This window comes from Chenopodium quinoa, unplaced genomic scaffold, assembly GCF_001683475.1.
Source record: "Chenopodium quinoa cultivar QQ74 unplaced genomic scaffold, ASM168347v1, whole genome shotgun sequence".
Taxonomy (NCBI): Eukaryota; Viridiplantae; Streptophyta; class Magnoliopsida; order Caryophyllales; family Amaranthaceae; genus Chenopodium; species Chenopodium quinoa.
In genome coordinates, this window is record NW_018744704.1 from 4,150,663 (window position 1) to 4,294,841 (window position 144,179).

Sequence of the window (144,179 nt, forward strand, 5' to 3'; positions counted from 1 at the left end):
GTCGGTCTTACAATATTAAGGTTACCAAACATAAGTTTCTGTCTTACTAAATAATTTATAAATTAAAGTGTTTGATACTACTGGGGGTTTTCTGCCATTTTCGCCGACCTTAAACCTTTTTTAGCTACTACTAAGGTCATTTGACTATCCAACTTATTTACTAATGTATACAGCTTTGACTATTTTAATGACTTTAATAATTAATGTATTTCTACACAAATTTAAAATTCAATAGAAAACGGGAAGAGGAAGAAGATGACCCATTTCAATAGTTCAATCGAAAAGGGGAGGAAGATGTATTTCAGTTATTGAAGACGATTAACTAATGAAGATTAACTCAATTAAACCACAAGCTATTTTACACAATATCATCTGCAATTGATTACACAATGATTAATTAATTGATGGGAATATACTCTATTTAAACAATGGAAAATCGAAAACTTAAAGCCCTGTACATGTTGTTAATTCAATTACATGACCACGTAAAATCATTTCATGGCGAAATAGCCGAAAAAACCATTGGGAACATGATAAAAATATAATTTCACAGAGACAAAATTCACGGTTTTTTTTTCATCTTCAATGGCTCCTACACATGTAGTTTATGAAATTTTTTCTTTTTGAATTTGTTTTTAAGAAATTTTATATTGCATTGGAAATGACAAACAAAATTTGAAATTTAAATATTAGGTAAACTAAAATTTAATTTAAATTCAAATGAAATTTAAAAGTTAGTGATTTGAGGTCCTAATTAGGGGGTTGTTAAACGTCGCTCCCAAATTACTAGGCGTCGTTCGCAATTTATCCTTGAAATTCCGTATTTACCCCTCTTATATAAATACTCACGACACTCACTCACTCACTCACTCACTCACCACACTTACAACACATTTCATGCTCGATAAACTTAAAAATCTGAAATTTAAAAAAAAACACAGAAAATTCACAAAAATAACTAATATTAACTAATAATACTAATACTAATTACTCAAATTATCACAAAAATAATAATAATCACAATAAAAATGATAATTATCATACAAAAATTACATTAATAAATTTGATTAATTAATTTAAAAAAAAGAAAAAAAAAACAAAAATATTGGACATCCGCCTAAAAAATCTGGATCCTCCATGGTGGATCCGGAAATTCTAGGCAGATCCTCCATCGTGGATCCGAAAATTTTAGGCGGATGTACGCTTTTCAAAAAATAAAAAAAAATTTCGAGGACTTACAGAATCCTCTGACGATGCCTCCGGTGTACGATCGCTGTCGTCATCCGTCGTTCTAAACCCGTCGCTAAAACTTAATAAATTTTTTTTAAAACAAAATGGGAATTTTGGTGGTGGGCTCAGGAATTTTGAGTTGGATGTGGTGGGCTCGGGAATTTTTTTTAACCAAGTGGTGGATTGAATGTGCTCGAGAAAAATATTAAAATGCTTGGGAATCTTTTTAACCAAGTGGTGGAGCCTTATATAGTCCAAGTTATGGAAAGGGCAATATGGTCCTTTCATGTCAAAATGGGAGCGACGCCTAGTAAATTGGGAGCGACGTTTAGCAGTTCACCCCAATTAACAACTAATAAAAGGCTATCAGGTCAAATTGTGCGGTCCTCATATACAATATTTTTATGTGTAGCATTTACCGTATTCCTCTCTAGGAGACACCTTGGTGTTTTCCATAATTGTTGGCATATTATTCTCACTCTCCATAGTATTGCATTTTTCACTCAAAAGTAACTCTCGTAATGCTATTTTTTATTTAATTTTTTTAATGTGACTCTATAACCTGATGAAATTTCAATTGGAAGATGAAATCTAATCGCTACAATTGCTTATATATATATTTTTTTTTCAAGAGATAAGTTTGGTTCCCAATCTTTGCTTCTTTGAAGTTTTATTTTTTTTATATAACTCTTAATGGAATATAAATATACTAATTTATCTTAACCATTAAAAAATCATCCCGTTACATTGAGAAATAGCATTGAAAACATTTACCTATTAACAAATTACATAAACTCTATGTATATTATATTTCACAAGAATTTTTGTTAAGAAGTAAATAGTTGTATTAGTGTTACAATTCTTTTTATAATATATGGGTCAATTATGCGTCAATTATCGTATTTCTTGACATGCAAATTGAGGCATTTACATTCTTTTTGTTTGCCAAATTTGACCTCGATTTGGAACTCAAAAGCATCAAAATGATCCCGATACATCACCCGAATAATTTTCAACACTAAAACAATTATGACACACGAATCGAGACATTTCTTAACACGTAAAATGAGACGTTTTCTAATGACACCCGAAACCTTAACATGACAATATATCGAATAATTAAATAAATTTCAGTTGAAAGATAAAATCTAAGCGCTACAATATCTAATATAAAAAAAAATTCAAGATATAAGTTTGGTTCACAATTTTTGCTTCTTTGGAGTTTTATTTTATTTATCAATTTTATTTTTTATTTTTTTTTGTGGTATATGCACTTAGATTGTTATTTTCAAAAAGACATTGAAATCTAAACACTACCTTATATGTACTCGCAAACAAAATAGACGATTCAAACAAGATACACAAGATCATATTATCTTAGTATGATAGTTGTTAAAACACTAATTGCAACGGGCTAAAATAATGCTAGTTACAAATATTATATCACTAAATGAGGTCCGTGTGATGCACAATTTGTTTGTATTTTTTTAATTAAATATTTTATATATTATATTAAATATTATATATAATTTTTTCTATTCCTTTCATTTATTTTCATTTGAATTTTATTTTTTATTATAATATAAATTTCATATTTCTTTTATTTTTGTAAAGAAATTTAGATAAAATTTCTTATAAAAAAAATATAATCTTTTATTATTAGGATTAATTTTTCAGGATTAGTTTTCTGTCATTTTCGCCGACCTTAAACCTTTTTTCAGCCATTACTGAGGTCGTTCGACTCTTTAGCTTATTTACTAACGTATACAACTTTACCTTTTAATGACTTTAATAATTAATGTATTTAGTTTCTACACAAATTCCATATTCTATTGAAAACGGGAAGAGGAAGAAGATTAACAATTTCAATAGTTTAATTGACAAGGGAAGGAAGGCATACTATGGTCATCAGATACAATTGTTGTATGTGTAGCATTTTCCGTTTCCCTCTCTAGGAGAAATCTTGTTGTTTTCCGTAAATGTTGGCATAGTATTTTCACTCTCCATGGTAGTGCGTTTTTCAATCAAAAGTAACTCTTGTTTTTTATTTAATTTTTTTTAAATGAGACTCTAAAGCCTGATAAAATTTAAGTTAGAAGATGAAATCTAATATAAAAGTGTTTTTTAAGACATAAGTTTGGTTCACAATCCCTTTGCTTCTTTGGAGTTTTATTTTATTTATAAAACTCTTAATTAAATATAAACATACTAATTAATGTTAACCATTAGAATATCATATAAATGCAAATCAGTAATAATTTATCCTATTACATGCGACAAATAACATTGAAATCATTTACCTATTAGCAAATTACATCAACTGTATGTATATTATATTTCACAAGATTATTTTTTAATAAATAAATAATTATATTTAGTGTTACAATTATTTTTATAATATATAGGTCAATTATGTGTCAATTATTTCTTGACATACAAATCAAGGCATTTACATTCTTTTTGTTTGCCAAATTTAAGCTTTATTTGGCACTAAAAAGGGCCAACATGATTCTGAAAGATTACTCGAATAATTTTCGACACTACCAAAATCATGACACGCGAATCGAGATATTTTTTGACACGTAAAATGAGACATTTCCTAATGACACCCGAAATCTTATTATGACAGTTGTTTTGGCACGTAAATCGAAAATTAAAATATATATTTTAGTGAAAGTGACTCTAAAACATGATAAAATTTCAGTTGGAAGATAAAATCTAATCGCTACAATATCTGATGTAAAAAATTTCAAGATATAACTTTGGTTCACAATCTTTGCTTCTTTGGAGTTTTATTTTATTAATGATATTTTTTTTTTTTTTTTTTTTTTTTTTTTTTTGTGGTTTATGCACTAAGATTGTTATTTTCAAAAAGACATTGAAATCTAAACACTACCTTTTACGTTCTCGCAAACAAAATAGACGATTCAAACATGATACACAAGACCATATTGTCTTAGTATGATAGTTGTTATAACACTAATTGCAGCTGGCTAAAATAATGCTAGTTACAAATATTATATCATTAGACGAGGTCTGTGCAATGCATGATTTGTTTGTATTTTTTTAATTAAATATTTTATATTTTATATATTATATTAAATATTATATATAATTTTTTCTATTCCTTTAATTTGTTTTTCATTTGATTTTTTTTTATTATAATATAAATTTCATATTTCTTTTATTTTTTTGAAGAAATTTAGATAAAATTTCTTATAAAAAAAAGATAATATTTTATTTTTAGGACTAATTTTTCAGCTAGATAGTTTTCTGGTATTTTCGCCGATCTTAAACCTTTTTTAGCCATTACTAAGGTCGTTCTCTTCAACTTATTTACTAACATATACAGCTTTACCTATTTTAATGACTTTAATAATTAATGTATTTCTACACAAATTCCAAATTCTTTTGAAAATGGGAAGAGGAATAAGATTACCCATTTCAATAGTTCTATCGGAAGGGAAGAAAGGCTTATTGTGGTCCTCAGCTACAATAATTGTATGTGTAGCATTTTCCGTTTCCTTATATAAGAGACACCTTGTTGTTTTCCGTAATTGTTGGCATATTATTTTCACTCTCCATGGTAAAGCATTTTTCACTCAAAAGTAACTCTTGTAATGCTATTTTTTTATTTAATTTTTTTTTTTAAATGTGACTCTAAAACCTGATAAAATTTCAATTGAAAGATGAAATCTAATCGTTATAACAACTTATAAAAGTTTTTTTCAAGACATAAGTTTGGTTCACAATCATTGCTTCTTTGGAGTTTTATTTTATTTATAAAACTCCTAATTAATGATAAGTGTTTTATTTGTCCACTTATCATGGTATTTTTAACACGATTTTTTAGTCATTTTCCCCTCTTTACGCCCTTCCAACTTCTTTTTGTGCATGATTATAGTTTTTAGCTTCCCGTGTTCCTTTTTTATGTGTGTGTTCGTGTTTGTAGATGCAATGAGAAATTGGTTAAGTAGCATGAACATGAAGACCTCTAGAGAAAGCATGCACCCAGCAAGAGAGGGCGTGCACCTTGATAGGATCGGGCGCTCCTAATATAGGCTCTATAACATGCCTTGCTGACTTCCAAGTTGAGCGGGCGCGCATCCAAGTATAAGCGAGCGCTCCTCCCAGCTCTCCAACTTCCTGCCTCCACTGATGCAGCCAGGAGCGGGCACACAGGAAGACTTGGAGCGGGCGCTCTGGCCTGAGGAACGGGCGCTCCTACTGTTCAGAATCTCGATTTTGACGGATTTTACAGTATAATTTCAGGGTGTATAAATACGACCCTTGGCTTCAGTTTTAGGATCATCTTCTCTTCCCTTAGTTTTCTTAGACCCTTATCTCTTAGTTAGTTCCCTAGACTCTCATTAATTAGCTTAGTTTCTCTCAAACTCAATCATTGAAGTAGATTAATTGAAGTTTGTATTCTTAATTTGAACATTTTCTCAACTTTGAAGCTTCATTAGTAATCTCTTTCCTCTATCTCTTAATCTTTATTTTGTGTTTTTAATTGCTTTAAATTGTTAATTTCTTCTCTAATCTTGATTATTTGTCATTGCATGTTCAATCAACTTAGATTTTTTTAATCCTCTCCACTTGTTAGATTGATGTTAGAATTAGAACTTGTAGCTATGTTGTTCTTCACCATGTTTAGTGAGTAGTTTATTAGCTAGGGGTTGGGTGAAGACCCAACCAAGCCATGGGTTGATTGATATTTTGCTTTCATGTTCATTTTGGGTTGATGTTTGATTGTTAAAGAATTGGCTAATTGCATGTGTAATTGGATGGCCACTTATTGCTCATGTATTCATTTCTATGCTTGCATTGAAAGATGAAGTTTGGTTGTGAACCTTTTCTTGTATGATTAAACCGAAGTTCTATCTTGATTACGGTTCCTTGTTTAGATGATGTAGTAGTCTTAGTTGCGATAATTCGGTGATAAATCCCAATTACTTGTGCCTTAATGCTATCTTGGACCGATCGAAAAGACCAGCCCAAGTTAGTAGTCTACTTCCCATCGTTAAGATTTGGTTGACCTATCTTGTTAGTTAAGTTTGGTTTAGAAATGCTTAGCGTTGTGGCTTCGAAAGAAGGCAATGTTGAGTGCCCTTTCTATCACCCAATTTGTGTTCATGCTTGCCTATTGTTTTGATCCATTGGTTTGGTTGGTGTCAATACCCATTTCCCCCTAGTGTTTGTCCTCATAGTAGTTAATTAATCAAAACCCCCAATTTGTGACTGAACTAGATTACAACCGTTTCATAATCTTGGTGTACTCATACCCATTTCCTGTGGATACGATCCTCTACTTACCCTAGACTTGTCTTAGGTTGGTTTAGGTTGAAATATTGTTTGGCTTAGAGTGATTGTCCAACAACTGATCTGACCCTTCGTTAAAATGGCGCTATTGCCGGGGAATGGCGTTGAGCATTGAGTTACTTATGAAATATGTGAGACTAGTTCATTTGTATAGCTTTATTTTTCTTTGTTCTCTTTGACTAATCTACTAATCTCCCATGTAGTCCTCTTTATTTTATTCCTAAACGCAGCAATAGAGCACTACCTCTACTTGTGCCATTGAATCTTGAGCTTTAAAGAGTTGTAAGGGCGAATCAAAGAGAAAAGAAGGCGAGAGATAGTGGAGCTAATTCAACTTATTCTAGTTCTAGTGAGTCTAGTGGAGGCACCATTCCATTAGAGTCACTAAGAACTAATTCTCCAACTTCTTCACCTCCCCATCAATTTCAAATGGCTCTTCCAAATAAAACCTTGAGAGAGTTTGGTGTTCCTCCACCATATCAAGAAGCAAGTGGGATTGTTACTCCCGCTATCGAAGCAAACAACTTTGAGATAAGGCCCGCCCTTATCACCTTGATAGATGGTCACCAATTCTCCAGGGCAAAGGATGAGGATCCCATTGCGCATATTAAGCAATTCACACGGTGTTGTAGCACCATGAAGGCAAATGGAGTGACTACGAAATACATTTTGTTGAGCATTTTCAAGTTCTCATTAACGGTCAAGGCAAGTGATTGGCTTGATAGGTTGCCTCCAAACTCATTAAACACATGGAATGAGGTAACTTCGGCATTCCTTGGGAGGTTCATTCCTCTTAGGGAAACGGCGGAGTTGAGGTCCAGAATATCAAATTTCCAACAAGAGCCTGATGAGTCACTCTATGATGCTTGGGAGAGATTCAAGAGCTATCAACAACAATGCCCACACCATGGCATGGAGAATTGGCTCTTGCTCCATGGGTTCTATATGGGTCTTTTGAGAGCGGATCGCATATTGTTGGATGGAGCATCGGCCATCGGGTGGAACAACCATGAACAAGCCACTAACGCAAGCACTCAAAATCATTGAAGATGTAGTTCAAAACTACACCGATTGGAGTCTCGACGAGAGGGGCATCTCCAAGAAAGGAGGTAGGTATGAGGTTAATGCCATTAGTATGATTAATTCAAAACTAGATGCTTTGTCTTCTTAGTTTGATCAATTGCATTCCTCTTCCCTTTCCATTTCCCCACATCAAAATTCACATACATTTAGTTCATCTAATGAAAATGTGTCAATACAAATGATGTCTTGTAATACATGTGGAGGTGATGATCATGCGACTTCCGAGTGTTATTTGATAAATGATTCATGTTCCCCCTCCCATTCTATGGAACAAGTTAATGCAACCAATAATGGTCAACCCAATCCTAGGTATGACCCTTATTCCAACACCTATAATGAGGGATGGAAACATCACCAAACTTTGGTTGGAAAGGGGGCCAAACCCAAGGAAATGGTCAAGGTCAATATAGTGGCCAAAGGAATGTTCAAAATAATAATCAAGGAAATTATAGGAACCAAGGTAATGGTAACTATGTGTCAAATACCCAAGCAAACCATCAAAATGACAATAGATACCACCAAAGAGGTCAATATTCTTCTAACAATAACCCACCCAATTTTAATGGAGGAAATAGACCTACCCTTGCTCCTATCCCCCAACCCCTCTCCAAATTCAAGCTCCCCCTCCTAAGTCGAGTCTAGAAACAACAATGGAAAAATTTGTTTACATGCAAACAAAGAAAACCAATGACTTAGAGGAGAGTATCAAGCAAGTGCAAGCCCACAATAAGATGCTAGAAACTCAATTAACTCAACTAGTGATTGTAATTAAAAGTAACAATCCTAGCACCTCTTTTCCCAGTCAAGCTATTGATCCTAGAGAACATTGTAATGAAATTATGACTAGATTTGGGACTAGCATAGATGAAACTCCACCCATGATGAGTTTGCAAAAAGAGAATAAGAGTGAGGAGGTTAAGGAAGAGAAACAATGTGAGGTGTCTTCTAAGTCAAGTGAGGATGAGATGGTTGTCATGAGTGAGTCCACCACGGTGAGCTTAACTAAAAATTGTAATGCAATTATCAAGAACCACTCACCCACTAAACTAAAAGATCACGGAAGTTTCTCTATTCCTTGCTCTATTAAGAACATTACCTTTGAAAATGCCTTATGTGATCTTGGAGCTAGTGTGAGTTTGATGCCTCTTTCAGTTTATGAGAAGCTTGGTATAGGTGGTTTGGTACCCACCAATGTCACTCTTCAACTTGCTGATTGATCCACCAAATTCCCTAAGAGTAAGGTTGAGGATGTCCCTCTTAAGGTAAGCAATTTCATCATCTCGGTTGATTTTATTGTGCTAGAAATGACGGAAAATGCCCTCACCCCTATCATCCTAGGCCGACCTTTCTTAGCAACGGGTGGTGCAATCATAAATGTAAGGGAAGGAAAACTTACATTGAATGTGGGTGATGATGAATTTTAGCTTACTATTGATTCCAAGAGAGGATGTCCTTCCCCCAAAAAAGATTGCATGACACTAGATGCTATTAGTGATAATGATTTGAGAATGCTTTGTGCCACTAATCCTCTTTTTGATGTTCAAAAGTCAAAGCAAGGTTTGGATAGGTTTGATGAGGTGATTGCTATGCTTGCTTGCCCCAAGACGATGCTTGAAGAAGGTGAGTCCGATGCTCACAAGGATGAAGAGGATGACACCAAATCTTCCAAGAAGAAGAGGAAGGGAAAGGCAAAGAGAAAAACAAAGAAGAAGACGGATTCAAAGAAAATTGAAAATGAACTTGTTGTGGGTGTTAGTCATGAAAATAATTTGGTTTTGCCCATGATGGCAATTTGTAACAATGAAAACATTGGTGACAAAATGGTCTCAAACTATATACCACCTTGAGGATATTTTTTGAATTTTTGTCAAGCTAGTGATGTAAAATAAGCGCTCCCGGGAGGCAACCCGAGAATTTTTGTTTTTACTTAAAAAAAAAACATTTGAGAGATGAGAGAGCTTGAACTAACACTCTAACAATTTGAGTGTTTGTTTGGTGTTTTGCTTTTGTTGTAGGTGATTTTCTAAGATGAAAAGAAGGCAGATTCGGCCATCCAGTAACGAGAGGGTGCTCCTTGAAGCTTGCACGCCCGCTCCTAATTACTTCAAGAAATCTGGAACTCCAGTAGCAATTGGAGCGGGAGCTCCAAAGCAAGTGCACACCCTCTCCTAGTTGAAGCAAACAAAGCAGTATCTCCAGCAACGTTAGGAGCGGGCGCTCCTACTCACCTGCACGCCCGCTCCTAAATGATCTAACAGCAACAGGAACTCCAGACTAGGTAGGAGAGGGCGCTCCGATTCAAGTGTATGCTCACTCCTCTATTTTGAACCTAGAGGCATAAACTCAATTTTGATTAGGAGTGGGCGCTCCTATACGCCTACACGCCCGCTCCTGTCTTCGAACCCGAAATCAGTGAGCAAGTTTAAAGGGTAGAGCGGGCGCTCCGAATACCTTGCACACCTGCTCCACATTCATCCGAGTAATATTTCAAGATTGACAAATCTCTTTTCATCTCTTTCTTTCATCCTCCACCTCTCATTTTACCCACATTCATCGTCTCTCTCCTTTTTTCCCATCTCTTTCTCACTCTAAAACCCTCACTTCCTCTACCTTCTCTCTTCAAAAACATCATCAATCCTTCATATTTTTCACTCAAAATTCACAAATTCTTAATCTCCATCCAATTCTCTCTCTAAAAATCACAAATTTTCAAAATTTTGAACAAGAATCCGAAAACCCACTAATTCTCCATAGCAAGAACGGTTTCAAATTGGTGAAATCTTGAGGAAGGAGGAGCAAATTTGAGTAGTCTTGGAGGAATTTAGAGTATTTTCATACTCTAGTTGGTATAATTTTCTTCTCTGCTTCACTTTCCCTCTTGAACCTTAGGGTTCTTTTTCAAATTTCTTAATTTTAATAATTTCATACAAATTGTGTAGTTAGTTGCATGATTAGTTGAAATTTTAACAAATATTGTTGCTTAATGAGAATTGTTTGTGGAAAATTGTGAATGACTTTTGGAGTAGTTGAAATTTGTGGTTGAAAATTGCATATGTTTGGTGAATTTGTGAATTTGAGTTGTGTGAAATTGATCGTGTTTGAGAATTGTGTGTTGGGATATATTGTTTGGTTGTGTTGTTATATATATTGTGAAACAGGTACTTGGATTTTTAAGGGGGTTCGTAGTTAAGGGTGTGTGTGGTGTTGTTGTTTGTTGTTGAGTGACTTTCTTGAATAATCTTTCCCTTAATTAAAAAAAATGAAGAAATTATTTGGAGCAAGTAAGAAGAGAAAGACAAGTGAACCTCAACCATCCCCAACTCCTTCACAACAAGAAAATCCTAACCCCCCCACCAACACTAAAAGTCCATGTCCAATGTAAGAAAGCATTCAATGACCTTTCCAATCGAAAAATTATGCCAACCCGTTTCTATCATCAAGAATCAACGGTGCTATTTGGGGTCGATGAAGGAATAAGAATAGTATCTGACAATTTCGGTTGGCTAAACTTCTTAAAGAATAGGGAAGAAACTTATGCTTCCCTAACTCTCGATTTCCTCTCATCGGTCACTTTGAAACACATAAACCTAAAAGGTGAGCCATTAGAGTGTTAGATAAGTTAAGATGTTCAATGTCGAGAGGGTCCTAACTTTAACGAGATTGAACGAAATTTTCGAATGGCTAATGAATAAAAAGTTATACCGCAAGTGCACGGTGTCTGTTGTTAGCAGAGACTTAGCAAATATGGGTCGAATCCTACAGGGAGGCAAGTTCTATTAGTTTTTGCGCAATTATAATAAACTATTTTAATAAACGAAGAGAGATTTAGAATTTAATTACCTAAACTAAGACAAATAAAAAATACGGTTGTTCTCAAATAAATAAAGGTCTAGGGCACACTTTCGGTCCACCATGCTTATACCAATCCAAGAAATGCAAACAATTCATTAATAAATAAACTAGGTCGAATAATTAAAGCACTTGTTAATCCTACGGTCGGGAATTAACACTTACAAATTAACATATGTAGTTTGGTCGCTAACAAAATCAAATTCGCCAATTGTAATTAAGCCTCTAAAAATATGATCTTTCAATATTTATTAGCTAAATAATCAACTCATGATATTGGCCAATTAGATTAATCAAACAATAAAGCACAAATCAATTGGAATTATTCAAGCCCTAATTCATAAAATCATAAATAAATAAGCATAAATAATTAAGGTATAAACATGGCTTCCCTCACTTAGCCCTAGAAAACGACTACTCACTCATAATTGAAATAAACAAAACAAAATAGATAAATAAACTATAATTCATAATTAATGAAATAAAGAACGAAAGATTAAATGAAATACCTCGATGATTGAATTAACGAAGAGCAATAAACTGAGGTTCAACAATGGAGAGAAAAAAACTAAAGAAGCGTTCTATCTAGAAAATAAAGCATGAGAGAGGAAATGAAATCCTCTCAAGTATTTATCTTAAATCCTAAATCTAAGCTAATTAAAATAGAAATAAATAAATAAATACATAAGCTAGAATATTATTGGATGGTAGAAGATGATATGGCACACAATTAAGGTCGGTGGATCGATGACGTGGAATGAAGTGAAGATTTAAGGCCGCTCGTGGCTTCAAAGGCTGCTCAACCACTCCACTAAACCTGTGGCCGTAACAGCAGCGAGCATCGAGTGGTCGTAGGACAAACCCGCAGCAATGTCCCTCAGGTGGCTGACTACATCGCTTGGATTCAAACACCTATAACTTTTGTTCTAGGAAGTTTCTTGGGGCGTTTGACCTATCATTGGAAAGCTCTTCAAGTCTAGTTTCCAATGCAATTTTAATCGCTTCAATACAATCTAAAGAACTCAAGTTATGATCAAAATAGTGGGAAAAGGTCATTAAAAATACTTTGCAAACCTTCGTTTTTCTTCGTTTCTAACTCAAATTCATTTTTAAAAGATGCATAGCGACCCTTATGGATGCTATACTTCTTTCCCATGCATAAAATCCTTAGAGCCAACATCAACGAGCATAAATCCCTCAAACCATCGACTTCCATTCAAGGAGCATCCGAAACATCTCCAAACACTTCGAAAGCATCCAAATGACTATAAAATCACCTAAAACATTAAAAAAAACACAAATGGAGCATAATAGACAGACATATGGTAGCTTATGCAGACAGGAATATAAAACGACTAAGAAGACTAAGAAAAAGCTATAAAACTAGCATAAACGTGCCTAAAAAAACCTATATAAATATGATTCATCAATGGCCCACCTTCAACAAAATCTACGACCCCAATGGTACTTACTTCTCAAGCTATGAAGATCAAGTTTGGTGGAACACCATTGTGGGTTATCCCAATTTTATGACCCGGTCTAGCCATGCTAGCCACATTATCCACCTCGTCATTTGAATATTCATGAGACTCATGAGCTATGCTTGTTTCTCTAAGCAAGACTTGAAACTAACAAAAGAGGAGATCAAATGCCTCTTCATAGCTACAAGATTTGAAGGAAATGTGGAAATGAGCGTGAACATGGGATACATGTTCATTAAGAGATGCATGGAAATGAGGGTAAATGGAGAGATGAGTGGTGAGATTAGGTGTGGGGGGATGATTTCAATTATAGCGAGGAAATTGGGGTTTGGCGCTTTTCTAGACCAAATGACCCCGGTCCATGGTTCTAACTTGCTTGATATCAAGGGACTTTATGATATGAAGTTCCTTATTGATATTCCGGGCCGGATTCATCGCTTTAGTTGGAAGGTCAATAGGAGGCATTACTGCACGTTCCCAAATGCGGCGGTCGCTAACTCTGTGGGGGACACGTGGCAAGTGCCACGTGATCCACCCCCACGAGCTATGGCCGACGATGACGAGGATGTACCTATACCTCGTCGTATGAGTACATCCTCCATTCCCCGATCTAAGGTACATGGTTCCTCCTCATTTCTTCCCTCTTTGACGTCAAAAATGCTTTCAACCAACTAAATCTAACCAACCAAAGAATTTTAGAACACAATGAATATTAAAGTTTTGTAGCGGAAAGAAACTATCAACATAAAGTTGAGAGGGGAGACTTTCTCCCTTACCTCAACTATCCCAACCGTCCCGTTCAACAAGGGTCGGTTCCGGGTTGGTCCAATGGAAAACCCACCTACCCTTTTTGGCAAGGCTCGCATAGCTCGATTGGGGAGCTTCGCTCCTATCCCCCTTATGACTACACACAACTTGGGGGTAGTGATTATAGGGGTGACCCTAGCTATTATTACGTCCCCGAGGTTGGTGGTGATAGTTCATCTACGAAGGTACTTGATCCTCCCCTCAGGGGGCATTACAGGTTTCCACCCGATTATGATGGTGGTTGGATTGAGCAAGGTGTGCCGGATTTTGGCCACTACCGTACTTGTCCCAACTACAATCTACCTCCTTATGTAGATGCCTCGGCAGCTCCTAGTGATGTAGATTTTAACTACAACTTTCATTATTCACCGGGGCGTCAGCAAGATTAGATGATCTAGACATGTTACTTACCGTTTCATCGCCCCTTTTAATCCTTGGGACACCGAGGACGGTGCCAATCCCAAGCTTGGGGGAGGTTTTGCCATTGCCTATTTTCTTTCATTGGAACGAAAATTAAATGTCTAGCTTGGGGGAACATTTAGGCCTTGTATAGAGTTAGAATTTGGTGTTGTTAGTTTTGTGCTTAATTTGATTATGCTCCGCCTATCTTGGTTGGTTAATTAATGGTTGAATGTTTGCATTTTAATGAACATGTCTTGGTATTATGTGCTTCCCATTGATGATGATGTTTATTGATGAGCCTCCTTTCTTTTCCAAAAATCCAAAACCCAAAAATCCAAAGCCCTTAATCCAAATTCTTTAGTTAGTTCCTCTTCTCCTCCTCTCCTCTCCTAATCTTCTTTAGCTAGTTCCTCTTCCCTTAATCAAAATTCTTTATTTAGTTCCTCTTCTCCCCTCCTAATTAAAAAAAAATAAAAAAAATAAAAAAAATAAAAAATAAAAAAAAATAAAATATTCAGAAAAATGAAAAATGAAAAATCTTTTTGCTTTTGGGTTAGTCCTCAATGATGATATTGGATTGTATGTGATGGATATTTTCTTTCTTTTGGTAATAAAATTTCGAGCATGGTTTAGATGTCCTTGGTTGAACATAGAATTGGCTAATTTAGGCTACTGAGAGAATAACCTTACCGAATGTACGAGACCTAAAGTCTAGGATTGTGATAAGAAGATGTCGCCCATATCAAAGGAATTTGAACCCCGAAAGGTAGAAATTGATCCCACATTGTTCCCAAAAGTGAGGTTTTAATATTTTTCAAGCCTACTACACTTTGAATGAGTGGCAAGGATCCTCTTTGATTTAGTACCTAGATCGAGAACTTGAGTACCAACTCCCAAGATCGTGGCCTAAACTACTCTTAGTATTGATGAAGGGTGTTATGTATTGTTCATTCACTAAAAAATAAAAAATAAAAATAAAAAAAAATAAAAAAAGTTAAGGCATACCATCCTTGTTTCCTTATTTCTTTATTTAGTTTATTGTAATTAGTAGTTTGTGATGTAAATGTTCAAAAAAAAAAAAAAAAAAATTGATGAATAGCCACCACCCTAGCAACTAAACAAGCTTGGGGGTGCGTTTTTGTTTTGAATTTATTCATGGTTTGTAATTTGGGCCAAAATTAGAAACCTCTTTAGGTTTGCTCTTAATGTTATACATCTTAGTTTGGCTTTAATTGTAAAACACTTCTAGTTTCCTCTATGTCTTAACTTTATCGTAATCTTCAAGTTTTGTGTAATGTTAGTAAGAGTAGTTGTAGCCATTGTCGGTGGAGGGAGTTGGTTCACAAGCATATGGAGAGGGTACTTATCATTGAGATGTGGAGTGTTCTAAAACCTTTATTTGTCTATTTTTCTTCCGGCTCCTTCGAGGAGTCATGAGAGACTACCATTAGGGAAAATTTGAACTTTGTGTTGGGGACGCAGTAAGATTGGTTGAATGGACCAAAGTTGAGTACATTCAGGAAGGTTAGCTAGGCCATGGCTAGTCATGACCGTGGTTGATCTTAGGCATATACCTCATGCTCGAGTTTTATTGCTTAAGGATTCTTTTAACTTTACGAGTGCTTTTCTTTGAGCGGACTAATCTATCGGTTTCTTTTATGCTAAGTGAATTACTTAGGGACAAGCAATTGGCTAGCTTGGGGAATTTGATAAGTGTTTATTTGTCCACTTATCATGGTATTTTTAACACAATTTTGTAGTCATTTTTAGGGTTTCGTAGTGACTCTCACTATGTGGAAAGAAACCCGCCAAGACCCGCCCCCATAATAAATGCAATTAAAAGGCAAAACATAATTAAAACATAATTAAGGATAAAAGATTATACCTTTGACGTGTGCTTCGCTTTACTATGAGCTCTTACTTGAACCTCGAAACTACGAGGTCTCCAACGGGATCGTACCCTCGAACCCGACCCGAGCGTCCTAAGTCTCGGACAAATAAAACTATGAGTTTTACGAATCAAGATTTACTCAAATCAAGAGTTGCCTTTTAATTCCACTCAAGGTTGTATATTCCCAATACCCATGCCTTTGGTATTTATAGGGAAATGCACCCTTGATTTCCAATCTTCCACCAATGTGGGAGAGTTGGTAAATTCAACAATTTATTTAATTCCAAATTAAATAAATAATTAAATCAATCACAACGCGACAAGTGGCACAATTACATGCTAATGAGTGATGCCCAAGGTTAGGTGGGGGGGACCATAGCCTTGCTCCCCAAGGCTTTGCTTGGTCCCCACACCCACACACAAACCACCTCAAGGAGGGTTGTGCTGGCTGCCAGCTAGCACCAGCCAGCAGCCAGCAGCCTTGCATCCCCAGCCAGACAGTGTCAGGTAGTGCGTGCTGGTGCTAGGCGATGCTTGGCGCTTGTGCGTGCTAGTGCTACGCGCTGGTGCGTTCTAGTGCTAGCGCTGGACCTAGCACTCCCACGCATTACCTCTCACACACACTCGCATACTACGCGCAGCCATGCCTGCCAGCTCCTCACGCACGCAAGGCCTAGCATGCGTGCTGCTAGCGAGCCACACATGCTGGGCTTGGTGTTGGGCGATGGTGCACATGCACACGCACTGAGAGAGGCTAATGCTGCTTGCTAGCTTGTTATGCTTGGTGCTGCCATGCGAAGGCACGCACGCAAGCACACAGCTATGCGAATGCTTGGTGCTACATTGCAAGGTTGTTGGGCGATGGTGCACACGCACACGCACACACGCATGTGCCTAGCACTACGATGGTGCTAGGGCTGCGATGGCGCCTAGGCATCATGCTAGGGCTGCGATGGTGCCTAGGCATGATGCTAGGGCTGCGATGGCGCCTAGGCATGATGCTAGGGCTGCGATGGCGCCTAGGCACTCTTGCCTTGCCTAGCACACCATGGTGCGCCTGGGCTTGCGATGAGTACTTGGTTTAGGTAGAAATACTACGCTCATACTTGTTGCTTGTGATTTTGCGACGCTCGGTCTCGACGCCCTAGGCTCGACATCCGACGTCTGTATTCGTAAAACTCCGTCGACTCATTAAATCCTTCGGATTAATTCGTCGTCTCGGATCAGTTGTTCGATTGGGTTCGACCCAAAGGGTTCAGTTAAGATTAAGCTGTAATATTAATTATACCTTAATATTACTGATCGGAAGCGGCCTCCACATAGGCATTCCGATCACTTGACCTTACTGAAGAATTAGCTCTGTAATAATTCTGAACCCTCTATCAGAATAATACACTTGTTGGAAGGACACCATTCCTTTCATCATTCCCCTCTTTAACCCCCCATCCAACTTCTCTTTGTGCATGATTATATCTTTTGGCTTTCCCAGTTCCTTTTTATATGTGTGTTCATGTTTGTAGATGCAATGAGAAATTGGTTAAGTAGCATGAGTATGAAGACCTCTAGAGAAAGCATGCACCCAGCAGGAGCGGGCGTGCACCTTGATAGGAGCGGGCGCTCCTAATATAGGCTCTATAATCTGCCTTGCTGACTTTCAGGTGGAGCGGGCACGCATCCAAGTAGGTGTGGGTGCTCCTCCCAGCTCTCCAACTTCCTACCTCCACTAATGCAGGCAGGAGCGGGCACGCAGGAAGACCTGGAGCGGGCACTCCTACTGTTTTGTAGCCCAATTTTGACGATTTTACAATGTAATTTCAGAGTGTTTAAATACAACCCTTGGCTTCAGTTTTAGGATCATCTTTTCTTCCTTTAGTTTTCTTAGACTCTTATCTCTTAGTTAGTTCCCTAGACTCTCATTAATTAGCTTAGTTTCTCTCAAACTCAATCATTGAAGTAGATTAATTTAAGTTTGTATTCTCAATTTCAACATTTTCTCAACTTAGAAGCTTCAATAGTAATCTCTTTCCTCTATCTCTTACTCTTTATTTTCTGGTTTTAATTGCTTTGAATTGATAATTTCTTCTCTAATCTTGATTATTTGTCATTGCATGTTCAATCAACTTAGATTTTATACTGCTCTCAACTTGTTAGATTGATGTTAGAATTAGAACTTGTAGCTATGTTGTTCTTCACCATGTTTAGTGAGTAGTTTATTAGCTAGGGGTTGGGTGAAGACCCAACCAAGCTATGGGTTTATTGATAGTGTGCCTGCATGTTCATTTTGGGTTGATGTTTGATTGTTAAAGAAATGGCTAATTGCATGTGTAATTGGATGGCCATTTATTGCTCATGTATTCATTTCTATGCTTGCATTGAAAGATGAAGTTTGGTTGTGAACCTTTTCTTGTATGGTTAAACCGAATTTCTATCTTGATTACGGTTCCTTGTTTGGATGATGTAATAGTCTTAGTTGCGATAATTAGGTGTGAAATCCCAATTACTTGTGCCTTAAAGCTATCTTGGCCCGATCGAAAGACAAACCCGAGTTAGTAGTCTTCTTCCCAACGTTAAGATTTGGTTGACCTATCTTGTTAGTTGAGTTTGGTTTAGGAATGCTTAGTGTTGTGGCTTCGAAAGAAGGCAATGTTGAATGCCCTTTCTATCACCCAATTTGTGTTCATGCTTGCCTATTGTTTTGATCCATTGGTTTGGTTGGTGTCAATACCCATTTCCCCCTTGTGTTTGTCCTCATAGTAGTTAATTAATCAAAACCCCCAATCAGTGACCGAACTAGATTACATACAACTGTTTCATAATCTTGGTGTACTCATACCCCATTCCCTATGGATACGATCCTCTACTTACCCTAGACTTGTCTTAGGTTGGTTTAGGTAGAAATATTGTTTGGCTTATGGTGATTGTCCAACGATCGATCCATCCCTCTGTCAATTAAATATAAATATACTAATTTATGTTAACCATTAGAAAATCATATAAATGCAAAGCAGTAATAATTTTATCCTATTACATGCGACAAATAACATTGAAATCATTTACCTATTAGCAAATTATATAAACTGTATGTATAGTATATTTCACAAGAATATTTTTTAAGAAATAAATAATTGTATTTAGTGTTACAATTCTTTTTATAATATATGGGTCAATTATGTGTCAATTATTTCTTGATATGTAAATCGAGGCATTACATTCTTTTTGTTTGCCAAATTTGAGCTTTATTTGGAACTAAAAAAGGCCAAAATGACTCTGAAACATCACTCGAATAATTTTCATTACAAAAATCATGACACGCGAATCGAGATATTTTTTGACACGAAAAATAAGACACTTCCTGATGACGCCCTAAATCTTAATATGAGAGTTTTTTGGCACGTAATCGGAAATTAAAATATATTATTTTTGTGAATGTGACTCTAAAACGTGATAAAATTTCAGTTTGAAGATAAAATCTAATCGCTACAATATCTTATATAAAAAAATTTCAAGAGATAAGTTTGGTTCACAATCTTTGCTTCTTTGGAGTTTTATTCTATTAATTTTGTTTTTTTTTTTTTTTTTTTTTTTTTTTTTTGTGGTATATGCATTAAGATTGTTATTTTCAAAAAGACATTGAAATCTAAACACTACCTTATACGTACTCGCAAACACGATTTATTTGTATTTTTTTTATTAAATATTTTATATATTATATTAAATATTATATATACGTTATTCTATTCATTTATTTCTCATTTGAATTTTTTTATAATAAAATAAATTTTAAATTTCTTTTAGTTTTCTGTAGATATTTAGATAAAATTTCTAATAAAAAAAAAGATAATTATCTTTATTTTTTTATTAGAATTAATATTTCAGTATTAGTTTTCTGCCATTTTTGCTGACCTTAAACCTTTTTTCCACATTACTAAGGTCGTTTAACTCTCCTACTTATTTACTAACGTATACGTCTTTGACTATTAATGACTTTAATAATTAATGTATTTCTACACAAATTCCAATACAATAGAAAACGAGAAGAGGAAGAAGATGACTCATTTCAATAGTTTAATCGAAAAGGGGAGGAAGGCGTATTTCAATTATTGTTGACGATTAACTAATGAAGATTAACTCATTTAAAGCCACAAGCTATTTTACGCAATATCTTCTGCAACTGATTACACAACGATTAATTAATTGATGGGAATATACTCTATTTAAACAGTTGAAAATCGAAAACTTAAAGCCCTGTATATGTTGTTAATTCAATTACATGACCACGTAAAATCATTTCATGGCGAAATGGCCGATAAAACAACTGGGACATGATGAAAAATATAATTTCACGTATACAAAATTCACGTTTTTTTTCATCTTTTATGGCTCCTATTCATGGTGTTTATGAAATGTAAAATGACTTTTTTTTTGGAATTTTTTATTCAGAAATTATATATTGCATTGGAAATGACAAATAAAATTTGAAATTCAAATATTAGGTTAAATTGAAATTTAATTTGAATTTAGATGAAATTTAAAAGATAGTGGAATTTGGGTCCCATTTAAACAACCAATGAAATGTTGTTATGTCAAATTGTATGTGGTTGTAACACCACAAAATCTCCTTCTACAGAAGTACTAGTATAATACATATAATTATACCATAGAGATAGACTTAGGTGTATTGTCACCGCGTAATTGCGCAAGGCTACTCAAACTACTATCTTAATACCAAAAATTTGCAGCAGAAACTCAAACTCTTTTATTAATACTTATAAAAATGTAGCATTGTTATGAGTATTCAAAATAAAGACAAAAACCAACATTCCCTAATCTAGGTGAAGCAAATCTTGGGACTCGCTTCCATATGCTCAATCATAACTCCACTTGAAATAGTCAACACTGCTTACCATTAAGGTAAACAGGGCGAACCAAAACAAATAGGAAATACGAAATAGCAAAATATGCTAAGTACATTAAGTGTAAGATAAATAAACTTAATTTATTAGCAAAAATGCTTTTAAAACCAATCATGAAAAACTCCACTTTTTATTTTAATAATTCTAAACTCATAATCTAAAACTAATTCTCAAGCTTGTCAAAATATATAGTTCCAATAATTCAATAATAATGATTATGAAATCAACTCCTCTTTTTTAAAAGCTCAATTCCTCTCTTAAGTGTGCACACCCCCAAATTAATATCTTTATATTGAAAGGTTATCCTTGAGAAATGACTCGTTCATACAAAGTCCAAAGTCTTATCTACCAAATCCGCATAGTGGAATTAATATAATCATGCTTGTAAAGCTTTAGTAATGATTCAATAATTCCTCTTTATTACTCATTAAATCAATAATTCAATCCTTTATAATAATTTACCTCAAAAACAACTTTTAATTCAATTCAACATGCTTTCAAAATCAAACCTTTTTAAACCTGATAATTAATTCAAACCATTCAAAACATAATATTAAAAATCCATTCTCAAACATTTTTATTTTAAACCTGAATTCACAAGATTATTTCGTTAATTATAATTAAATTCAATCATTATTAAAATCATATAAAATATGCTATTCAATCCAATCAATTTAAAAGGTATCTAGCCAGCTAAACATATGTACCTTGATCCTCGCTTAAGAAACACACAAAGAACCTCAAGTAGTCTTGTCAAATACACCCCACAATTAAAATAACCTTAATCAATATAAGGTCATCAAATATAACTTTTCATTAGGAAGCTGGCAGCAAAGCAATATAGAATGTAGGCCTGCTAATCACCTATGTCTGTCTTTCTTTCTCTTTGTGTTTTCACTTCTCTAATTTTACGCAATTGTCATCAATATTTGTTTTCTTATGTTAATTTGGGATATTCTATTTGGTAGTCTCGTGGTTTCAAAAATTCCACATGGAAGACAAACTTTTTTTTTAGTCTCTGTAGTGACCTCGTGGTTTTGCATATTTGATTATAGTGACCTTTTTTAGGTTTATGGCTAACCTTTTTAGTTAAAATGGTTAACCTTTGATTTTTTTTTTTATTAAAAAATTATTTAAATTATATTTTAAAATAATAAAAATATAAAAAAAAATTATATTTAAAAAAAAAATTATATTTAAAAAAAAAATTATATTTAAAAATTATATATAATAAAATTATATAATTATATTTTTAAAAAATTATATTTAAAAAAAAATTATATTTAAAAAACAAAAATTAAAATTATATATATTTTTTTAATTTTATTATTTTAAAATATAATTTAAATAATTTTTTAATAAAAAAAAAATCAAAGGTTAACCATTTTAACTAAATAAAATATCCCTTTTAATTTTAAATTGTCCAATATTTTTAACATTTTTTCTTTCATTTCAGATTTATATAAATTATGAATTAATTTTATGAAAGTCAGCTTTTATTAGCAAACTTTTATGGGCTTACTTTTAACAATCAGCACAGAACCTTCACATACTTTGAGCCGAGAATGTGTTAGTCAATTTAAACACAAGTTATGAGCTCAATTGTAGAACATTCTTCCACAAATTTTACCAACAAATTTGTACAAACTTAGGTCGGCAGTACAAATGTACAATCTATGCTCCAAATATAAAATATGATCCTTTACATTCTCATAGTTTCTGTTTCAGATGATTAGTTTACAGGTACAGAAACATGTGAATTAGTTTTAACTACTGTCAATTTGAGTAGATTCAGCCTTGTTGATTTCGCAAACTTCACTACCATTTACAGAAGAAATTAAATCATCACTTACATTAATACTCTTTTCATCTTGAATTCTTGTTAAACATTTCAGAACGTCTTCCATAGAAGGCCTTGTTTCACTGGTAGCTTGAAGACATTGAAAAATGAGATCAGCCACAGCGATTACTTCCTCCGTCACCTTAGAATTCTTTTTGAACCCGAGCTTAGGATCAATAAGCTCGATCCAAGCATGCTTTAAGATCTTGTTGATAGCCAAACTTGACAAATTGATTTCTTGTCGAGTTCTGTTTCTGTCGACTGCAGGCTTTGCTGATATAAGCTCAGCCAAAACAACTCCAAAACTGTAAACATCGCTTTTATTTGTTAACTGGTAACATTGCTGATACTCTGGATCAAGGTAACCTGGGCTTCCTTGTGGCATTGTTGATACATGGGATGCATCCAAGGGGAACAAACGTGACAGGCCAAAATCCACTACCTTGACAGAGTAATTATTATCAAGCAGGATATTCTTTGTTTTGACATCACGGTGAATAATATCAGAGGAATGAAGGTATACTAAAGCACTTGCGGTTTCTATTGCAATTCTTAGCCTAATAGGCCATGGAAGAGATCTCACTTTTGCTTGCTGTCCGTGCAGATGGTCTGCAACTGTGCCATTTGGGATGTATTCATATACAAGCATGAGCTCAGGGATCCTACGAGTGGTACATCCATAGAGTTTGACAAGATGTTTGTGATCCAATCGAGTAAGGATCTCAAGCTCATTCATGAATTGGGCTACATGTTTGTTCTGCTTCTGATAGAACAGTTTAATTGCCACTTCTCGGCCATTTTGCAATACTCCTACACATCCAAATATGTTAAAAATACATATCAGCTAGTAATCTGCTTCAACATTTAGGTCTGAAAACTTATCAAACCTTTTACTGTCAAATTTGTAACATGAAATAATTAAGTTATGCAATTATACCATCAATGTTATGTAAGAGTATTGCTCTCTTTTGAGAGAAGATAGTGAAAATGATAAGTGCTAAATAAATTCATAGTTCCATACCATGGTATACAGTGCCAAATCCGCCTTTGCCAAGTTCTTTAGAAGGTTCAAAGTTATTTGTGGCTTGTAGAAGCTCGTTATAAGTGAACAACTGAGCTCCAAAGTATGAACTTTGTTCTTCATCAGGTGCTATTGATAACTGAGAGGTTTTCCGGGAGGTAAAGAATGACGATGAATGGTAATGTTGTTTACCTCGTACAAACACAAACAATGTAATCACGACAAGGAGAAAGCCAGAAGCTACTCCAATTCCTGCAACAAATACATATATATGTTTATGAAAATTTGTTATAAGGGTCAAATAATGACTTTCCCTTGTATATGAAATTGTTACCTATTCCAACCTTAGCTTCTAGGCTCAAGCCTTTACCTGCAGTGTACAAGCATCCCAAGTTCAGAAAACAAGACAACTTACAAAACATTCATGATTTTCTAATTGACTAGCGCGGCCCAACTATTTGATATGAGAAAGAATATATATGATTCCATGATAAAAAAGAGTCTAAATTCTTCTGAAACTAACCGAATTAGTCTCTAGGATAAAAGCAAAGAGGACAGGAATAAGTCATGATTTACTTCAATATGAAGAAAGAAATCAATTGGAGTATTGAGTCCTTTCTTTTAGCACAGGACATCAGCTTTTTTTACTTTCAGAATCAAATATGATGATCAAGAGCAATGAAAAACAATAATTCTAACAAAGAAATATAGTATGCTTAAAGGGGAGAAGTAAAGCATACTTGGTGTATGATCAATTGATTGAGGGCAGACTGTGGGATACAATCCACTACTGCAAAAGCAAGTTGACCGACTTAAAGTCATATTGTACACACAAGCTCCACCTGAAAGAGTACAATCCTGGCATTGACCTTGATCAATAACCCATCTGACCTCAAAACCTGTCTTTAAAACATCGCCAACTCCTGATGAATGATGAGAAATCAAATCATTTAATGCATCTTTATAGACGGGTACATATAGCTTCATGCCACATATTTTTCCAAGTTCATGCTCCCATCTATCCGTGATCACAAAGAAAGAAAGGCGATTTGGGTACCTTTGCTCACAAGAAAAGGTAAAGGGTGCTCCCTCAAGAGGTTTCAACTTTGGACAATCATAATACAAAGAAACATTTCTAACATTGGAAGTGTAGTTGAAAAGGGCCAAATCCAAGGTAGTGTTGTGCAACTCTCCTAATCCAGGGCATTCACTACGCGAAAATTCTTCATGAACTATCCTCAAGGTGCTAGTGTTATAATTGATGTCAATCATATTGTACACCTGAGACATGATGTTAATTTTCAAAGTATTACCATCACAAGAAAGGTTGAAATTCGGATGGCCACAATATTCAGGGCGTCCATTTCCCCAAAAAGGGTAAGCAATTTTAAGGTGTGATGTTCCACAAGTACTGCTTGAGTTAGACATGCACATTTCATATCTCGAGTCAAGATAATCTCCTGAGTAGACATTATTGTACAAGGTTAAGAAGATAACGAGGAACAATGATAGAGGAGACCGAAGAAGATTTGGATGCATTGATTTTTATGTGGTAGCTAGTAGCCGGCACGCAAGGTTGTGGTAGGAGAGTAAAAAGTCAAATTATGGTATAAGAGTAGAGTTGATGATGATGATGATGATGATGAATAGGATGTGCTAGCTAATCGTTATTCCAAAATAAACCAATATATAATTTTTCTATTTATAATTAATATGATAAAATTCATTACACTAAGCATATTGCAGCCAAGTCTAGAGTGGTTCCAAGTTCGATAAAACAAATGGCAAACTATGACAAAATCTAAGATGCAAATTAAGTCAAAATCAATAATTGATCAATGGTCCTCTATTAAAATTTTAAAATACAAAAATAAAATTCAAATGTTGAGCTAAATTACAAAAACATTGCTTGTTTGACCAAAGAACTAAATGTTGATTGTTGAAACCTGCTTGGATGACAAAGGTAACAGTTCAGAAAGAACTATGCAGAATGACATGAAATGGGGTGGAACTCATACTCGGTAATTAACCATTCGATTGAGAACAGATCGTGGGATACGATCCATTTTTTCGTAGAAGCAAGTTGATTAACCTGAAGTCATATCGTATACACAATATACATACACCAGACGTCCAGACATTTAACAATTCTGCTGGTATTGACCTTGATCAATCACCCATTTGACTTAAAACCTGTCTTTGAAACATTGCCAACTTTTGATGAAGGATGAGAAACCAAGTCTTTTTACAAGTTTCTAAAGACGGGCACATATAACTTAATGCGACACACCTCTATCTTCAAGATCATGCTCCCAACATATCTCATAAGGCAATTTAGATAACTTCTTTTATAATGAAAGCTAAAAGCGCGAAGATGTTTTACCTCTGGACAGTCGTGATTAACCCTTTCCTTCAAGGTGATTTCTACATTACAATTGCTGAAGTGAACAAATGAAAGACACGAAAGCTATGCATGTTCCTGTTTTTTAGTGAATTAGATGTTTAAACATATACTCCCTCCGTCCCATAATACTTGACACAGTTTCCATTTTTGTCCGTCACACAATACTTGACATGTTACTAAATATGGAATGAGACCATTAATAAAAAAAAATATTTTCCCACATTTCTCTCTCCTCACCTATCCACTTTTTGTAATCTTGCAATATAAAAATACAAAAGAGAATCTTTTATACAATAAACAAATGTTTTAAATGGACCCATTTTTAGTTTTCTTAAACTGCGTGTTCACCCCAATATCTCAAGTATTATGGGACGGAGGGAGTATAGCAGATAAAAAAAGAAGAATTTAGAACATTAAGTAAAGTTATTTATACCATGTAGTTAGACTTCTGATTGAAACTCATCTTACAACTTTGTAGTCATAATTGTCATAAGCATCAAACAAACTCTAGTTGAAGTTACAATTAGCTAGTATACCGTGTATAATTCTATACAATCATATGTTTTGATTGGTACTTAACACTTTCTTCTTTCTCCTGCTTTGAATAAGTACCATAAATTTATTACTCAAGAGTAATTTTGTAACAAAGAATTGAAGATCAAACACTAGCATTAACTTTATACCGCATGACCAAACTATCCTCCCTTGGTGGTGAAATAGGCGACATATCACCCTTCAACATAATTACATCGTCATCAGGAATGTCAACAACTTCCGCCCTGTCCAATTCACTTTCTTTTTGACTTTGTATGTTTAGTAATGTTTTCAGCACTTTATTCATAGACGGCCTCATTTCTTTCGTACTCTGCAAGCACTGAAATGCCAGTTCTGCTACTGCAGTTATATCCCTCTTAGCTCGAGAATCAGACTGAAACCCAAGAGAAGGATCAACAAATTCGTGCAAGCTATTTTGGATTTTAGCAACTGCCATATTAGACAAGTTAATCTCATTTCTCCTCCTTGTGATGTCGACAGCAGGTAAAGAGGATATAAGCTCAGCCAACATGACCCCGAAACTGTAAACATCACTTTTCTCAGTAAGCTGGTAACACTGATGATATTCAGGGTCTACATAGCCGGGGGTCCCCTGAGGAGCTGTAGATACATGAGTAACATCCAAAGGGAAAAGCCGGGAGAGCCCAAAATCCGCTACCTTGACAGAGAAATTACCATCAAGGAGGACGTTTTGAGTCTTGACATCACGGTGGACAATGTCAGAATCATGCAGGTATACCAATGCACTTGCTGTTTCTGTGGCAATGCTTAGCCTTCTTTCCCATGACAGTAACCCCTTTACGCTTTGTTTCCCATGTAGATGATCTGCGACAGTACCATTTGGAACATACTCGTACACAAGAAGAAGTTCCCTACTCTGACGAGAAGTGCAACCAAAGAGATTGACCAGGTTTTTGTGGCGAAGATTTGCTAGAATTTCAACCTCATTTAGGAACTGCTCAGCTCTTTTGCTATTGTTTTCGTACAGGCGTTTGATTGCCACTTCACGTCCATCTCTAAGCTTGCCTATTAGAATGGAAGGACGTTTGTTAAACATTCAAGCAATGAAATGTGGTCATGTCTTCTTTACCTGAATTTTATCAAACTGAAATTTTCTTATCGATCTGAACAGATCAAAATTAAATTAGAAATAAAACAGATTTTTGCTTATTGAAACCAGCTTATATACCATACCATAGTACACCGTGCCAAATCCGCCCTCTCCAAGTTCCTTTAAGGGATTGAAGTACTCTGTGGCTTCTTCGAGCTCCCTGTAATTGAATACATGGACTCCGAATACAGTACTTCCGTTCAGTATATGTAAACTTGATGCAGCGGATGAACGACTATATGACTTATTGAGAGTCAGCAAATTAGCTGAGGAATTCTTCTTCTGATGGCAGCGATATAAAAATAAGCACACAGTGCTGCTCAGAAGTACAAATCCTAAAATTCCTGCAACTGTAAAACCGATTTTTTCTTTAAATCATAATCCAACAATCTGGAACTGCAAATCTGAAATTGATAGAGAATAGATTACCTAAGCTGATAGTAGACTTGTTAGACATTATCGAACTTGACTCTTTTGGACGTGACTCTTGTAGACCTGAGTCCATCGGACCTGCATCTAAAGACAAAGGAAATATAGAGAGTTTATATATGAGGTAAGAGTATTGAATAACGTTTTTTTTTTTTTTTTTTTTTGAAAGGTACTGAATAAGTACTTATATATGTACATAGATATTATAGAATAACATATCACTTTGTCATATCTTAATCATTCATGTCACCAGTGGTTTAATCACGAAATGAATTTTGAAGCCTAGAAACTAGGCTGTAAAGGAACCGGAAAAAATGTAGAATAAGATCCAGAGAATCTATCAAACATGCATAATATATGCACCTGAAGAACTACAATCCTTCTCTTCATTCTAACATAAAAAATATATATAAAGCATATACTTCGTATATGAAGAAATACCATCATGGCAGGTTTTGGGATGGGTGTTTTCCTTGCAAAAGCAAACAGATTTATCATCAATCAATCCACATCGCCCACCACTAGTTTTGCAAACACTGCAATCATTTAGAGTCCAATTCAATGTAAATCCTTGACTCAAAATTTGCCTGTAGTTCATCTTCCAATAACTACTTGCACCATAACCATGAACACCCGAGTCCACATCCATATCCAAATCCACAGGTACTGCAACCATAGACTCACACAATCCTAAGGAATAGTTCTGCTCAATCAAATCCTCGAAATGGAAATCACCAAAAGACTTGTAAGTGGCATTTTTATTGTCTACACCCGCTTTACAGCTTATAGGATAGTACACATAGTATGTTGTAGGAAGATTTGAGCAGTTGTAGAACAGGTAAAAATCAGCAGAATTTGTGGTGAAACTAATTGGTGTATGTTCAAGGGTTAAATTATTCGAGGGAGTCGGGCAGGTAACAGAATCATTGTAGACAACAGCATTTACCAAATGAAAAGTGTGGTTGAGATAATCAACATGGGTTATAACATAATCATTATCTGAAACTCTAAGGATCGGAGTTGTATTGTTTTTGCAGGATATGTTAAAGCTTGGATGCCCACAATATGATGGTTGTTTGCTTGGAATCCAAAATGGATAACTTATACTCGAAAGGTTGCCACAACTTTGAGGGGCACAAAGTGTGTAATTTTGATCTGAACTCCGCGTTTTGATGATTAATGAGGTGAAAATGGTAATAAAAATGTAGGAGGACATTGTGTTCAAGAAGTTTTCGGTTGCATTGGAGTGATAGGAAGAGAGAATGCAGAGGATTGAATGAATGAGAGGAAATAAAATGTGAGGAACATAAAAAGTGCAAGTTCAAAAGAAGTGCTTAATTAATAGACTGTGTTGACACTTGACATAAAAGAAATAGTCCATGGTCTAAGACTCCACTAGTCACCAACCCTTAAAAGTGGATGTTGACATACAAGCTGCTGTAAGTCCTCTAAAGTACCTTAACTGTTAGGTGCAATATTCTAATTCCATGGTTATAATGGAGAGATATGTTTGGAGTCCCACGATTGATTCTTTATTCTATTGGTCTAATGGTCTATTCGTTTGAGGTTTTAATTACAATGAACTAGTTATTGGCCCGGGCGATGTCTCGATACATTCTAAATTTATAACTTTGATAAAAAAATTAATAATTAGGATTGCTGTTGAACAATATTAATAAGTTGGTGAAAAATATAATAATCTATATTATCTTTCATTAATTTATATATAAAATATATCAAATTTAAATATGGAGGTTATACATATGAAGAGTTTTTCAAGTAAACTAAACTTTTATTATAGAGAATTAAATTACACCAATGAAGAATTTTTCAAATTAACTACACATTACTATAATTCAATGTGGTGAGAGGAGGGTAACACACATAGGATGACGCATGGCGCACATGTGGCACCGAATAATAAATAAAGGTGACACGTGGCGTTAACATGTTCTCCCTATGAGTTTTAACAATAATAATAATAATAATAATAATAATAATAATAATAATAATTGTTTCGGGTGAAAACAATGGGACCTTGCCGAAGGTCCGATGAAGCGGAGAAGACTAGATTCGATCCAAGTAATGTTGGGCCGAAGGTTTCCTGCACAGTAAACACACGTAAACTAGCCTCGGGGGTGTTGCCGAGGAAGGCCCCTCCGATGCTAAAGTCAGTACAATGTGTAGAAAGAGAACACTATGCAAGAGAATTAGTTGCTTGAGGCTTTGCTTGAATGAATGTAAAAATGTAATATTGATGGCTTTTATACCTCTTCATACATGGAGAAGTTGGGCCTTAGCCCAATTGGTTTGCCTTGAGGATTGATCTTTGACTTTAGCACAATTGGAGAGATGAACCTTGACCTTGGGTTTTTAATTGGATCATTTAATGCCTAAGCCCAATTGGACTAAATTGGACCCAAACAACTTGCCCCCCATACCCGATTTGGAAGGATGACGGGTCGGGTTTGATTTAATTCAGAAAAGGAGGGAAGTGAATGATTTAATTAATCCAAAAATTTGAATTTAAACCGTAATTAATGAGATAACAACGGTTAAGGAGGATGATTGTGGAAGTTGGACGGATAATGGGAAGTTTAATCGCAAGGTCGTGTGTTTAACGGTTACTTAGTGGGGTATTTAAGAGAAATTGAAAACGCGGACTCCCCGCATTCCCATTTCTGGAGATATAATCAGAGGCGCGTCATCTCTCCTCACTTATTCACCAACACAAACCCAGAATTCTCGAGAGAACCCAAGAACCCGCATCAAAACTTCGCAAATTCCCTGAGAATTAAGCTTAGAAACTGAGACTTGCCACTACGAACTCGTAAATCGGCAACTTTCGCTTCAGATTAAGGTAAATTCCTTTGATTTTAGTTTATTTTTCTTCGAATTCGAACTCCTTCCCTCTTTTTTTCGACTTTTTTCTTCGAAATTATCAATGGCAAGAGGAGTAAGGGGTAGAGCCCGTGCTCCAAGAAGAGCAAGGCCAATTCCCGATCCTAGGAACAGGATTAGGACCTGGAATGGACAAAGAGCAGAGTCTGACCCTGCTGAAGGGATTAGGGCGACTCCAATTTCCTCGGCTCCTCCTCAGAGAACGGAGGGGCCGAGCGCTTCTGGGCGGGACGATGAAGTTCCCGCTGTCCTTTGGGATATCCTCCCCGGGTTTTCAGAGTGGTAGGATGCCGAAGTAGCTTCGGCCATGATAAAGAACCGCCCCTACTCATGGTGGGTGGAGAATGTCGAACAGTATCGGTTTTCCGAACAAATTGAGTTGCATTACGGCATCCTTGAAGCTGATGGGTATTGGTGCCGAATGCCCGTGGCATCCGATAGAATCCATCGTCCACCCCCGGGGTATGTGGGGGTGTACACAAGACAACTTCAGTATGGGCTGAGGTTCCCTTTGGACGTATTCGTCCGAGACTTGCTGATCCATTACAATATTTCCCTATGTCAGCTAACTCCTACTAGCATCCGAAGGGTGATGACATACTTATGGGTCTGCAAGTTCTTCAAGTATGTGCCGAACCTGCACTGCTTCAAAAAGCTTCATCGGCTAGTGCCAAATATTCAAAGTGGGCACGGAAGTCATGGTTCCGGGTGGTACCGGATTGAGTCTCGGCCCCAGTACCTAACCATGTGGCCGAACGACTCTTCATACAAGGACTGGAGAGGTCAATGGATTTGGGTTAGGGCACCCACGGACCCGGGCCACCCTTGCGTCTTCAGCGCTCCCCGGTACCTTGCTGAGCCTGATCCCGACATGGGAGGTCTAGGTCCCCCCGCAGATAACGACCCAGATCCGAACCTTAATCAACAGAACATCTTCGGCAAGCTGCCGAACCGGGGGGGCAGCGGCCGAATGCAGCATATCCCGGAGACTTGGCTCCCCGATACGCATTATGTTTTCCAAGAGAACATGCTAGCAGCTGTCGGCCTCAGCCGAAAGTTTAAGGATGGTAAGCTTCTTCGGCTGGGGCCGAGGCTTTTTAATTATCTCTTTTTCTCCTCTCACTTCGCTTTTTTCTGCTGTGCCAACCTAACTGAACTGACCTTTCCCCTTTTCTTTTTCAGAGCGGGACGAGACCAACGTCGGCATTAACTACGCTCGTCTTGGCGTCAACCGAGAACGAGTTGTAACTGATCGGGCCCCCTCTATCACTGAACCGAGGCATAGGGAAGTTCATCTAGACTCTTCCCACTTCCAAATTGAGGCTGTTGCTCTGTATCAGAGGCAGAAGCCTTGGTGGAAGAAGAGAGATCCCTGGTTTCAGCTGCTGGACGAAGAAGCTGAAGCTGCCCGTACGGCCGAAGAGGTTGCACGGGTTATTGAAGCTTGTGAAGGAGGAGAAGGGTCCTCCAGGGCTGCTGAAGAGGAAGCTGCAGCTAGGGCAGCTGAAGAAGACGAGGCTTTGCTGAAGACCTCGGTGAGCTTTCAGACTTAACTTTGTCTGTTTCTGTTTTTTTTTTTTTTTTTTTTTTGTACTCACATTCTTCCTCCCCCCTGTCTTTTACAGTTTGAAGAGAGTAACAGACACAGAGAAGGGAAAGCCCCTGTTCGTCCCGAAGACCAGATACAAGAAGAGTCTTCAGACTCAGACATGGACGAGCAGCCGCTTCAGAAAAGGCGCCGAAGAATGGCCATCATCGGCCCGCATGACTTTCACCGGAGGCCGATGACCATCGGCGTTGAAATAAGGGAACCCGAGGAAGGCAATGGATCGCCGAGGGTTCCCCGGCCACCACCTCAATCACCTCAAAAGACCCCTCCGCCACCTCCTGAGATGGAGGTGGATCAGAAAACTCCCGAATCTAAGGGAGGGGTCCAAGAAGAAGTTCAGGAGAGTGCTGCTGAGCACAAGAATAAGGATGTCGTGATGCCCAGTGTTGAGGGTTTCACGGCAGACATTGCAAGAGAGGTTGAGGCTTTCGTCCTCACCCCTGAAGAAGAAGAGGTCATAATAATTGACTCTTCTGAGAAGGAGGATGCTGAGCCATCCAAAGTTAAAGAGGCTCCGTCATCATCCTTTCCTTCCTTCCAGACTCTGCAATCTGGAGAAATGGGTTTCTCGGCCCCCCGAATTCCAATCCCAGATCACATCTGGGACCTCATATGGGGTCAGAACTGAGAAGGTGCTGCAGCCTACTTCGGCGATTTTGCTGGCACGTCCGAAGTAGATAGGGCAAGAATCTGGTCGCTGAAGGCCACTGCTGGGATGGGCGAATCCAGCAGATCAATTCCTGACCCAGCCAGGTCTAACCAACTGCTGATGATGCAGGTGATTTTCCTTGCCTTTATTTTCTCTAAAATTCAGCTCTATTTTTATTTTATTTTTTATTTTAACTTGTGCTCCTGTTTTCAGTTCGTGCACAATCAGACTCTCACTGTAGAGCTGATAGATACCCTACAAGATAGGGTAGACGCTGCCGAGCACGACAAGAAGGTAGCCGAAGAGGAGTTAAAGCTTGCTAAGCTGAAGCAAGCAGCAGCTGAAGAGAAGCAGTAGAAGGGTGAGGAATACGAGAAAAAAGCTGCTGAAGCCTTCAAAACCTTCTGCGACGCAATGGAGAAGGAAGTTTTTCCTCCACTGATGGAAGGGGAAAAATTCCTCCAAGAGCACATGGGAGTGGACATCTCCAAATTCAAGGCTACCATTAAGAGCCGAATCCAGGAAGGAGCTGCTGCACAAGCTGAAGTGCAGCAACGACTAGAAGCTCTTGAAGCCAGCAGAATGGCTGCTGAAGAGATGCTCCAAGCTAGGGATGTCCAACTCTCAGAAGCTGTTGCTGCTGCTGAAGCTTAGAGAGCTAAGCTCCAAGAAGCTGAGGATCAGCTGACGGCCAAAAAGGAAGAAGTGGCCCAGGCTCAGACAGAGGCTTCCCAAGTTCAGCAGGAGCTGAATGAGCTGAAAGGTTTCTCCTCCAAGCTCGCCGATGAGCTGAAGAAATCCAAGGAGGACTTGGAGGAGACCCAGAAGAAGTTGGCTGATGCTGTGGCTCTACTCAAAGTCCTCGTCTATACCCAGGAAGAATATGAAATGGGTTTCAGAAACGAGTTCAGAGTGTGCCGAAGAGTCTGCCTTCATGCTGAGCCGAAGCTGGACTGGTCCAAATGTGCTGAATGGGTCCAGAATCCCGAAGACCCTCATATCAAGTATGCAACTCCAGTCGAAGCTGAAATTCTTAAGGCTGAGGAAGCCGAAGAAGAAGCTGAGAGAATGGAGTTGGAGGCTGAACAGAGGGAAAGGGAGGCTCGGCAGAGTGCAAAGCCTGCTTCTTCTGCTGCTGGGGCTGAGACCACCATGGGGCTCAACAATGCTGACCAGTCTGATCCTCGGGCTGAAGCATAGGAACTCGGGCAGTCGTCTTCAGAATCTTGCGGTTCATCATGTGCTCAACTTTAGACTTGTCGCTTTCTGAATTTTTTTGCCTTGTTTGTTTTTTGCTTCAGCTTGCCTTGTCGTACAAAACAGTTTATTTTTTTGCTTCTGTACGTATTTCGGCAGCTGTTATTTTCCGCTTGTGGGCGGCTGCCGATACAGTTTATTTGAACTTGTAGCTCAATCAATTTCTGAGCATAAATTATTAATTTGATGTTTTTTTCTTCATCTGCTTTGTTTTTGAATGCTTTACTGTTTCTTCAATTCTGCTGAACATAAACTTGCACTGGTAGTGCTTCTTGCCCCCCCAGAAATTGAAGTATGGCTCCAGCTGAATAAACAATTTCTTTATTTTTCTAAAAATGGGTTTTCGAAACACAAGGCCAACTGAAGGCAATGCTTTGGATAATGGCTTTCTGGGATAGGCAATATCCCAGAATTGTCCACGGACTCACGCCTTTGGAGAACAAATCTTACTGAAGCTTGACTTCAGCTGAAAGACTAGAGTTCTTTTAAAAAATGGATATCCGAAACACAGGGCCAACTGAAGGCAATGTTTCGGATAATGGTTTTCTGGGATACAAGGCTCAGTTAAGGCAATATCCCAGAATTGTCCATGGACTCACGCCTTTGGAGAACAAATCTTACTGAAGCTTGACTTCAGCTGAAAGACTAGAGTTCTTTAAAAAATGGATATCCGAAACACAAGGCCAACTGAAGGCAATGTTTCGGATAATGGCTTTCTAGGATACAAGGCTCAGTTAAGGCAATATCCCAGAATTGTCCATGGACTCATGTCTTTGGAGAACAAGTCTTACTGAAGTTTGACTTCAGCTGAAAGACCAGTGTTCTTTAAAAAGACGAGTTTTGTCAGCAATCTGAAACCCAGTTACCCGAAGGCGAAGGTTTCAGACGAGGCTGAATAAAAAACCCTTAAAGAGTAGATAGAACCAAGAAAACTTTGAAAGGATAAAAAGTTGCAAACATTTATATAAATGGTGGCTCCAAGGCCTTTCATTAGTTCAAAATGTACTTACAAAGATTGTTCTGCCCCGAAGGGTTTACACATGATATTTTTTCAGTACATCAGCGTTCCAGTGATTTTTCAACTCAGTTACATCCAACTGCCGAAGTCGGTATGTCCCTGGCTGAAGCTCATCACAGATTTCATAAGGTCCTTCCCATGCAGCTGAGAGTTTCCCATGGATTCGGCCTTTCTGAACTGCAGCAGCATTCCGAAGGACAAGGTCTCCAATTCTAAGAGGCCTTGCATGGACCCTTCGGTTATAAAATTTGCTGATTCTCTGCTTATAAGCGGCCATTCTGTCTCGGGCTGAGTCTCTTACTTCGTCGAGGAAATCGAGAGATTCCCTCATCAGTCGCTCATTCTCAGCCGAGAAGTGGTGCACTCGTAGGCTCTCAGAGCCAATTTCCACTGGAAGGACGGCTTCGGCACCATACACCAGTTCAAAAGGTGAATAGCCCGTTGCCTCTTTTTCAGTTGTCCGAAGGGACCAAAGGATTCCAGGGAACTCCTCCAGTCACTTGGACTTTTGATCTTCCACCCTCTTCTTGAGGGCATTTAGGATCTGTTTATTTGCAGCTTCGGCTTGTCCGTTACTTTGCGGGTGGCATACCGCTGAATATGCCAGCTTGATGCCGAACTAATCTGTATACCGCTTCAACGGTAAGTTATCAAATTGCCTCCCATGATCGAAGACAAATACTCTGGGGATGCCAAAGCGAGTGATGATATTCTGCCAGACAAATTTTCTGACAGTTTGCTCTGTAATGTTCGAGGCTGCTTCAGCATCGATCCATTTACTGAAGTAGTCAACACCAACTATCAGCCATTTTTTCTGGTACACAGCCTCTGGAAATGGTCCTAGTATATCCAGTCCCCATTGGGCAAACGGGAGTGGATTAAGGATCGGCTGAAGATCCCTTGCTGGCTGGTGGATAACTGGAGCGTATTTTTGACATTTTTCGCATTTCCGGACCAGCTCCTTAGCATCTGCGATCATGGTGGGCCATTAATATCCAGCCCTCAATGCCTTGTGGGCTAAGGTCCTTCCCCCAATGTGGTTCCCACAGATGCCGAGGTGAATCTCCCGTAGGATATAATCTGCATCTGTTGGTCCCACGCATTTCAGCAATGGGGCTGAGAAGGACTTTTTCAGAAGTTCCCCCCTGAAGACAATGAACCTTGAGCTGGTTCTCTCCATCTTGGAGGCCAAAGCTTTATCTTCGGGAGTTTCTCCCCGAAGCTTGAAAGCTAGGATGGGGTCCATCCAACTAGGCTCTGGGTCAGCGCAGCACACTTCAGGTGCTTCGTCGACACTTCTCTCTCGACGCACTTCTACATATACAGATCTGTTCAGCTCGGTAAGAGATGAACTGGCAAGTTTGGAGAATGCATCGGCTTGAGTATTCTGACCCCTTGGGATCAGCTGAACCTCAAAAGTTTTCAGCTCTGCAATGACTGACTTGGTCTTGGCAAGATAAGCTATCATGGAGGGCTCTTTGGCCTCGTAGTTGCCGCTAATCTGATATGCAACTAGCTGAGAGTCTGTTTTCAGGCAGACATGATCGGCTTCCAGGGAGATGCACAATTCTAGGCCGGCGATTGCTGCCTCATATTCGGCTTCGTTGTTCGAGGCCTTAAAAGAAAATTTTAGTGCATACTCAAAGGATTTGCCTTCGAGAGAAGTTATCACTACTCCTGCCCCCGAACCGTTTTCGGTGGAAGATCCATCCGTAAACACGGTCCAGACTTTCTTTTCATTGTCTAGCGCTTCTTGGTATGAGCATTCGGCCAAGAAATCCGCTAGAGCTTGAGCCTTAATGGCAGCCCTCGGACGGTAGCTGATGCTGAATTCGGTGAGCTCAAAAGCCCACTTGGCTAGCCTACCAGATTTTTCAACCTTTCCGAGAACTTTTTCCAACGGCTGATCAGTTAAGACCACTATCTGATGGCAATCAAAATAGGGCCTCAGCTTCTGAGCAGCTACTACTACCGCGAAAGCAACTTTCTCGAGTAGAGGGTAGCGAGTCTCGCCATCCGTCAGTGTATGACTGAAAAAGTAGATCGGTTGCTGACTTTTACTTTCTTCCTTCAGCAGTACTGCACTGATGGTGGCTGGGCTAACGGCCACATACAGGTACAAAGTTTCTCCTTCAGCTGGGCTAGCCAGCGTTGGGAGCTGAGCCAGATGCTCCCGAAGCTGTTTAAAGGCGTCTTTTTGCTCTTCCTCCCAAACGAGCTCTTTTGTTTTCGGGAGTTTCAGGGCTTTGAAGAAAGGTAACCCCTTATCCGAAGCTCTGGAAATGAACCTCGAAAGGCTGCCATTCTTCCGGTGAGCCGCTGAACATCCCGCTTTGTTTTCGGCTCAGGAAGGTCGAGCGCCGCTTTAACTTTGGAGGGATTGGCATCAATCCCCCTTTTGCTGACTATGAACCCAAGGAATTTCCCTGACTTCACGCCGAAGACGCACTTCTTCGGATTCAGCTTCATTTGATGCTTTCTTAAGGTGGCGAAAGTTTCAGTCAGGTCCTTAACATGGTCCTCAGGTTTTTTGCTTTTGACGATCGAATCGTCGACATAGACTTCCATGTTTCTGCCCTTTTGATCGGCAAAAACTTGATCCACCAGCCTTTGATAGGTTGCCCCCGCATTTTTCAATCCGAAGGGCATCATTTTGTAATTGTACACCCCAGCGTTCGTGACGAATGCTGTCTTTGCTCGATCGTCGGGGTGCATGAAGATCTGATGATACCCCGAGAATGCGTCCATGAAACTAAGCAAGGCATGGCCACTTGTCGAATCGACTAGCTGATCGATCCTCGGCAAGGGATAGAAATCCTTCGGACAAGCCTTATTTAGGTCCGTGAAGTCAACGCACATCCTCCAGGTACCATTGGCCTTCTGAACCATCACCACATTTGCCAGCCATTCTGGATATTGGCAAGGCTCGATGAAGCCCGGCTCCAACAATTTTTTGACCTCGGCTGCGATGTCTCGGTTCTTATTAGCGGAGTAATTCCGCTTCTTTTGCTTAATTGGTCGACACGTTGGGTCAACATTAAGCTTATGGGAGATGAGGTCTGGACTTATCCCGGGCATATCAGTTGTCGAGAAAGCAAACACATCTCTGTTGTCCCGAAGGAGCTGAATAAGTTCACAACGGGTGTTCGGATCAAGGTCCATCCCGATTGTTACACATTTCTCAACGTCTCCTTCAGCCAACTCAACTGTTTCAGTCTGTTGGTCCATGTCCATTGCTGATGGACTGGACTCTTCATAATCTGGCATGTTGCCTATGTCAGCAGGTGTCCCAGTCTTTTTGTTCTTCGGCTGGCTCTCTGAGTCTTGCGGTTCAGCTGAAGAGCTAGCCTTTTCCCTTTCGGGCCCTTTACCTCTGGGTACAGATCCTTGGGCCGAAGCACTTAGGCCTTTCGGCTTTTTTGTGCTTGGCTCTCTTTCTTTTTCTTTCTCCTCCTCATCCTTGTCGTCATCTGGGCGACTACTGGATGGCTTGAGGTAGTTGCACCTTCGGGCGTCCTTTTGGTTGCCCTGTATCCTTTCGGGGAAGCCGACGTCTGAGACGTAAATCATCAGCTGATGATAAGTTGAAACGACCCCTTGGATCTCATGAATTATGGGTCTCCCCAAAATCACGTTGTACACTGAAGGAGCGTCAATGACCAAAAATTCAATCATGACGTTCCTGGCTGCCTCATCGCAGCCGATGGTGATAGGAAGTGTCACCTTCCCATCTGGATAAGTTGAAGCCCCGTTGAACCCGGATACCGGGTAGGGTACCGGCGTAAGGTGCTTGATTTGATTGTAGGCCTTTCGGAACAGAAAGTTTGCTCCGCTGCCACCGTCAACAAGGACCTTACTGACGTCGTGGTTGGCCACCGTGGCGATGATCACCAACGGATCCTCGTGAGGGAACGTTATCCCCCGGCAGTCGGCGGCTGTGAACGTCATGTTCGGCACCGGCGACTGGGGAGACTGAATGTCAGCGTTGTTCACCTGGTGAGTCAAAGCCCTAAGGTGTCGCTTGTGCTCCCTCCGAGAGCATATTCCTCCCGAGATAACATTGATCGGAGAGAATTTCCCCTCCGGCTTTTTACTGTTCTTCCGGGGGAAGTCGAGGTCTTGCCGAGAGTCCTTTGCTGACTTCTCGGATTCTTTTTTCTCGCGGTGATCCGCGATGTATTTTTTCTAGTATCCCTTCCGGACCATGTCCTCTATCTGGTCCTTCAGTTGGATACACTCCTCAGTGTTGTGTCCCGGAGACTCGTGGAACTCGCACCACTGATTTTTATTTTTCCGCTGATACCACTCTGGGAGTGGTCTCGGCTTTCGGTAACTCTGCTACTCCTTTGTCACGCTGTAAATTTTGGCGCGTGGAAGAGAGAGCGAAGTGTAGGACTCGTATCTGCCTGTGTATGAGGCAGATTTTTCCTTCTTTGGGTCGCTGGCCGAAGATTGCTCCGAGGCCTTTGACTTTCCCTTTGCCTTATGGCCTTGGCCTTCAGACAAGGGTATTTGTCTTTGTTTCCCTCCCCCGAATTGAGGTTGGGTTTTCGCTTTGTTCCATTCTTCGGCTCGGATGAACTTATCCGAGGCATTCAGAGCTTCCTCCAAGGTCTGCGGGGTATGCATGACCATGAAGTCTAGGAACTTCCCGGGCTGAAGGCCATTCTGCATTACAAAAATGGCTAGCCCCTGGTCCAGCCGAGAGACGTTGGATGACTCGTTACTGAAACGGGTCAGATAGTCTCGGAGGATTTCGGTTTCCCCCTGTTGCAGACTCATGAGTTCTGCAGTAGTCTTCTCTCGGCGGTTTGCCGTGGAAAACTTGCTCCTAAATTTGGAGGACAGATCATCCCACCCTGTTATGGAGCCTTACTTTACTCCCTTGGAGATCCACGCTTGCGCGACCCCCTTGAGAGTGGTTGGGAAATATTTGCACCAAGTCGCTTCGGATCTGGGGCAAAGATGCATATGAGTCTCATACGAGGCCACGTGATCCTTCGGATCCGAGGTCCCGTCATATGTGATGTGTGACGGTATTTTAACCGTGGGCACGTGCTCTTCCAGTATCCATTGCTCGAATGGCGAACTGGCGGGTAGCATAACGGCCTTGCCCTTGTTCCTGGTCGAAGGGACCGCGCTCCGCCCTCTTAGAGAGGTAGGAGTGGTTTTCGTCCCTGGCTGGGAAGTCTGGGCCTCGACCGCAGGGAACGAGAGGCGACTGCGCACGCTCGGTTCCTTGCCGCCGAGTCGGTCGAGGACGCTTTGGCGAACAGTCTCAGGTTCTCGGTGAGTAGATTCTGGCCGAGAAGCTGAGCTGCTGCTCTTATGCGCTTCTGGTCGGGAGGATGAGGATCCTTTTAAAAATTGAGGGTTCTTTTCCTCTCTTTTTCATTTTTCCAGGTATCCTCTTCCCACTCTTCCAGTTCCCGGAAGGAAGGAAGCTTCCCACCATTATGGTCTAGCTTCCTCCGCTGATGCCGGGTATGCGGAGGAGTTCGATCACGAGGTGGTGGCATATTTTGTGCCCTCATTGCCTCCATGAGCACTGCCAGCGCTCTTGCCACCTCCTCCGAGCTGGGCCCCGTCAGAGGGGTCCTCGGCTGAGTATGGGAATGAGGGGGCACATTCGATGGTTGGCTTTGGAGCACTGCATGTGTCCTATGATCGGACTCACCCCTGCTAGACCGAGAGTGACTCGGCCTATGTTGAGAGTCATGAATTACGGGAGAAAGGGAATCCTCCTTGTATGATCCTCCCCCCGAGCTGGCACCCTTGGGAGAGTTCCGGTCCGACGAGGGTGATGGTGTAGGGGTTTTAGGCTTTTCGCCCGCTCCTTGACGGAGGCCTTTGCTCTTGCGGTTCTTAGCCATTGCTACTAAGATAATTGCAAGATGATCTTGGTTAGAAATTTGGCTTAAAGATTTTTGAAAGTCTTCCCCACAGACGGCGCCAAATTGTTTCGGGTGAAAACAATGGGACCTTGCCGAAGGTCCGATGAAGCGGAGAAGACTAGATTCGATCCAAGTAATGTTGGGCCGAAGGTTTCCTGCACAGTAAACACACGTAAACTAGCCTCGGGGGTGTTGCCGAGGAAGGCCCCTCCGATGCTAAAGTCAGTACAATGTGTAGAAAGAGAACACTATGCAAGAGAATTAGTTGCTTGAGGTTTTGCTTGAATGAATGTAAAAATGTAATATTGATGGCTTTTATACCTCTTCATACATGGAGAAGTTGGGCCTTAGCCCAATTGGTTTGCCTTGAGGATTGATCTTTGATTTTAGCACAATTGGAGAGATGAACCTTGACCTTGGGCTTTTAATTGGATCATTTAATGTCTAAGCCCAATTGGACTAAATTGGACCCAAACAATAATAATAATTTAGATGTGTTTTTGAGTGATTTTCATTAAAAAGCTAAGGCTAAAACTGATTTCATATATGCGTTGGTATAAAAACTAATTTCTCACATACTACCCATGAAGGATGGTTTAGAGTTGCCGCACATGAAAATAAAAAATAAAATAAAATATTTTCTTTGTTGCTTAATTAGATACATCGGTTTGACTTTTTTACATTTGAAAAAAAATTACTTTATCCATTAATATCTTTGATTACATATCCGTAAAAATCATAAAACTTTTGATAATTTGATTATATACATTCAAATCAACCTAATAACAAGTAAAATGATGACATTTATCTTTATATACTAAACAAAAGTGTTCAATTCAGTGTGGAGAATAATACGGAGTATAAATAGTGTAAAAAGTTAAAGTGATGGTCCATTAAAAATAGAAGAAGTATAGAAAAGCAACATCAGATCAAAACGGCCGACATGATATTAATATATTTAAACTATTAATCATTAATAGCAACATTTAGTCTCCAGAGTCGGTCCATTGCTCCCCTTATAACAAAAGTTAAGCATGGCATGATGTCAAGCATCAAAACTAGTCCAAATTTAGTGCAGGATCAAACCAATAGTAGTTTAAGCTCAGTGCTTACACAATCATTTTACTTATATTTTTAGCCAAATTGTCAAAATATACACAACCAAATTGTCAAAAAAAGCACAACCAAATTGTCAAAAAAAGCACAACCAAATTGTCAAAAACAAGAGATTACTTATTTACTTGAGAATATATCCATGCTTTTCAATTTGGTGTTGAAGAAGGTTCATTTATATGCAGTGTTATGCAAGCATGTGTTAGTGGTGGAGCAAGTGTTGCATACACAAAGAATGGAGCCGCTCATCTTTTATAATTATTGTGGATATTCAAAGACTTCCTGTCGTTGAACCGAAAGTGTGAGTGGCGCAACGCTTTACGACTTGGCTGTTCAACATAGAATGTATAGCAAGTAATTTGTCTAATGGAAGGTTTCTATGGTTGCTACTACGTACGTAAGTAATAAGTTACTTCACGACTTCACTTATCCATTATAGCTTGTGAATCGTGCAAATTTAAACAAAGGGTATTTTAGACGTCGGATTTACTAGATATAAAATCATTCAAGGGTATTTAAGTGATACACAAAACATATTAGATAAATTTTAGAAAAAAAATTGATTTAAATAATTCAAATCACAAATTCTTATACTTCGTATTGACTTCACCAAACGTAACAGGTAACCGGATTTGTTACAGTAAGTCACTTGCAATTTGTCAATAGTCTATTAGTCCAAAAAAAAAAATCTAGGCCAGCAAATATCCCATCACCGACAACCAACCCCCTTTCCTAGTCCTATCTCGGAAACCGCCCCCCTTCCTAACCCCACCTCGAAAACCGCAATGTCCCTAGTTAACCCCTACCTCAAATTCAATTAAACTTTTGTAACAGTTTATTTAGCATTTAGTGGCACTATATCATCATCTATAATTATCAATGATTTTTTTAAAATAATAGAGTAACATTATACATTTTCAATTGCGAAAAACAACCTTATAAAAAATATTGTAATAAACTATTTATAAAGCATTAAATGTTGTAAGTTGCTACTAGTTTCAAACTTAATGATAACATGAAAGGGAAATTAAGGGTTATGAAGGGGCTATTGGGAAACTTGGCAGGAATAGGGTGGAAATGAACCGAATATGTACGAACCGTTACTAACCCGACCCGTTTTTTGTGAGAACCGTTTTTTATTAGTTGACACGTTTTGATTTTAGCACTATTCACACACCTCCCTTTGACCATGTTTTGTGATTTATATGTGAATAAAAATATAGTCAAGTGAGATCTTGTTAGATTCGTCACAATGTATATTTTCAAAGTATCAACTTTTTACAATTTTTGCTTATCGGTAATTAAAAATATTAATGATTGAATTTGTGCATTGGCAAACGTGACTAAAGAAACGTGTCAACTAAAAAGAAACGAAGGAAGAATAATATTAACAACCATTAATTTATAAATATGGAGTAGTTCATCGTAAAAAAAAAAAAAAAAAAAAAAAAAAAAAAAAAAAAAAAAAAAAATCAATAAATATAGAGCAATTCTTATTAGTATAAAGAAAAACCTAACCCCAGCAAACTTTTGGAAGAAATTTAACTATTTTAGACCCATTCGGTTAAATTTATATTATGTTATGTCTATTACAATTTTTTGTTTAAATAGAATGAGTTCTTCTATGGTAGCTAAGATTGATTAGTGATAACTGACTTTTGTGAATTTAATACTATGTACTTAAATCTGTCAGTTTCTAATTCGAACCATTAAATCCGACTGTTTCGACCGATCCGAAAAAAAAAAACTAAACCGTTAAAAGTCCATTTTTTGGAAATCGAAAACCAACCCGACCCAATTTTTTCTAATCTAAAACTGAAGTGAACCAAATTTGTGCGAACCGTTACTAACCCAACCACTGTTACAACCTGAAACTGACCAACAACCCGAACCGATTACGCCTAAACCCGATAGTAACCCGACCCATTTTAAACCGAAAACCATTTAAACCCGACAAAAATACGATAAACCTGAACCGGTCCAACCTGTAACCCGTTGTGACCGAACCATTTATAACTCATAATCCGCTGTGACCGAACCGTTTCCAACCCGTAACCCGTTGAGACCGAACTGTTTACGACCCATAACCCGTTGAGACTGAACCGGTGACGACGGTAACCTGTTATGACTGAGTCGTTTACAACCCGTAACTTAATATGTTTATGGTCTAATCCTTTTCAACCCACTACTCGATAAACCTAATTTATTTATGACTTAACTTGATTATAACATGACTCGTTCCTACCAATTATCTGACTAACTCGATTCGATGATGATCCGACTCGATTTTAACCCAATATGATATGGACTGAAACCCGCTTTAAATTGGGTAAACCTGTTTTCAAACCCACCAAGTTCTATCCAAACCTATTATGACCTGAACTGACAATGACCGGACCCGATTTCACCCGATCTGTTTTGAACCGAAACCCATTTTCAAACCAACCCAATCTAACCCAAACTGATTATGACCCGAACCGATTACAACCCGATCCGATTAGGATCCGAACTGTTTTTGAACCGAAACCCACTTAAACTGGCTAAACCTATTTTCAAACCGACCCGATTCAACCCAAACTAATTATGACCCGAACCAACTACAACCCACCCGATTAGGACCCGACCCGAGTAGAAACTGCAATAAATAAAAATCAAACCAAACTGACTTGATGATTTCAAAACCGACCCAAACCGACCTGCTAATCTTTTCAACCCATTATAAACCGATCTGTTATAACCCAAAACTGATAATCCTAACTCAAACTCAAATTGTTTACCCGAAATGACACACTATATGTACTTGTTTAATATTGGTGAACTACTGTGAAACAGGTTCTTAAATAAATGATCATGCGAGAACGTAAGCAACCAAGATGATTAAGATAAAGATCAAATCTTGTGGCTACAACAAATCGTTGGCTTAAAAATATGTAAAATTTAGTGATATGTGCGGATGTAAGATTTATTCTAGGATGATAGTTTTCATATGAAAATTGTAATATACATCCGAGTGCAGTGTGAACAAACATTAAAATGTGAACTTATATGTGAACCGTGTACCTGGGTGTATATAACAATATCTCATTTTTATAAATGACGCATATATTTGACTCAATTTGTTACACTTCTAGAAATTTTGTACCTATTTACATGATCCTCTTCAATCACACATTGTGATTTATATATAAAGAGAAATAATTATGCGAGGTCTTGTTAGATTTTGGTTGGTATTTTACTTTATAATATACTATTAGTTATAGGGATATTTTCAATTGTTGATTTTATGCTTTACCCCTAATAATAAAGGTAAATTTTGGATTATATGGAAAGTCCTCTAACAATGAAGATGGTTATCTTAATTCTTAAATTGTCATGATGTAGTTTAAGCTATTTCAAAAAAATACGGAGTACCTCCTTTTTTTTTTTTTTTTTTTTTCCCCTCAACGGTACATATTTTAAATTTCTGAAATTTTCTATGATCAAATTAGTTATGTTGTCAACTAATTAGAGCTCTTAACAACTAGCTAAAACAATGAATAAACAAATTACTTGACATATGACTAAAAGCTATAATATGGATGCTTACCTGTTGGAGCATATGGAGCATTTTGACGATGTCTGTTGCAACTTGGACTACTAGCACCTTCCTTGCAAAAACAAACAGGCTGATTAACTGTTTGATTGTATCCACATCTTCCCTTGTCCTTCGTGCATTCGTTACATGGTCTATCATCGATCAACCATTTTACCTCGAATCCTTTGTTCAAAACCTGTTCAATGTTTGATGCTCCATTCGCAATCTTTACTGCTTCAGCCTTCTGAACCGGAATATTTATCTCAAAACTACAGTTTTTTCTAAGCTCTTTCTCCCATTTTGAATCCTTGATTGCAAGATAGCCAATGTCGCTATTGTTTAAGGACGGCGCTGAATCATATACATTCTTTGAGGAGCATGGAAATCCATAGGGTGGATCTGGTTCCGACTTAGGAGGCAGGCAACCGTAGAAGAGGGTAGCATTCTCAGAATTCGGAGTTAGGCCGAAAAGATTCAAGTCTAAGGTAGTGTTGGTCAACAGGCTTATGCTCTCAGGACAGGGGCCTGATAACAGCAGTGGCTTTGCAAGGGTGAACACCTTATCAACGTAGTTGATGTCGAGGATGTTGTAAGTCGCTTTATCAATATTGATTGTTAACGTATTGTTGTCACAGTCTAACCTGAAGGTCGGATGGCCGCAGTAATTTGGCAGATTTCCATCCCAGAAAGGATATTTCAGTTGGAACCCACATGATGATTTGCTAGGAGGGCAATTGTCGTATCGTTCATCGGCTGATGCCGATGATATCAAGAAGATGGCGACGAAGAAGAAGATGACAGAAAGTACAAAGTTGTTCTGATACATTAAACAATAATTCTGCAGGACTGCAGAGGAGAAGTTTTGTGGTTTAGCTAATGAAGTTGAAGGGGAAAAGCTGTTTAGATCAAAAGATATGACCAATTCTAGTACTTAATAATGGTAATCATGATGTTATGATGATTATTGTATGATTTTTTAATTTTCCTACTAGTACTGCCTGCATTATATTAAACAATAATCTAATCGGGTAGCAGTAATTTAAAATTACACTGCTAACTTAGCTTAATATGATATTTGGAATAATAGTCAATAAGTCTATGTTTGATAACATTAATAATTGATCAATGCATGAAATTAAATATATAAAATGAGGAAGAAAATAACAAATAGCAGGAAAATAAATAATGTTCAAGGAGTAGACTTTGGTGATATCACAATCAGGATGAATGCTATGCATGTACTCTAGCTGTATGAGATCAGATTCCTATGAATATGACAGCAATTATGTCTCTTCTTTAAGAATTGTACAACCTTTATTTTGTTTTCATGAAAAATATACTATTGTAAAATAAATAAAAATAAAATTCGTCGGGGAGCATTCGAACAAATCGGCCTTGTTCTAACTTCTAATGGACTTATGTTTTAAAATTTCACTTCAGTTCGGTTTAATTTAGTTTTTTTTTTTTAGGAAAGCAAATGGTATATTAATTAATGGACAAAGCGCCCGTGAGTACATACGGAGATATTTCAGGAGGACAATGATTCACCCATACTTGTTCTACACCAAAGGGCATTAATCTAGCTAAGTGACGTGCAACATTGTTGCCATCCCTCTTAATATGAGCCCAAGAAACAAAATTAAAACTACTACATAAAAATAAAATGTCCTCCAAGACACCATCTAGATCAGAAAAATATACTGCACCTTTAGAAAGACGGTTCATTATAACTTGGCAATCCGTTTCAATTATAATATCCCTGTAGCCATACTTCTTTGCAAGACGAGCAGCCAAACATAGAGCCTTAGCTTTAGCTATTTCGGGTGGCAACCAAGCTCTCAATCTACGAGTGGCCGGAAGCAAAACCTTTCCATCCTTGTCAAGAGCAACTGCTCCAAGCCCCACCCAACCTTCCACAGCTAAGGAAGCATAAGTGTTTATTTTAATGACTCCCTTAGGAGGAGCAATCCAACGTTTACTACTATGCTGCCCGCTTCAATGTAGGAAGTGAGTAGATCTTCTTATTATATTGCCCATACTCATCGACATACCTGGTGACCCGATTCAAGAGGATGGTATTTGGAGTGAACTTATCCTCAAAGTTCAAACACCTTCAGGTTCCTCTTTCCCCATATACATACACCACATCAGAAAGGCTACTCTGTGCCTCAGCTTGACATCTGCTTTATCCCAACTCTCAATCAGACTACAAAAATCAGTCCTCCCATTATTCCGCAAGCCCACACAACCACTGTCCTCCCATAGTTCTTTCACACGCAAGCAGTCAAAGAGAGCATGATTACAGGTCTCAATTTCAATCTTACACCATGGACATAAGGCATCATCTAAAAGGTGACTCTCAACCAGAAGAGCTCTAGTGGGAAGCGTACTTGTGAAAATACGCCATAGGAAATGCCGCATTTTAGGAGTCACTTCCATGCCCAAATAATTCTCCAAACCTGATGAAAGTCATCGAAGTTGCACCCTTTTCCAAGCATGTAAGTTGTCTTCATCGAATACAAACCATCATTCGAAAACGCCCAAGTCAACATATCTTTCAGTTCCCTCACACTCAATGGAATTGATAAGATAAACTTCTGATCTCTCTCATTACAATGTGAGATAATTAGGTCCACATTCCACTCCAACCTATCAAAATCGATAAGATCACAGACCTGATTTAAGCCTTCACACGCCTGGGTTGTGACAAACCTTCCACCTTCATCAGCAAGCCTTACCCCAAATGTTTATCATCGAGCCAATCCCAACCATCCATATAACACCTTCTTTCACAAGTGATTTCGTGCTCCAAACACTTCACCAAGAATATCATCCCGCATATCCCAGAGATGCATCAAGGAAAGAATAGTTTGGGTAGTCTTTGCTTTCATTACTTTGCTTAGGAGAGAATCCTCTTTATGAACAAGACTCCATGCTTGTCTGCCAAGAAGAGCGTCATTGAACACACTTAGATCCCTAAATCGCATCCCTGGAGTACAAAGGGCTGCCCAACTCCTTCAATGTATCTTCCGTCTTGTACCTTTTTGGCCCCAAAAAAATCTAGCCATTGCACTCCGGATTTTCTCAATCACCGTGCAAGGAAATTTATAAACACCCATAAGTTATGTCGGAATTTCTTGAATGACATAATTCAAAAGAACCTCCTTCTCGGCACGGGATAAAAGCTTTTCTTTCCACCCTAGGAGCTTTTTCCATATCCTATCCAACAGAGCCTCGAACACCACTTTCTTCGAACGCCCGACCACAGTCAGAATGTCAAGATACTTCTCATGTCTATCAACTTGTCGCATTTTCAGAACGCTCATCAACTCATCTTTTTGCTCTTGTCTAGCTTACCCCTTTACTGAAAGAAATTTCCGACTTTTCATAATTAATTTCCTATTCGGATGCTACTTTGTATTTGTTGAGGATATCAACTATGGCTTCACATTCTCGTCGATTAGCTCTAGCAAAAAGGAGACTATCAACTGCATAAAGAAGGTGAGATATTATCGGACCATTGCGACTCGCCCTTGCTCCATGAAGCAACCCGGCTTGGACTTTACTCTGCAACATTGAAGAAAGAGCATCTGCCACTATAATAAATAGGTAAGGGGATAGGGGGTCCCCTTGCCTAAGTTCCCGGGTTGGAACCACATCGCCACATATCTTGCCGTTGACAATGAAAGAGTATCTCACCGTCGACACACATCTCATGACCAAGTTTTCCCATTTTCCATCGAAACCCATGGTGAGTAACAGCTTTCTCAAGAACCCCCACTCAACTCTATCATACGCCTTACTCATATCGAGCGTCAGAGCTATGGTGCCTTTCTTCCCCTTACTCCTCTTTTTCATCGTATGAAACAACTCCAAAGCAATAAGGGCATTGTCAGTTATTAATCTACCCGAGACAAACGCATGCACTCTGATTCTCAGAAATAATACCAGGAAAAATCAACTTCAACCTCATCACTGACACTTTAGATACAAGCTTATATAAAACATTACACAAGCTAATAGGACAAAATTCAGCAGTCGATTTCGGGGCATTCACTTTCGGGATTAAAACAATGTTAGTGTTATTAATCAGCTACAGGGATGAAGAGCCATTAAGAATATCACTAACAAAATTAGTCACATCGTCACCAATAATATGCCAAAATTTTTGATAAAAAATTACATGCATACCATCGGGTCCGGGGCTTTACAAGGGTGCATGAGCTGTAGAGCAAAGAAGATTTCCTCCTTAAAATATGGTTTAAGCAAATCTGAATTTTGTTCTGGAGAAATATGAGCTTGAGCATGTTGCAAAATGTCATCAAGAGCCGCATTAGATGGTAAAATAGAAATGAAAAGCCCCTTGAAATAATCATATATACCACCCCTTCGATCTCCCCTTCCTCCTCTTGCCACTCCCCATTCGAATTATAGAGCCAATCAATAGTGTTTTCTTCCTTCGTTGTGATGCCTTGTGGTGGAAATAGCTTGTATTCTTATCCCCATCTCGAATTTCAGCGACTCTGGAGCGAATAAACCAGTTAGCTTCATATTTCTCATGTAAAGCATCAAGCTCTTGGAAGAAATACTGTTCTACTGGGCTACACGTAAGGCTGCTTCAGTGGTTTCAATTTTCAGACCAATGCCGTCGAATTTCCCTTTACTCCAGTCCAGCAACCGATTCCCCACCATCATCAGTTTTAAAACAACGTTATTCCCTGCAGCGGCATTCCAAGCTTCACGCACAGTAGGCTCACAAGACTCGTCCAATAACCACGCCGTCTCGAATTTAAATCTTTTCTTGCCCTTTTTCTTACGACCTTTGCTATCATCAATGTGAGTGAGGATTGGCGTGTGATCAGAGCAGTATCTTAATAAAATGCTCAACATAAGCCCCCAGGTAGAGTCTAATCCAAGACGATGAAGCAATGTATCGATCAAGGCATTCACGAACCTTCGAAACCTCATAATCACCCCTCTCCCAAGTCCACCATTAGCCCATATATCCCAAGTCTTTAAGCTCACAAACATTCATAGCTTCTCAAAAATTCGCCATTTCCCTCCTCTCACGATCTGAACCCCCCTCCTTCTCGTCATACATGAGAATTTCATTGAAATCTCCCCCAAAAATGATTGGCAAATCAACTCCCTCACATAAAGGTTGTATGAGTTTCCAAGTTCGACATTTATTAGCCGATTCCGGCCATCCATAAATACCGACAAATCTCCATTTCACACCTTTTCTCATGACATCACCACAATTGTGGTTTTGAGAGAAAGACACAAGCGTAAAGTCCACCTTTACCTCATTCCAAAAAAGACAAAGACCTCCCGATTTTCCCCTGCTAGAAACACCAAAAGCACTAGAAAAACCGATCCTCCCCTTAATACCTTCAACATCCAATTTACAGATCATAGTCTCTGAAATGAACACCATGTCAGGGGCATAACGAGTACTCCACTTCCAGAGTCTACGAACTATCCAGGGGTTGCCCATCCCCCGGCAGTTCCAACAAAGAAGGCTCATTGGCCTTGGCGGGGTTGGTCCAAACAAACCTCCCTCCACTCAACTTAGAAGAAGAACCTTTTATTGCTGCAAAGGAAAAAATCTTACTTGGGGCCACCTCATTACATATAATTCCACTCACAATGATCTCTTCTTCCTTTTCTTCAACAGTAGTTGTAGCTTCTACAATTTCACCACTCCCAACCTTATTCTCACACATAGACAAGTTTTTCTCCACACTATCAATAGTATTAATGTTCTGTTCTGACTCCCTCGTTACAAACAATTGGCGCCTTCCCTTAGAGATTTGATCTACCTCCTCAACTCTTTGGCTTTCCCCTTCCTAGGTGAGGCTCTAAGGAATAAGCCCCACCCCAAGCGTTTCTCCTTTTCTTCTTCGGACACCATCAAACAATCTTTCTCAGAGTGCCCAATTACACCACAAGCAAAGCAAAGATAAGGGAGGCGTTCATATTTAAATTCAATCTTAATCTCATTCCCTCCTTTATCACCAACTCTTTGATATCTGCGCAAAGGCTTATCCACATCAATCAAAACTTGCACTCTCCTATATCGGTTTAAACCAAGGGCATCCGGTTCTAGTTCAATCAATTCCCCCAGACCAGTAACCAAAGCTTTAACATATTCATCAGATCGACAATTAAAAGGTAATTTACAAACCCTTACCCAGAATGGAGATAATTGGAGGTTTACCTGCTCCGGCTGTTCGTCTCCATGGACTTCATTCAACACAATCAGATTATTATCCCAGCACCATGATCTCCCATTAAACACTTTCTCCTTATCCCGCCAATAAAAAAACTGGAACGCATATAGGTTAGGGCTTAGCGTTCGGATAATCAAACCCTCTATCGGAGCCCAGACCTTGAACATTGTTCACTTAAAAGCCTCAACATTATATGATCTAGACGTGCATAATCTTCCCACCAACAATAGCGCAAGGTTCTCTTCATTCTTTGGGCTATTAATGGTGCCTAAATCAACCACACTCCCCTCGTCATCGTTCAGTCAAAGGGCAGAACACTTATCCACAATATCATCCACCATAGCACCGGAGATTGGCCGCACAGGACGAAGGTCAATTCTTTTTTGCAATGGAGCGAAACCCTATCTTTTGAAGGAGTTTTTTTGAAACAATATAATAGGAAGAGGGAGTTTTTGAGACTCTATACATGCATATGAAGTATATATTTTTTAGAGAAAGAAAAACTATTATTATCACATTCAAGGCACGCAACTTTTGTGTGTGGTCAGGCTAGGGGTGGGACTTCGGTCTGGCAGTTCGGTTTGACCTCAGTTTGAAACGGTTTCGGTTTGAAACGGTTCGGGTTAAAACGGTTTCATTTAGACGGCGGGTCGGTTCAGTTCGGTTTTGATTAGTCACAGGTCGGTTCGATTTCGGTTTATTTTTGTACGATTTAAATTCGGTTCGGGTCATAAACGGTTCGGTTTATAAACAGTTCGGGTCATAATCAGATCGGTTAGAAACGGGTCGCTTCAGGGGCGGATTTACTCGGGTCAATGCCGGTTCAGTTTTTAAACGGTTCGGTTAATAATCGGGTCGGTTTGAAACAGGTCGGATCAGGGGCGGGTTTACCCGGGTCAATGCACGTTCGGTTTATAAACGGTTCGGGTCATGATCTGACCGGTTTGAAACGGATCGGTTCAGGGGCGGTTTTACCGGGTCAACGTCGGTCCGGGTTCATATCGGTTCGGGTCATGAACGGATTATTTTGAAATGGGTCGGTTCAGGGGCGGGTTTACCCGGGTTAATGCTAGTTCGATTCATATCGGTTCGGATTATACTCGGTTTGGTGCTAAAATCGTTCGGGTTAGTTTGGTAATCAGTTAAATTGGATCGGGTTGAAATCGAGTTCTAAAAAGTGGTTTTGACCAGTTAGCGCGTTTTGTTTTATATCAAGTTGGGACTAGTATTTCCATTTCATTAGCGGGTCGGCATAGGTTGGTGAAAAAAATAATGGATCGAGTAGAAATTGGGTTTTAAGAGATTTTTGACCGGTTAGCTATTTTCGTTTTATATAAAGTTGGGACTTCGTCACTTTATTTTCAGACATCGGATTATATATAATTACACAAATCTTCATTTATTCAATTATTCTATATCATGTTAATATGTTATGTTTCAAGTTTGGTTATACTCTTGTTGTTGTTTATTCGATATTATCATATTAGTCTATTACAAATTTATAATGTATTAATGTATTATTGTTTCATTATTAAATATATATTATTAGGTTATCAGCTTCTTGTTGGATTGTTTTAGATATCGTGTCATGACCATGTTTTGATGAGTTGCTACTTTGAATACGATAAATCGATTCAGATATCAGATTATATAGAATTACAGAAATTCTCATTCATTCTATATCATGTTAATGTGTTATGTTTCAAATGTGGTTATAGTCTTGTTGTTGTTTATTAAATATTAGTCTATTACAAATTTATAAGGTATTAATGTATTATTGTTTCATTATCAAATATTATCAGGCTATCAGCTTCTTGTTTTAATTGTTTTAAAGATCACGTCATAACCATGATTTGATGAATTGGTACTTTGAATACGATAAATCGATAATTGATATTGTAATAAACTAATAATTTAATGTTACGGAACTATATTCGGATGTTTAATTAAAATCACGATTATTCAATTTCCCATTAGTCTAATAAAGTAATAATTGACAATTGTTTGTAACTATTCCATAATTTTGGTGTTTAAGTTATATTGCTGAATTACTCTGTTGTCTTACCCTCTCTAATCACCTTTTAAGATTACGTGCCTACAAGGCTGCAACATATATATGTTGCAACTTGCAAGTTAAAGAAAACGGGTGGGGAAGTAGAAGTATTCAATTAGATCGATCATCAACTGTTTTAAGTTTTAATAATCAGATACATTTATCGATTATCTATACATACCAATGATAGTATGATACCAATCGTACCATACATTATTATTTATTACATATACTGATATACATATAACTAATATACATTAAATATGTCATATTGAATCAATTCCAATTTCCAAACATTTGTGTTTCTTACAATTTATAAGTTACATAAAGTTAAGAGTACAGTAGTGTTTTTATTAGTACGTATCTATGAATAAAAAAACCATACTATCCAAATCCATTATCCCATGATCCGTGTCACCGTCTTATATTAAATATCAGCCATTGATTTGCATGTCATCTAACGGCCTATCATCGCACACATTCCAATTCACGATCCGTGTGTTTTCTTTTCCACCAATCAGATCACTCTTACCATCGTCTCTTTAGTACTCTTTTTGATTTCTCTCTCGTTTTCTTAATCCTCTTCTGTAATATTATCAATAATATGCTCACTGCTCTCTCATTTTCTCTCTCATCTCCTCTTCCTTCTTCCTTTCTTCTTCTTCCTTCTTCTCCCTTCTTCCGTCTATGTTCTCCTTTCTTCCATCTCGTTTCTCCGTCTCCGTCCACCGACACCACGCACGACGGTTTTTATGGTCAAATTCGACCACGAAACTCTAGATCTAGTTGTTTCATGATCAAATTTGGCCTTTTAAAACCAAATTTGAGGCCAAATTCAGGATTAATATATAAGGTGTTTTCGTTCTTCCTTTTTTTATTTTCTGTTTTTCTTTTTAATTTTTTTCCAAGTTGTGGGCAACGGAGGGGGCCGAGTTAGGGTGGGTGTGGCGGCGGTTAGACTGGGTTCGGGTGGGTGGGGAGGGAGGATTTTTCGAGGGAGGGAGGGAGGGAGGGAGTTTTATGGTGGGTGAGAAATTAGAGTGAGTTGGGGGGTTTTGAGGATGTTGGGTTTCGTGGGGGTGGGTGGGGTGGGGTTACGGTGGGTTTGGGTTTTTTTTTCGATTTTTTTGTATGGGGTGGGGTGGGGTGTGTTACGGTGACGGTGGTGGGTGTGGTTGGGGTTGGGTCTGTTTTTTTTTTTTTTTTTTTTTTTTACAGTGGCGGTGGTGGGTGGGGTGGGGTGGGGTTTGTTAAGGGGGTGGGGTGGGGTACGTTACGGTGATGGTGGTAGGTGGGGTGGGGTATGGGTCTGGGTTTTTATTATTTACGGTGACGGTGGTGGATGGGGTGGGGTAAGGTTTGGGTCTGGGTTTTTTATTTACGGTGGGTGGTGGGGTGGGGTGGGGTGGGTTACGGTAATTATGGTGGGTGTGGGGGTGGTGTTAGGGTGGGTCTGGGTTGACGTTGGTGGGGTGGGGGTGGGTTACGGTAACGGTGGTGGGGTGGGGGTGGGTTACGGTAACGGTGGTGGGTGGGGGGTAGTGTTAGGGTGGGTCTGGGGTGACGGCGGGGGTGGTGTTAGGGTGGGTTACGGTGGTGGGTGGGTAGCCAAATTTTTTCATTTTTTTATTTAATTTATAACTCCTAATTTAGTTATACAAGAATATAATTTTAATTTTATAATAGCAAAAAAATTTACAAATTTAAATCAATAATTATATGTAAAAAAATTGTACTAGTAAATTACATTAAACATCAAATATATTTCGTGGAATTCTAACAAATTGTTAAAGGTTGTAAATAGTTCAATTTGAATGGAACGGGTTGTAAACGGTTCGGTTTAAATAGTTTGTAATCGGATCGGTTTAAACGGGTTGCGGTTTGAAAATAGTTCGGTTTAAACGGTTTAATGGGTTATAACAGTTCGGTTTAAACGCTTAGCGGGTTGTAAATGGTTCGATTTAAACGGTTTTTTCCTACGGTTTAAACGGTTTCGGTTTATAAACGGTTCGGTTTAAACAGTTAGCGGGTTAACATTAATCGGTTCAAACGGTTTCGGTTTATAAACGGTTTGGTTTGTTATTGGTTTATGGTTCGTAACGAGTTAACATTAATTGGTTCGGTTCGGTTTCGGTTTGACATTATACGGTTCAGTTCAGTTTTCGGTTTAAAATTAGCGGGTTATAAACGGTTCGGTCCGTGATGGTTCGGTTCGGTAACAGACGGTTTCACGGTTCGGTTTGAAAAGTCCCACCCCTAGGTCAGGCACATGATAATATAAGGTCACTCATGTAATCAAATTTGTTAATAAGGGTAAGTCTGATTAATCAAATGAGTAACTTTATTTATTCACCTGGGTGATAACCTAATTTTTTTTTTTTCCATAAGAATAACATTGATCAATTCTAACATTAGTTAATGAAAAAAAAAGTTACTTTATTTGTTCATTCAAGTAATCTCGCTTTTTTGTTTTGATTATTAAAAGAAAAGCTAGTATGACTCACAAAAGTATGTAACCTCATTTTTCATTGGAATAACCCTTCGTCCATTATAATATCTCCTATTCGATCATCAGCAACCTCCATTACTCAACTAATTATCTTTATGAAATGGGTACACCAACAACTAATCATATTTTTATTACGGAGTCAATCGACATCCCATGTATTTTAATGGCTTCCCTGTTTGTAATTGTGGCCTTTTTGTCAATGAATTAATTTTATTAATTAAACTAAATGGAGTAAATCAAAGTTTATCTTCATAATAAATAAGTTTCATTTATCAAAGGGGAAATTAGATCTTCCTTAAATTTAAGATAAAATTGATTAAAAAAAAAAAAAAAAAAAAACACCGCTAACAAATGAGATAAATCAGGGATCCTTCAAATAAATGCTTCTAAAGATCATACATATAAATTTTTCCGTGCAATTACACGATTTGTTATGATTATATATTTAATTAGACATGTCTTCAACTATGAGTCTTTTATAACGTACACTAGTTGAAATAGGCAAATGGGCATAGGTAAAGGTGGGCACCGTGCCGTGCCGGGCCACCGCGGGCCGTGCCTGGTGTTGGCTCGTGTCAGATCGTGTCGTGCCTGCCACTTCGCGGGCCGTGCCGTGCCGGGCCACCTTTTGGCACACCCCAGCCCACAGCACGGCACGGCCCACGTGCCTGGCGTGTCAGGCCGTGCCTGGCTGCGGACCATCCCGAATAAAATTTTTGGTATATATTTTTTTTGAACAACCTTTTAAAATGAGTATATTTAAATAATTTTATTAATTGATGAATAACTTATTTACGAGTGCGATAACACAATAATTAAAAAATTTACGAGTGCGATAACACAAAATTTGATGAATAACTTATTTAATTTTATTATACGCCGGTACGATAAATCGATAATACAATAATTACAATGATAAAAATCGTACAATAATTGATGAATAACTTAACTTTATAGCTTATTTTATTATACGGGGTTCAATAATACAAAAATTAGCTATAATTAATAGTATGTAATAATCTAATTATTCGTCTTCGTCTTCTTCTTGTTGTTGTTCAACTTCATCGGCCAATTGAATTGATTGAGAACTAGTAGAACCCAACGTTCCTTTATCGTCATCGTTTTGTGCATAAGTACGATCTTGGCAGCGAGTTTCGGCATCCAACCAATCCTTGAAACAAACACACATTTCAAGTGTTTCGGGTTTTAGTCTTGTTCTTCTATCATCTAAAACCCTTCCTGACACACTAAAAGCTCCTTCGGAGGCAATGGAGGAGACTTGAATAGCAAAAATATCACGAGCCATTGCCGCCAAAATTGGATGTTTCGTGCTTTGTGCTTTCCACCAATCAAGGATGTCGAGGCCGTACTTCTCTTCGTCATCCATGCCTTTCATGAAGTCGTAACTTAGTACATTTGCAACTCCGAAACATCGCTTTGTGTTCTCCTAGAGGATGATTCGGTACCTAAAAACTTAGATATCATATTAGTAGCTTTTGCATATAAACCTTTGGCCCTTTTACTTACATTTTTGGATGTTTGAGAAGGAGCAAATCGAGTTACGGTTCCATATTTAGATTAATAAACTCTATATAAGGAAATAAATTGATTGGTCACATTAGTTTTATAAGATTCAACATCATCTTCAAAATTCATGCATTGAAAATAAATATCAATTAATAAAAATGTGCCATCATACTTTTGCCTTGGATCTAATATAGAAGCAAAAATATAAATTATAGGAATATTAGTGTAATATTTACGCCATTTTTCCTCCATTGATGGAAGATATCCATCATAATCGTGTTGTAATCGGTTTTCATCGAAAAGTTGTGCAAGTAAACATGCATTGCTAAGAAAAGAATGAGCACAATGATTATAAATAGAAGAAAAACAATGTGTCATACTATATAATAATTGTAAAAACTGCATATATTTTTCACAATTAGACCAATCATCATCTAGTAAAGCAAATTGTGGAAATTTTTTATTATAAAAAAATTGTTAATGGACCCTTGTACTCGATTGCCCTACTCAACATTTCATAGGTGGAGTTCCACCAAGTTGCACAATCCGTTGGTATTTTAATAGCCTTTATCCTTTATTGCCTGCAAAAAGCTTTCCATTCTTGAAATCTCATGTTAGAGCTGTTAATAGACATAATAGCATTCCTAATTTTGTGATAAAATGGACCAATTGCTTGTGTTCCATCCTTCACACACAAGTTAAGAACATGACAAATGCATCTAATATGAAGTGCATCTCCATCTTATATTACATCGGTCAATTGTGGTTTAACTAAATTTGCACAAACTGTCATAGAAGTTTCATTATAAAAAGTCATATACATGATTTTGGGCCTAAGATTATATGCATCAATAGCTTGCATAAAATGATGAGAAATATTAAGACCGGTGTGGGGGTATTCAAGCATTTTAAAATGGATAATGCATTTTTGTAATAACCAATCAGTATCCAACCAATGACAAGTCACTCACAAATAGTGATATCCGTAACCGCTATCCCATGCATCAACAGTCAAAGAAACTCTAAAAGTAATATTACTTAATTCATCATATAACTTCAATTTGTACTCTAGAAAAGATTTCATGGTAGCCGAACGGACAGTTTTTCTAGAGATTTTTTTGTGTTGGGGTTGTAATGATCAGTTAATGTAATTGTTAAAGGGATCATTTTCGGCAAAAAGAAAAGATTGTTCGGCATGTACTAACATTCTCCCAAGTTCATCTCTATCTCTCTCATAATTGTAAGTGAAGCCATGTGGATGGAATTGAGAAATTTTAGGTTGAGTTGGATCACTAGATGGACCACCACATTTTTTTATATGTCTACAAAGGTGTCCCATCCCTCCCTTGGTTTCGGCCGAGTAAATTTTGTTACATGCCTTACACTTGGCTTTGGTTCCATCTCTACTTAATTGAAAATATCCCCAAACACTTTCGATTGGTATTGACAAGTTCCTCTTCGGTACACCATTCTAATGTGTTTGGAATTTGGGTGGATTGTTCACTTGACTCGGTGGCATTTGTTTGGCTACATTGGGTACTTTGATAAGAAAGTTCATGTTGTGAGCCGTATAAATGAGGTGAGAATTGGTTTTGTTGAAATCCCGAACTAGACATAATCCAAGGAGACATATTGTCAAATTGTTCGAATCCTCCCATGGTTTGGGGATGGAAGAAGGGGGTGGAAGGGTTCGGATTGGACATATTAGGGGGGGGGCATTAAAGTGTTTGAATTTGGTGATTCCCTACTAGTACTAGTACGTTTTGACTTGGCTTTCCTAGAGAAGAAAGAAGGGTTCGGGTTTGATGCCATGATTAATAATAATAACAATAATAATATCAACAATAATAATAATACAAACAACAACAACAACAACAACAACAACAACAACAACAACAACAACAACAACAACAACAACAACAACAACAACAACAACAACAATAATAATAATAATAATAATACAAATAATAATAACAATAACATAATACTAACAACAATAATAATAACAAGAACAATAATAATAGTGACAAGAACAATAATTATAACAATAATAATAAATTAATGTATAACAATAACAATAATAATAAAAATAATAATAATAATAATAATAATAATAACAAGGAAAAATTCATGGCAATAATCCGACCTTTAGCCCATTCTTTTTTAATAATCCGACCTTTCGATTATTATTTAATAATCCGACCTTTGGGAATCTTTAATTTTTATAGGTCCCATTTGACCAGAAACCGGTTGAAGAGGTAATTTTTTTTTAAAATACACGTGTCATTACATAATTGGTCAAAAAAAAATTAAAAAACACAAATAATTCACCTGGCAGCCACTCCCTTGGCAGCCCACCACCATCCCCACCACCACCCAAACCACCACCCCCACCACCAATCAGCCAACTACTCCCTTTTCCCCTCCCCTAGCAGCAACCCCCACCACCAATTAAGCCACATAAATCGTTGCCCCCATCCAAGTCAACCACGAAAACCACCCCAGCCACAACCTTCCACCAGCTAGCCTACTCTCATCGTCAACCACCACCACGAAAACCGCCTTACTCCAGATACACCACCCAAACCCCAGAACCACCATCCCCCTGTGCCGGTTTTCCCCCTCCCCCTGCACGCCGATTTCCCCCCTCCCCCACGCCGGTGACGCGACCCACCCTCCCACCGCACTCCTTCAATTCCCTCCTTTATCGAACTCCCACCTCGAGAAAACCCGTCGCCCCTCCCCCCACCACCGCGCCACCACAAACCAGCAGCCACACCTCTCAATAAGCGGCAGCAACCACAAATTGAAGCAACAAAGCATAGATTCAGCTCGATTTCAATTAAAAAACGGAGTAGGCGCTCCTCAATCGGGATGCTAAATCAAATGGTTGAGATTTTGTGATACTAGTTGTTGATGATGTTGAACGGTTTTGATGGTTGAATGGGAAGATCGAAGAGCAGCATAGCAACCAAGGAGGAAAATCGGGGGGGGGGGTTTGATGGTTTTCTGACGGGGTTTGGGTTTTGGGTGGCGTTTCGGGTGGGGATGGGGAGAGGGTTGTTTCCGGCAGGGTGGGAGGGGTGGTGTCGTGGGTGGGGGAGAGAAAAGGGTAAGGGATTGGGTTCGCCGGCCGCCGCGGAGGGAGGGTTCGCCAGCAGCGGAGAGAGAGGACTAGCAGTGGGTGGGGGTAGGGTGGCTAGGTTTTTTTTTTTTCCTTTTTTTGTTTTTTTTTTATTTTTTTCTTAATTTTTTTTTACCAATCACATGCCGCCATGTGTCATGTAACCTGTTATAATAGGTTACATGACCGGTTGGGACCAATAAAAATTAAAAACCCCCAAAGGTCGGATTATTAAAAAAGAATGGGCTAAAGGTCGGATTATTGCCATGAATTTTTCCTAATAACAACAACAACAACAATAACAACAACAAATTAAAATAACGTTGAGTTAGATCTTACAACGACGCTTCAATTGCTTTCCGCTAATTAATTTCCCGAACTTATAATTTTTTTTTAATTTTTATAATTGAGAGAATTAGAGAATTAAAGATTAGGATAATTTGTAAATTACCACCCAAAAATGTACCTGTTTTTGAATTAACCACCCGTTTAATTTTTTATTTTTATTTTACCACCCCTTAAATTAAATAATCACTCAAATTACCACCCATTTTAAAATTCCGGTGGTTTTCCGTCCGTGGGCCCCACCTAACGGGTGGTAATTTAAAAATTTTCCCCATACTTTCATTTTTTCCCTCGAATTTTTCTCTCTCCTTCTTCCTACCTTCTTCAACCTTCAATCCTCCATTTTCTCTAACCTTCAGACAAATTCTTCTTCTCCCCCCTCCCCCACTTTCTCTCTCCTCCATTTTTCTTCTATCAAAATGATGAAAAAATCTTCAAATTTAAGCAACAAAGCTTGGAGTATAGCTTCTTTAATGGCGGAACTCCCTCTTTCTCCTTCCTCTTTTAATTTAATTACAACTTTTGTAATTATTGGATTGGGTTTTTTCTGAAATTAGGGTTCATGCTTCAATTGAATTGGGGGTTTTGTTAAATTAGGGTTCTTATTTTAATTGAATTAGGGGTTTTCTTAAGTTAGTGTTTGTGTCTATCAAATGGGATGGAAGACTCAACCTTCTCCACACATCTCTCAATGCCGGATATCTACGCAATATATGATCAATTGTTTCCTCATTCCTACGACAAACAAAGCACCTCGCATCATACGCCAGATTGAGACCAAACATAATAGCCTAAGCTTCAACTTCTAATGGGGAGCACGCAATAGAGATACCCATACTTGCAGTCATCATGATATCCCCAACATCATCTCTGACGATCATCCCAACTCCAATCATATACCACTTTAGAAATCCTTATCTTTGCAATAGCTGCCACTTCAAACTCAGAGAGTAAATCTCCGAGGTCTTGAACTCGATGTAATTCTGTTTCCAGGAAGCAGGGGTATCCATTTGTCACCCCACAAGCAGCAGACACTTCTCCCATTGCCAATAAGCCATCTTGAACCCTCAATGATATAGTACAATGTGAATAAAAGAAAGATGCTCACTCATACTTATATTTTGACAGCTAGAATAATCTGAAATCAGACTTGGCAATTTTATTCTCTTGATGAAAATGTTGTTTAATAATAATGAAGTTAGTAACATGCTCAAATGGAGATAGGGTGCAGATTTAATTACAAAAGTTGTTAATTAAATTAAAAGAGGAAGGAGAAAGAGGGAGCTCCGCCATTAAAGAAGCTATACTCCAAGCTTTGTTGCTTAAATTTGAAGAATTTTTCATCATTTTGATAGAAAAAATGGAGGAGAGAGAAAGTGGGGGAGGGGGGAGAAGAAAAATTTGTCCGAAGGTAAGAGAAAAATGGAGGATTTAAGGTTGAAGAAGGTAGGAAGAAGGAGAAAAAATGAAAATATGGGGAAATTTTTTAAATTACCACCTGTTAGGTGGGGCCCACAGACGGAAAACCACCGGAATTATAAAATGGGTGGTAATCTGAGTGATTATTTAATTTAAGGGGTGGTAAAATAAAATAAAAAATTAAATGGATGTTTAATTCAAAAGCAGATACATTTTTAGGTGGTAATTTACTAATTATCCTAAAGATTATGTGAGTTTTTTTTTTTTGTTTTTTTTTAGAAGTAAAGATTATAAGAGAGTAGGAATTAGAGAATAAGAGAATTAGAGAATAAGATATTTGAGAATAGATGAGTTAATGAATTGTGGAAAAAAATGGAGGAAGAAGTGAAGTATTTATAGTAATTAGGAAGCTGAAAGTAGTCGTTAATATAGCCGTTTATGGCTGTTGGAAGAAAGTAGTCGTTTATAGTCGTTATGCACAGGCCGGGTCGGGCCTGGCGGGCGGGCCGTTCCTGGTCGTGCCGCGTGCCGTGCCTGATCGTGCCGCGTGTCGTGCCTGCGGGCCGTGCTCGCGGGCCAAATGACTGTGCCTGGGACCGTGCCGTGCCATGCTCATGCCGATTTCCGAAAATTTTGTTCACGGCACGGCCCACTGCTGGGCCACCGTGCCGTGCCGCCCGCGAGCCGACACGGCCCATGCCCACCTCTAGGCATAGGTTTAAAACCTAATGTCCCCTTAGGCCAAATTAAATTAAATGGGTCCATGTGAGGGGAAGTGTGAAAATGCACTATGACCCCATAATACATCACATGTGGCTGTATTGAAAAGAGACCTTACATGTGTAGGGGGGTGTTGAGGCGTCTTCCCAAACAACACATGTAAGTGTCCCACATTAAGAAAAGAAAAGAGAGTTAAACACTTTATAAGGCTAAGGTGCTACTCCTCCTATGGCCTTATGTTTTGGGATGGAACCTCCTTAGACTTGTAAAGTGAACTCTCTCTCATGATTGTGACTGTGGCCCAAACTCGTATTTAACAATATGAAACAAAGGTAGTATTTTATTAATCACTAGAAAAAAATGTTGCTCGAGTTATTTAAAATACAATGTCCTAATTGAAAAGATAAAAGTTAATGTTGTATAAAAATGGACGAGGTAGTATTCTAATATCCACATGTATATTTTCACTCGATCACTCTTTCTTACTTGATCCACATTATTTTTCTTACACCTATCCACCTGTTTACTCTCGCTAGATCTCGTCCTTAATACTTAATTGTATTAATACCATCAAGAAACAAAGGTACCAAATATATTGATGCAAGCAATACAAAACCCAAGGATAGGGATTTAATTATGTATGTAACGCAATCAGAAGAAAACTAGTAGGGCAACGTTCAATTAAGACTCGTGCAATAGAAAACCATTAGATGAGATTTTAATTAATTATGTAATGCAATGGTCTGAATAAGCAAAGAACTAATGTTGGATAAGGAACAATTAAGAATTTGGAGATCGAATTTGAAAAGTAAAACAGTAAACATGCTTCTATATCATTCTTCAAGGCATACCTTTCTTCTTTAATTACTAACTTAGCTATATTTCTTTCTTGGATACAAAGTATAGAACCTCAATGTACAGTATATATAACTACAATCTTATATACTTATATATTACGAAGTACTTTGTATATATTAGTAGCTCCGTTATTGCAAGAGTCTCAAGCCAGAGAATTTCAAAATGACATCCGTTCAAGAGAGCATTTACAACAACAAAGAAGCCGCTCCGACGAGGCTGTTCGGTCGGCTAAGGTCCATTCATGAAGCTCTTGGTGGTGGAGAAGGTTTGTCACAACTTAATCCTTTATAATTAACTATTATAACTCATGCATGATGCATTAATACTACTAATTACATACTACGTATTACTTCCTAATTTTTTTTTTTTTTTTTTTTGACAAGTATTAATTCCTTATTAGATGAATTAAGAAGGGGATCAGAATAACTACTTTTATTGATTAAAGGATGAAAAAAGTATCTTGAGCTTTAATAAAACGAAACTAACCCAAATCCTCCCAAACAATACGTTCTAATGCATAAAATAGTTCACACTTACGTTGTATAAATAATGTACGACGGATTGGAGCTTTAGATGGTAAGTTGTGGCATGATTATTTATTGTTACTTTTAATAGTATAAAGTGTGATGGGAATTCGTGTGCACATCTATATTTGTACTGTTATTTTGATGAAATATGTAGGCATGGAAAGGAAAAGTGAATCCACAAATCCCCAATAACTTTGGAAAATTTTGTATATATTAATTAGTTGATGCATATTTTTTTTGAAAAGTTTCTTTTAGTTGATATATTTCTTTTTTTGATTTTATGGAAAATATTTTTGTATACCATTTCTACTTTACCCTTATTAATTACCCTATATTATTATGGCACCAAGGCCCGTTAGACATAGGTCCCCTCATACCCAGTGCGAAATATTCTATTTGAAAGTAGGGGGTGAGTGAGATTTGAACTCATGACCTTTGTGTCACACTGGCTTTTAATACCATATTAAAGGAGCATCTTAACGAAAATCCTTAAGCTTATGATTAAAACTCATAATCAGTTTATATACTTTATCAATTAGTACAATCCTCTCCTATTTCCGGTTCTATAGCAATTGTACCGTCCACAATATCAGGTATCTCCTTGGTGGAAACATATATGGGAAATGATTGTACCTAAATACCGACATATTATGACACGAGTCTTTTAATACTGTTTTGCCAACACATAATTAACAATGATTAATAGACTGAAATACCGACATATAAAAATTATTAAAAAAATAGACATTAATAAAATATACATTCAGACGATTTAAATTAGATTTTGCATGACTATATTTATTATAAGTATAAATTACAAAGCTAGTCAATATGTTGAATTGTGTCACAAGTTAATACTTTGTATATCATTACTATATAAATAAAAGGAAAAATTGTCAAAATTAATACAAACTTTGAACGGTCCGCTAAAAATAAGTCAAACTTTTGATTATCTCTAAATAATACAAACTTTGGGGGTGTTCGCTATAAACAAGTAATTTTACTTGCAACCTGAATGATCGGTTAATTTTTTTTCTTTTTAATAAATTCGTTTAATAATGTAATTAACTTTTAATACCAACTTTAATTAACAATTAAAATATTTGTAAAGATTTTCTTCAAAAATAAAATATTTAAAAAAAAAACCATCTCCTCCACCAGCCACCACCACCGCCAACCTCCCTCACTACCCTCTAGCGCCGGCCGCGCCCAGATCCCACTCCCCAGTGCCGAAGCCGACCCCCCTCCCCCGCGCGTCACCCGCTTCCTCCTTCTCTCTTCCCCGGTGCAGCCTAAACCATCGAATCCCCTGTGGCCCCAAAATCCCTCCTCCCCCACCAACAACTGGATGACCACCCCCAAACCTAGCGGCGTCAGCCAGCTACCACGCCGGCCCGCCATCCATTCTTACCCCACCTTCGCCTTCCCCCTCTCTCCGAACCACCATCATGGAAACCCCATTCCCTTCCCTCCAAACCACCATAAACGTAATTCCCTTAGAAAAAACCACGAAACATCCCTGTCTTGCCCCGAAACCCGCAACCAGCCCTTCCCCATCACTGAAAACCCTAATCGCTAGGGTTTTAGGAGTGATGGAAGCGGCGGTTAGGGGTTTTCGGTGGTGGGGGATAATGGTTTTGTGGGTTTGTCATGGAGTTGGGGAGGGGAGGGGAGAGGTAGGGATGCGGGGATCGGAGCCACCGGTGCGAGGGAGGTGGCTGGAGCACCGGCAAGGGGTTGACGAGGAAGGGGTGGCTGGTGGGGAGGGGGTTGGTTTTTTTAAAGAAAAAAATTAGATTAATAATAATAATAATAATAATAATTAATATTATTTTATATCTTTTAAAAATTAAAAAAATTAGATAAATTTTTAAAAAAATTAAATTAAATCGTTAAAACAATGACACATGTCCTAAATATCTATTAATCAAGTCACCAACCGGTCATAACTTGTTTAAAGTGGGCACCCCCCAAAGTTTGTTTTATTTATAAATAATAAAAAGTTTGACTTGTTTTTGACGGACCGCTCAAAGTTTGTATTATTTTTGACAATTTTTCCTAAATAAAATCTTAAATTATATTGAAATTCTATATCTGATCTAGACATAAGCATAATAAGATAAATTATGAATTAATTTCCTGGTGTATATAGTATATTATGATACTCAAGTTTCTATTTTACATTTGCAGTGGCAGATATCTTGTTATGGAGAAAGCCAAAAGTGTCGGCAATTCTTCTACTCGGCATTACTATCATATGGCTTTTATTTGCGGTTATTGAATACAGTTTTGTAAGCCTTGTTTGTCACATATCCATTACTACACTGCTCGTGTTCTTCATTTGGTGCACTCTAGCAGAACTATTTAACTGGTAAATCATTTCTCCTATTGTTGTTTAGTTTATACTCCATATCATGTACCCACAACCAAATAAAGTACGAATATATGTGTTTTTTTTTTTTTTAAATGCACCATTTAAAAAGTTGATATTTAAAACATAACATTGAGATGATTCTAATATCAGCACATGATCATATTTTTGATTTAAACCAATGAATTTTTTTGGTTACTACTGTTATTTTTAAAAATTTGATTATAAAAATAAAAACAGACACTATATTATAGGATAGAGGGAATACTAGACATGTCAGACTACGGTCGTTTGATGTCCTTAAGTGATTAATAATAATATTATTATGATATACTCCTTATGATGTAGGAAAACTCCTGAGATTCCAGAGATCATGATACAGGATTCAACATTCAAAAATGTAGCCACTATGATTCATGCCAGAATAAACTTATGTTTGTCTATGTTACTAGACATTGCATGTCGGGAGAATATTATGTACTTCTTTATGGTAAGGAAACTTCATTATTTCATTTTTTATTTCAGAATTCAAAAAAAAAAACACATTATTTTTCTGGTTTATAAAGTGTGACATAATTTGGGTTTTATTTTTTTAATAAACAGACAATTGGATGTTTGTTGATGCTATCAATACTTGGCAACTACATTTCCTCCATAAATCTTTTGTTCACAAGTAAGATTAACATCAACTATTTTTTATTCATATATATTACAATACATATGAGGTTACTTGTAATTGAATTATTTTTGAAATTATTGCAGGCTATATTTGTATGCAACTATTGCCATTTCTATATGAGAAATTTGAAGATGAAGTAAATTATATAATTGGAGAAATATATGGAGAAATGATGAAATGGTACAAGATGTTTGATGAAAGCATCCTTGGAAAAATTCCAAGAGGTCCAAACTATGATCGAAAAACAAGATTAAAAGAATGATAATTTGTTCATTGTTATCAATTTCTATATTGCAAAGATGAGTGCCTATTGTATCTCCTAATTAAGATAAATTCACAAAAACATATCCAGGGGCATAAAGGAAAAAACACATTATTGTATAATGTATATATCAATATCACAAAGTTTTATATGCGTTTTTTTTAAAAAAAAAAAAATTCTTCTCTCTCCTCTTTCCCTCCCCTCTTTTCTTCTTCTCCTTTAAGATATGTCCTCTCTCCTCTCCTCTCTGATTTCTCCTTTCATGTTCTCTTTCAAACTTTCTCTCTCTAACGTGGTTCGTTCGTCGGTGGTGGTGGTTTTTGGTGGTTTCGTGGGTGGTGTATTTAATGCCAAATTCGACCATGAAAACTCTAGACTTAGAGTTTTCATGGCCAAACTAGAGTTTTCATGGTCGAATTTGGCCTTTTTAGCCATATTTAAAGTGAAATTCGAAGCCATTGTTAATTTTTAAGGTATTTGTTTTTTTCTTTTTTTTTTTTTTACGATTTGGTTGTGGATTTGGTTGGACCTGGGTTTGTGTTGTGGGTTCGGTGAATTGTGGTGGTGGCGTGGAGTTTAAGGCTTTGAGGTGGTGTAGGATTAGGGTTACTTACTTGGTTAGGGGTTACTAGGGGGGTACTTAAGTAGGGTTACTTAAGGGGTTACTAGAGGGATTACTTAAGGGGTTACTAGATGAGTTACTTGAGGGGTTACTTGAGGTGTTACTAGAGGGGTTACTGATGTAGCACCCTGCTGCACCGTGCGGTTGGCCACACCAGAAACTTGTTGTATCAATATATGTATATAACTAGCTTAAATAATGTACATGTACGGATAATACTAAGACTTTTCTTTTTTTTTTCCTTAACTCAAAGACTATTACAATTAAACTTTAATGAAATTAATTGACACATAAACATGTCTCATTTTTAAAATTAATATTACTCCCTCACTCCCTAATATTTTGCCCCATTTGACTTTTCGCGGTTTTCAAGATGCGTCTTAAAAAGACTTTATCTCCAGTTTCATACGAATGAGACAAATCCAACAAAATTTCATTTGACTTTTATCTCTTATGGATTAAGGGGTCGTTTGGTTGGGGCTAATAATCAAAGGGAAAGGAAATGAACTGACATCATTCCCTTTGTTGTTTGTTTGTCACTTTTTTTCATTTCCTTTACCCATTTTTATTTTTGAGTTTCACCCAAAGTAGTATCATTGATTTCTCACCCTCCTCTAGCCTTTTCCATTCCTTTTCCTTACCGCCATTAAACCACCATACCCACCACCCTTCTACTCAGCTCTTCGGAACTCGCCTAGCCACCAGACCCAGTCACTTCACCGGAACTCGCCATACCTCCTCCACTCCTCACCGGAATCCGTCGCACCTCTCCCACCGCTCCCCTCGAAAATATCTCCCATCCCCAGAAAACCTTCCCCCACCCATGCATAATCCTAGGAAACGCTCTCCCTCCCCTTAAAACCGTTGGTCGCCCCTCCCCTCACCCTCGAAACCCTAGCCGCTAAAAATATAAGGATAAAGAGGTTTGAACCCTCAACCTCTTATAACAAAAATAACTATTTAATCATCTAAGCCAATTATCAACTATGTTATTAATATGTAAAAAAAATTAAATAAGTGCGAATCACAAGGTTTAATTAAAAAAAATACTTAAAGAATAACTTAATTTTGGTTGAACTATAACAATTTCAATTTTGAAAAATCTTTACAAAAATTATCGATTGCATGTGTATAACAATAGCAACCTAAGAACTCAGACTACTCAATAGTTTCACTTAAAAAGGTAACACTTAAAAAGTCAAAATATCTCACTTCAAAAAAGTTAACTTTTTGACGTGAGTTTTGATTAAATATCTGTCTTAGTGCACGAACGATGCTTTAATCGTGTAATATACAATTTGTCATAACTTATACAATATATTATATGTATAATATTTTTTGGTGGGTAACGAGAATAATCCCACTAACCATGACCTCTCATAGGTAAGTCATGTGCTAAAACGCCTACCAATGAACTTATACATAATATCATTTGATAAAACAAGTTATATACGAAGTATTAGTCTATTCCCAGATTTTCTCGGTCACTTACCATTCATAATATTACTCGTATCAATAAACTTATGAGTAAATATTTTGAGTACCTATAAGTTAGATTATTCCCACATTTTCAATAGTGAGATTATTTTAAAAAGACATGTAAAAGGTCGGAATATTCTTGTGTATTTTTCCTTTACAATTTTTGTAAATCAGCTTATACTGGGTGTCTTCCGTGAATAAGATGGGTGAAAGTTGTATTAAGCAACTTGCTCAAAATCAGCTTTTATTGATCGCCTTTCAACAGTCACAAATCATCAAGCCAAACTCAACAATGGAAAATCTACACCCTCACCCAGAAATATATTTATGGTATTAAGCTTTGAGCACAAAATAAGGTAGCTGCAAAATCTCAAATACAAGTATTTCGCAGTGTGCACTCTTCACTCTGTCCGACTGCTATGGATGGGCTCTTCAATTCATCGGCAGCATTGTAAGGATAAGTTTTAAACATAGCCATTCGACTGAAGCTTTAATGGGGAGATGGCTTAAAAACCAAGAGGCCTTTTCACTTCCAATAACTAAGTGTAGAGAGCAGCATTTCTTTACAAATCTATAACTTTTATAACCAAGTACACAAATAGCACAGATATGTCACCAATGGATCAGATTATTCTGAATTATATAAATGTTGTAATCCCTAACCAGAAGCTGCAGAAAATGCTTCTAGGAACCGTGCACTGAAGTTCCTATAGATGATGAAGCTGAAAAGTATACATGAGTCCCAAAAATAACACCATTAAAAAAAAATTAGCATCTTACATATGAAGTTTTAAGGAAAATCTCAAAGCTTACCATAAATAAAATCTGACTCCAAAGGTTCAGGCCACATATTGATGTAGCACCTGAAAAAGGCAGCATGTTAGGTAACAAAGGTATGAGAAATTAACAGAATTCATTCGCAGCGAGATTGATCACAAAGAAAGCAAAGTACTTCATTAAAATTCCTTAGAATATTAATTCTTCCATTCACCTCAGACTAGCTTTGAAGTGAAGCAGCAAGAAAACAGAATACAACAGCATGTTCAGGAATCATTCTCCGGCAAAAAAGTAAACTATTTAACTCATAGATATAGAAAGCATGATCCAGTCGCAATTAAAGAACCAAGGAACTATTCTCCAGAAAGAGAGTGCGATTACCTCTTTCAGATTGACCCATTTCCATGCTTCGTTAGGCGTTCATACATAAACTAAACCATGCCGACCCTGTTAAAATATAGTAGGATGTGAATTTTCAAGATTCATTATATGCAAAATGCTTTAAATTTACTTAAAGCTTATAATGATTTTTTTCCCATTAACAAATTTGAAGACATTATCCTTTGCCACAGCGCTAGATAAATTAACTTCCTCAATTCATTGCAGCGCTAGATAGGCTCTGTTTGATTGCTTTCCTTTTTTCTCCATACTTGTATTCGGGGGGGGGGGGGGGGGGGGGGGGTGGGGTGTTGTTACAATAAGAAAACCATACCTTTTTGAAGTCTGTTATAATTGCCTCATAGAAATTGTTATCTTCCGGCCATCTTGTCCATACTCTTTTCCCAATATTCCCATAATTATCATTTTCAGAAGGGTCATTAGCACCAAAAGTGCCTCATGTACTACGATTGGCGACCTGAGGTCTTCCTAGAGGAGCAGGAAAGGGTATGGCAAAGTCTGCAGAACAGCAAGCTTCCATGAGAATGGAAATTAAAACCATAAAACAACAGAGTGATTAGTCAAACAAGCAACTAATTGTAGTACATGGGGAAATTTCAGAGTGTCACTGTGTAGATCTACTTGAAGTAAAATAAATAAAATGAAATAAATGTTAATATGTGCATACATGTTGTATGCCCAGTAATAATTAACAAAACAAACAAATGATATGTTACTCTTTTATAAGTTTTATAACTAACAAAATTTCCACATTACAACAAAGCCACCTCTACATTTCAACCTGTCAGCATTTAGCAACCACGGAACACTACATTGCAGACCTAGCAGATATAGTAGCACATGATAAATTTCTCTAGTTATCAAAATCTTTGAATCCAAAAACTTACTAGTTTTGTCTCTTTGGGTCAGGATCCTAGTTGGCCTCTTCTGAAATTTTATGAAGATGGCTGCATGTTAGGATGCAAGGTTGGAGATGGTGCATCAACAGATAATTCGACACTGACTGTTCTGTTATCTGTTTCTTATGCGATGCTGAAACAGTTGGGCTAGGTACAGATTCATGAACAGGTTGTGAAGAGCTAAGCATGCCTGTTTACCCCATTTGCCGTTCTCCACTCCCTGCGACCCTGCCAAAGTTAATATAAATGGTTCTCGTCAACAAACAGCATCATCATCATCAAATCACAATTATACCTTATACATTGAAAACATGTTTTACAATGATGATAAAAAAATATGTCAAACCTTATTCTACAAATCATATAATCACTGTTCACCCTGGATAGAAGCTCCCTATATTCCTCGTCTGACACCCGCAGCTCTTTCCCTAGTTCCGTTTTCAAACTTTCCTTCTCCTACTAAATAGCAAAATGTGTTTAAGACAAATGCATATAATGATTCTGAACATAATTATAAATTTGCAACAGCTAAGTACCTAAGAAATGGCATCGGAATGAGCCTTGAAGGCCCGCAAAACTGAGCAGTATGCATCTTGTTTAATAATATGGATTTGTGTTTCCATGTCATTATTTGGCATCCTTGGATATGGCGCAGGGGCAGCAACTGCAGATCTCCCATTCCCAACTACATGTGCATTTCTTGCAAATCTATTTTGATGAGGCGGTGGAAGATCATCATCCATCACTACAAGAATTCCAAATAAAATCAATATTTGAATCGACCTTATAAACAAACGAGAACTGACAAAAAAGACAACAAAACAACAGAAAACATCCTTCAAATGGAATATTGAATGGAGAGAAAGTTGAAATTAGTGGGTAGGAAGACGCAAATTATTTTTATACAAGATAGTTTTCAACAGCAAAGACATAAAAGAAGTTAAAATATTGATGCAGCGCTTTACAGAATACGAATGGACCCCCTCTCAGTGATTATGATGAAGATAAGAACCATGACAATGAAGACAAATGATGCAGCAGATACGATGGATTGTCTAATTTAGAATGTTATCTTTACATATCTTCTAGTAGTAGATTTATAGTTCCAAAATTATAATCTTTATGTACCAACAAACAAACCAAACATATAAAAGAAACAAAGTGAACAAACCCAAAAACTACTGCAGATTCAATTTAGCAGCCATTTTAGCCAAAAATAATCCTTTAATGTAGTTGCATTTTAATAGCCTAGAGCCCTAGACTTATATTTCCACAATTATAATCTATGTCCAAAAAAATAAAATAGATGAGATTTTTGGCTCTGTAATTATACATAGTTAAAGCAACTCAAATAGTCAAATAAACCACCTAAGAGCCCAAAATTGACTATACAGACAGTTATATCAAAGACAAGCAAAACAAAACCTCACCACCAAAGCACCAAACTCAAAGCGGCAAGCGAAATCTCAGCCGGCATAGAAGCAACAGCAACCTTTTTCTGCAAAACAACCCTTTTAGTCTGAGCAGAAAATAACTCCTCAGCATCATCCCCATCAACAACGGAAACATGCTGTGGAGGTGACTCAATTAAATTCACAACAATTCGTAAATTGCGAAATTGATATTCAACGATCATAGAAAAAATCTTACCTCTGAAGTTGCTTCCACGGAGAAGAAAGTTTAGAACCCGCTTCAATGGAGAATTAAGCGTTTTGTGTGTGTGGGAGAGGGAAGAAGTGAGTTGAGCAAAATGAGTGGAAGAGAAGCAAAACTGGAAAAGAAGAATAGCTAAATTGCTGGCTCCCTTAAATGGCTGACTCAGTAGATGAAATTGAAATGAATTAATGTGTATGTCTTATGAATAGTATATTTCATTGACTCTACACCCAAGCCACAATTTATCAGAATGTTTGTCTTATTCCCACTTTTTAATTGGTAGAGATAAGTAGATTACACATCATGAATGGAAAAAAAAAAAAAAGAATGATATCACCAGGGATTCAAGCCAATGTGCTAAAGAAAAAAGGAGATGAGTATACTGAAGATAGATCTATCTATTATCCGTACTCCTACAGAGCGACTTTACAGGTCTTAAAGAATCTCCTACCTATTCATCCTTACACTGGCGGGAAGTATACATTTATTCTCTTATTCCCCTTGAAAGCAATATGTCTCAGGACAAACAGCCAACCTCAGAACCAAGCATGCCTGGTGGAGGGGAACTCACCTTGTGACTTTGAACCAAGCATGCTTGGTGGAGGTGGTGGGGAACTCACCTTGTGACTTTGAACCAAACATGCTTGGTAGACGTGGTGGGTAACTCACCTTGTGACTTTGAAGTCACAAGTTCGAGCCCCATCACCTACATTTGCTAGAGAATAGGGAATTCCCTTACCTTCCCCCTCTACTCTACTCTAAAAAAAAAAAAAAAAAAAAAAAAAAAAACAAAAAACAAGTAGCCAGCCTCAGAAATAACTAGCTTATTCACATAAAAAGAAGATGCTCTAGGGAGACATTGAATTAATGATGGGGAAAACTTTATGGCCAAACTATGAAATGTAGGTTATGGCCAAACTTGATGATGTCATTCCTCTGTGAATTGCCTTTAGCAATGTGACAAACTTGCATAAACTTTCTGCAGAAAACCACTTCAACTTCCATGTCATGGCTCCTGGAATTGTACTTCCATTCTTAAATCCAACTCTCGGTTTCATCATGTCAAGTATAGGTGAAAGACAGGATATTGGGGAGTTTTCTCTAAGAGTCAACGTCACACTCAGGTTCTCTTTGGCTTCAATGACCTGAAAACATCAGAATATTAATAAGCAAGATCACCTTGAACCTAACATAATAGTAAGGTAATCATGCCACAAAAGAAACCACACATCCCTAACCCGTTACTATATCAAACACCAGTATTCTTATCTGGCAAGAGATTGAGAGAGGTGTAAGACAAAGGATTTGCACTACATAAAAAAGGATACAAAGGCTCCATCTCAAGGATCCAAATTAAACTATTACACATGTAGTAAATTGGGCTTTCAACCATCAGAATCAAATTAGTCAAAACAATCTCAACGCTAAGTGTTTTCACATCCAGAAACTTAATTCATATAATTTGATAATCATGTATAAATTACCATCTCAGAGACATTAGCAATGGAACAGCAACTATCAAGCATGAAATAAGAGGTGGCATCTGCATGTGCTGAAAGTGAGCTGAAGTGAAAGATATCCTCAATGCATACAACTATATGTCCCCCACTCACAAAAAGAGATCTGGATACCCACTCTGTTTCTGCCAACAAAAAAGAAACGGGACTTCAAAGAGAGCAATAGATTTACAGAAAATGAAAGTAAAGACAATGAAATAAGCCTCGAAGTAATAAATCTTGACAAAATATGATTAACCACTTGGAAATAAAAGAAACAGGAAAAACAGGTAGCTCGTCAAATTTACAGGTTTAGAGCATAAATTAAAAGTTCATAACCTGTAACTGCAAACACATGCCAAGAATATAATATGTCTTTAACAATCTTATTGGCAAGAGGCAGTCTTTTTAATACTTGCAAAGAAGTTGAACCTCATTGGAACAATAGGTGTAATCTCATTGTCCACAGATTGTCCTATCCAACTCAACCCCAAGGACATTGAGGCAGAATATGATCATTAATGAAAAAGAAAAGGAAAAGAAATGTAAAACGAAAGAATATTACAATCACATGGTAGATTTATGAGGACATTTAAGCACTACCTGCACAATAGCCTACTTACTCTCAGCTACAAGACAAGTATGGAAAACTTTAAAATTACAGACAATGAATTTGCATACACCGTTATAACAAAAGAGCTCGAAACTACTCCCTCCGTCATGAATTATTAACTTTCGTAATAAGGTTGTCTTGTAATAAAAAAATTTAAAAAATAAATTAAGTAATCTATTTAGATTTAAAACAACTTTTTTAATTCCATCAAATCAAATCCTTTTGGATTTTTTGTGAGAAACTACCTAATAAAACCCAAATTTTGTGAGAGACTACTTAATAAAAAATGTTGTAAGAAACTACCTAATAAAAAGCAAAATGTCGTACAATACTATTTATGGCCAGATTTCCACTATTGACCTAATTTTCCGGAGTTGAATCACCTCAAAACACCCCCGAAACCACGCTTTCATCCCCAAAACCAATACAACTCGCTTTAAAAAGCCTCCACCAAGTCGAAACCACCCAAAACTACCACCTCTTACCCCAAAAATTACCATATCGTAGCCCGAAACTACCCCCACCAACTCGGAATATCCCCCAACCACCAAGAAAATAGCCTTAAACCAACCCTCGTGGTGGTTTCGGGGGTGTTTTTAGGTGGATCAAAGCTGGAAAATTAGGTTATCGGTGGAAATCTGATTAGTGGTAGTAATCTACGACATTTAACTTTTATTTGGCAGTTTTTTACAACATTTTTATATTATGTAGTTTCTCACAATATCTGGGTTTTATTAGGTAGTTTCTCACAAAAAAATCCAATCCTTTTCTCTCTTCATCTATATTCCCATTCCATCCACATATGTTTATTACAATATATATAAGTAATCTAGCAACTAATTCATAACTTTTGCATCCAAACCCAACACGTAAAACATTAAGAGACAAAGAAACTATTTTTTGGAGCATCTATATAATTCTTACGATCCACTTAACAGCCGGTAATAATTAACGGTTTTGAGAATATATTTGAGTGTAATTTAGCAAGAAAAGTAATAATATAATGTCCAGTAATGCCATGTAATCTCTAAACTTATATTTTCCATTGTATTTTTCCAATTCACCAAATGCCACTCTCAACAGAAGGTAATGAACAGTAAAAATGATTTATGAAGAAAATGAGATACTTGAGGTGAAATAGCATGATATTGAGCCTTGATACATAACATTTTCTTATGCAACACAAATTCATTTCCCATTACCTTTTATATATTAATGACTACCAAATGGGTTGTAAGAAGTTGTAATAGTTTACTTTATCACTTATACATGCTTTTAATGAGACAAACAATTAGTGATCAAAGATCAAAATTTAACTTATAAGGGTGACAGATCCCCAACAACTTTGAAAGTGAAGAAGTAACTTCAAGTCCTAATGTCTAGTTTAATAATTTCTTTTTTGGAGATAGGTTATACAGTTAGACTATCAAGTATCAACCTAAGGACCTTGTATTGTCACCTATATACAATTTTGTTTTCTTGGATGCAGGTCCATGAAAATCCCTAAGATGTTAGAATCATTATCACCTTTCAGTGTGTTCACCATGAAAAAAAGGTAATACCTTTCAGTGTTTTCACAAAAAAAAAAAAAAAAAAAAAAAGGGTAACAGTACCTTTCATTGTACAGATAGATGTTGAGGCACAAGCCCAGGCCATGCATCTTTTGGTGTGAGGCACACACTGAGCCACACAAATTTATTTTATTTTCCAGAATTATTAACTCTTTTATTCAGTGTGCCTCACTTCAATTAGGCAGACAAAAGCGCAGGGAAATTTATATCACTTTTTAGTGCCTTGAAGCCTGTTTATGCATTGGCACCTTTCAAAAAGACAATCTGTGGGCAGCAACCTTATCCTACGGGGAGCTGTTATTATGACATGTTGGGATCCAGTGCGACAAAGTCAGTTTTTAAGGAAGTAGCTCCTTCATTTTCTTTCTTGTTTAGTCATCACTCCTCACCCTCCTTCCCCTGTTTTATGTCCAATCTTCTACCTTCTCTAACCCTCTTTTTGCTCAATATGTGAAGAAAGGAGGGCTCCATCAACCAAGGCACAGGTTTTTGATTAGGAAACCATTTCCAATTATTATTAGCATCCTCAAAAGTTAATTTTGGTTGTAGTTAATAGTAGGACTATAAGTGATTGCATAATCCTAGAAAACCAAATACAAACTATTAGATTTTAATATAAGCAACGCTTAAATAAATGGCAATGTTTGTGGCTTTTGGTTAATTAGAGAGGGAAATGAGGGCAAAATGCAATAAAAAAAATTGAAAAAAAAAATCACTAGCTAACTATTTTTTTTTTTTGGTAGATGCAATTGGAGTAAGGAAGGATATGAACTACTGGGACTTATTATTGAATGAAATTGTAGAATACTCTCCCCTTTTTTTTTTTACACAATTTGACATTCACAAATGTAATTACCATCATTGATCATAGTGGAATGTGTTAATAGTGAAAATAGGGCAAAGTGTGTAGATTGAATATAGAACCCCTAATTTATGAAAGGTCTACTATTGGAATATCGTCCACTAAGCATATAATGTATGATGTACTCCAGCCCCCCAAAAAAATCAATTAAATAGCTACTATAAGATGAGATTCAATGTATTAAAAATTACAAATGCACACCAACTAAATCCTCTTCAACTGACATTGAAAGAAGGAAATAGAAATATTAACATTAATGAAAGAATGACCACGTTAAGGAAAACCAAACAATGTTTTCATCAAGTTCAACCCACTAATTCTGCCTTCTACTAAATTTCATATATTGGTTACTGTCACTTGGCAAATCCAAAGGCACATAGCTTTTACAAACAATGCTGCTCACCAGGATAAAGGTAATGAAAATGGAAGTTTAACATTGGTTACTGTCACTTGGCAAATCCAAAGGCACATAGCTTTTACAAACAATGCTGCTCACCAGGATAAGGTAATGAAAATGGAAGTTTAATATACATGTTTGGACCCCCAGTTGGGTAATAGATGCATGCATGTATGAGATTGAGAGAGGACCCAGGGACTTGATCAAGAGAAAGTGCAAAATATATTAAATACCAATTTGGATAGTATCAATTCTGATTATTTCATAAGACCTTGAATTAGTTCATATAGAATATAACCTTGAGTTAGTTCAGATGGAATGTATGAATGTACTGAAATGTTATGAGAAAAAGATACAGTGAGGGAAAGAACACAAAAGATATGCCTGTTACCTTTGTGCCGAAAAAGAACCATACAATACTGGTAAATGCTGATTCCCAAGTTTCCACATATTTGCCTATCAAACAAGTTCAGCTGAACCTGATCCAAACTGCAAATGAAGTTTTCAATAGTCATAAGCATTCCTCCTTAAGATCTGTCCAAATACTGAGCTTATTTATAGATAAAAAGCATAGACTAGAACTTTAACCTCCTAACAGAAAATCTATTTATTTCTCCTGGCGCAATTAATCCTATCATGAAAAGTAAATGCCTAGTTTTTTCCTTGCATCTTGTAATCAACAGATACGCAGTATCCTCATCAATAAAAACCCTGCAAAAGTAAAGAGCAATGGCTCTATTAATGAGAAAGAAACACTACAGTGCATAAAGAAACAGCTAAGAGGACACTAACCAGATAGCCAGAAGACCCAACCCAACCGAAACCTCTCTCACGTCTTCAACCTTGTGTGAAGTCAATAGACTCAAGTTATTACCTAAACAAACCCATGTGCGAAACAAAAAACAGCACATAAGATATGAGAAAACCATCGAAAAAGAGATCATACCACAGCAAGTCTAACCTGACCCATCATGCATGCCATCAAGAAGAATCACATACAACTTCCATTCACTGCTTAGAACAACAGCTACCGGTCTGCAGTTGTCAATAAAATTTGAAGTTGAGAGGTTCAAAAATTTTGCAGAATGTCTGAGCACTTTGAAGGGTCAACTTTGTCAACAGAAGACAAAAATATATGACCAAGAAAAGAAGAAATTCAAGGCTTACAATATATAACACCAGGGAAAGGAAGAAAACATAAGCAATGAGACCAATAAATTTATGATACAATGCAAAGGTAAGTCCTAGAAGAAGAAATAATTGTTAGGTCGAAGGCCCAAACGGCTGATATATTTTGAAGATATCACAAATCACCTCCAAACACATCATGCAGTGACTTGTTATGGAATCTCGTGACAGTTTAGGATCTAGTAAATCCATAAGATTATGGCTTACTGCCGTATGTATAGAAGTTCAGACTTCAGCTAACCAAGTGTTGTAACTCATTACTTGATGTAAAAATATTTCCCAGTGGCAATCACTCAAGTAAAGCATAGGACTAAAGGTGAGTGGTCATGTGGGAAAGCTTCCACGCCACCAATTCATGAATAAAAGGGCCCACAATCCATGTATGCCACATGTCACAATTTAGTGGTAGTTGTATGGTTGGCCCTTAGGGTTAGGGCCCTTCTTCCATCATATCCAGCCACAACAAAATAGGGTAAAGAAAGAGGTTGTAGCTAATACTTAGTCCTTCAATGAAATTAGAACAAATAATGGAAAACAAGTATTGAGGCTTGAGTTGTTAAATCTTACATATGGCTATAAATATGGATATTACCTTTCGTTCCACATGGGCTTCCTCTCAACTACACCATTGCAGACAATGTACTGCTTGCAAGTCTCGTGAATGGCAGTATCTGCAACAAGTGAATTGAAGTAATTTTCAATATGGTCACCAGTTTTCGAAACTCCATGCTTTGAGTAAGCTAGGATTCCACCAGCCTCATCATGTGCAGGTGCTGAGTTCACCTTTCCATCAGCTCTTCCAATGCAATATATATCATTCATAGTTTGGTTCTGTTGCCCATCTTTAACATCAGCTTTGCAGGAACTTATGCTATCTGACAGTGAAACAACTCTTTTTTTTGGTTTTCTTTTAGAGATTTTCTTTTCATGACAATCATTAACTTGCTTATTGGAAGTGATAGCATCTTCATCATTGTTTCCAAGAAGAGGTTCATCACCACAGAACAACTCTATAGAACTATCAAGTACGCCAAGTTTACTCGTGGATTGCTGCGTATGAAGATCAAGTGAGCCCCATCCTGGTCCTACCTCAGGAGCAAACTTCCAATTGATACCTCGAGTCAAACCCTCTTCGCCAGTATATTGGTAACTTTCAGGGTATGGTGGCCCACTTTCAAGTCCATCCTCGTCATCACAGCTAGTATTACTGTCAGAGGAAGCAGCAGATAAGGACTCAGCAGACACTTGTAAAAACTCTTCCTCCAAGTACTGACGGCGATAAAGAATATCCTCCTCGTAGTGTGGAGGTGATACTGGGGTTCCAGAGAATGGCGTTAACTCCTTAATACTTTTGATGGCAGTCAACGGTGTACCATTAACACTAGCATTTAACTCATTGCCATGCTCACTGATACCAGGTGTAACAGAGTTGACATCTGCTATTTGTAGATGATTTTTCCCCTTAGGCAAATAAAACTTCAGAAGATCTTCATCTAAAGCTCGTGCAATTGCTAGAGGTTTTGTTTCCACATATTCAGAAGCAGAATGATGCCATTGATAGCCATGATTGCCAGCAGAAGAACTAGCAAAGGAGCTATTAGTTTTCTCAGCATTTGTACTCCTATCATCTTCTGAATTTATGATCGTGTCTGATATATATTCCATGTACCTTGAATTCTCTCCAATGTGCCTCCAGCTAGATGTCTCTCTTGAATTGCTGTTACCAAAAGCCAGTGCGGCCTGGCTACTCTTTATTTCATCAACCCAATTCTCAGATCCCTGATCCATCCAATCCTTGAATTCCTCCAACCATAACCTAGAACGTTCTTTTTTCATAAACTCAATTCTGTTAATCAAACTACTTAGTTCACCTTCTTTATCCGAAACATCCTCCTCTCCCCCGTGCATATCATTATCACAGGACACTGAATCTTGCTCAGAGAGCATGTTCATCCCAAGCTCTTCATTTTCTATGCATGCAAGGCGCGAGAGCTTCTTCTGCAAACAGAAAGACAAAAATTACCACTGAATATTGATCAACAAATATAGCAGACATGTATGGTATTATCCAGTACAAAACAAACAGTACAAGTCTACAAGAAATACAGTACTCCCTCTGTTCCTTAATTACGTGCATGTTTGAGTTTTTTCATGGAATTAAGGAAATTGGAGATTCCTTAAATCGCATGATTAGAAGTACAATGGTGCATTTGGGGTTGATGAGAGAGATAGAGAGGGAAAAAGAAAAGGTGGTTGGACATTAATGAAAATAGAGAGAAATAGAAAAAAGTGTGGTTGGGAATTGCTGACATAAAGCATCAATAGTACAAAAAAGGACAACAACTCATCAAAAAGGGAAGATGGAAGGAATTAAATAAATTGTATGAGGGTAATATTGTCAAAAGAGTACATGCTTTAAATGGAAAAATTGTGAAACAGGCACAATATTTTGGGCACCCCTAAAAGGAAAACAGGCACATAATTAAGGGACGGAGGGAGTAATAAAATATATTCACAATTCCAAGAAGTGTTCAATAGCTTACCCTTTTTCCATCTATAAACCTTTCCACTTCATTGTCTTCCCTTGCAGGAAAGTAAAATCCATAACTTGCAGGCCTTCTGTGCCTCCTTGCAATTATTATATGCCTCTTCAAAAACTCTCTTGTGCTCATTTCTTTGTCGTCTAATTTCACCTGAAAGAATACGATTCATGAAAATTTTAGGAAGCACTACATCATGCTTGGATTTTGAATTGCATAGTCAATTTCTTTTGCCCTGCCAAACAAATTAAAAAAGAAAAAAGAAAAACAAAGCTGAAAAAAATGCCTGAAAGATGCTCTAACACCCCAAGGAAACAGAAAGCAGAACCTACTTTTTCAGGATGAAGGAAATGGCTGAAAACTTGTGGCCGATACCATCGAGCACAACAGAGAGGATTCCCTTCAAGCCAAATATTTTTTAAAGAAGGAAGGCCTGAAAGGACCTCTAGCTCCACATAGTTAGAGATGATGTTGTACGAGACGTCAAGTCCTTCTAAAGATTTCAAATTCTCGATCCCTCGCAAAGTAGTCAATGCATTGCTCCTTAAAACAAGTTTTAATACATGGCATGTTACCTGCATAATACAATAGAAAAAAAATTTAATAAATAAATAAATTAGAAGTCAGTTCCTCATGGGTTGAGCATTAAAATTGCTTTGCTTGTAATTGCAACACAAGATGTTCTCCGAAAACCTTATAGCTATGTTATTGTCCAGCCAATCTGGGTCATTAAGAATCCAAGTGAAAATTGAAAGACAACATACACTTTCAGAATCACAACCAACCAAACCAAATTTAAAGACATCACGCAAAAGATGCAAAAAGATTCTCAATTTCAAAAACAGCATCAAAGCTGAATGCAAATTGAAAAGAACCGCTTTGTCATTGGCCTATTGTCAACCATACCAGATTGAGTGCCATATATAATGCCATGGGCTGGCAGTTCATGGGTTGGGAAGCAAGTTTGGTGTGTCAAAAAAAAAGAGCATTTCACCGGATTGGGATGGCTTTGACTGGGTCCATGGGCCACATTATTAGTCCAGGCCCACCCACCTTCAGAGCTGGGTTGTTGGTTCAGTACCGGGATGTCACCCCATACTCAATTGACTTGACCTGATTGATCCAGGTTGAAACTTGGCCATATATAACGTATAAGAAATTCCATTTTGGGCCGTCCTTTAGAGATTACCCCATTTCTCTATATAGTAACATGTCTCCACCATTTACCCCACTTGCATACACTCAAAAATATAAAATATATAAATAAATAAATAAATAAATATAAACAACGATACCCCCATCCAGTCATACACTTGCAAAATTTTGGAATCAGCCTTAAAAAGCACATTTAGCCTTGGTGCAAATGAATAGGGGCGGAGGAAGTAACATCAATTGCATGGAAACAATTGGACCACAAATCCAACTGAAAAACGGATTACTAGTTTTAAATATCTAAATGTAATCTCAAGTCCCTCAAAGGCGTCATAGCAGGTACAAGGAGAAATTAAAGATACAACTCAATCTAAGTGGGTAAGTTAAGTTGAGACAAATTCTAGAAATTATTGCCATCAATTGTTAGTTAGGAAACTAAGTATATTGCCAAATAATCATCTTCTCATACGCACCAAATACAACAAACTTCTGCATTAGGTGATCCCTTCATCCTAGCCTTAGATTGAACAAAATAAACAATAATAAAATGTGAAGATGAAGTTTTACTGACTATTTAATAGAAAATGGCAATGATGAAAGAAAGTCAAAGCTTTGAAGCATTCAAGAGTCTTTGATTCTATTCTAACCAACAATCTAAAAGCTAGCAGATATAGTATATTAATATATATTCTAATACCAATATTACCTAGATTACTGCTGTAAAATACTAATATATTAATATCAACACATTGAGAAAATCACAGTAGTAACAAGACAACAGAAGCAATGATTAGGTAACAGTTAATAGTCGGTGAAAGCATAATGAGCTAAAAGGAGCTGCAATGGCTCATTCCTTAGAATCAAACCACACATGCAAACATATTCCTTAATAACTTAGGGTAAAACCCTATACGCACAGAAATACAGACAGTTGCCAATTCTATTGGGATGCTTCTTTTAACTCAGATTCTACTAGCAATTCTCTTGTGATATATAATCATGAAAAGTGGATAAGAATCTCACTTTTCTAATTTGATTTAGCTTATACTACGTAGATTATATAGATGAAGGAAGAAACTCAAAATTCAGTCTCACCACATATCTAGCAAAAAGGGGTTGAGTATCTTCAAGGTGAAGGAAATGATATAAACAGTTTAGAAATTGGGAAAAGAAAAAACTATCTGGAGTTTCACTGATATTCAAGCCATTCTACCAACTACACTTACCTCACTAAATGATGCAACTGATCGAAGCTGATTAAATCCCAGATCCAGGTGCATTAATCTTGTGCACTTCCGTAGATTATCAACTTTTGCAAACTTGTTTCGGCTAAGATCAAGAGTTTCAACAGCTGGAAGAAGTTGCAATGACTCATCCATAAGAATCAATCCATTACATGCACAAGATACAAAAGATAACCGGATCCATTGGGGTGATTCTTTTATGTCAGCAATTCTACTTGCAAATACATGACGTAATGCATCCTGAAATTAAAAAGAGAAGAAATTGGATCACTGTGCATGACCATCAGAGCACCAGCATATAACTTGCAGATAAAAAGTGGACATTGAGGAGAGGCGAAATCAGATAAAATCCATAGATAACATGATTAACTTAGTAAAGACACAACTTAGAGAAGAAAAATAAGAATACTTGGTTAGGTTAATCATAGGAAGGTATCATAATACATGTTGTCGTAATGAATATTGAGCATACATTCAGTATGGAATTTTATACATGAATATCCAAGGTAACGCATTTTATTAACAAACCTTTACTTTTCTTCAATGATTATCAAAATCACTCAAAGGCAAGTTTCTAGCAGGTGATGGTGACCCATAATCAAGAAAAATTGAAAAAATACTAAACGTCTAATGGTATAAATGCATGGAAACAAAACTTGGCCGTCCAGTAATGGAACAGGTATTTAGCGACGGGTTTACGAGAGACCGAACCAAAAAACCCCGTTTTATAACAGCAAGTCCGAAATCGCATCCAATGCGGTGCATTTCCCGTTCCATGACATTGGGATTTTTTAAAACTCATAGTGTATTTATAATAGTGTTGGCTATAATATGGTATAAATACAAATAAATGAGTCTACAAGCTAAACATTTTACTTATGTGATTTTCAAAAATAAAATAAAAAACATGTCGCGAAACCCGCGATCTATCTAACCATTACAAGCCGATCCCATGACAACGCGACCAAGCAAGTTTATTGGAAAACCCTCTCTCTCTCTCTCTCTCTCTCTCACACACACACATTTTCCAAATAGTTCAATGCAATGAACTAAACTTTTTCAATTTAAAAAAGAAAAGAAAAAAAAAGAGAAAAAAGCTACAATAATTAAATAATCGTGCAACGCATGAGGTTGCAAGGCTTACCTATTTTATATTTAAACAAAGAAAGTCAGGTGGGATCTTGCTAGATTTGTCTTGGTGTATATTTCCATAATATTATCTTTTTAAATATAGTAATGTTTGAAGCTATGCATTGACAAGCATGAAAAGAAAAGTGTTTCATCAAAAACTACGGAGGAAGTATCAAACAAGAAATTTTAGAGAAATGGTAAGAGAATAGTGAGTTGTGTTGAGGAAAATAATATCAGAGGACAGCAATAATAAACATATCCATGATATATAGTGAAGAGGACATAAAGGAAAATTCTTTATAAGACCCAATTACATTGTTATTGGATCCTATGGGTTACAATTTAGGCTAATGAAAAACAAACTTAAGTCACTTGCATGTTTGGATGGAAGAAAGTAGTGTGCTTGCTGCCACTCACACGCCGGTCTAAGGGATATGTGTCACCTTCAAGGGCGCCTCATGAGGAGGATGTCACTCATTGGGTTCGATCATTGCTTCATCAAACTACCATGTTTTGTTTTCAAGTATTATTCTAAAGTTTTGCATAAAATTTTTACATTTCACTATATAGGTTTTTTTTTTTTTAAAAGCATCTAGGAGGCTAGGATTTGTTTATTTTTGGTGTCTTAGACATGTGTTAAGAGTCCTTAAGTTAGGTTTGTTAGTTTTAAACCTGAATTTGGTTCAGTTAATCCTAAACTGAAAAGATTACCTGCAAGGCAAAGTCAATTAGGCAAGTTGGGTTCGGGCTTTTCCTAATCTTATTAGGAGTCTCAATTAGAATGGCGTAGACCTCTATATAAAAAGGACTAAGTGTGTAACTTTGACACACAATTCAAAATTAAGCTCATAAAGGTGTCTCGCTATTATATTCTTGTGAATCAAGTTATAAAGGGAATTTCCAAAGTAAGAGAGTTGCAACAAATTTCAAATTGAACAGCAAATAAGCTGCAGTTTGAAATAAGGTATTAAAAAGCACTATTTAGTCCGACCCAATCTAGTTCAAGACAGTAAATACTAAGATTGGTGGCACTTGGTCCTAGCAAACAATTTCATTTATATCTGACCCAATGGAGCCACCCCTTTTAACAGCATTCCACACATAAAACATTTAATCGAAGTAAATCATTTCGAATCCACGATTCTAATCGAAAACTCGACAATCTGTGATCACTTAACATCCATGAACACCTATAAAAACATTCTAAATTCAAGCTAAATAAAATGTCATACATCTAGAGTAAAATTGAAATTGAGGTGAGACAAACTTACAGTGGAATTATGACAAATAAGTTTCTCCAAAGTATGTCTCAACTCAAGCAAACCTTTAGCTGCAGAAATAGAAAGATCACAACCACGGAGCTCCAAAACCTTCAATCTTCCGAAAGCAAGCAGCGACAAAGGCGTCGGATCCCTTGAAGGGGGAGGCAATACGGAAACAATCTTCAACGACGAAAGACGACACAGAATCTTACGGAGCTGCTCCAGAGCCCGGTGATCACCGAGATCGGATACGTAAGCGCGAAGATAATCAACCGGAGCTCCGGCGATCAATCCCTCTAGTTCACTAAGTGCTTCCAATCTGGATTGAACATAGTGAAGACCAACTGGATTCAGCTTCAAAATTAGGGTTCCATCGATTAATCCCCCTGCATTTTTTGCCACGAATTTAACTAGGGATTCAAGGTAACGATCACCAGTCACAATCTCCATTGATTGGAGAACAATTTTTTAGGAATTCAAGGTTGTTTTTAGGATTGATGCATGATTAGAAGCAAGAATTTGGAATTCCGAAAGAAGTAGGAATGAATTTCGGAAATGAAAGAGTGAGAATTCAGAAGAATATAGGAAGAGGAGAAAACAATACATGCTTTCAATATACGGTGAATAGGAATTGGAGAAACCCGGTGCAAATGTTTCTTCTAATCTCGTAGCTCCGAAAGAGCATCTACAGCGGTTAGCTTCGGCCTAGGGGTGAGCAAGACCGGGTACCCGGTCAAGTTGAAGGAAATTGGAACAGGACCCGGTTAGTACCGGGTCAAAAATTGGACCCGGTGTTGGAATCGGTCCCAACAGACTCGGAACTGGTCCCGGATCCAGTCAGAACTGCTTCCAAAACCGGGCACCCAGCTTATCATCATCAAATTGGATCGCGGCGATATGGCTTCGACCAAAAAACAATCTCTGACTTTGAAATCAAATCTCATATAATCATATCTCTTAAAATCAACCTCAAAAGATTAGCTAATCACTAACAACGTTGGATTTATTTACAAACAAAGCAAAAAAAAATCAAAGAAATAACTCAAATTACTAGCAGAGTAGCAGATTCCTTTTTGTATGTTTGCATGTTTATTTGTGTATACATGTGCTTTCATCTAATTGTTAGCATTTACTTACTTTAGTTACATTTGTAGAGATAATTGAAAAGAGAGGAAAAAAAAAAAAGAATTACAATGAGACTAGCTAGGAGATGAAAGAGATTGAATGGAAGTAAGAGGGATAAGAAGGGAGGATAAAGATAGGGGATTGATAGGTGAGACAAGGATAAATAATTTTTATTTCATGTTTGGTAAGTATGGAAAAAATTAGGAATAAGTAATAAATTTATAAAAATACCCTTACTAACTTCTACCATTTCTCCTTACCCTTTTAATTTCATTAAGGATAATTTGGTCTTTTAAAACTCATTTCTTATCTCTTCCCTTTATACCACCCCCTTAGTTATAGAAATGGAGGGATAAGTGGGTGTTTTTATCCCTATCCCTAACCCCCTTTTAATCCCCATCCCTCTAAACAAACACTACATTTCTTCTATCCCTATTTTTTATCCTTACCCACCCTTTTTATCCCCCTAAACAAACACACTCTTAGGGTTTGGTAGATAGGGTTTAGTAGTAAGAAAACAGTATATTATTGGATTATTGGGCTTAATAAAAAACATGGGCTGCAAACTCCTATTAACTCTCATGGTCTAAGAAAAACTAACATATAACTAGTTAACTGGGTACCCATCGGGTACCGTGTCCAAAAACTTAAAACTTGGAATTAAAATTGGAATTGGTTGCAACCGGGTCCTTGTTTTTGGAATTGGACCCGGACCCAGTTGAACCAGTTCCAGTTCTGGACCCGCTAGGTCTCAATCGGTTCTGGTTTCAGAACCGGGTACCCATAAACAAACTAAGGTTTTGTTTAGTTCAACTTATTTTTTAGGAAAATTTTGAAATAACTACCTTTAAAATGCATTTTTTTTTAAAAAAATAAACTACCTGGATGAAAAAAAAAAATTATTTAACTACCACTTAAACTCATAAGCTTTTTATTTTGCAACCAGATAACAGAATTTATGACTATAGACGTTTGTGGGGCCCACCCAATTAACTTCCCTCCACTTTTCAATTGCTCTCTGCTCTTCTCCCTCATTCAATTCGCACACCCAACATCCTCTACCTTCTCCAATTGAAAATTACTCCTTTTTTTTTTTTACAGAATCTCTATTAATATCTCCCCCCCCTGTCAGCATCTTTCTTTCTTTCTTTCTCTCTATTTCGTTGGGTCAACTTTGTTCTGGAAGAACAGGGAGGTGGAAGCTTTTGCGTGGAACAACTCAGCAGCACTCGTCATATCCAATCCATTGGCGAAAAGGTGGAAGAATCTGCTGACAAAAACCAAATAAGCTAAGGTATATAATTCTTTACTGTTTATTGTGGTCCAACAATGGTGTTAAATTCACAATATATGACTAAAGTTTGGGGGTTTTGGAAATTTTTCTGTAAACCCTAGTTTACTATGCTTTGATTAATTTAATCATAGACTTGTGTTTAATTAATAATTAATTGGAAAAACGCATGTGCTAGGTAGTTACTATTGTTTAATTAATTATCATGTTGACAGTTATTAGTGTTAATTTTTGTTCTTGTTTGTTATGTGTAATGTGACTGTAGATGGTCAATAGTGTTGAATTTCGTGACATTAAGCTTAGAATACATGGGGGATTTGTGTACAAAAACCACAAGGGAAAACGAGTTAGGGTTTATGAAGGTGGTTGGGTTTATTGGCAAAGGAAGTCAAAACTGTCAGAGATTACAGTTGAGTATCTAAGACACTCATGTATAGAGGGGTTTGTATATGCTAATAATCATGTGCCTCCTTTGTTTAAAATTTGGTACAAACAAAAAGGCAAGACCTGGACCACTGGTACATGAGGGGATTGTTAATGAGGAAGAAGTAAGAGGGTTTTTGGAGGCACTGCACAAGGATGGGTATCTGGAATTGTTCTGTACCGACCAACCACAAGAACAAACTACAAACCAAACTATAGCCTAAACAGAAGAACAACCAGAAAACCAACCCAAATCACAAAAGCCAACTGAATCAAAAGCCCACAAAAAACCAAGATTCGGTGATACAACAAAACCTGTAGATGTTGAACCCACCCCAACACCAATCAAAGTTTGTCCAGAAAACCAACCCTCCTTGAGAAGGAGCCCTAGGTTTAAAGTTGTTGATAAATTGGGAGTTATGGATGGATCTGCTATCGGTCATGCTAGTAGAAAGCTTTTTAGTGGTGATGTCTCATATTTAGGGTCTTCATCATCAGAGTTTAGTCACTTGGAAATAGATTGCGAAGTTAGAGAGGAAGAAGTAAAACTGAGTGATGAAGAACTATATGATACTGGTCCACTTCTTCTAGAGGAGGTTAAAAGCAATTTGGTTGTTGAGTATTACAAAGAAAAGGGTGATAATACTCAAGATGAGGCTGCTAAAAAGGCTGTGAAACTATCACAGTTAATTCAAGACATTGGGTGTCAAGAGCAGGAGATACAAGAAGAGGTTGATGGTGATTCAGATGAGTTGAGAAGCTTACATGGATCTGATGAAGAGGATGATAACAATCCATGGTTTAAAGAGGCAACAGACTTCAAAAGGCCAATAGTGTTACTAAACAAGCTGAAATTCACTAATAGTACAGTCCTAAGGAGAGCTTTGAGAACTCATGCCATAGAAAACAGGTTTGAGTACTATTATTTACACAATGATGGTGAGAGGATTACTATATTTTGTAAGAGAAGGTGTGGTTGTGAGTGGAATTCAAAGAGAAGTAACCTGCCCCTTTGTAAGTGTCCTGAGAGTGTAAGGAAGTGTGATTATAAAGTACATGCTAGGAAGTTGTTTAATAGTTCCACTTGGCAAATCAAAACATTAAGGTTGAAGCATAGGAGTGTTAGATCAAGGATGGATTCAAAAGTAACAGCTGAGTTCTTTGTAGAAAAGTACTTAGAGGAATGGAGAAGCAATCCAACTTGAAGAAATAAAGCCTTTAGAGACATAGTGCTGAATGACCAAGGAAATAAGTATAGGTTATTCTAAAGCTTGGCTTGCAAGGGCTAGGGCTAAGTTCATGATCTATGGTTCATCTGTTGAGCAATATGCCAGAGTTTGGGACTATGCCAAGGCAATAATTAAGTATAATCGAGGAAGTGGTTGTTGTGTTGTGGTGGATGGGATAAAGCAACCAGAACCACCTCTTTTCATGAGACTTTATGTTTGCCTGGCTCCCCTAAAAAATGGATTTTTGAAAGGTTGTAGACCCCTCATTAGGGTAGATGGATGTCACTTGAAGGGCTCTTATCCAAGATAGATTCTGGTGGCTATAGGGAAAAATGGTAATAATAACATCTTCCCTTTTGCTTGGGCCACAATGGAAGTGGAGAACAAAGACAACTGGATTTGGTTTTTAGAGATGCTTATGAAGGATTTAAATGGTTTTGATGGAGCTGGATGGACGTTTATGTTAGAGAGACAAAAAGTAAATCACATTAAAATTTTATTTCTTGTTTTTTGTATTTTACTCATGTAACTTTGGTTAGGGCTGTTCATCGGTCCAAGACCGGACCAACCCAGACTGGACCGAAGACCGAAAAATTGAATTTCAAGAACCGAAGACAGGACCGATTAAGCTAGGACCAATCCCGGACCGGACCGAAAAAATCGGTCCAAAACCTAGATCGGACCGATTGTAGAATTTTTATTAAAAAAAAATTCTTAATTTTAAGTAGTTTATGAAAAACTCGAAAAAAAAAAAAGAAAAACAACATTGTAACGTCTTTTTTTGTATGTTTAATGCAAAAAAGCTCATACGACTAAAGTTTTCCAAGGTTGTTAAAGATAATCTTAATCATTATTAAAGGATTTATGTATAATTTTAAGCAAAAAATCGGTCCGGTCCAAGACCGATTTTTAAAGGGTTTTGAACCGAACCGGAAAATAATTTCTCGGCCCGAAGACCGGACCGATTAATTTGGTCATCCGGTCCGGACCGGTTAGGTCATTTTTTTTGGTCCGGACCAATTTTTGAACACCCCTAAATTTGGTTGTATTTGTTACTAATAAAACATACATATATTAGTGTGTTTAAGGGACTGCTTGAAGCTTTTGAACAGGTGGTTCCGATCCAAAGGCAGAAAAGAGATTTTGTGTCAGGCACATATGGACAAACTTTAAGCTACAATTTAGTGGTGCCACATTCAAAGAGTTGTTCTGGAATGCAGCAAGGGCCACAATTATGGTAAGTTAAGGAAATTACTTATTGACATAACATTGTAACCATGTCATTGGTATTTGTTCAGTTTCTTATGTGTTGTTATTATTGCTTTTGGGTTTTTTTTTCTGGTATCGAAACTGTTAGTTTGACTTTGAAGTGTCTATGGAGTCATGCAAATTCCTTTCTAAAGATGCATATGAATACTTGGCTAATATCCCTAAACAATACTGGTCAAGACATGCCTTCTCTCCCAATTGCAAATCAAATATGCTCCCCTTGAATAATGTTTATGAAACATTTAATGCAATAATCAAGGATGCAAGGGACAAGCCCATCCTTACTCAAATGGAGTGGATGAGAAGGTATATGATGAAGAGAAACTCTAAGAAGTGGGAAGCGGTTTTGAAAATGGAGGGAAAGCTTATGCCTTATGTGACCAAAGTGTTTGAGGGCTTAGAGAAGGCTGCAAGATATTGCATTGTGCAAGTTTCTAGGGGAGAGTTATACGAGGTGGAGCTAAATGCTGATCAAGTTTTAGTGGACTTAGAGCAAAGGACCTGCAGATGTTATCACTGGCAGTTGACTGGCATTCCATGTGTGCATGCTTATGCATGCATGTTGGACAAGAGAGTTGACCCAGAAGATTATGTGGATTTTGCTTACAGCAGGGACACATATATGCTAGCTTATGAAGATGCAATTGAGCTTATGCCTAGTCCCAAGCACTAGGATAGGGTAAAGCTAAGGGAACCTCATCCACCAACAATAAGGGTCATGCCAGGTAGGCCCAAATCAAAGAAAAGAATGTTAGAAAAGGGGGAGGGTTCATCAGGACCATCTAACAAGAAGCCTAAGAAGCCAAGAAAGCAGAAGCATTGTAGGAACCTTGGCTAATATAGCCATTATGCAAAGACTTGTAAAAATTCTTCTACAGTCATTGCACCACCACCTCCTCCAAGTTCACCTTCACAAGCCAATAAGGGTGGTAGGCCTCTATTGCAAACAACATGGGTGAATGAACAGAGAAGGAAAAAAAGAGAATAGAGTTGTCAGAGTGGTAAGAACCTAGTTTACTGTCAAGTTTTACTCATTTTTTCAAGTTTTTATGCACTGGTTCACTTCTGTTCTAGTTTATAAACAGCAAAGGGTGTAGGGCCAACCAGCATTGCAAATAGGAAGTTTTCACAGGAAAAAAACCATCAAGCTTCCCAAGGTCAACTATGCAGCCAGACATCATCAACTACAACAACTCCATCAACCAAGAAGCAATCAAAGGGCCAAAGCACGAAAAAATAGTTGGTTTTCTTATGTTAAGGGTTCACAGTCTGTTGTGAACATGTGTTTTGTGAACTAGTATTTTGTGAACTTGTCTAAATTTAGGTATCTTTTCAAACATTTATATACGCCCATAATGTGTAATATTTGCAATTGCCTCTTTTGTAAGAAAAAGTTTTTGGAACACAGTATGTTCATTTATATGTTAATGGTGGTAAACTTTATTCAAAGTGCTTGAAATTTTCGTTCATTCATTGATTAATCAAAAGTTGATAAGTGTCATTTATGACACATTTTAGGTGTTTTTCTCCCTTAGTTTTAGGTTTATTTTGGTCTTTCTTTGTTATTTCTAATCCTTTCATTCTTGTTTTAGTTAATTTTGTCTTAGTTTATGTTTTTAAGCCTTAGTTTGCAATAATGCTTTTTGCTCGGTTTCTAGCATGTTTTGCGTGCTTTTCTATGTGATCTTTCACTCTTTTCTCTCTTGGTCTATTTGTCTAGGTACTTGGCACGTTCCTCGATGTTGATGACCCGAGAGAAGGCCGAAAAATTACATAAGAAGTAGCCTTAGCTTGAAGCCAAGAAGCAAGCAACGACAAGCAAGCAAGAGCAAGCAGCCAAGCTTTGCCACTACGAGCGCGGCAGAAGCCACTGCGGGCGCGGTTCTTCGATTTCCAGATTTTCACTTCGACCTGTAGATGCCCCTCCGCGGGCGCGGCTGTGGCCACCGCGGGCATGGCCTTTTCGAGTGCGGGCGCGGTGTTCTGGGTATTCTTGTTTTATCTCTAATTTTTTCCCTTTTCTTCTTGTAATACAAATAGGACGACTTCTTTAGAATTCTCTATGCAAGTTTTTACATTTTCTCTCTCCATTAATTAGGATGAGGGTTAGATTAGTAGTTTCTCTCTCTAGTTTAGGAGTAGTTTTAGAGAGAGAAAGCTTGGGATTGCAATGGAGATTTGAGAGCTTGAAGAAGCTTTTATGTGGATTATCTTCTCAATTATTCAATGAGCTTTTCTAACTTTCTCTCACGCACCTTTATTGCTTTCTTTAATTGTTGTTTTTAGCTTATTTCTTTGTTGATTAGAGTAGATAATTAGATTACTTGTTTGATTCTTGCTTTAAATCTTGTTTTACTTCGATTTCCATGTTTTTCTTCATTATGATTGCTTAGATTTTGTTATAGGAAAATGGATGAAAGTTATGATTGATGAATTGAATGATTGATTATAATTAGTATGCAATTGATTCTTGATTATTGTGTGTGGATGATGCTTACATTGATTAAAATCTTTTTAGTTAATTGATTTTAGGTTTTTAATTGTGCTTTCAATCAATTGTGCGGAAGTGAGTTGATTGAGAGTCTAGATTCTTCCATACCTTTGCTAGGCCAGTTGCGCGGGAGTGATTTAGCTTAATAGGATAATTAACATGCTTAATTGTGCGGGAGTGAGTTGAGTGTGTTGATTGGTCCTAATTGAGAACATGATCTTTTAATTGCAATTTGTTGTTGAATTCATTAATGTAATTGGATTCCACTTTCCCTAGGTTTTGTTGATTGCTTTAAGTAGTATTTTAGTTGTTTCTCTTTCTATCTCACAACCTTCCTACTAGTTTAATTAGCTCAAATTAATACACTTAGTCCTTGTGGTGCGAGCCTATCTTGCCACTATCTTGTGTAAACTTGGTAGAGTAAGATTAGGAATATAAATTGTTGATTTGATCTAGGATAGTAGACCACGACCTATTATCATGTGATCAAAAGTCTTACAGCATCCTCAAACAAGTACCTTAAACAACATTCTTTAACAACCTATCTACACTTTCTTATGCATTACAAACATCCCTGTCATTATACAAAAACAACATAACACAACAACTTTGAAAATCAGTCCCCTTGGATTCATCTGTTGATCTGTTGCCTTGTATTTCTTCCTGTCAGAGCTCAAAGCTTTGCACTTTATAGGTTGAGATTGTCATTTTCATTCAAGAGACACCTCTTCTGCCCACTCAGGTCCTCTACTTCCCTCTATAAAGAGCTGATTTCACCCTTCAACAATTTTTGTCCAAAAGAAGTTGATTGATGACATCCCTCTGCCATTCACTCCCTGTTGGGTTTCGTAGAGTCCGACTCTACGCGGAAGGGAAACCCACCCAAGACCCGCACACTAATTAAAGCGACTAAGCATGCAATCACTAATTAAACAACAATTAAGAGAGAGAAGAAAAGACATTCTAACCCTTGGCGCGTGCTTCGCTTGAAACCCGAGCTCTTACTTGAACCTCGCAAATGCGAAGGTCTCCGACGGCTCGTACCCACGAACCCGACCCGAACGATCCAAGTCCCGTAGGTTAGTCGGGACCCGACCAATAAAAACTAGAGTTTTACGAACTTAAGGTTTTCTCACTTTTCTAAGGAGATGCCTTTTTAGGTTCCACTCAAGTGTTCTTCCCAAATCCCAAAACCTTGGTATTTATAGGGAAATGAACCTTGAATTCCCACTCTCAATCAATGTGGGAGATTTGCAATTTTCCCATTTTATTTTAATTAAAACAAAAATGAAATTGCAATGTAATCAATAAGTTACAAATGGCATAAGGAGGAAGAGAGATTAGGTGAGGACCATTTCCAAGGTGGGGACCATAGCCTTGGTGCCCAAGGAAATGCCTACAACCCTTGGTCCCCACTTAGTCAAACCGACATCCCTCTATGTGGCTGGCTGGCAGCCTGCCTTGGCTGCCAAGGCTGCCAGCTGGCGCCTAGCACCTAGGCTGGGCAGCCAGCCAGCACACACGCACACAGCGTAGCCAGCCAGCACTAGGCCAGCCAGCATACACACATCGCTGCTGCTTGGTGCATTGTGTTAGGCGCTGCTATGCTAGGCACCCGCACATGCATCGCTGCTGCTTGGTGCTGTGCTAGCAAGGCATACGCACACGCATGGTGCTGTGCGATACTGTGCTAGCAAGGCTGCCAGCGCCTAGCATCACGTATATCATAGCACGCCTAGCATGCTGCTATGCGATGGTGCGTGGCTGCGATAGCTAGGCAAGCACTGCCAGCCCATGCCTTGCGCCAGTGCCTAGCATGCAAGCAAGGCCTAGCCTTGCGATGCTTGGGCGCATGGCGTGCTAGCACACACGCAAGGCTGCGATGCTTGCGATGGCTTGATTCACATAGTGTTTTACATTAAGACATCGAGTTTAATTAAAACATCTATACAGGGAAATCAAAGCCAATCTCCAATGTGCTTGATTCCCATTGCCTCAACGTGCTTGTTGTGCTTCACTTGAGACAAAGGTTTAGTTAGAGGATCGGCTACATTGTCGTCCTTTCCAATCTTACAAAATCTGATTTCACCTTCGGATTTCCATTCCCTTTTCATGTGAAATCGCTGCTTGACATGTTTGACCTTCTGGTGTTCCCTTGGCTCCCTAGCCTGAGAAATAGCTCCATTGTTATCACAATAGAGATCTATTGGACCCTTGATTGAGGGTACAACACCAAGTTCACCAATGAACTTACGAATCCAAACTGCCTCCTTAGCTGCTTCCGAAGCTACCAATTATTCGGCTTCAGTTGTAGAATCTACAGTGGTGCTCTGCTTAGCACTTTTCCAACTAAACGCTCCTCTATTGAGGCAGAATATGTACCCAGACTGCGACTTGGAGTCGTCTCTGTCATTCTGGAAGCTCGCGTCAGTATAACCTTCAACAACCAACTCATTACAGCCACCATAGACCAGGAATTTATCCTTGTTCCTTTTCAGGTACTTTAGGATATTCTTGGCCGCAGTCCAATGCGCCTCTCCTGGGTCTAATTGGTATCGGCTCGTAGCACTCAAGGCATACGATACATCCGGCCTAGTACATATCATGGCATACATGATCGATCCAATAAGCGAAGCATATGGAATCTGACTCATTCTCTCTCGCTCATCAGGTGTCTGTGGACACTGTTTCTTGCTGAGAGTTATGCCATGGGACATGGGTAGGTGCCCTCTCTTGGCCCCTTCCATGTTGAATCGTGCCAGTACCTTATCTACATAGGTACTTTGGCTCAATCCAATCATCCTCTTAGATATATCCCTATAGATCTTGATGCCCAATATGTACTGTGCCTCTCCTAAGTCCTTCATTGAAAAACACTTTCCCAGCCAGCCCTTTACGGACTCTAACAGTTTAGTGTTGTTTCTAATGAGTAATATGTCATCGACATAAAGACTAGGAATGCGATGTCACTCCCACTGACCTTCTTGTAGACACAAGACTCATCTGGGTTCTTGACAAAACCAAACTTACTAATGGCTTCATCGAATCGCAGATTCCAACTTCTGCTTGCCCGCTTTAGTCCATAAATGGACTTATTAAGCTTTCATACCTTCCCAGCATTGCTTGGATCAACAAAACCTTCCTGTTGTGTCATATACACAGTTTCTTCCAAAATCCCATTAAGGAAGGCGGTTTTGACATCCTTTTTCCATATTTCGTAATCGTAATATGCAGTAATTGCTAGGATTATCTGGACGGACTTAAGCATTGCAACTAGTGAAAAGGTTTCATCATAATCAACTCTGTGAATTTGCCTGTAACCTTTTACCACTAGTTTAGCTTTGTATATGGATACATTTCCCTCTTTGTTTGTTTTCAATTTGAAAATCCATTTGCAACCGATAGATGTATAACCTTCGGGCAAATTAACCAAGTCCCAGACTTGATTTTCAGACATGGATTCCATCTCGGATTTCATGGCCTCTTGCCATTTGACAGAGTCGGGGCTCGTCATAGCTTGTTTGTAAGTCGCTGGCTCATCACCATCCATAACTAGGATGTCTTGATCTTCGGTTAAGATAATACTAAGGCATCTATCTGGTTGAGATCTTGGCCGTTGCAACCTACGCAGGGTAATAGGTTGAGAATTTACATTGTCGATTTGACTCTGACCAATGTCAACAGCTGCTTCTAAAGCACTTCGATTGTCAGTTTTGTCATGTTAACTTTGTTGCTCTACCTCTCGAACTTTGTCGAGTTCGATTTTCCTCCCACTTGTCATTTTGGAAAGGTTTTCGTTCTCCAAAAAGACACCATCACGAGCAACAAACACTTTGTGCTCGGATTTATTGAAGAAGTAATACCCCTTGGTTTCTTTTGGGTAGCCCACAAAGAAACACTTGTCCGATTTTGGGTGAAGTTTGTCAGAAATTAATCTCTTGACATATGCTTCGCAACCCCAGATATTAAGAAAAGACAACCTCGGAGGTTTCTTGGTCCATAATTCATATGGAGTCTTTTCGACAGCTTTTGACGGAGCACGGTTCAGTGTTAGTGCCGCAGTTAGAAGTGCGTGTCCCTAGAAAGAGATAGGAAGTTCACTAAGACCCATAATTGATCGAACCATGTCTAACAAGGTTCTATTCCTCTGTTTGGATACTCCGTTCCATTGTGGAATTCCGGGAGGTGTCAACTCTGAAAGAATACCTTTTTCGTTCAAGTGATCGTCGAATTCATGGCTCAAATACTCGCCACCTCGATCCGATCGAAGCGCTTTTATTTTCTTGCCAAGTTAACTTTCAACTTCACTCTGAAATTCTTTGAATTTCTCAAAAGATTCAGATTCATTCGACATAAGGTAGACATAAGCCTAATAGACATCCTTCGCAATTTTCAAACTACTCCAAGTCTAATGAGTCAAGAACACCTTCTTGAAGAAGTTTCTTGATGCGTTTGACGTTAATGTGGCCAAGACGATAATGCCACAAGTAGGTTTGATTCGACTTGATGGTCTTAACCCTTTTGGCGGTATCATAAATTTGTCTAAACTTATGCAATTTTATAGAGCATATAAACAAGACGTTTTAACAAACCAACCATTGATTAAGTCTTGTGATCAAAATAACTTGGTGTCCAACACCATAGATCAAAAATATGTTCAAAAGCATAAGAAAACAACCATTGTTTAATTACAAATCATAGACAATATAAATGTGCCTACAAGCACGATCAAAAGACCATCTTTGTCGTCCGCTTGTAGTCGCACATCCACTTGTGAAGCCCTCTCACTTGGTTCCTGAAAAAGGCAACGTAAAGTGAGTCATATGTGGTATCCAATACCTATGAATAGCTTTCTACAAGTGATAAGGAAGATACCTGAGGTAGACGAAACATTCCTCTCCTCCTCCTCATTTCGGAAGAGCTTACATTCCCTCTTGTAGTGGCCTTGCCCACCACAATAGAAGCACCGCATCCTTGCCTTGTTCTTGAACTCCCTCCTCCTTGCTCTCAAGGGCCAATCGGTCACTCCATAGGCGGTGGCTCGGCTAAGTAGTTGCACCACCTCCTTTAAAGAGCGTGTCTCCTTTCCCGCATCTATATGCACTCTAAGTGCATCATAGCCCGAGTGAAGTGAAGCAAGCAAGATATGCCCCGCCATCTCATCCTCCAATGAGATTCCGAGAAGCTGCATGTGTTTGAAGAGCCTAGTCATTCCAAGCACATGAGGTCGGATGGGCATCCCAGGTCTCAATTTGGTATTGTAGACCCTTGACCAAAGCCGGCGCCTTTCCTTAGCAAGACAACCCACATCCGGTGGCTTTATCTTCATGTTTGAGAGTGACCTAGTCAAATCAAACACGAGTCCATCATCGTTGTCATTGTCACTCTTGGTGACTCTTATGTTGACAACATCCTCCAATGATTTGAAGAAAATGTCCGGAAAATAGAAGGAGAGCTTTTCCTTCCAATCTTCCGGGATGGAATTAGCCATTAGATGTGTGACTTTCTTGAAATCGAAACACCATTTCTCATGAGCCTCATCTCTCATGATTCCCTTAGAGAAGTAGCTTGGAATGGGAGTATCAAGAGTGTACTTCAAGGAACAACTTCGAAGAATTTTCCTGAGTTCCTCCTCCCACTCCTTGAAGTTGACCAAGTTAAGGCTAAAAGCCAACTTGTCGGGGAGTTCCGGGCACATAGAGTTGTTGTTTGAATTACTTGCAGACATGTTTCTACAATTGAAATAATTTGAAATGCAAAACCATTCATAAACCAATAAGTTTGAAATTTAAAGCGTTCATGCAAATTTTCAATCTTATTGAGCATTTTATCCACGCATTAACATTAGTCCCTTTTGGGCGAGAATAAAATGATTCCAAGATCCCAAAAATCACAAAGTGATTAAGCATGCTTTGGCTTGTCTTAACACTTAATATTTTAGGGTAAGCAATCCAATTGCTAATAGCTCCGAGCTACTCTTGGTTTGATAAAACGTCGCATCTAATGCTTCCTTGACATTTTATCTCCATTGCCATGACATCTAAGGACTCCTTACCGATATCGTTGAGCTTAACCAAGACAACTTGTATACCTAGTATACCTTACGTTCCTAGGGAAGTAGTGATGCCTCGCTTTGGCGTAGCCCATCACATACACGCATTAGTTCGGTAAGTGTTGTTCTTGGAATGACATATTTTAGCTCAATATTTTAGGGACCTAGGGTTTCTATGTTGGTTGATTTAAGTGAACTCAATTAATCATCACAACATTTGAAAACCTAAACATGGACCTAACATATCATTCACATATATATAAGAACAATTATATATAGCAAACGTGAAATAAGATGCATTTGACAACTAGCATGACCCCTTGAAATCTTCAAATCTTCAAGAGTCATCATCTTGGCTCATCTTCATAGAAACGTCGTCTTGAGACATTTTCGCCAAAATAAAATTACTAGCTACTACGATTAGGATTAATCTAAATATTAAGGTACAAAAATACTCAACGGTACACAGACCGTATTTAGATTTACAAAAATACATAACGGATCGCAGTCCGTATTTACTATCCTAATCGGGCCCCACTAGTTGCCAATTTCACGAAACCTGTGAAACAATATATTTTTCATTCATCAATTCACTATATGTGAATGCCCATGCATTTTACAACGAAAAACAAGTAACAATGCATAACGCGCGCGAACTAGTAACTAACTTAGGTGGTTAATCCAATTAACGCGCCTAATTAAAACTAGTCAAAGTTGTTTAACATTTTCTGTGATTAAGACGCAATTATTTCATGCAATTAACGAAGGTCCCACTAAATTCCGCATCCAACTTAATTAATCCGATTAACCCAAATTTTGTCAAAACTAAAATTTTTGCAAGAGCCGAAAAAAACGAGGCCTAGCCTCGTTAAAATAATTAAATAAATTAAAACGGCAAAATTTTGCAAAAGCGATAGCCAAGTTTAAGCAAAAATGACCCACCCCTAAAACTTGTGGGCTGCGCACCATGGCTGCTAGGCAGCCCTTGTCGTTCCGTCTGATCATGCTGGGTGCTAGCACGCTCGCCCAGCGTAGCACGCCACGCTAGCTAGCACCAGCAGCACGCTACGCATGCTAGCATGCTCGCTGGCGCAGGCAGCGTGTGGCTGGCTGGCTGGGGCTTGCTGCCTCGCTGCCCTGTAGCACGCATAAGCATCCTCTAGCAGCCTATGGCCACACACCCAGCATCAGCGCACAACAGCCCTCGCCACACAGCAGCAACACCTCAAGGCACAGCACCCTCGTGCGCACCTAAGGCAGCCACATGTGGGCTGCCCGGCTAGCCTTGGTGGCGCTTGGGTGTTGTTGCCTTGATTGCGTGCCTTTTCTCGAGATTTTAATCCCATTGTACGTATGACATAAAATTAATTCTAAATTTATTTTAGAATCAATTTAGGGCAAAATGAAATAAAATAAGTCCAACTTAATTAAATTCAATTTTAATGGTGCACAAGCCTAAATCATCCAAAATTACCTTTGAAATAATTTAGGTCTTTCTTGATGCTTTAAAATTGAAGGGCTACACCCATAATTAATTTAACCAAAATGCAAATTAATAATGAGTTTTGACAAAATAGGAAGTTGGAAAAATAAACCCTTTCATCCAATGAAAAATTTCCCAACAATAACTTGTGTAAAATTGAAAAATTACATCTTCCAATATGAAGATTAATCAAAATTCAATCACAAGTTTTGAACTTTAAGGACTTTAATCAACACAAAAATGATTAAATCCAAAAATTAGTTCAACATGGAATTTAGCAAGCAAAGTTCCAACCAAATAAACAATTAAAGATTGAATCTTTGAAATTTTAGGGGCTTCAAAATTGCAAGTTCACCATAAATATTCACACTTAAAGCAATTTATTTGCAATAATGTGAAAAATACAAGTTTATGTGAAAAGTGAACACACCAAATTAAGCACCAATTATGACTTCATAAATATTCCTCGACTTGAGATTACTTTTAGAATGTGGAATAAATGACTCTTCGTCAGAGGAATCAAGCTCAAGCTCCATATCAGTATCTTGGTTAGGCCTATAGAGCCCATCTTCAGCAGAAATGTTATTCATTTTATGCTTACTACAATTGCATCTACTATTTCGTACTATCGCCATCAGTGACATGGCCTTATCCTTCAAACCTAATTCTTGCATTTTTGACATATTTTCTTTAATCCTTTCCAATCTAAGCCTCTCATATTCTGTAATTCTTGGTTCATTAGTTTTAAGATGCTGATCACCAGAACCTCCTATAGCTCCAAGCTTACTGATTTTTTTCTTTGTCATACTTGGAGCTAATTAAATGTGAAAATAAATCAATGAAACAGAAGAAAAATAACCATATATGAGCTATCATAAAAGCAAGCATGTACAAAATGAAAAGCAATAACAAAGCGGTAATTATATATATTCTGGTTAATAATAGTCATCAATTAAATTAAAACTATAATGTGCTGCATATTAGGAACAGTACCTGGTCCAAACAACTAAAAAGGTTTGAATACGGAAGGTTGGCCAAGGTAATTAAGCCAAGTAAAACACATGGTCTATGGTTAGCAGAATTGTATGTACTGCTATGCTACAAAAAATTATTGAAAATGTAGTAGGAAAAAAAAGGGGCTATGAAATTCACTCAGACTAGGTTTAGTTCGGTTTAATTCTCGTACATTGAAATTAAAATTCAGTTCATTTTGGTTTGGTTTAGAAAGAGTTTAGGTCATATCCATAAACATATCTTTTGTCAACCAATTTGTTTAATTATACAAATCATTCAATTTCAGGTTCGTGACAAACAGATCAAACTAAGGTATCCATAAGACAATGTAAATAAGCAAATAGCTTTGTCCACAAGCTCAGAAGCTGAACTATCAAATACTCCCCAACTTATAGCAAGAACATAATTTACTTTGTAATGCACTCATCATAATTACATAGAAAAGCTACTACTTTGATTTTGGAGCAATGTAAGTTTGATAATAATGAAGATCATGGTGTGAACAAGACTAAAAGAAAGGAATCTTGTACTATGTGCATTTTGTGCCACATCTAACAATCTCATAATTTTTTTTTATCCTGTCATTTTATTGCTCATTCGTCATGCAAATTTTTTTGGCCTTTTTTTTTTTAGATTATAGGTTCTTCACTCTTTAGCAGATTCTTTGTTTTGAATTGTTCTTGTGGATAAGGGATTATATTATATGCTTTCTTATCCTAGCAATCAATTTAAAATTTTTATGTTTTTGGTTTTTCTTAGATTATCTAATGTTCAAGCACACATTTTCTTAGCAAGTATATCTATTTTTTAAGCTGAACGCTAGTCCAAGTATAAAGAAAACCTAGTGATCAGGCTACTACTCATAGTTGACAATTTTGGACTTCTAAAATGAACTTCCCTTCTTTGTACTTTTGTGACAAAGCACGCAAGTATTACCACCCTAGTACTAGTCGACAAACAGCACATTGGATATCAGCAACTGTGTGAAGACCAGTCATAAGATGCGTATCTTCCTTAGGTCCAACCTCAATATTAATAGCATGCAAAAACAAAAGGCACTACCGTTTCTTCCCCAACAACATAATCACACAAGTTGGACACACTCTCACCATAAACTGTATGAAATCCTCAAACTTTTTACACAACAATTAATGGTATTTTATATCTCAAAATCAAGCATATTTAAAGCATAAACACATTACAAAATCTCAAGAATCAAGCATATACAATCGAGATTTTGAATTACCTTATGTCAGATATTAGTAGGATAAATGTGATTTGTAACATTTACATTGATACATGTATAGACAAAATCACTTGAATCAAGCAATACTTAGGAAAGACACGCAAGATCTGAAGAGTAAAGACTGGAATATAGCAAGATTATCTATAGAGAGAAAAACAACACAAGCAAAGTATCATGTTTTAACCAAACCACCAGACTAAAAACACTAAGATGTAATGGGGATTAGAAAGTAGCAAAATCTCTAAATGTTGCTTAAAACACACCAGTACCAGCAAAAATAGTCCTGAATCATTTAGAATTTTTTGAAATTTTTTCTGATTGTTATGGGTAACAAGATGGTTTTGAATCTATAAAAGCAAGACAATAATAGAGTAAAGACGGCATTGGGAGTAAATATTATAGATTACTTACTTGATGCCTTATTTAAATTATTCAATTTACCATGTTAACAGAACGTTTTTCCAATTTGAGCTCTAAACGTAAACTATTGACAAAAATGGTAGCGTGGAAAAACTATTTACCAAACTAAGCTTCCAGGGTAAATCGCTGTCTCGGACAGCGTTTTACCCCTGGTTTTTTTTTTTAAAAAAAATTCAACTGGTAAACGCTGTCCCAGACAGCGTTTTACCTTCTGTATTTTTTTAAATTCAGTAGGGCATAAAACGCTGTCTCGGACAGCGTTTTATCCTTGGGTTTTTTTTTAAAAAAAAATTCAACTACAACTATTTTATATGTTCAACATAAAGCGCTGTCTCAGACAGCGCTTTATGCTTGAACATAAAACGCTGTCTCAGACAGCGCTTTATGCCTTGAACATAAAGCACTGTCTCAGACAGCGCTTTTCTGCTGGAAACAGCAACCAGCATCCAGGCAGAAAACAAGCTTCAGCAAACAGCTTGCATGCTGCAGTCCTCCAACAGCCACCACAACAGCCAGCTCCACAGCCCTACCGTCCATCGTATCTGTTCACATGCAATTTAACAAATCCCAACAGAGTTAACGCAGTAGCAATTAACCAAAATGTTAACGATCAAATGTTCCAAATGTTATTAAATCAAAATGTTCCAAATGTTATTAAATCAAAATTTTCTATTACAAAATAATTCCTCCATCTACGATTACAACGAATTTCAGTTAACAGTCATGGGTCTTCTGAGGGTCTCGATGGACACGTTGCCCGGTTATGGCCCTGAACGTGACAACGACTACATTTGCTCGCGGGCCGGTTAGTCTCATCCATTTCATTACGTATGCGCTTTGACCTTGGTCGCCCTATTCCACGCAACATGCTCCCGTCGGGAATGATTCTGGGACCGTTATAGGGCGTCCAGGTTGTCTCGCAAGGGATTGGCCAGAATTGCGGCGCGTATGTGCTCGTGTATGCCTCCGATTGCAGCACCGGGTCAACCCACGGCCGCTCTGATAGTGAGTACGTTGCACATACGGCTAGAACGTGAGAACATGGGAGGTGAAATATCGTAGGTTTGTTGCAGGTACACGTTCTTAACTGAAAGTTAACAGTATGTTTATGGCCTCCTTTACTACCAAGTCGGTCTCCCCTTTCTGTTGTAACTTGGTAAATATGCAATCGACGATTATACGCATCCACTCTGTGATATCTGGCTTTTGCGGTGTTCTTCTCTAGAATGGCAGTGACCTTGGGGGGGTATGCAAGTCCCTGTTCAAATCTTGCCTCAGAAGACTCCCTTCTCAAAGTGAAATATTTGTTAACTCTATGAAAAGTTAACTCGACTAGGGACATGATCGGTAGAAACCGTGCTCCCTTCAACACGTTGTTGAATGTCTCAGAGAAGTTAGTAGTGCAAATCCCGTATCTACGTCCAGCGTCGTGAAAGAGGGACCACATGGTGAACGGAATTTGAACAATGTACTCCATTGCCTTGTTACACGCCTCACTAATGAAACACAGATCGCCGTGTAGTTTTCTTTCCTGCCTTTGGTACGCCGTAGCCTTGAACATATCTCTCATGTCGTTTCGTCGCACGTGAGTCTTCAAGTTAGAAGCTATGTGGCGAACACAAAATCTGTGATAGGCTCGCGGCTCGGTAAATCCAACGTTCGGATCAGTCATTGCTGCAATGATCCCAGGATGTCGGTCAGATATAACACAAAGGCCATCTCGTTGAGTGACATGAACCCGAATGCAACCCAGGAACCAAGACCAGCTGGAGGTGTTTTCCCCCTCAACCAACGCAAATGCTAGAGGAAATACTTGGAAGTTTGCATCAACACTTGTAGCAACCAACAGTGTTCCTTTGTACTTCCCGTACAAGTGCGTCCCATCGATACAGATAACTGACATACAATGTTTAAAACCGTCGATACAAGGGCCAAACGCCCAAAACACTCTTTCAAACACTTCCATGTTGCTGTAGTAAACACCGTCAACCAACGCTTTGTACTTCCACACAACACACGTTCCCGGGTTTGACTGTTGGAGGGCTTGCATGAAGTGCGGAAGTCTGCCGTAAGAACTCTCCCAATCACCGTAAATATCAGCTATTGCTTTCCCCTTTGCATACCATGCCCTCCGGTACGGGACATCGAAATGAAATTGCTTGGAGATGAGTTCTTGTATGAATTCAACTTTCAAAGACGGATCTTTCCGAACAAAGGACTTCACAAAATCTGATATTAACGACGAATCCAAATGCGGGTGATCAGTGGACAATACTTCCGTGACACAGTTCTCCCGGTGCGGGCCTTTGTATGTGACTAGGGCGAAGCCACGCGAGTGCTTACTAGATTTGGTACCCCGTAGCATCCAACCACATTTTTTCTTGCACCGCAAATGAAGCACACTCTCATTCGATGTAATTGTGGTGTAGAACTGATTCCTCTGTATGGAATACATCTTCACCATTTCTTGGAGCACTTTCTTACTTTCGAACCACATCCCCTTCTCAAATTCCCCCCCCGGAACAAACGACGTATGACTACCCGATTCGGCCCAATCCTGATCAACTTCGTAGTTCTCGTTCACCTGACTGAACCAAGGAATAGTTGTAGTTCTAGCCAGGGGCTCGCCCACTTCCATCTGAGCAGGTTCTACATCCATGTTCTGAAGTCCATCTTCCTCCTCTCCGCTATCGGCCTCATCATTTGTGTACACATCATACACAGAAAGTTCGTTATTCACAATATCTTCAAGATGATTCGGCGCATGCTGAGAACTAAATGGCATGTCAAATTGATCGTCGTGCAGCATTCGACTGAAAGATCCCATCCCATATTCAGTTGATGGAATGTCGTGTGACGGCACTTGAAAGGGCTCTGTGTTGTACCCAGAAATACGTGTAGATTGTTGTTCTGGCCGAGTACCTTGTTGGGTACATATAGGCACCGTTTCCACATATATTTCAGTGGGAACACCCTTCATTGCAACAACGTTCCTTAGAGCTGTCACATGCTTATTCGTAGAAACCGGTAACACTTGAACCCCATTGCCGGTCTCAAACCTCATTTTAATGTGTACGTCAACGGTCATCGGGTCTGAACCAATACTACTATGAACCTCATTCATCAAATCATTCATAGTCATGTTCGGTTCTAGTGTTAGTGGTTCCATATTTCCCCCACTATACTCGACCCGGGGTCCATCAAACAGAATTTCTCCTCCCCACCGGCATAACAAAACTACATTTTGTGACGCCATATTCTACATAACCAAAACACATTTTAGGATTATCGAAATCTAGAGCGAGGTAAATTATCAACACTGAAATAAGACTCTTCTCACCTATAACAACTTCACTTTCAACAACTTCACCAATTTCAACAATTTCATGAACAATTTGAATTATTTCAACAATTTCAACCTAAACTATTTCAATAATTTCAACAATTTCATCTCTTCTCACCAATTTCAACCATTAACAATGTACCACATCACCATCAATAATTATCAACAATGTACCACATTTTCATTAATAATTAGCAACAATTACATGCAATTGACATGAATTAACAACAAGTAAGAGCAATTACATACAATTCACAATAATTAACCACAATAACTATGCAATTACACTAAATTCAGTTTAGGGCTAACCACGAAATTGAGTGAGTGAGTGTGAGAGGGAGGAGGGCAGCAGCAAGGTGGCGGCAGCAGCGGTGGCGCAAGGGTGGGCGGCGGCGGCAATGCGGGTGTTTGAGTACGGTCGTGGTTTAGTGTGAGAAGGAGGAGGGAAAGCGTTGAGGTTGAGGTTGAGTTCTTGCGCATTCTGCTGAAGTGAACATGCTGATATATGGCCATGAAACGCTGTCCCGGACAGCGTTTTATGCCCTACTGAATTTAAAAAAATACAGAAGGTAAAACGCTGTCTGGGACAGCGTTTACCGGTTGAATTTTTTTTTAAAAAAAAACCAGGGGTAAAACGCTGTCCGAGACAGCGATTTACCCTGGAAGCTTAGTTTGGTAAATAGTTTTTCCACGCTACCATTTTTGTCAATAGTTTACGTTTAGAGCTCAAATTGGAAAAACGTTCATGTTAACAAGTAGAGGAGTTGTTTGAAACGTGTACAAACTATTTACAATGTTAGCAATAGATGAGTTATTTATATCAAGTTGGCCTTGTAAGGCAGCTATCTTATTGGCCACATAGTGATAACCTTCATAAAGTAAAATGTGAATTTGTCAGCATATTTTCATCAAGAACATACACCTTGACAGATCTAGACAACAGATGGAAAAACATACAGCTCAACAATTAAGAATTTCTCCCGTAAAGCTAATTTCACCTCCATTTTCACTACCAACTCAAAGTAATTCGGTATATCATATACGAGTATCTTGTATAAAACTAATTGAGATTTAAATCCAGAATCATTACCAAAAAAAAAAAAACAAAAAAAAAAAAAAAAACTACCAAAATTATTTGTATCATCAACCAATTGTAGTGATATAGCGCTCTTTAGCAAAAGCATAATAACCTCAACAACCAGAAATTAGAAAGTTCCTTGTAATTCAATCAAACAATTAAAATTAATACAACCTAGAATATATTACATCTAAAAATCAAATCCAACATCAAATTAACCAGTTATAAAGATTAAATTCACTTGAGAGATAAAAGGGGCAACGGTGACTTACAAATAGAATTCAGAAAACAACAAATTATTCGGTGGCATCAAACCCCACTAGCGGCCAATCATAAAAGCAAAGGAAGCCGTGTGAGTAGAGAGCAAAGCAACTAATTGATTACGAAACAGATACTCAATACTCTTAATTAACTCTCACCTGAGTAGAAACGAAGGAAATATATAACCGATTAAGAAGATGAGTGTGCTGTATAGTGAGATCAACAACTGGATCGTGGAGTAACTGCTGATTCATAGTAGAAAAATATTAGAGCCAAAAAAATTTCACCGTTTCGCGGGTTTTGGAGAATGAATATGGCGTTGAGGTCTTGAGAAGTTGAGGATGATGATTTTTTTTTTTTTTTTCTTTTTCTTTTTGGATAAATGTGGAGTAAGTCCCTTCATTACTTGGGTGGGTGTAAAAAAGATGAAACCAAGATACAAAGAAGATTGTCCGAAAAAAGAAAAAAAATACAAAGAAGTTCTACAGTGATTTGATAAATAAGGTAGTTGAGTAATTATTTTATTTGTTATAAAGTTCACATATTACATGATTTTTTAATTTATTTTTTTTTGTGAGTAATTATAATAATCTATATAATTAAACATTGTATATGATTAAATGATAAAGTTAAAAATCAAATGTTAGTAAGTGAAAGTGACTATAATACCCTTATACTCCCTCCGTGTCTAAATAAGTGAAGTCTTCTGACTTTTTGCACTATTCATGTGCTCACTTTGACTAATGTTTGTGATATATACAAAAGAATAAATATAGTCTTGTGGGGATGGTTTTGGAGTTGTACCCGCTGGGGCGGGGATAAGGATGAATTTAGACCCACCGCGGGGATGGGGATGGGGATGGGGATGGGGATGGGGATGGGTATGAAAATTTTAGATGGGGATGGGGATGGGAAGGCCAACATCCGCCCCGCCCCGCCCCATGTACGTCCCTAATTATACATATATTTCCTAAATGTATCATATTCAAACTTATTATTTGTATCAATCAAACCTTATCTAAACTTATTTATGTGAACTTATTTTTCCTAAAATAAGTTAAATAAAGGTCAACATATAAAGTCCAAGTTAAGATAACAAATAGGGTCCAAATCAGTCAAACGTAATCAAAGAGACCCAAAGTCATCTAACGCGAAATAGACCTACTCAAACCTGTTTTGAACTTAATACTTCAATTTGAGCATAAAAAAATACGAAGCTGATGACTTAATCAAAACTCGACTTGGACCCAATAATTATTGCCTCGACTCAAAATTGATCTGACCCAAACCAAGGTGGGTAAGAAAGGGTAACTTTAACCATTATGACAAGTTATAATTTTATACAAATGTGAAAGTCAAATTATTTATTAGATTAAAAATAAAGATAGTGAGTTATACCATTAATTTTATACCAATATGAAAGTCAAATTGATTTATTATGTTTATAAGTCTTATGCTTATATGTCATGATGCTTATAATATAATTAATAATCCATTGTTCTTTACGCATAAGTTAATCAAACTTGTGACTTTCATGACTCAAACTCAACTCATCATCATCAATATTGATTTGCCCATTTTGCGAAAGAGTCAACTACTTCTACTCACTATTACTTTTTCCAATTGGATAAACCCATTTTCAAACTTACCGGTTCAACCCAAACTGATTATGACCCGAAACGATTACAACCCGACCCAATTAGGACCTAATCGGAATAGAAATCGCAATAAAATATAACTAAACTGAACTGACTCGATAATTTTTAAAACCGACCAGCTAATCATTTCAACTCGTTATAAACCGATCCGTTAAACCCAAAACCGATAAACCCAACCCGAATCCGAACCGTTTACCCGAATTGACACCCGTAAACAACATGTATTATGTATTTTTTTTTTGAGAAACATTATTATTAATGTCAAAAAATAAAATTATTATTATACCATCACTAATGAGTAATGATTCGACCAATTAGTTGTTGGTGCAGTGGTGATTGGTATTGCACTTGGTAGGGAGGACCCGTGTTTGATCCCCCGCAACAACAATTGGGAGAGGACTGAAACCTAACTAACCAAAATTGATCCCCGAAATCGAATTAGCCCAAAGGGTGAACCGGGTTAAAAAAAAAAAAAAAAAAAAAAAAAAAAAAAAAAAAAAGAGTAATGATTCTCCAAACAAATCACTGAAGACTAAAAAACTCCAACTAATTCGTTGAGTTCCCACAAAATCCTTTTGAAAAAGAAAAAAATTCCTAAAAAAAAAACAAGTCAAAAGACTGCCATCTAATATTCCAAACTTGATCTCCTTCAGAATTTCACTCATCAAATTCGAATTTGATTTCGATTTTTTTATATCAATTTCTAATTTTTTAGTGTAGATTGAAGATAGTGAGGAATTAATAATAGATTGTTTGGTATCATCTTCTAATTATATCTTAGTGTTACTAGAAGATAGCAAAGGGTAGGTCGAGGAAGAAACAAAGACAAGTCCGAAAAAGCTACTCAACTAGCTAATTGCTGTTTGTTAATCTGGTATTCTTCATCCAATTTTTAGTACTTGGATTTATTAAACTTTCTAATTTCATCAAATATTAATTTTGTTATCAGATTTCTTATCCTTTATACATGGTATTACAATAATATAAGTAAAAGAAATATATAGGTTATTCTGGAAATCTGATAGTATTCGAGCACCTCATATAGTTTTTAATTGGATTCTGAAAATTTGGTATTGTATTATTCTTCATAATATTGTTAATTTATAACTTTGCAACTAGTAGTGGAAATTTAGTTTGGTAAAAAGAATTATTGGATTTGCAGATTTTATATATCAATCATGTAGCAGCATATGCAATTGTTGGCTTTTGAAACTGATTCAATATGACTTAGAATTGTGTTCTTGTGATAATACATGCAGACTTCTTGTCTTTATAAAGAATTAGATTATGAATATTTCCTTATTTCAAAATTGCTATTATGTCGGGCTAAATCTTATTGGGTACAATATATATATATATATATATATATATATATAGTTGTAACTAAAAATTAAAAATTTTCTTCATTTGCCTTCAAAATTACCTAAACAATTATTAAAAGGAGATACATAAGAAAAATATTGGAGTAACTTCTGATTTTCTTATAAAACATTTAATTAGATAAAACATCATATAGTTGACAATACATCAACTGATATTGTGTATTCAATGAAATAATGTCATAGATTATCAACATAAATTGTTAGGTGACAATTTTATTGTCGTTATCTTATCCAGCAACATTTCCTAAACATGTTTCCTTAGGAAAGAGAAAAGCAACACTATAGGTGATTGTTGCCTTAAATGGTCTATAGCAACACATTTTTAATTGTTGGACAAGGGTCTAGTATTATTATTTTGGTTCATAGTAACATTTTAAAAATCGTTGCCTTAGGTTATCAAGGGTAATAGTTTATTTAGTGTTGCAATTTTAGGTGTTGCCTATTGTCATTATTTTTGTAGTATAGTGCAGCTATTGGAGAGGGGATGTGGTAGGAAGCTGCAGTAGCAACTATACATCAATAGCAGGCACCATTTGCTGCATATCAATTGGAACAGTGCAGGTAGCAGGCTGGCTTCATAGTGGTACCTTAGGCAAGACAGTAGTGCAACAGAAGGTCTATGCAGTTTTATAGCTATGCATATGCAGGCTAGCAAGAAGAGTTTTAATGGGCAGTAGGCTAATATAACCATATAGGGAATAATAGCTAAATTACAACCAATAAAAGGTAAACCAGCACTCAAATTACAAACTTATGGAAGAGTAGGCAATATAGGGTATATTTCGGACTTGAAGATATGCCTTAGGTCATGACTTATGTTATTCATGGAGTGATAGTAGATAGCAACGTTATAATTTATACAAGAATCAACATGGTCTCCCCTGCCAAGGTAAAAGTATAAAGAAATAGTAAACAAAATCATAAGAAAGAATGATTTCAAGCCTGAAACCACCTTGGAAATCTGTGTGTAGTAGGAACCTTTTCGAAATTATTAGAAACCTGTTGTACTGCAAATATTACTACACTAGTCATTCGATTTTCATGATCAAATTCATACACTCTAACATAGGGATGAATTAGTCTTATAAGAAATGCATATATTAAACATCTTGAAGATACCCTGATATCTTTACTACCAGAACTTCCATGACAAGTGTTCTAGATGTTCCTTGTTAAAGTTTCAGCATTAACACCTCTGAGGACTCCTTTTCTCTTTCAATTGCTTCAAAAAAACATGACACTAGAAAGCAATGGGACTCTAGTTGACGGGAACATAAGGTTTGCTAAGTAAGAAGGCCCATAATCAAATCTTTACAATAGTCCCTTATTCTGACCCTACTGCTTTCATGAAATAAAAGATTTCGTTTAGCTAACTAAACCATATAATGTGAAAGACAGTGTGTCCATGTCTTTATGCTGTGTTCATCTTATTTATTATCGCAGTCATCTATTTAGCTCAAACCATTCATCAAAGAAAACTTGCTTGATTCCAGAAATTCAGATCGAGTTGAAAAACATGACAGGAAAGGAAAGTGTAAACAGGGATATTAGAGGTACAGGGTAAAAAAGAGGACAAATGAGGGAAAAATTAGCCTACTAAATTGGTCAAGGGTTCAGACAAATGTTTAAGTGATTGTGTTGTTTACGCAACAAATGGATACCATTATTATACAAGTGGGTTAATGAAACAACAATCAGACCTTAACACAACTATGGGTCTTATACAATATTCAATTGTCATTCCCAGCAAAGCATAATATCATTCAAGCTTTCTGTCATATTGCAATTTAAGGATGATAATTTATAATTAAAGCTAAAACAAATAATATATACCAGTCATCAAAATTAACCCATATTAAGTAGTAAAAATGACGATTTCGCTGGCATCAAATCTAACTAGACACTCTTGAAAGCAAATTAAAGTGTGAGTAGAGAGCAAGCCAACAAATTAATTGCAAAACAAATTTGAGATTATTTAACCCCTAACCTGAGCAGAGAGTAGAAAGCAAGCAGATCAAGAAATGAAAAGCAATGAGTAACTGATTCTTGGGAAAATTTTGGAGCCGAAAAAATTCCCATTCGCGTGCTTTTGTGGAGGTTATGGAGATCAAGAAATGGAGTTATGGAGATCATGGGGGTTTTTATTTAATTTTTTTTTTTTTTTTGGAAAAGGTTCATCTGGTTTCGTTGCTCTGAGCCTCTGAACTTGTTTCTTTGATGTTGGTTATTGTTTTACTGTTTTACACTTTTACCTTGTTATGTTGTAGGGGCCTTTGTTAACTTTATAATATCGCTGTCCCTCTTTTAATCTTTTTCATTTAAATAATAACAAATAAATAAAAAGTGTTCACCAATTCACTACATAGGTGGATAGGCTAGCTATATGCGGAGTATTTCACTTAAAGGTGCCAAAATGTGTTCCAATCTGAAATCAACTAAAAAAAAAAAAAAACCCTCAATTCGATCAAACTTTGACTCGCATGGACTAAATAATTTAGTATAACTCAAGTTTGAAATTAGACCTAACTCGACCCAAGCTCAACAAATCCGACCCAAACACCTGAATTGACACCTCTAAATTTCCACTTTGTCAAAAAAATAAATTTATGTTGTCCATAATTGATTGGTTTCCTATCATTATTTTTAACTATTATCATAAAAAAATACAAAAAAAAAAATAATATTTTCACATAGATACTTCCTCACTTCCTTTAAATGTTCGTCTCACTTAGACTATGCACTACCATGACTAAAAATAACTTTCATTGCATATTAGTAACACATATAATAATTAAATATTAATAAACTATTCATTGAAATGAATCAAATAATGCCCAATATGATTATGTAATTATATTTTAATATTTAAAGTAATTTATAAGATTATTTCATCCTATAAATTACTAGGTTAAACCCCGTGCAAGACGCACGGTTGTTAAATAGTTGTAATGAAAACCAAATTATAGAAATGGTATAAAAATATAAGGACCCGACGCACCAATTATTCAATTATGAAGTATATAACCACATCTAATAGTTATAATGAGGAATGTAATATTTTAGAAATTTTAATTTAGATTTATGTAAAGCAAATGTCATTATTTGGATACAATCCTTCATTATGATAAGAATACTATTTTTTAATTAAAGTACATAACTTAGTTTATTGATAAACTGTAATTAATTGCATAGTCACTTATTAGCCTTTAGCTCTTATCTGAACTTGTCAAAATTATCATATGAGCTTATTTTGTATTATATATTTTCACCAATCAACCCTAACCTAAACTTATGCAACCTTATTTTTACTAGTTAAAGTAAGTAAAAAAAAAAAAAAAAAAGGTGAACAGTATGAAGTTATTTGTAATAATGTTTAACAAAGTTTTTATGTCAAGGTTTAAATTTATACAAATACAAAAGTCAAATTGTATAGATACAAAAGAAACATAGAGACTTTTACCAGGCCAATTAAGTTTTATATTTATGTGACAGTCAAATTGTTTTATCATGCTTATAAGTCATGATGCTTAAAATTACAATTACTTATCCATTATTCTTTTACACATAAGTCATTTAAACTCGTGATTTTCATGAGTTAAAATCTTTTTGATACTGAATTGACCTGAATTAAACTCAATCTGATTTCAATATGACAAATATGAACTCAACTAGACTCAACATAGACCTATAAATTGATTATTCTAATCTCTATTGAGCGTACTTGAGGTTAACCCAACTTGATTTTTTTCCAAACTTATCATTGTCCTTTGTTTTTTTATTATTTAAAACTTAAACACAATTACTTTGTGCATGTACAATTTTATTTCATTAACAATGAATAATTTTTTCTTTGAAGGATGAACAAAATAATAAGTTTGTGGTTATCAATAAGGTATTAATTTTTTTTATCTATCATCTCGCCTATATAGCTATTATTATATTTTGCCAATTCAATATTACTTAACATGGTTGATAAAAAAAAAATGAGTAAAATACTTATATAGCTATTTTAAGTCACCAAATTTCATATGAAATTTCTAAGTTCACAACTCTAGCTCTAACTAATAGTTAATTACACATTGATTATCACACACTTTTTCATCTAACCATTGCTAATCATACAATAAAAAAATGTACTCTGTACTTAGAGCATACATTGATTATAACCTTAATTGATTTAATTGATAATTAAGTGTAAAATTTAAGCTCAAGATTAAATAATTGGTTTTACTAATCATTCATATATAGTAGTTTTTCCTTTTTTTTTTTAACTATACAGAGTAACTTTTTTTTTTTATTATTTTTATAAATTTATACAAAGTAAACAAAATCTCTTTTAATAAATATATTATTATTACTATTGTTATAGATTGGCTTGAAGGTAATGCTTAGTAGGAAATTATCTCATCTAGCATCTTAATTACTAACATATAGCAGTGTTCATGTAATAAAATTAAAGAAATTTTGTCAAGAACTACCAATAAAGCACATGTTTTGGAAACAACTACCTATTAAAATTTACTCTAACAATTCCGGCTAGAATCTCCTGCATGTGGGTTCTACTTTTTACCTTTATGAAGGGTTTTAGTATATTCAGGTGGATTTTATGAGGGAAAGGTAAAAAGAGGGACTCACATACGGGAGATTCTAGCCGGAATTGTTAGAGTGGTAGTGTCAGTTATACTTTTTACAACTTTGAGGTAAATTTATGGAAAAAAAAATTTAATAGATAATTATTTCCAAAATACATGCTTTAATTAGTGATTCTTGACAAAAAAATTTAAAATAAAAAAAACAAACAAAGGAAAAAAAAAAACACAAAACAAACCCCAAATAATTTGTTAGCAGCTTAGCACTCGTCACACAACAAACCAAGAACAAAATTCCCACAAAATCAATCAGCTAACGTTATTCCCACAAAATTTCCACAAAATCAATCCCATAAAATTCCCACAAATTCCCAATTAAGAATCCAAAAGATTGCTCTCTGTTATTCTAAACTCCAAAATATTGCTCAAATTTGATTTTGATTTCTATTTTCTGGTATTCAAGAAAGTGGAGAATTAATATAGATTGTTTGGCATCATCTTATCTATTTTCTGGTAGATCGAGGAAGTAACAAAGACGAGTAAGTTCTAAGTCGACTCAACTAGCTTGTGTGTTGTTCGATAATATGGTATTCTTCATCCTATTTAGTACTTGGTTTCTGGAAATTTCTAATTTCCAATTTCGTATAATACCATTTTTTTAATAGATTTAATAGAGGATACTAAGGGTATATTTATTCATCTTTTATACTTGATGTTACAACAATATGTGTAAAATAACATAGGATGATTCTGGATATTTGTTGTTTTATTAATACATGCTGATTTCTTGTCTTCTATAAGGAATTAGATTATGAATTATCATATTTTCAGTTTTGTTATTTTAAATTCTTAGTATGTCAGGCTAAGTCTTATTATGTTTGAAAAATACAGATTTTTTTTTTTAAATCAAATTAAATTAGATAAGTATGTTTATGCTTTAATTAGTTTGATTATCTAAATTAATATATAATCATAAATAGTTTAGCAATATTATTAGTGAACATTTCTGTTAGGCATCAAAATTTGAAACTTGATGCCACAAAAGGCCTGGAACCAGAAAAGAAGGCCGGCATATAATTGACTTATTCCATTTACATCTTGTTAGAATCTTGGATGGAAATAATAATGCTCTTAGGTAACACTTATTGTGGGGTAACATACATAATCCTTAGTTGTTGAAAACCTCTAGGTAATGGCACTATATAATAGTTAATAAAATCTGATGTATTGGATCGCCATGTGCTTGTTACCATTCTCTTTGGATTTATCTCTTTCAGGTGTGTGACTTAATTGTTGTATTGTGACCTTTAATTTATCTAGGAATTTATTGAGGAAGATGATGAACCGGAAATTTTATGCCCATGTACGAAGTGTGTTAACAGATTCTGGTTCACTAGGGAGGTGGTTTTCGATCACCTAATTGCTCATATATTTAACAAGAGGTATAAAGTGTGGAATTTTCATGGCGAAGGACTAACGGCAGGGTCTTCTTTAAGGGGAGGTGGGCATCAATGTCATAATCAAAACACATTAGACAATATAGGTGAGATGATTAATGATATATTCAGAGATGTTATGGGAGGTTCCACCCCTGAAGCAGAAGGAATTCACAAGGGTCTTGATGAGAAGGCTAAAAAGTTTTTTAAACTGTTAGAAGATGCAAAAGAGGAATTATATCCAGGTTGTAAAAAATTTTCAGTGCTTTCATACAGAGTGCAACTTTATTTACTTAAATGCCTTAACAGGTGGAGCAATTCTTCTTTCGATGAGTTGATGAAGCTTCAATGTGCTGCATTTCCATCAGCAAAGCTCCCCACTTCTTTTCATCATGCTAAAAAAAATGGTGAAGAACCTTGGACTTGATTACAAACGAATTGATGCGTGTCCCAATGATTGTATGCTGTATTAGAAAGAGCGTGCAAATGACAAGTCTTGCCATGTTTGTAAAGCTTCTAGGTGGAAATTAAATGAGAAACAAAAAGAGGAAGGTGCATTGCCCGACAAAGGAGTTCCTGCAAAAGTTTTGCGTTACTTTCCACTTAAACCTTGTCTACAAAGGTTGTTCATGTACCCTAAGATGGCTGAACTCATGACATGGCATGAAACTGATCGTAAGAAAGATGACAAATTAAGGCACCCTGCTGATGGATAAGCTTGGAAAAATTTCGATATTGCGCATCCTCAATTTGCAAGTGATTTTTGAAATGTGAGTCTTGGTCTTACTACTGATGGTTTCAACTCGTTCAGAACTATGAGTGTGTCATATAGTATTTGGCCAGTTGTTTTATCCATTTATAATTTACCTCCTTGGTTATATAATAAGTCTGAGTATGATATCATGTCTTTGATTATACCTGGTCCTTCTTCTCCAGGGTATGACATAGATGTTTATTTGTAATCGTTAATCGAGGAATTGAAGGAGTTATGGGAAGTTGGAGTTGACACTTATGATGCCGTGAAAGATGAAACATTTTCATTAAGGGCAGCCTTGTTATGGACAATCAGTGACTTTCTTGCTTATGCAATTTTGTCGGGATGGAGTACTAAAGGAGAATTTTCTTGCCCGAATTGTAATCATAAGACTTGGTCCAAATACCTTAAGTATAGTAAGAAAATGTGTTACATAGGACATCGTAGCTCTTTGAAAGAAAATCACCCATGGCGTCGTAATAAAAGAGCATTTGATGGTAATGTAGAAACAAGGCCTCCTCCTACTAGATTGTCGGGTTTTGATGTATTAAAAGATCTAGAAGGGTTTGACAATAAATTTGGGAAAACTCAAAACAAAGGCAGGAAGAAATTTCCTTGGAAGAAGAAATCTATTTTCTTTGAGCTTCCTTATTGGGAAACTAATACTTGCGTCACAATCTTGATGTTATGCACATTGAGAAAAATATCTGTGACAGTGTGCTTGGTACTTTGCTTGATATCACAGGGAAGACCAAAGACCATGTGGCAGCCCGCTTTGATTTACAAGATATGGGTATAATAAATGAACTCCATCCAAAGAGAACTAATAGTAGAGGGAAGCGTTTATACTCCAAAGCTTGTTTTTCCTTATCTTCTAATGAAAAAGACTTGTTTTGCAGTGTGATAAAAAGTGCTAAGTTTCCCGATGGTTGTGCATCAACCATCTCCAGATGCGTCCAATCCCATGAGAGGAATGTTACTGGTTACAAGAGTCATGATGCCCAATTTTTGCTTCATTATTTTCTCCAAGTTGCTGTAAAGAATACCTTGCCTAAGCAAGTAGCATCGACTATGATTAAGCTGGTCTATGTAGGAAAGTTCTAAAGTAAAGATCTTGACGATCTTGAATCTGAAATCATAGAGATACTTTGCCTACTTGAGAAGATATTCCCCCCTAGTTTCTTTAACATAATGGTCCACCTTCCACTTCATCTTGTAGATGAAGTAAGGCTTGGGGGGGCTGTTCAAGGTCGTTGGATGTATCCGAAAAAGCGGTATTTGGGTAAACTGAAGTCATATGTAAAAAATACAAGTCGACCCGAAGGCTCCATTGCAGAGGTCTACTTGGAAGAAGAATGCCTTATTTTTTGTTCTCTGTATCTTCACAATGATTTTAGTTCAAAGTTGAATCGGGCACGTTGAAATGATGATGATACGCCTCCAATGAAGATGGAAGCCTTTTTCCTAGTGTTGGACGTCCTTTAGGCGTAAAAAAGAAAAACAAGGGCAAAAAGGTTTCTCTAGATGAAGACACCTTGATGAAGGGTCACCGCTATGTACTCTTTAATTGCGATGAAATCAGTGATTACATAAGGTGAGTAAGTAATTTTAAATTGGTACTATTTCATATTAACTATATTTAATCTTTATTATTTTTAATTGACTAATACAACTAAGTTGCTTTGTCATATGTATGTAGTGAACATCAAGATTTAGTGAATCGTCAAAGAAGTCAAGGTAGACGAGGTAAGCGGACGGAGTAGGTGGGCGAGAGCACAAGAACACAGTCATGATAATTGAGCATGGTTCAAGGACCGTGTACGAGAAGAAAATGTTTCCAAAGAAATCAAGGCTTTACCCCAGGGTCCTGACTAGACTGTGAGAAGTTTTAAAGGGTACCTAATAAATGGTAACAATTTTCATACAACTGCACATGAGTCAAAAAGGAAAACTCAATGTAGTGGAGTTAGTGTAACATCTTCAATGTCGAGTTTTGCAAGTTTCAGGGATCAAAATCCTGTTGTTGGGGACGTCAAATATTATGGAGTTGTGGAGGATATCATTGAGTTAGATTATTTTGGACATTTCAAAGTGGTATTGTTTCGCTGTAGCTGGTTTCAAGTGGAGCAAGATGAGTTTGGCCTAACATGTGCAAATTTTAAAAGGTTATGCTATACTAATGACCCTTTTGTGATGGCTAATCAAGTAAACCAAGTTTTTTATGTGCAAGATTCTAAAGAAAAGCATTTGCATTACGTTATGGAAACTATCCCCGGAGATTTCTTTGATATGAGTGAAGAATCAAATGGTGATGTTGGAGTTTCTTATTGAAATGAATCTGCTCGCGATGGTGTTCGCCTAGGGGCAACTGTTGCTGATGACTATGATGTTAGTTGGTTGAGAGAGGACTTGCCTGGCACTACTGTTGATGTTCTAGAATACATGTTAGAAATGCAAGCAGAGCCGGAAATTGATGATTCGGATGATGAAATCGAGGACAATACTCTATGGGATTTCATGCAAGCAAGTGAAGATGAAGCTTAGGAAATATGATTTGTCATTTCTAGTATTCTATTTTTAGTAACTTTGAAGTAATAAAAGCTTAGGGATTTTAGCTTAAACAGTTTTGGTTTTGTTTGGTTTTTAGTAACTCTAGTATCCTGTTTTTGCTGCCTGTTATGTTTGCTTGGGAGTGGTCTGTTTCTGTTATGCTGTCGTCTGCTGTGAGGCTAATTCTGTTGAGATGTGTAGGTCCTCATTTCTTTGTTGGTTTGGCTGGCTGTGCTTGTAGCTGCTTTCCTGCTTAGCTGTTTGCTGCTGTTATTTCTATCCTGTTTTGCTGTAGGTCCTCGTTTCTTTGTTGGTTTGGCTGGCTGTGCTTGTAGCTGCTTTCCTGCTCAAGTGTTTGTTGCTGTTATTTCTGTCCTGTTTTACTGCAGGTCTGGTTTCTCCTGCTTTCCTGTATTGCTGGGAGCAGCTAGTGTGCTACAGGTCTGGTTTCTCTTGTTCTCTGGTCTACTGGGAGCTGCTGTTCGCACTGTTGTGGTTCTTTGTTGCTGGATTGCAGGTTCTCTTCAGGATGGTTTTTGTTTGTTTAGAGGATAATCTACACCATATCTAGAATACATCAATGTGGTTTGATAAGCTGACGAATGTTGGAGGAGATGTTAAGAATTTTCTAACAGCCAGCCACCCGCAGCAGCTGGCGGCACCAGCAGCTAGCAGCCACCAGCAGGCAGCAGCAGCCACCAGCAGGCAGCAGCAGCTAGTAGCTAGCAGCCAGCAACAGGCAGCAGCTAGCAGCCACCAGTAGGCGGGAGCAGCTAGCAGCCAGCAACTAGCAGCCACCAGCAGCCAGGAGCAGCTAGCAGCCAGCAACTAGCAGCCACCAGCAGGCAGCAACTGGCCGCCAGCCATCGATAGCAGCTAGGTAGTCGCCGGCTGCAGCAGCAGCTAGCCTCTGGCAGCAAACAATCGCTAACCGCAGGTAGTCGCAAGCTGCAGGCAGCAGCAACAACTCGGGTAAATATATGCTGAATTCTTTCAGCTACTTTGTAAAATTTATGTCATGCTTAATTAAGAATTCTAGCTTAAGCAATATTGGTTATGTTTGATTGCAAAAGTATATGTTAAATTGGACTTTTGAATCAAAATTAGTTTGAGAAAATTTTACTTTGGGTGAAATCATGTTGGTAACTAAAATTAGATAATTGCAAGTATTAGTATTCTCGCAGATTTATGGTATATATACAAATTAGACACAAATATTATAAGATCTTGGGGATTTTGTGAGTTGATTGATATTCTTACAACATCCATGTCAGATTTTGGAATTATAACATTTGAGAATTAGATTTTGGGCTGAAAATTGACATACATATATTTTTACATATACAATTTTGATAGCACAATAATATACAATTTTTATGTCATATTTATATGATATTTGTCACGCTTTCTCCCTACATTTAATTTATTGAGTATCATTTAATTTATATTTCGATTATTGCTCTCCTCGGGTTCTTTTTCTTTGTTTTGTAGGAATAAACTATTATGTGAGTCGAGTTACATATTGGAGATGTTCTTATGCGACAAAGAGAAGGAAATTACACAAGGACAACCTACTCCACAGCCAAGGTGTGGCATACGACCTTCTCCACAGCCTACCTGCGAATAGCACACTAAAGAGAAGAAGAAGAGTGGCAAGGGCAGCCCACTCCACAGCCCGCCTAGTGGTGATACTTAATTCTAGATGTTTTTATTATTTGATTTTCTAGCTTTAGTAGTATAATAATTTCAACCCTATTTTGATTGACTCGACTACTTATAATTCATAGCAATCACCAATATTGATACTACCTTCTCTGCGGGATCGACTCTAACTTACCCTACTACATATTAGGAGGATTAGTTAGGCTTTTATTATTTTTGTTATGTGTGCGACCGCCTATCAAATTTGTTTTATAAACTTGGGTTTTTGTAAGAAGCATTTCCATGTTATTGGGTTGATGTAGAGAGGATATGAAGGTAGATGCAGTTGTGTAGGTGAAATATTGTTCTTCACCCCACCTTTTTCTAGTCTTATATAACAAGCGAAAAAAGGAGTATGAATTATTAATCATTTAATAATTGTTTATTTCAATTTCAAAATTGTTAGAACTGTTATTAATTTTCACTTGTGTTTTTTTGCAGAATTGTAGGGATAAGTTTATCAAAGAAAGTATAAATTGCCTCTTTATGCTTTTAGTCTTAACTGCTTTTTTTTGCGGGCACACTGACTTGCTGATCATGCTTACCTAGCTCCTTATGGGGAAGGAAAATTACATCCCAGAGTTGCTCCCTATGCTCGCTTTTACATTTGTTAACCTCACCTCGAGCTCCGCTGTATAATGTGCTCCCCTCTGAGAGTTCTTTGCTGGCTACTCACTACCATCATCAAAGTTTTTTCTAGGTAAATTTTTTCTTTTATACAAAGGTATTCGATTTTTTTCATCGTCCATGGAGTTAAAATGATCTTGGATAGGATGGTATACATACAACTTTATGGAAAAACCTTACAAAATAATTACAAACTTGCACTGTTAGCCTTGTTATGAAGCTCACAGTACTCTTTTATGACCAAGACTATGTTTGGCTAAACCATAAACTATATTACGAGTTTACGACTTAAATAGATGAAGAGAAAGGATAAGGACTGAGTTTGGCTTCGTTTGTAGGCAATTGGGGGCAAGGGATGTGAGGTCCTCTGTTGATTTCGTTATATTTCTTGCTCATTACACTTGTTACGTACAATTACAACTTACAAGGTCAGTCTAAAATGTTAGTTCTAATAATTCTTAATTTGGATTTGACAGATAAGATTGTGATGATAGTTTTGGGTGTGATTGTTTTCAGCTTGATACTACATCGTTTGATCAGGGGAGTTATTATTTCTTTTATTGCTGTTATTGTGTAAGTGAGATTGGTAAGTTTTCTGGAGTATTTGGTTTGAAGGAACCAAGCTATTTTCAGGAATGTCGTGGTAATCCCCCTTGGAAATTATCAAGCAAGCTGATCATTGGTGTGTGAGATGGAAGGAAGCTAGAGCCATAAGGAAAAGGCCTGTGTGCACCGCCGCTCAGTTTGACAGCTTACAAAACCAACTCTGTTGGGGATCAGGTTTGGTTATTAGAATCATCAAAATATCAGTTTTGCAATATAAGGTTTATCTTTAATTTAATTCTCAGTATACTCAATTTAGGGTTCCTCTAAGATAGATTATTGAATGATTGATTTTGATTACTATAGTTATGAAAGATTATGACGCTTGGTTTTGTTGTCGGAATTTGTTATGGGCAATTTACACTAATTTTATATGCAAGAACTTTATGTGATTTTGGAGCCTAATTTGATAATGGTGTCAAATTGTAGATGGAACTATGAAAAATGGATTTTTTTTTTCATGGCGAGGTCTGAAGCCTCTACTGCCTTAGCTCTAGGGTAGACATGCCTAGGATATGCTAATGTACAGAAATTGATTGTTTTTTTAGCAACTCACATCAATGACTGCATTTTTAGATGAATTATGTGTCTGGATTGTTGATTTTATGTAATTGTTTTTTGTATCCATGATTATGTTTTTCAAAAACGAGTTGATTTAAAAGAACTATGGCTTTTGTGGCAACTTTCCCCTGTGAGAATAGATAGATTTATCAATGATGGAGTAGTGTGAGACCATGATGTACGCACTGAGAGGAAAGGTAGCGGGGTTGGCCTTCCAATAGCAATTAAAAAAAATTACAATATTCAAGCAGGATTCTAGCTACGTGATTCTGAATCAGATCATGATAATCCATCAGATGCTCACAATGACAGAGATGCTAGCACAGTCAACTTTTCAAAAAACAATAAACCAGAAGAATACAGTATTTGAGAAAGATTCAAGCTACTTGATTCTGAATCAGACTCTGATGATAAAAAACAAGAAACAGAAAGAATCCAACCATGGATATCTAGTGGGGTTGATTTTCCCAAAAACAATAAACAGAAAGAATCTAGTGGGGTTGATTTTTCCGAAAACAATAAACAGAAAGAATCCAACCATGGATATCACAGAAAATTCCTTGGAAAAATTGTAGATTTGCAGCCTCACATTTCCAAGCAGCAGGATATGTGGAAAGATTTTTGTACTAGTGATATATCTACTGTACAGACTCCGGCTTTTGATAAATTCTGCTTGTCGTTGGCTTTTAGCAGAATATGGATGCAATGTGAGGATGTAATGAACCAGAAGTGTACTTGCTTAATCACGATTGACTGTTTGATAAAGCAATTAGCATTTTCTTGATGATTTCAGTTGTTTGACTGCTTTTAAGTTGCTGCATAAGTTTTCTTATGGATGAAATAATCAGTGCTAACTAGAGGTAGATATATTTTGATAGGAAAAAAAATGTAGGTTTATGTTACACTGATTTTTCTGAAAATAGCTAAGCTATCCTGTGTAGCTGAAAGAAAACCTGCTTGAAACTCCATCTCTTACAACATGTGGACCATCCTTGTTTTACTTGATCACCTCCAAAGTTCCAATTTTTTGTGCTACTTTTGGTTCACACAGTTGACGATTCAGGAATAGAATTACCATCAACAATTATATTTGCTACTAAAAGACCCTCCTATTTCCTAATGATGATGGTTTTTTTTTTTTTGTGTGTGTGTGTGTGTGTGTGTGTGTGTGTGTGTGTGTGCAGTTTTTCATTTGTTATTGGCTTTTGTGTGCTGTATAATTGTGTCTATTAATAGCAATTTGGTTAACATGAATTTGTAACATTATCTCCAATTATTCTGATTGTGATTAATGTCAATGCGCTCACCTCTTTATTCTGCTGTGTCAATCTTTTTCAGGTGTATACCTGTAAAATGGACAAAAACTGATAGGTCAAATTGCCTATAGACATTATAGAAAGGTATCTATAACCAAATTGTTCTAATATGTCACTCTGCTCATGTTACTAAATATTATAAGCTTTGCTGTCATATATCTTAGTACCATGACAATTCTCCCTTCTTTATTTCCTGCTAAAATTCAGTGAAAGTGAATGAAACACCACAACATTGTCAGTCATACTATTTGCACTTTAGGGAAGATGACCAATGCTTGATTTTGTTCTTAACAGGAAAGTAGAAGAAGTTGTAAGAAGTCTACAAAGAAGGGTACTACGAAGAAAAAGTGAAAGTTTTAAGCTGCTAGCAATGAAGAATACTAGAATTAGTCTTCTCTGTGATCTCTTCTTTTTTTTTTTTTTTTTTAAAAAAAGATAGTCATGCTCTTAAGTAATTGATGTAATAATTACTGTCATTTTAGTCGGTATGCCTATGAATAAGATAATAAATTACTCATTTGTTGTAGTTTTGTGTAATACTATTAGTTCTATATTTTTGTTGGTCGAAGTGTTAATTCATTTCTGAAAGCTACAAATATCTCTATAGTCTAGACTGATTATACTTCACTGCTATGCTAATTCAAGTTGCCGTGTGAAATTATGATGTCAAATACTCTCAATAAACTTGACTCTTTCCTATAATTCCTTATTCACATCATTCGCACTTTTCCCATAAGACTATAATCAGTTACATAAGGCAATGGAAACACATGAAACAATCATTGTCTTTTATACCTGAAACAACGTTTTTAAAATTGTTGCATAGGAAACAATTTTATTGTTGTTATATTTTTGGACAACATTTGAAATAAATGTTGCCTTATGTAAAAAAAAGGGCTACATTTTACATATTGTTGTCTTACATAGGCTAAAGCAACATTTTTTGAACCGTTGCATAGTACTGCAGTATATATGTTTAGGATAAAGGTAACAAACATGTTTTATTGCCTTTTGTAATAAAAGGCAACATTTGTAAAATTGTTGCAATTCTGTGTGTTGCCTATTCTCATTTTTTTTGTAGTGATTGCGTGGCTGCGATGGCTAAGCGAGCAGTGCCAGCCCATGCCTTGCGCCACTGCCTAGCATGCAAGTAAGGCCTAGCCTTGCGATGGTTGGGCGCATGGCGTGCTAGCACACACGCAAGGCTGCGATGCTTGCGGTGGCTAGCTAGCATGCTAGGCTTGCGATGGGTCTTGCCTAGCCTAGCACTCACATGGCTAGGCCAATGCGAGGCTACGGCTAGGCTCGTACTTGTAACTTTATTGATTTCATGTCTCATTGAATTCCAAACTCGACTCGACTTGCGACGCTCGATCTCGACGCTCTAAGCTCGATATCCGACGTCTTTGTTCGTAAAACTCCAACGACTCATCAAATCCTTCGGATTGATTCGTCGTCTCGGATCGGTTGTTCGACTGGGTTCGACCCGAAGGTTCAATCAAGATTAAGCTGTAATATTAATCGTACATTAATATTACTGATCGGAAGCGGCCTCCACCTAGGCATTCCGATCACTTGACCTTACTGAAGAATCAACTATCCAATAATTATGAACCCTCTATCGGAATAATACACTTGTTGGAAGGACACCATTCCTTTCACTTCCATCTTCTTCATCCACCCACTTAAAACACTTACACCCCCTTGATTCAGTTTTAGGATCATAGAACTTACAGGCTTTGAACTTCCTACCCGGATTCCCCCTTGTCCACAATGTTAATCTTGCCATGGGAATTCCACAGTCACACTTGCTTTGCCTGGAAGGAGAAGGCCTATTGAACGCTATATCACTCTGCAATTCGCATCAATTCACATCAATTATGCTGTAATTAGCATAAACAAGCCTTGGTTTAATCAAATTAATTTTATAAAAAAAATCCCCAATTCAATTACAATATGAACCCTAGTTTATTAACCCTCGCTAATTTACTATTATTTCAACAATTAAACTGTTAATTACCCAATTCTCAGTATGTCGAAATACTAAAATATGACATTTAACCTAATAGTCGTATTGCATAACCCTAAATCAAACATTAATACACAATTCTGACTAAAATTCAATTGTAAAGATGCATAAATCGAACCTTCTTCGTGCTTCAATTTCCTTCAAATTCAAATACTCTGGCTTCCAATTACCTTCCTTTGCAAAATTATAGCTTTAATCTGACAAAGGAATTTCTATTTTCGGATTTTTGACGTAGGGTGAATTAGGTCGTTGACGAATCTTCCCTAGAGCCAAACAAAATTTATAATCACTTAACAAACCTGAATACAAGTATAGAGGTAAGTTAAGGGTCGAACCACTAGGAACGTTTATGTTCAAGTGCTTTCAATGTGCGCGTAAGCTAGGTCGAAGACGAAGGTGAAGAGGTAACACTATTCAACTACCAAAACAAAGAAAAAAACAAATGAAACACTAGGGAATGGGGACAATACAACAAAAGAAGGCTATAGCAACACACATTTTTGCAATAGTTTTATTAGTGTTGCTATAAGTAGACATATGGCAACAGTTTTTAATTTAATGATACAACTAAACATTTTCGTTTAAAATCTGTTGCTATAAAGAAAAAAATGACAACGCTTTTAATGAATAAGTAAAAGATATTATTTGACAACGGTTTAACTAAGTGACCGATGCTAGTTAATATTAATAATTTATAATTGATTAATTAATTAAATAATTTCTAATTGAAAATAAAAATAACTAATAAGGATTTTTTTGGTACATGAAAATTCCGGGAAGATGAAAATTTTCTTAAGCTGTCAATTTTTTGGTTTCCCTCTTTCGTTTCCTAATTCACAAACCCTCTTTCCTCTGTTCATCCCCAACAATCCTTTCGGTTTCCCTCTTCCCTCTGTTCATCCCCAATTAAGCTGTCAATTTTTTTTGGTTTCCTTCTTCCCTCTGCTCATCCCCAAAAATTCTTATATCATCCCTCTCTTATTTTCCCACATAAGTTTGGGTTGATTTACAATCTCGTCATCATAGTCCGATTACAATTCTCTACAGGCAAGTTGAAATTGCGCGCTTGAATCACAGTTTACCGAAATTCGTTTGCTCTCAAGACTAGTGAACAAGGTTAGTATGTAGTTTAGTTGTATAAATTGATTTTGATATCACAATTATGTAGTTGGAACTTATGGTTATTGAATATAGGAGATTTAGGGTTTTGTAAATTGGGGAATTATATGATCTGATTATAAGAGTTTATGTAATTTAATTTAATTTATAGATTTATTATGAATTACCGTAGAATTTTTTTTCCTGTAAATTAATGTGTTTTCTTGGTGAGTTGCATGTTGCTGGTTAGTATAAGATCAACAAAAGCTTCTTCCTTTTGGTCTGAAGTTGATAATTTAATGTCTACAAGGCAATAAAAAGAACTAAACTCAATGTCTTTATCAGATGATAAGGCCATGCCAATTAATATGAACTAACAATTATCTATAATGATAAACTAAAATGATATAACATATGGAGAAGTTAATCAGATGATGATTCCAATCTTCCAAGATTGATATAAATTCAGTAACAGATAAAAGATAATAATGGCAGATGCAGTTGTTATAAATGGCCCATATATAAATTTTCAATTTTAGCATATTAGTCAGGTAATTGAGAACAAAAGACTATTAGCTAATCTTCATATTCGTCTAGCCAAAATGGCCATTCTAAAGTTCCACTTAAATTTGGTATTTCTTGCTATCAATAGAATTATGATAGTATCTAGAAATAGCATCTTAAAAAGCATGGTAAAGAAATATAATCTATTAAATTATTTTTCCTTTGGATTATTGCAAACTAATTATGATGTGGCCATTTTCATGGGAAGGATTCAGTCACTGTTGTAGGATATCCCCTTGGAGGAGATACAATTTCTGTGACAAAGGAGGTGGTTTCACGAATAGAGGTTTGCCTTTACTTTGAAGTATTAAACAAAGTATTTTGCTGATGTCTCTCATGTACATCAGTACATATGAAACCTGTTATTATTTACTTGTTGATAATCAAAGCATTTCTGTAAAAATCAGTGATTTATATATGCATCTGAATTCTCTGATTTATATATGCATCTGAATTCTCTTTTTCTATTATGTTTCTAGTTTTACATTCCTTAAGTTCCCACTTTATTACTACCTCTTTTCAATAATGCTGTTCTGAGTATCTCTAACCACACATAATAATTAAGATTTTAGAGAGTATAATTTTACTTTATCAATCTTATATTTTAACGAGATTAAGCGTATGTGAACCTAAAGATAGTTTTTAGCTAGAGATAGTTGATGCCAAGTAAGTGTTCCTTATAGACCAGTAGCATATTTCTTATTAGTCCGGAATTATTATGAGTTAATGGAATAATGTCTACCTAACTTTTATTTCATAGTTAGTGGTTTCTTATTTGAAGTTTTATCTAAACACTTTATAATTTTCAGTCTAGTTAGTGAGTAAAACTAATTATTCTCTTCTTATATATGACTTTTGATCTTAATAATCATAAACTTATATGTACTAGATTTTGGTTTGTAACTAATATGTGTACGTGTTTAGATATCATAGATGATCTTTATATGTATTTGCTTCAGGTTTCTATTTTCAGCTTTAGTACTGTATATTTTTCCAATTAATATCTATCAAATCTATTCTTTCATTTCATAATATAGATGATCTCTAAATTTAGTTGTTTGTGTAATTTAGGAATTGACATAAATTAAGTTATGGATCAAAATTGGATGAACTATCCTAGAAGTTCGGAGGACTTTAAAGTTGCTTTGAATATTTTTCTTGATGATTATTTTGCCAAGGACGCCATTGGAGATCAAATATTTGCCCTTGTAAAACGTGTTCGAGGCGTTTTTGCCATTCTAGAGATGATGTTTATGATCATTTGATTGTTAATGGGTTTGTGAAGGGATTCAAGGAGTGGGTCTTGCAAAGGGAGGGATATTCTTCTACAAATAATGATAGGCAAACTATGCATGAAGTAAATAATCAAAGTACAAATGATGATATCGATGGCTTAATACATGATACTTTTAGAGATGTGGGTGAAGGTCTAAATAGAGATCATGAGGTTGAAAGTGAGCCAAATGAGGAGGCTAGAAAGTTTTTTTCATTTGGTGGAAGAAGGAAAGAAAGAGCTCTATCCAGGCTGTAAAACTTTCTCAAAATTGTCTTTTATAATTCGTTTGTTTCTCTTTAAGTGCCTTAATGGCTTGAGCAATGTAGCCTTTGGTGATCTTTTAGAGTTATTAAGAGAGGCATTTCCAATGGCCGAACTTCCTAAATCATTTAATGAATCTAGGAATATAGTGAAGAATTTGGGTCTTGATTATAAAAAAATCCATGCTTGTCCCAATGATTGTATTCTTTATAGGAATGAATTTGAAGGAGCGGATGTTTGTCCTAAGTGTGATACATCTAGGTGGAAGTGTAACAATGTTCCTGCAAAAGTTTTAAGGCATTTTTCTTTGATACCTAGATTGCAAAGACTATTCATGTGTTCCAAAACAGCCGAATTAATGGTTTGGCATGATAAAGGCCGAATAAAAGATGACAAAATTAGACATCCGGCAGATGCCCAATCTTGGAAGGACGTTGATTCATCATATCCTGCCTTTAAAAATGAAGCACGAAATGTACGTTTAGCTCTTGCTAGTGATGGATTCAATCCATTTCGAACTATGAGTGTTGCTCACAGCACATGGCCTGTTGTGTTGATAAATTACAACCTTCCACCTTGGCTTTCTATGAAACCGTAATATTTTATGCTGTCTTTGTTAATTCCTGGCCCTAAGTCTCCTGGAAATGACATAGATGTTTTTTTACAACCATTAATTGACGAATTGAAGGAATTATGGGAATTTGGGGTTGAGACTTATGATGCATTTAAAAAACAATCATTTCAATTGCATGCTGCATTAATGGGTACGATAAATGATTTTCCAGCTTACGCCATGTTGTCTGGATGGTCAACTAAAGGAAATTATGCATGTCCTAATTGTAACCATGATGTGAAACCTAAATACTTGCATCACAGCAAAAAGAATTGTTACATGGATACTCGAAGGCATCTTGATATGGATCATCCTTGGTGGAAAAATACAAATTCATTCAATGGAGAAGTAGAGGATAGGTGTGCACCTTCTCCGTTATCAGGTATTGATTTGATGAATTAATTAGAGAACTTTGAAAATGATTTTGGGAAGAAAAGTAAAGGTGGAGGTGGTAAAGGTCCATGGAAAAAGAAATCATGCTTTCTGCAGCTGTCTTATTGGTCTAATATTAAATATCGTCATAATTTAGATGTCATGCATATCGAGAAAAATGTCTTCGATAATATTGTTGGCACTTTGTTAGACATTCCAGGAAAGACTAGAGACCATGATAAGGCATGTTTGGATTTGTTGGATCTTGGCATAAAACCACACCTCCATCCTTATCCATCTGAAGATGGCAGCCACATGTTATTTCCACCGGCGCCTTATTCTATGAGTAATGAAAAGAAGGATTTGTTTCTCAAAGTTCTTAAGGAAACAAAGTTACCTTATGGGTATGCATCTAATATCGGGAGGTGTGTGCATGTTAAAGAAAGGAATTTTTCTTGCTACAAAACTATGATGCAAACGTCATATTGCATCACTTGCTTCAAGTTACTGTGAGGAAGACATTGCCAAAAATGTTGCAGTACCTCTGACTAGATTGGGGAACTTTTTTCATGGTATATGTAGTAAAATTGTTGATCTTGAAGAATTAGATATGTTAGCATCTGAAGTTGTCAATATACTTTGTCAATTTGAAATGATATTCCCTCCAGCATTCTTTGATGTTATGATTCATCTACCTGTTCATTTAGTAGAGGAAATCAAATTTGGTGGACCTGTGCAATATCGATGGATGTACTTTGTTGAGAGGTATTTAGGTAACCTGAAGTCCTATGTTCGAAATAGGAGTAATCCCGAAGGAAGTATAGCAGAAGGGTATATGATGGAAGAGTACTTGACATTTATTTCTCGATATTTGCGTGAAGGTGTAAACACTAGACTAGATAGAAGATGTGCTAGGAATTTTTCCTTGAATCAGCATGATGATGAATTATCTTTGTTTCCTAAAGTAGGAAATCCTCGAGGGAAAAGGAAGAGAAAAGGAAAAGGATTTACATTAGATTTCCAAAGTCTGAAAAATGCTCATAGATATATTGTCTTCAATTGCGACAATGCAAAAGTTGAAACATACATCAAGTAAGAGTTTTTTTTCAACTTTTGGACTTAAAGAATCAACAGCACCAGCACAATGCATCAGTTGGATCTCTTATTCCATCACCGCAATTTGCCTTGGCTTCCTTGAATCAAACTGTTCAGCCTCCATTGAATGGAATCAGTCATGATGGTTATGAAGGTTGTTACTTAATCCATTATCCACTAACTTTATAATATTAGCAATCTATGTGTGTAGTTGGTTTCTTCTTGATTTGTTCGAGTTTTGACGCTACTCGTGTGACACGATGCAGAGAATAACATTCCAACTAGGGAATATGATGTTCAACTAGCTGAAGGTACATCAATGTTGCTCTAATTGATTGCAATGGCAATGACCAAATTAAGGAGGATAGTAGACCTAAAAATGAAGAAAATGAGCTGGCTAAAAGCTATTAAAAAAATCATATGATAATTTATTCAAAAATTCTATAATGACATAATGTTGCCTATATTTGGTCAATAGCACCAGGGGTGAGCATGGATCGGATATCCAATTCGAAACTGAATTTCAGATCGGATATCCGTATCCAAAAATTTGGTTATTTGATATTCATATCAATCCGAAAATGTTCAAATATGCGATTATCGGATATCCAAAAATATCGGATCGCATAATTCGGATATCCAATATCCGAGTTTTTAAATTAAGTGGGGAAAAACTTATTTAATTGCAAAATTGGTTTTTTCTAAAGCAAACTGATATAGTGTTACAACTATCATATGGAGTATATGACATCAATATAGTAATTGAAAGAAAGAAAATTTTGAACAGAAATCATATGTTTGAAAACATTAGAATTAATAAACTATCACAAGCTAATTTGAGCATAATATAACTATTCTATTTAAGAGAAAAAAAACCTTTTATTCTAGAAAATTAAACCCCAAATCATGCAATTCGAAATACTTGTAGCAATTACACAACAGTATATACTTTGAGCCCCACTACAGTATTGTTTGGGGGTTTTTTATGTGTCCTACGGGAGAGTTATAATTTCCTAGTATGCTCCTTCCTTTGCCTATACCTGCACAAATAACGGAATATTCCGGCTTGGGTTGGGGTGTTCCGCCTCCGAAGATTAAGTTAGTCTCTTTCTTAATGAGGAAATAAGACAATAAATGCTTCTCGATTTGAGAGCGTTTGCAAGGGGATTTGTGTTTGGTTGGTGGTTGGAAAATGATTCGATCCCATTAATGAGGTCCGCCCTTACTATTTATAGTAGGGGAGAGCTGTACCTCAATTAGGGTACAATAACACGTGTCGCAAAGGGATTTGGTATGTGCTAACCATTACGATCTTGACACGTGGCAAGCCATTATAGGGCCACATGTCTTAGGGGTATTTTACCCTAAACATCTGCCCCTCACAGGTGTGACGTGGCATGTTCACGTGTCACCTGTGACAAGTGTCAGACGCATGGGAGGAGACGATTCGTCTTCTTCCCTCCTTTTCAAATTTTAAGTTTTTAGGGCAGAAGGCATCGTTTCGCCTTCTGTTCCTTTTCTATAAATAAGAGACACTCTCTCTCTCCTCCACACTTTACATATTTTTCAAAAAATTTCTTTTGAGAGCTCTGATACCGGCTGCTGATTTCTTTCAAGTTTTCTTGCATCCGGCTTTGTGAGATCAAGTACATCCGGCTACCGGTTGGGTATTTTCTCTGCAATTTCTAAGGCGCCGGATCCCTTTCTTCATTCTCTTTTACTTCTTTATTTTTGAGGATTTGTTTGAATGTTTTCCCCATCCGGGTGGTAAGCCGCCTACGGGGTCCTAGACCCATTTCCAAGTTTAGACTACCATACCCTTTCTTTTATTTTTCAAATAGCGAGGTTTTCAAAGCATCCCCATCCGGTATTACACCGCCTGGGTATTTGTTTTGTCAAGAAATGATTTCCAAAACCCCAACCGGTTTTAAAGCCGGTTGGGTCATCATTCTTGTCTTTTCATGACCTCTTCAAATTTAAAGATGCGTTCAATGCACCCCCATCCGGTGACTCACCGTCTGGGTATTGTTTGAACAAGCCTTCTTTTTTTTTTTTTTTTTTGAAACCGGTCTTACTATACCCTCATCCGGTATTTTACCATTTGGGGTATGGTTGACTTTAAATGTTGCTTGCAGCACCTACAACCGACATCTTCACCGGATGGGGTATCTCTGACCCAACTTCCTTGATACCGTCTGGGGTATCATGGAGTGAGCCTTACAATTCTTTTACCAATGCTTGTCACAACCCCCCATCCGGTTTTATGCCGTTTGGGGGTACTTCTAACCTAGCTCACTGAATACCGTCTGGGGTATCATAGAGAGCTTAAAAACAATCCAACTAGCTTTTACAAAAATGCAAGTCATAACCCCCATCCGGTCTTATACCGTCTGGGGTACTTCTGACCTAGCTCGCTGAATACCGTCTGGGGTATCATAGAGAGCTTAACAATAATCTAGCTAGCCTTTACAAATGTTTGTAAAGAACCCCCATCCGGCCTAACACCGTCTGGGGTACTTCTGACCCACCTCATTGAACACCGTCTGGGGTGTTTTTGGGCAAGTTAGTGAATAACCAGTTAAGCATTTGCTTTGTTTTTTTCATCTTTAAACACTTTTGTGGAGTTCCCCGCCTGAGGTGACTTCAAGCCAACTCTTTCAACTTACTCATTTCAAAGGTACCGCCTGCATCCCATACTTATCACTTTCTTTTATTTCCGGTTGCATAGTATTAGGATATGGACTACACCAATGCACACACGGCACAACCTACGACTGTGGTCAGCCGGTCACCAGGAACGGCTGAGTCTAGGACTGGGATTGCCGTCTGGGGGTGCTTGGAACAACCTTCACCTACATCGAATTCGAACGTCTCTGTTCATGTGCAGGACAAAATGGCTCGGATCAGAGTGACAACAGTCGACCCTGACTACCAGTCTGACGATGCAGCCGTTGATCCGGCTGACCCCATAAATCAAGAACAAGCCGAGGAACCGGCTGAGATGGGTCTTAATGAAGAGGTTCCGCAAGATTCCCCGAATACACCTAGCACATCGGGTGACAGTATCTTGGATAGCTCTGGTTCCAACGCTGAGGAATCCGGAGAGGGATCCGGAGAAAAATCCGGAGAGGGATCAGCTGATAATGAGGAGTCCGGCCCTGGCTCTAATGAAGAGTCTTCTGAAGAGGCGGCTCCTATTGACGAGGAGGCCTACAAATGGCCGGCTAAGGGCGACCCGACTGATATGACCATGTCCGCCAGGGATGTGGTCACTTTAAACGCCACACTCCCTGCTTTTTTAAAGAAGAAGCCGGTTAGGGAGGAATGGGATGTGGTTGTCCCGCCTGTAGAGGCAAGCGTCGTTTGGACCGACGACGTGGACAATGCCGACAACTACTTCGGCTGCTACGAGGCGGCATTTACAGCCGGCCTCCGATTCCCCCTCCATCACTGCATAAAAGCCATACTAAAGGGGTATGACTTGGGTGTATGGCAGTTAACCCCTAATTCATGGGTCAACATTCTTTGATATATTGCCGCCTGCGAGCTGCAGGACGTCAAGTCAAGCTGGGAAGCATTTGCGCATATGCATTACTTAAGCAGAGCGCCGGGTGGGTGGAATGTGTGGTACACTCTCACCACGCTTCCGGAGTATATGATGACTTTGGACAAACCGTCCAAATGGAGTAATTGGAAGAGTAAATTTTATATCGTCTCTTCCCCATCCCCCCAACTTAACCGCCGGCTGCGTAGATACAATAAGCATCCGGCATTGCTGGAAAGAAAATGCGCTCTCCCTAGAGTACCGGGTGAGGCTTGGGATCAAATAATGGACAAGGGTTTCTTTCTAAAGACAACCGCCCCACTGGATGACGGGGGCGAGATCATAGTTCCCCAATTTTGGGTGCCCCATCCGGATTGGTTTAAGGATGAGGGTTTTTTGTCCCTTTGTAATTTAAGTACCATGTTTAACAAGGGTAGGTTCACTGATTGATCAAGTCTTTCCCGGATGGGTATACTTTGTGTGATCTCTAACCATGTTGTCTCTCTTTTTTTTTTGTAGAAGAAGCAAGAAGAATGGTGCCACCAGAGAAGACACCGGCTACTTCTGCCATTCTTTTAAGGAAGAAGCAGTTAGAAGAGAAGAAGGCGGCGCTGGTCGCCAAAAATTCCGGGGTAGTCTTTCCTTAACCATCTTTCTATTTACGGTTTATTCTTCTTTTGCCCCGGCTGCTGGTCAGAAAAAGAAGACGCCTGACAAGGACAGGCCAACAACAGCAGGGAAGAGCCTGCAATTCACTCCCCACTTTGAAATGGTGGTGGAGTCAACAAGACCGGATGCTCGTACTCAGACGGGCTCCGGTTCTTTAGCGGCTGGGGGGGGGGGGCTTTGACCCCACAGTCCAAAAAAGGTAAAACTTCTGCCTTTGATCCCCCCTGGCCGTTTGGGCATATGAGAGTAAAAACCCAAGCAAGCCAATCCGGGGATTCTTTTAGACACCGCCTGGATATTGGCGGGGCATATGCCCAATACCTTACAGATGATTCTATGCTTGCAGATACAACCTCCAGCCGTCCAAACTATCAGCAATATGCTAAGAGGATGGTCAAGACCATCACTCGGTCTGAGAGGGAAGCTGTGTCGGCTGTGCACACGGTCAATCTTGACCGGATCACTTCTTTTCTTGCCGAGGTACATAAACCGGATGGCCTATGTTTAAGCAATAATCTTTTTTACCGGATGCAAGTACTTTGTTTTTTTATCTTTCCTAACACTTTTCCCGGCTGGTATCGCAGATGCTGCTGAGAGTTGATGGGCTTAGCGTCCCTCTGCGCAAGAAGCAGGAGGAGGTAAGAGACGCTTAAAAGTGCGCATCTGAGCTTATTGACGTTTGCCAATTCAATGCCATTTCATATGACTTGGAAACTGAACAACGGAAGTTGCAATAGGAGGAACTGCTGAAGAAGGCGGCTAAGGCTGGGGAGGCAGCTTTGAAGAGAGTTGATGAGCTTGAGCTGCAAGTAAAAAATCTTCAAGATGACCTTAAAGCTTTGGAGAACGCTGACAAGGAGAATGCTGATCTCCGGAAGGACAAGAGCCGGCTGGTAACTGAACTTGCAAACAATCAGGCGGCTCATAAGAAAGAGATGGAAAAGGAACAACTCCGCCTGATTGAAGAAAATGAGGTCGACTTCGAAGAACGCATGAAGCTGGCTTGGAACCTGATCCATCCGGACTTCGAGTATGAATACTGGAATCTTTGATACCATTATACCTCTAAGGTTTATGAGGCAAAGGTACTCGGGGCTGACCCTCCTCCCGCTTTTGACGAGTGGGTTGAGCGCAAGTGGAGGGTCAGCAAGTGGTGGAGCAGTCGGCCGAAGTTCTAGTCGATCCAACTCAGCAGCCGGAGCATCAGCAGCAGCAAGCTCAACAACAAATCAACAATAACCTCAATTGTAACAACGACTATAAACATTTTCTATCCTCTTTTCCGGCCTGCGAGCCGAGTATCTTTGAGTGTAACTTTCCCGAACAGGGGTCCGGTTAACATTTCTATATATAAATTTTTTAATCTACTAGCAGACGCAGTCGGTTTTGCTATTCTCTCTTTGCATTTTTTACAAGTATTACAAGAATTAACAGGTCCGGTTCCGGGCCAGACCTGAAAAATCAGGTCCGGTCCGGGTTTGGACCTGAATGGACCTGTTTTGTGTCTTTTTCGTTTTTTTTTTTTTTTTAATACAAAACCTGTTGGACCTGCATATGGACCTGCATATGGACCTGTTTTGTGATTTTTAGACCTGTTGCATAATTTAATAATTACATACAAACCAAAATTATCAATTACAAAACTACATAAAGTCTATAAAGTCCCGATTCTCAAACACCAAAAATACAAATGAGTCCACCGAAAATACAAATAAGTCCACGAAAACTGATAAAATTACATAAATTCTCTTAAGTCTCAACTCTCAACTCTCAAGTACTAGGAATACATAAATTCTCCAACGAGTTGTTTTCCCTTTGATCGCGTGATTCACACTAATGAGTCCACGAAAACAACTTCATCGTCTACATCGTTAGATTCACCACGTTGCACCTCTAAATAAAATACAATATAGAATATATTAATGATTGATAACAATGAAATAATAAATTTGGTGTAACAAAATTTCAAATACATAAAATTATTACTACCTTTCTCTATTTCCTCTAACTCTTTCAAATTTTCTTCCACATCAACAATTGGCACTTCCTTAGCTCTAAGCCAATCTTGTGTGCAAAGTAACGCTTGAACCATCTTCAATACAAAAATATTACACAAATATGTATAAACAAAGTCATATTAAGATATAAACAAACTTGATTTTATAAAATAAAAAGATAACGATGCATTACCTTAGGAGTTAAAGAACTCCGAAATGGATCTAGAGTACGACCTCCCGTACTAAAAGCAGATTCCGATGCAACGGTCGACAATGGGATGGCTAGTATGTCACGTGCCATGCGATTAAGAATCACATAACGCTGACCATTCTTACCCCACCATGTCAATGCATCTTGTTCTTCCTCCTCCGGCCCTAATTGATCATTTAAGTACCTATCCAACTCACTTATCGCATACCCACTTGTCCCCTTCAATCGTTTTGCTCTTTCTTTTAGTTTCCTCACATAATCGGAACCCACTCCTTTACTATTATCAATATCCATTGACATATTATCTCCACAATCTGGAATATTAGAAGTAGCATACATTTTTCTATATTCCTCAAATAAAGAGTAAGCGAACTCCTTCACATCATTAGCAAGTTTTGTACCCTTTTCCGGTCCATGCATATCCGTTAGTGTCAATTCAACAATGACCATCTTAGAGTGAGGGTCGAGAAGAAGAGCAACATAAATGAACTTATTCATCTTATCCACATCCCCCCAATACTTATCAAACTTTTTTTTCATTGCAATGGCCATGGCTTGAAAATTCAAGTCCTCACTTTGTTCCCAATTATTCAACATATCATACATAGAAGCAATTTCTCCTAAACCTTTATTAGCTGTCACATAATGGGAACCAGAAATTCGTTTAGTTAACAGATAAAACCCCCCTAGAAACAAAACCAACCTCTCCACTTTTTCCCAATCTTCGGGTTCGGGAGGCCTTTCATTGTCATTCAAATCCTCTCCATCAGGAAGAGATAACCCACTAAAAACACGTCGAAACTTCAAAGCCGTTTCCAACATTATGTATGTGGAGTTCCAACGAGTGGGGACATCAAAGGATAAAGAAGATTTTGAATCTATGTTTGCTTTTTGCACAAGATCTTTGAATCTAAGTATTCTTGCAGGGGAATTCTTAACATATTTCACAGCATTTCTAACTCTATCAATGCACACACCATGTTCTCTAATACCATCCCACACAATTAAATTAATGATATGAGCAATGCATCTAACATGGAGATTTTTTCCATCATTTATACATCCTGTTCTTCTAACCATTCTACTCAAGTGTGCACAAGCAACATCATTTGAAGAAGCATTATCAACAGTGACAGTAAAAAGTTTATCATCAATACCCCAATACTCTAAACATGCCTCAACTGCTTTTCCAATAGCCTCTCCTTTATGACTAGAAATTGGACAAAAATTTATGATCTTTTTATTCAATTTCCAGTCATTATCAATGAAATGAGCTGTAAGACACATATAATTAATTCTTTGTATTGAAGTCCAAGTATCAGTGGTCACAGAAATTCTTTGACATGTCTTAAACATTTCTCTCAATTTCTCTTTTTCACTATAATACAACTTTAAACAATCACGAGCAATGGTAACACGAGATGGAATGTGAAATTGTGGACATGCAACTTGCACAAAGTGCCTAAAACCGGATTTTTCCACATGCTTAAATGGTAACTCATCAACAATAATCATGTGAATCAATGCCTCTCTAACATCATTCAAGTTAATAATCCTACTCCCACACTTTAATTCACTACTCTCATGTTCTTGATCAAAATACAATTTAGTTTGCTTTTCTTTGCCCTTTTCTTTTTCTATATTAATAGGATTACCGAGACATGATTCTGCATGGTTTTTAACATTTTTTGAACCATTAAGATTACCATCAGCAGCAAAAGTTTTAGGACAGAACTTACATTCAGCTCGTAGTTTTCCATTCTCGACGTACTCTAAGTAATATTTCCAATACTCAGCTTTCCTCTTACTTTTTCTGTTCCATATATATTCCCGCCCCGCTTTTAGCTTCTTATCAGGAGGCAAAGTAGATTGCAATTCTTCCATATCCTTTTCAGAAAGTGGCTGTGACGTTTGTTCAGAAAAAGAAGCAGACCGTTTGGATTGAGAGCTCTCCATCTACAATATAATTATATACAATATAAGTAATTTTAAAGTAACAATTATATACACATACCATTTTATAAAAAAAATTTAAGAGCAACTTACATTGCAAGAATAAGAATCCGTGGTTCCTTGACTTCCTTCACTCCCTGCAAGAATAAAAACAAAAATAAGAACCCCTGAACTACACACAGGTTAGCCAACTTATTTAATCTTAATAATCTGAGTCCATACTTTTAGCAGCCTAGCAGGAATAAACACAAATTTTAAAGTATAAGTTAGCTTAAAAAGTGTCCATATATACACATTAGAAATATCAATACACATTAGAAATACTTT

The 144,179-nt window shown here is 37.3% G+C and overlaps 8 protein-coding genes and 3 long non-coding RNA genes across 19 annotated transcripts; 5 read left to right on the top strand and 6 right to left on the bottom strand.

Annotated features, from left to right (window-relative positions):
- Positions 1 to 8,285: 8,285 nt before the first annotated feature.
- On the top strand, positions 8,286 to 8,852 carry LOC110702999. The gene has a single exon (XM_021880756.1). The coding sequence runs from the start codon at positions 8,286 to 8,288 to the stop codon at positions 8,850 to 8,852; it is 567 nt and encodes a 188-aa protein (XP_021736448.1).
- Positions 8,853 to 22,576: 13,724 nt separating this feature from the next.
- Positions 22,577 to 25,540, bottom strand: LOC110702928 (LEAF RUST 10 DISEASE-RESISTANCE LOCUS RECEPTOR-LIKE PROTEIN KINASE-like 1.3). The gene is made up of 4 exons (XM_021880691.1): positions 24,580 to 25,540; positions 24,174 to 24,209; positions 23,840 to 24,091; positions 22,577 to 23,628 (listed from the first exon to the last, which is right to left on the bottom strand). Exons 1-4 carry the CDS (start codon positions 25,376 to 25,378, stop codon positions 22,745 to 22,747), a joined length of 1,971 nt encoding a protein of 656 aa, XP_021736383.1. The 5' UTR covers positions 25,379 to 25,540; the 3' UTR covers positions 22,577 to 22,744.
- A 1,107-nt stretch (positions 25,541 to 26,647) lies between these two features.
- Positions 26,648 to 47,258, bottom strand: LOC110702929 (LEAF RUST 10 DISEASE-RESISTANCE LOCUS RECEPTOR-LIKE PROTEIN KINASE-like 1.2). Its single transcript, XM_021880692.1, has 4 exons — positions 46,366 to 47,258; positions 28,339 to 28,425; positions 27,993 to 28,259; positions 26,648 to 27,824 (listed from the first exon to the last, which is right to left on the bottom strand). The coding sequence occupies exons 1-4, from the start codon at positions 47,177 to 47,179 to the stop codon at positions 26,902 to 26,904; spliced, it is 2,091 nt and encodes a 696-aa protein (XP_021736384.1). The 5' UTR covers positions 47,180 to 47,258; the 3' UTR covers positions 26,648 to 26,901.
- LOC110702931 (LEAF RUST 10 DISEASE-RESISTANCE LOCUS RECEPTOR-LIKE PROTEIN KINASE-like 1.2) lies at positions 28,419 to 29,900 on the bottom strand. The gene has a single exon (XM_021880693.1). It carries the CDS (start codon positions 29,552 to 29,554, stop codon positions 28,730 to 28,732), a length of 825 nt encoding a protein of 274 aa, XP_021736385.1. The 5' UTR covers positions 29,555 to 29,900; the 3' UTR covers positions 28,419 to 28,729.
- A 4,913-nt stretch (positions 47,259 to 52,171) lies between the features above and the next one.
- Positions 52,172 to 63,188, bottom strand: LOC110703000. The gene is made up of 2 exons (XM_021880758.1): positions 63,045 to 63,188; positions 52,172 to 52,744 (listed from the first exon to the last, which is right to left on the bottom strand). Exons 1-2 carry the CDS (start codon positions 63,186 to 63,188, stop codon positions 52,172 to 52,174), a joined length of 717 nt encoding a protein of 238 aa, XP_021736450.1.
- A 2,070-nt stretch (positions 63,189 to 65,258) lies between these two features.
- LOC110702832 (reticulon-like protein B9) lies at positions 65,259 to 69,070 on the top strand. Its single transcript, XM_021880575.1, has 5 exons — positions 65,259 to 65,406; positions 67,859 to 68,039; positions 68,388 to 68,529; positions 68,643 to 68,712; positions 68,802 to 69,070. The coding sequence occupies exons 1-5, from the start codon at positions 65,304 to 65,306 to the stop codon at positions 68,978 to 68,980; spliced, it is 675 nt and encodes a 224-aa protein (XP_021736267.1). The 5' UTR covers positions 65,259 to 65,303; the 3' UTR covers positions 68,981 to 69,070.
- Positions 69,071 to 71,374: 2,304 nt separating this feature from the next.
- On the bottom strand, positions 71,375 to 89,801 carry LOC110702932. 2 transcript variants are annotated; one of them, XM_021880694.1, is made up of 19 exons: positions 88,278 to 89,801; positions 85,858 to 86,115; positions 83,812 to 84,054; positions 83,483 to 83,632; positions 81,532 to 82,937; positions 80,713 to 80,786; positions 80,544 to 80,625; positions 80,340 to 80,462; positions 80,143 to 80,240; positions 76,297 to 76,454; positions 74,807 to 75,957; positions 74,587 to 74,654; positions 73,693 to 73,901; positions 73,503 to 73,612; positions 73,145 to 73,384; positions 72,571 to 72,755; positions 72,240 to 72,305; positions 71,895 to 71,944; positions 71,375 to 71,803 (listed from the first exon to the last, which is right to left on the bottom strand). In XM_021880694.1, exons 1-11 carry the CDS (start codon positions 88,716 to 88,718, stop codon positions 75,706 to 75,708), a joined length of 3,285 nt encoding a protein of 1,094 aa, XP_021736386.1. In that variant the 5' UTR covers positions 88,719 to 89,801; the 3' UTR covers positions 71,375 to 71,803; positions 71,895 to 71,944; positions 72,240 to 72,305; positions 72,571 to 72,755; positions 73,145 to 73,384; positions 73,503 to 73,612; positions 73,693 to 73,901; positions 74,587 to 74,654; positions 74,807 to 75,705. The 2 variants fall into 2 exon arrangements, with proteins under 2 accessions (XP_021736386.1, XP_021736387.1); XM_021880695.1 differs by having other exon boundaries at positions 73,503 to 73,615.
- A 2,542-nt stretch (positions 89,802 to 92,343) lies between these two features.
- On the top strand, positions 92,344 to 94,278 carry LOC110703001. The gene is made up of 3 exons (XM_021880759.1): positions 92,344 to 92,587; positions 93,449 to 93,573; positions 93,694 to 94,278. Exons 1-3 carry the CDS (start codon positions 92,344 to 92,346, stop codon positions 94,276 to 94,278), a joined length of 954 nt encoding a protein of 317 aa, XP_021736451.1.
- A 9,787-nt stretch (positions 94,279 to 104,065) lies between these two features.
- Positions 104,066 to 111,690, bottom strand: LOC110702933. Its single transcript, XR_002507621.1, has 3 exons — positions 111,152 to 111,690; positions 111,005 to 111,051; positions 104,066 to 104,445 (listed from the first exon to the last, which is right to left on the bottom strand). It is a non-coding gene; the product is annotated as an uncharacterized LOC110702933 (long non-coding RNA).
- An 846-nt stretch (positions 111,691 to 112,536) lies between these two features.
- On the top strand, positions 112,537 to 124,072 carry LOC110702935. 3 transcript variants are annotated; one of them, XR_002507630.1, is made up of 4 exons: positions 112,537 to 113,525; positions 119,943 to 120,828; positions 120,995 to 122,406; positions 122,512 to 124,072. It is a non-coding gene; the product is annotated as an uncharacterized LOC110702935 (long non-coding RNA). The 3 variants fall into 3 exon arrangements; XR_002507628.1 differs by having other exon boundaries at positions 119,943 to 122,406; XR_002507629.1 differs by having other exon boundaries at positions 120,368 to 122,406.
- A 15-nt stretch (positions 124,073 to 124,087) lies between these two features.
- LOC110702934 lies at positions 124,088 to 128,827 on the top strand. 6 transcript variants are annotated; one of them, XR_002507627.1, is made up of 7 exons: positions 124,088 to 125,047; positions 125,505 to 125,532; positions 125,613 to 125,763; positions 126,029 to 126,118; positions 126,207 to 126,470; positions 128,193 to 128,254; positions 128,465 to 128,827. It is a non-coding gene; the product is annotated as an uncharacterized LOC110702934 (long non-coding RNA). The 6 variants fall into 6 exon arrangements; XR_002507623.1 differs by having other exon boundaries at positions 124,088 to 124,334; positions 124,854 to 125,047; positions 125,505 to 125,763; XR_002507626.1 differs by having other exon boundaries at positions 124,088 to 125,532.
- The last annotated feature ends 15,352 nt before the right edge of the window (positions 128,828 to 144,179 follow it).

Coding starts and splice junctions, on each gene's coding strand:
- LOC110702928 (XM_021880691.1), bottom strand. CDS start 25,378: ATGCATCCAAATCTTCTTCGGTCTCCTCTATCATTGTTCCTCGTTATC. Junction 24,092..24,173: donor AGAAGCTAAGGTTGGAATAG/GTAACAATTTCA, acceptor TATTTGTTGCAG/GAATTGGAGTAGCTTCTGGC. Junction 23,629..23,839: donor ATTTGGCACTGTATACCATG/GTATGGAACTAT, acceptor TTGGATGTGTAG/GAGTATTGCAAAATGGCCGA.
- LOC110702929 (XM_021880692.1), bottom strand. CDS start 47,179: ATGTATCAGAACAACTTTGTACTTTCTGTCATCTTCTTCTTCGTCGCC. Junction 28,426..46,365: donor TGCTCCATATGCTCCAACAG/GTAAGCATCCAT, acceptor CTTTGTCTTTAG/ATGCAGGTCCGATGGACTCA. Junction 28,260..28,338: donor CAAGTCTACTATCAGCTTAG/GTAATCTATTCT, acceptor TCGGTTTTACAG/TTGCAGGAATTTTAGGATTT.
- LOC110702931 (XM_021880693.1), bottom strand. CDS start 29,554: ATGTCCTCCTACATTTTTATTACCATTTTCACCTCATTAATCATCAAA.
- LOC110703000 (XM_021880758.1), bottom strand. CDS start 63,188: ATGGGAGAAGTGTCTGCTGCTTGTGGGGTGACAAATGGATACCCCTGC. Junction 52,745..63,044: donor AGATAAGGATTTCTAAAGTG/GTATATGATTGG, acceptor ACAATGTTCAAG/GTCTGGGCTCCGATAGAGGG.
- LOC110702832 (XM_021880575.1), top strand. CDS start 65,304: ATGACATCCGTTCAAGAGAGCATTTACAACAACAAAGAAGCCGCTCCG. Junction 65,407..67,858: donor AGCTCTTGGTGGTGGAGAAG/GTTTGTCACAAC, acceptor TTACATTTGCAG/TGGCAGATATCTTGTTATGG. Junction 68,040..68,387: donor CTAGCAGAACTATTTAACTG/GTAAATCATTTC, acceptor CTTATGATGTAG/GAAAACTCCTGAGATTCCAG.
- LOC110702999 (XM_021880756.1), top strand. CDS start 8,286: ATGGAAAAATTTGTTTACATGCAAACAAAGAAAACCAATGACTTAGAG.
- LOC110702932 (XM_021880694.1), bottom strand. CDS start 88,718: ATGGAGATTGTGACTGGTGATCGTTACCTTGAATCCCTAGTTAAATTC. Junction 80,787..81,531: donor AAGCCCATGTGGAACGAAAG/GTAATATCCATA, acceptor TGACAACTGCAG/ACCGGTAGCTGTTGTTCTAA. Junction 80,626..80,712: donor TGGCATGCATGATGGGTCAG/GTTAGACTTGCT, acceptor GGGTTTGTTTAG/GTAATAACTTGAGTCTATTG.
- LOC110703001 (XM_021880759.1), top strand. CDS start 92,344: ATGACCAAGGAAATAAGTATAGGTTATTCTAAAGCTTGGCTTGCAAGG. Junction 92,588..93,448: donor AAAAAATGGATTTTTGAAAG/GTTGTAGACCCC, acceptor GCTTTTGAACAG/GTGGTTCCGATCCAAAGGCA. Junction 93,574..93,693: donor CAGCAAGGGCCACAATTATG/GTAAGTTAAGGA, acceptor CGAAACTGTTAG/TTTGACTTTGAAGTGTCTAT.